The sequence below is a fragment of the Rhinolophus ferrumequinum genome, chromosome 8, assembly GCF_004115265.2.
Source record: "Rhinolophus ferrumequinum isolate MPI-CBG mRhiFer1 chromosome 8, mRhiFer1_v1.p, whole genome shotgun sequence".
NCBI lineage: Eukaryota > Metazoa > Chordata > Mammalia > Chiroptera > Rhinolophidae > Rhinolophus > Rhinolophus ferrumequinum.
In genome coordinates this window covers 43105072-43249250 of record NC_046291.1, presented here as the reverse complement: position 1 = coordinate 43249250, position 144179 = coordinate 43105072, and positions in this window count along the sequence as shown.

Here is a 144179-nt window from a genome sequence, read left to right as displayed (position 1 = left end):
TATGCCACTTCTCTGATAAACATAGTAGTTTACTCCACACTTTAGATTTAGTCAATGCCATGTCTGGTCTCCAGGCCAAATCAGGCCGAATTGTGGGCTGGGGCCTATTAAAGATGTTTAGCAAATAGTAACTTATTTATCCAGCATACATAATTTGACAGGATTATTGATTATAATCAATAATCAAATAGATTATTTGAACCTGTTAGTTACTACTTACATAAAATGGATTTCAAATAGTTATTATGGTAAACTTGAATTTATTAGTAACTGTGATTGAAGCTGTATATAATTAATATATACCAAGCTTTAAGAATCATTGAAACTTGTATCTTGAAATTTGGTATTATGAATTATTAACTAAAAATAAAACTAGATAAGAATATAATATTTTTATATATTTGGAGAGTCTCTGATTTAGTGTTTCTTACCAAAAATGGATTATCTTGTCACACTATTACTGGGAAGTATGGCAGTCATACTTAGATATTTCTATCATATGAATCAGTGCTAGAAAATAACAACAAAGTTGGATGCTTCTTTTTTTTTCTTTTTAAATTTTTTAACTATGTTTTTCCAGGACCCATCAGCTCCAAGTCAAATAGTTGTTTCAATCTAGTTGTGGAGGGCGCAACTCACAGTGGCCCATGTGGGGATCGAACTGGCAACCTTGTTAAGAGCACCGCGCTCTAACCAACTGAGCTAACCGGCTGCCCCTGGATATTTCTTTCTTAAATTATTTTCTGTTGTCCAAAGGAAACAGTGACATTATAGCATGATATTTGAAGTCCTTCATATTCTAATCCTTACTGACATTTTTATGCTGACTTTCTCTCACTTCTGCCATAAACTTCATGCCTCCATATACTCCATCTGTGGCCAAGCTACAGCCACCATAGCACAATTATTTAGCAGTTTAAGTCCAATCTCCTTCAGAAGCCACTTCAATTTTCTCCACAGTGTCTCTGGCAATCATTCACCACTTTCTGTGGTGGCCCTTGAAAGTGAGTGATACTTCTTTGAGAGCACTCATACTTCTTTCATAGCACTCATCACATTTAGTTGAGGGAACACCTCCACAGTGATACTCTGTGCTACCTCAGAGTAAGGATAATGCTGTATTCTGTGTATCCCAAGGCCTTCAAGAAGAGCATTGGGCCCATAGGAAGCATTGAACACATGTGTAAATAATTAAAATAGGAGGCACATATATGTGAGATACTTTTGCTCCTGTCTGTGTATCAAAACCATCAGCAGAATTTTGTGAACATACAGGTACCTGGCTTCCATATGAGACCTACTAAATCAGTATCTCACAGGAGTGCGTCTAGATTTTTGCACTTAGCTCCATAGATGATTCTAATGTGGGAACAATTGAGTTTGTAAAAGAATGGGTCAGTATAGACTAGAACTAGAAAGTTTATAGAGAAGAGGCTGTACATCAAACTTTGAAGTGTTGGGGTGGAAAATTTTTCCTCTACCCTTCTAGGTTCTTTTGGTTGGTCTAATAATTTAATTGACATAAGGCAGATTAATAGAAAAAAACTCAAATTTATTTTCATATGTATGGGAACCCCACATGCATGAGAGAGTCAGAGAACCCACACACATCAGAAGTTCAGAGATAGAAAGGGAAATGAGGTATACATGACGTACTGAGCTAAAGAATGAGGTAAGAGGCCTGAGGCTTCAGAGAGGAGGAGGGTAATTCACAGGATGATAGGAAGAGAAGATGTTCAATAATTAGATATTTTCCCTGACATATTGATAGGTCATAAAAAGTTATTTCTGATATTAACTCTTATTATGGGTAAGACCCCAATTTAGATTTTTTTCTAGGTAATTAAGGGAGGGGCAGAAGTTTATCCTGGACCCAAAGGGTATTGATTATCTTCAGCTCAAAATAACCCATATGCCAAAGTGTCGTATTGGGGGGGGGGGCTGTTTTGAATCCCTTTAGAAGACTTTTTGGTGAAAGATATATCAGGTCAAGTAAAAAAAATAAAATAAAATAAAAAAGGCAAAAGTATGGATAAGAATGTCAGGAGACCGTAGGAGACATAATAGAAGGTTTATGTGAGAGTAATGCTTGCTAACTGTGGATAAGCATGGTAGGCCCAGATTATGGAAGACTGAAAATTTATGTACAGTTGCGCAGAAACGGACAATCTTAGATATGGGCACATCACTGAATCTTGTTATGGCAGTGTATGCTCAGGAAGAGGGCAGCTCGATTATGAAAAACAAAGACCTTATTCATAAGAAACATTTCTTTGAAGTCTTTCTTCAGAAATCTACCAATTAAAGAATCAGAATTTTAGAGCTAAAAATACATATTTAGCCTTTGCCTTTAAGTAGAATTCCACAGGAAACTAGCTCTTCTTTGAAAAATGAAATGGTTCCGTGGTTAAGTAAGTTTGAGATACTAGATCTAATGGTATATTTCCTTTCTAAAATATGTTGAGTGAACAGGTTTTCTTTTAACTATAAGACTCCTTAAAGCCTGAAATATGGTGATTTATATCATAAACCTCTAAGAGGGAAATATAGTCAGCAAGACTTCCCAAACTCTTCGTTGGGAACAGCTTGTCAATATGTCAATGGGCACTGAATGCTTTTTCAGAGAAGTTCAGGAGGCACATTACTGTATACAAGCTTAAAGAAATGACCTTTGGAATTAAGCACTTGGGTTCAAAACCTGACTTTAAGCTGTGAACTGATTTAAGTCAACTTCATTATTCCCAATTATTTTCTTTTTTGGTGAGGGTAGATCTTGTCCCACCCTCATGTCCTTCTCCCACATACAAGAGATGACAAGTTACAATGAGACCAAGATTCAGACTGGATCCTTCCATAGATACAAATATTTCTTAGCACACAATCAAACATGAGACATCAAATCTGTGTTACATGTGAATTTGAGGTAAACATCTCTGTCCTTTTAGACTCCTCAACTAGACTTTTCATGAGAGGGTTAATTCAAAACAGATGTGACAGTCTTCTATGCAGGAAAGATTCTGCTCAACTCCTAGTCAGAATCATGTGGCAGAATCCTGTTTTAATGAATGAACATAAGATCCAATTTTATCCTAAGCCCAGAGCGCCCACATGGGAAGCAGGCTCTGGGATAGGGTTAGGAGTGCAAAAGGAGTCCATACATGAAGGAAAAGAGAGTAGTGTGGGCAGACCTGACACAGCTCAGTGTGGTCAGCCCACACACTCCTCGAGGCTGTTTAGGGAGTCCTCTACTCTGTGTCAGCTGCAGCACTGCTCCAAAGTGTATAGTTTGCTGACATCAGAGATTCATAAATCCTCCTTTATCACCACTTATGCTAATTAGCAAAGTGTCCAGTGCTGGTCAGAGATGAAAATATTCTGAGCTGTAGATGTTGGCTCTGAGTGTGGAATTCTGATCAGAGTTCTTCAAATGCCAAGTAACCACCTGTAAGTATGTATTCTTAATGAAAACACTTCAAATATTAAAAAACTACTTCAAAGGTGTAGATTAAAAGCTAACATACACAATGCTGTCTATGCCAAAATGTTATTAAAGTAAATCAGATATAATGTAAGATTTCCCCACTTACTATCTGTGTGTACTTCAGCAATATACTTAATCCCTTAAAGCTTCAACTTCTTCCTTTGAAAAATAAAGATAATGATAGTTTTTACCCCGTTAGATTGTGGGGTGAGTGCTTAACAAAGGGCATGATGAATAATGACACTTGATAAAAGTCACCTGTTACTTTATGTTTGCAGGGGAGGAACATGTAATTGGGGGTAAAATAAATGATCAAAGTTATCTTGGCTTGTTGATGATAGAGCAAGAGAGACTCCGAGTTACGGATATTGATGGTCTGAACAATATTTATTTGAAATGCATGTATTACTAGAAAGATTAGAGTTCTTAATCATGCTTACTGTAATGGCAATCAATCAGTTGATTTCCATCTGGATAAGATCTGTATGATTATGAGATTGGAAATTTTGATTTGGGAATAGAAAGGAGACATATATTTTTGGACTATTAGATTCTAAGTCCAAGATTGTGAATGTCCAGGTGGCACATGCATTTCATGGAGGATAAGAGAGATATACTATGTGGAGGTGGAAAGGAGTTAGAAAAGGACATAGAAAGATGTCAAAGAAAATGTGATTTAGAAGTTTACTTCAGAACTTGCATGCTGTGCTATGTGCTGATCATCATCCTTCAATTAACATTTGCAATATTACACGTTTTATAATTCCTGTGCAATATGTATCATTACAAGACAGTCCATTTAGCCTGGTCCTTTGAGAATGAATTAGTCTTTTGAATCTAGATTGAAATATTTTTCAAACTTCTAAATTCAGTGACTCATTTATTAATAAAAGATTGCATTGAATTAATGTAGTGTTTTAAGATGACAATGGATTATTGATTTTTGCCTATACAACTCAGATTTTCTATCAATATATTTCATTACAATACTGGTGAATGTTGTGTCTGGAATTGTACTTTGAAAATTAGCTTATTCTAGAACTGACAGTCTATCAATGGCTATCTAATTACAGGAATTTTACCTGAATTTATACAGTATTTTCATGCTTAAAACTATGCTGATGATGTGATTTATTTGTCTTTATGGGTTTACTTGTTTCTTATTCTCTCAACCCACTTTCTGTATATAGTATTATTTGGGGATGATATCTCAACTGTAGTTACCTCAATATTCCCTAATGTAGCTCTACAAAGAGTATTAACACCATTATTATTTGATTACTTGTTCCACACCTCCTTTAAATAGTTTGACTGTGTTATCATATCTCTTTGATATTAGCTTCCCATTATTATAATTATATTTTGACAGCCTGTATTATATATCCCATCTAAAATATTTCATTTGTCTGATTGTATAAGTTGTGTTTTGATTATGCTTGATTCATTTTTAATCATAAGAATAATCGTTGATGTCAGTAATACTTTTTTTATCAAGTAGAGAATTATTATTTTTTGATATTTGATAGTCTGAGGGAAAACTTTTCTATGGGCAAACATTGCCACCTTGCTTAGATATGAGAAAAATAAGATGATAAAGGGTGGGTGATACTGTTAAGTATTTGCCTATTTTACTGTGTAGCATGTGTACCTACAGATAATACGCATGCAGTACATACACATGACACATATATTTATATTTATATTTATATTCGCCTATCTCTCTCTTAAAAACTTTTAATTTAGTCTTGAATTATCCTGCCAATAAAGTGAAAAGTCATTAAGTGAACAAAAATATTTCCATTAATTTTAAGGGAAAAAAATTATGCATTCTATGCCAACCCAAGACATCAGTAAAATGTTCACAAACAGAAAAATCTATCAACTGAAAAATAGCAAGTTATATAAGAAAAAGAAAAATCCATTTGGAAGTAAATCATTCACAAGGAAAATTTAAAGTAATGAAAGTTTTTCTTATTTTTGCAATAGTTTCTTTAACAAATGTTCAACCATTTTGTGGCCGTGGTCATTTTGCACATAAGTGTTTACTTCTAAAGATAGAACATAGGAAAACACGTTCCAGAACAAGATAGGTACAAAACAGGAGACTCTGAGCCTGTTGAAATACATGGAAATAATGCCTGACACATGCGCAGTACTGACGGGCAAGTCATAGACGATGACTTGGAAGGGAACGATGCAAAAATGTTCCATATGACTGTCTCCAACCAAACACTGTGGTAGTTAAATCAGTATTTGTCATTGCCCACAACTATAATTTAGAATATTACATTTTAGAGTATATTTATTTAATTGTGTGTGTGTGTGTGTGTGTGTAAAAATATACCCCCAAAGTCAGAGAAATTATTGTCAGAAAAGTCTTTAAACCTGTGATATAATTCTGTTACTTACTTTTAAATGCTAACACAAACCGCTATTATCTATTTAAAACACCTTGTATTTATTTGAAACAAATGCCATTCATGGGCTTAGAAGAACATCAGACTGTGAGGTAAGGTGTGCCCTAGCTCACAGTAAGCCTGGAGGAGGAGGGATGAGTTAGCAGGGCAGTCAATATTCAAAACAAGCAATCCAAAATTAAACATTACAGTTCTTTCTATACATTGATATCTGTCAAATACACGGACTTCATTTTTACTTTTAGAAGTTTCAGCTATTGATGTAGCTATAATTTGTATGTAGTCTGATTTCCCACTTATTTATAATTGCATAATGATGCTATGTATATAAACCTTTACTGTAATAGTTATTTTACATTCAATTACAATTACAAAATATTTGATATATCTTAGTGATATTCAATTTCACAATTAAATGAGTTGCAATTGATTTTGCTTACATCTCGGATCAATTTTAATGGCCAGAATTTCTAGTTTTGGCAATATTTTTAAAAGTCATATTTCACCTTTTCATATATTTGCTTTGAAAGATTTATTGTGATTTTTTCTCCTTTATTTTAGCAATAATTCTTGAATTTTATTATTGTTTGACTCCTTTTAAATCCGTGAATCTATATTAAAGTCTGCATGTTTATATTATTAAGGAGAAAGAAGTTTTATATTGATTATTGATTTACTACTATATCTTTTAACTGTTCAAATCAGTACAGTGAACACTGAAGCAAAGACATATTAAAAGTGCTTTTGATATTTATTTGCAAAACTAGAGACAAGGTGTAACATGTATAGTCTATGACTCTTGACCTTGTATTTTATGATGGTTATTTGATCTGAATTTTGATCAACTATCCACATACCTATGTGCACCACTAGTTAATTAAATACAAGTTTTATAGTCACCTTTTTACAACATGGGGTAGGGGAACAAAGAAGAAATGTGAGAGTGAGCGATGTTAGCCTATTGTGGTAAGATGTACTAGTTAAACCCCAAGTCTTTTATCCTTTCCTGCCAGTGTGGTCCTACATATGACTAAATTCTCACATATGACATGTGAGTGAACTGATGGGTTCAACTTCTGGTTCAACTAATTAAGATGCTTACCCTGGACTTGCTCTTCCTCTCTCATTCTGATGATTGAAAATGGCAACAACTGAAAAAATCTTGGAAGTGGCACATTAAGAATGGAAGAATTGTCTTGCTAGCCTGGGTCCAGGGGTCACTTTGCCGATATGGAATCATCTCTCTCTACTGTGGACTATTATGTGAGGAAGGAAAGTACAGTTCTTTGTTCTTTGACCAGTGTATTTTTCAGTCACTTGATTACAGTAGCTTAGCCTTCAGTCTAACTAAAGCAACTATGCAGTTTTTCTGGTGGTGAATGTTGGATGGCCATATACTTGTCCAAACTGTCAACTTCTGAGGATAACATGGGGTTCAATTAATAATGAATATAGGAAAACAGGTGTGAATTGGTAGTATTAGGACGAAGGGGGAAGAGACAATGATTCAAAGCTGCACTCTTGGAAAGCCACTTTTCTTTCCCTACAGTGGCAGTCTTATTGTGTCACTTATCTAACCATGTTATAAGGCTCCCTCACAGATTAAGACCTTTCTCCATTTAGTTTATAATAGGTGCTATTATTTTATGACTCAACATTTCACATAATGGAGACATTTTTCCTCACTGAAATATTTAAAGAGTAAAATAAAAGATTGAGAAAAATTGTCACCCCAAGGTCCTTCCTTCATAGAAGACCCACATTATACTGACCCTGCTGTCAGTTGCCATGGGGTTTCCATATGGTCTTAGCACAGAGTTTTTCTAGGTCTCTGCTCCCAAGAATCTTGTATTCTCTAATTAGCCTCTCTGAGTTTGGAATTCTCATTCAACAATGAGACTAAGACTGTTTAATTCACATTGTGATTGTGAAGATTAAAAGAAAGCACATAAGGCGTTTATCATAGTGTCTGGCCAATGAAACCCAGTCTCAATAGGCAGTGGGGATAAACAAAAGTTAGTCCTAAAATTCCTGAAACTAGACACATCTAAAGCAGAATTCTTCATCACTTTAAAACTTGTACATCTTTCTATGGTATTTGTTTCTTTGTGGGGGAGTGTGGGTGGTTAATATCAAGAGACATTCTGATACTCCCACTTGAGAATCTCCAGCTTCTCTTTTATCCCCATCCCTCACTTCCATTAGGTCACTACAGCCTGTGATTTCTATCTCTTGGACCCTGTCCTTTTCTCCCTTTACACTGCTGCTATAGCAGTTCCAGCTTTTCTTGGGATTGAATAATTGCACAGTATTTTAACCATTTCTTTACCTCCAATATCATATTTTTTCCTGCAGTCAATCCTCCATATTGCTATACAAATATTTTTTCAAAGAAGGTAACACTGTTTATTTTTAATTAAAAAAAAATCTAAGCTTAATGTAAAAATGTTGTGAAAAAATTAGAATGCAAAGAGTAAATTAAAATATGTCTTATTGTTTTGTTATCTAGAGATGCTATTTTCTTCTATGCAGGTATGTAGTAATATGGGAACATTTGTATTTGTAAATGGCATCACATTATACATACAGTCAAACTTGGATTCAAGTCCTGGATAAAAAGAATTACGGATTTTATTTACTCCTCAAATAGCTAATTTCATTTCTACTATGTTTGGTAAAGTAAAGAACTCTTGAATTCACATCTCTTAAAACAGAGCCATATTAATTGACGAGGGAACATTTCTTTTGATAATATCATCACATGATGGAATGGGTTGCATGGTTATCTCCTAAAAAGATACGTGCATGTCCTAATTCCTGGAGCCTGTAAATGTTAACTTATTTGGTAAAAGAGTCTTTAGGGATGTAATTAAGTAAAGGATTTTTGAGATGATGAGATAATCTTGGATTATCGGGGGGCGGGAAGAGGGGGTCCTAAATTCAATGACAAGTACCCTTATGAGAAAAGAAGACACAGACACACAGGGGAAAAGGTGAGGTGAAAATGGAGGCAGAAATTAGGATTCTGTGGCCATAAGCCAAAGAAGCCAAAGAATGCTGACACCTGCCAGAAATTGGAAGAGGCAAGGAAGAATTCTCCCCTAGCACTAGACTGTAACCCTGCTGACACTTTGATTTCAGAAGTCTACTATCGAGAATTGCAATAAAATAAATTTCTGTTGTTTTAAGCCACCCAGTGTGACAATTTATACAGCAGTTCACAAAGAAAATACACATGGCACATTAATAGGTGTTTTCCCAACTAACATTATGCAAGGAGCCTATACTTATGTCAAAAATTTTCTTATAGCAAAAAGATATGCACAATGAGATATTTTAATGAATGAAATTTACTTTTGATAAAGAGAATAACAGGGATAGGACTTACTATTGTTTTAGTTTTCTACAGCTGCATAAAAGTTGCCATAAACTTAGTTGCTTAGAGCAGCGCAAATTTAATATCTCACAGTTATGTAAGTCAGAAGTGTAGGCATAGCATGACTCAATTCTCTACTTAGTGGTCTCACTAGGCTGAAATGAAAGTGTTGTCTGCAGAATTCTCACCGGGGTGGTCAGGCCCCTCTAAGAAGCTCACTTGTAGGCAGAATTAATCCGCTTGCCACTGTATCACTGATGTACCTGTTTTCTTGCTACCTGTGGGTTGGGAACAGCTGTCTTCTCCTAAAAGCCCCCTGCATCTGTAAAGTCAGCAATGATATGAATCCTTCTCATTCTTTGAATGTCTCTGAATTCATCTTTTGCAAATAGCTGGAGAAAAAGCTTTTATTTTAAAAGATTTATGTGATCACCACCCAGACAATCTCTCTGTCTTAACCTCAACTGATTTGGGATTTTAATTACATCTGCACAATCCTTTCACAGCAAGTACTTAGCTTAGTGTTTGATTGCCACTTGGAAAAGGCATGTGTACTCCAGGACATGGGAATGTTATGGGAGATATCATAGACTTCTGCCTACAGTAATACTGCTGCTTGAAACAACTGAAAAAATAGGTAAAATGTATGACACAATAGTTTTCATGTCATTAAACATCAGGCAATGATAGATGGTGGTTCCTAAGAGATGTGGGGAAATGGGGTGAATCCTATGATTTCTTACTACCTGGAGAGGGTTTCCAGGCTATCACACAAGGAGAAGAAGTCCAGTAAAAGCCCAACTGTTTCTCTAAGCTGAGGAGATGGAGCTGAGAGGCAAAGGGAAGAGTTCTGGAGAAGAAAGAGGGATACAGATATAGAACTCTTGAAATTGCAATGGATTCCCTTCATGTATTCAACTGAGCACTGATCAGCATATGCACAGGTGAAATTAGCCATGTTTTGAGAGAAAACCACTCAAAAGGATTAATGGATTGAAGAAATAATCTCAAGGATTTACACAAGGCTGGAAATAGTTCCTACCAGACACAGTGAGAAATGTCATAGTTTGTGGCCTACTGGGTAGAGTACTCTGAAGTGTGTTACTTAATAGTGGGCTAACATAAGCCCAATACTAAATTCTGTTCACTCCCTATGTGATAAAGCTTAAAAGCATTAAAGGATGAAACTGTTCCAAGCAAATTAACTGCAGTCCAGAAAAAAACAAAAAACAAAAAAAAAAATCAAGACTATTTGAGTATAAAAATAGCACTCAACAAGGTCAAATTTTATAATGTCTGGTAGCCAATTAAAAACAAAGTTGTAGGCATGGAAGAAAATCAGGAAAATATGACCCATAATGAAGACAAAATCAATCAAGAGAAACACAACATAGAAATGGCATAGATTATAGATTTAATAGATGAGGACAAGAAAACAGTCATTGTAGCTGTGTTATATATGTTCAAGAATGAAGGGAAAAAAAGGTTATGGAGAAATGTGGAAGATCTAAAAAAAAGAAGCCTAAAATTAAATTTCCAGACACAAGAATTACAATGTCTAAAATGAAAAATATACTGAATGGGATTAATAAAATCCTGCAGAAGAAAAAAATAACAGAGACACCCAATATTGGGTGTTGAATTTAAACACCCGATATTGTTAAGATGTGAAATTTCTTCATATTCTCCCCATAAATTGGTATATATATATTCAATGTAATCTCAATTAAAATCCCATCAAAGCTTTTCTATAGAAGTTGACAAGCTGCTTCTAAAAGTCATATGGAAATTCAAAGTCTAGAGTAACCAAACTTTGACAAAGAAATAGAAATTTTAAGGGTTTACACTATCTAATACCCATTCTTATTTAAAGCTACAGTAATCAAGACCAGTGGTATTTGCCTAAGGATAGACAAATAGACGAGTCAAACAGAGTAGAGACTACAGAATTAGAACCATATATTGAATTCGGACAGAGAAGCAAAGGCAATTTAGTGGATAAAGGATAGTCCTTTTAGTAACTTGTATCAAAACAACTGGATATTTATATGCAAAAACATGAATTTCAATCCATATCTCTCACTATATACAAAATTAGCTTAAATGATTTATAGAATTAAAATAAATCATACAACTATAGGTCTTTTAGAAGAAAACTTAAGAGAAAATACAGTCTTGAGTTAGGCAAATATTTCTTTGATATAACACAAAAATCATTATCTATTAAAGAGTAAATGGATAAATTAAGCCCATCAAAAATAAAAACTTCTGCTCTTTAAAACACATTTATAAGAAAACGAAAAGAGAGGGACTAGACCATCTATACTGAATTACTTTAGCAGTGACCCAAACCTGACTGGCCACTTCCAGTTAGCTACCTTGAGAGGATATGAGGGGAAGCTTGAAGGTTGATCTGGAGAGGTTGATGAGTGAGGGATTTCTTTACAGAGAGAAAGAGGCCTGTTAGAGGACTCTATTTAATTATTTTTTCTCCATCCCATATAGTATGGGACTACTTCAAGGTCACCTTAAGCCAGTGAGCAAGTAAGGGACCTTTAGGAGAAAGCTCCTTGGAGACCTTGCCTATGAGCTCTGGGAGCAGGGGCAGGCAGAGACTAGGACCTGATTCATGTATTAAAAAAGGCTGAAGCTAAGAGACTAGCCAGTTGCCTAACAGCAGAGCAGGGGGAAAAGGCCATACTGCTTGTATGCTGCATACAAGAAATGCCCAGAAGTGTGCCTGCCTTTGTTCCCCAGGCATGGAACACACAGAAAGGAGTTAGCTAGCTGTGAGTTGTGCTGAAAGGAATTCACTGATTACCTGCAGGATATTATCCCAACAGATAGAGTCTGCTGTAGGGTGGATTGCCACAAGTTCAGAAATGACGATTTTCACAGCCAGCTGGAGGAGGCAACTCTCATTCTAGCAAACTGAAATCAGATAATCTTCCTGTGGGGATCACTGTGGAACCCACAAAAGGAACCTGAAGAGGACAAGTCAATAGTAGGCATTCGCTTCATCAGGGCAAGTTACATTTACTTGCTCCCTAATGACTAGAGCTGACTTATTCAATGAATTGGTTACACATTTATTCTAATTGAGTATTCAATGAATTGGTTACACATTTATTACATGGATGAACTCTCTATATTAATGAGATCTATTGCCTTGAATTGCTCAGAGGAATCTTTAACAATTGTTAAATGTTATTTGAGATAATGACATTAATATTGGAGTTTAGTAATTCAAGATAATTCTGATAACTAACACAAAGCTGTAATGATTTTCAATTGTGTCGCAGTTTTTATACCATATTTGTTCTTCCACTATTTAGGGTGTTATATAGTAATTGATTCTAATATGATCTTGATTGTACTGGATATACTTCTGATTCCCTTTTCCTTTGAAACTATATTCAATTTTTTAGCATAACCTTACTTGAACACATATTGGAAGTCACTGTCCTCTCCCCTGTGTTGGGCATCTTGCACAATTATAGGACAGATATCCCTTGAGAAACGTTACGGTTTTCAGTTGCCTTTGAAAGGGCACACTCTTCACATAAGCAGTTGTAAGGGTCTCTAATTACACCTCAGTTTCAGTCATTGTGGAGGTTGAATGCCTCTCTCCTCTGGTGCTCAGATGTTCACCTTGGTTGCCCTTGAGAGAGCATCCTCCTTTCTGTCAGCAGTTATACCATCCTGTCTCTCCTTGTAAAGGGAAATCTTTGTACCCTATATAGACTGTGTATTGACAGACTATTCTAGATATACATTCCAAATTTGATAGTTATTTTTGTTTGGATAAAATGAACTAACACATAAATTAAAATATATAATTTCTTTATTGTTTTCCTCTCATCTTAATATCAAAAGTGGTGCTGTCATAAGCTTTCTCCACACACAAAAGAATTATACATAATTCTCTTTCCATATATTTATTTGGAATGAATATTGAGAGAGAACAACAGCTTACAGCATATAACACTTATTGATTCTTACTATTATAAAACTGTATGGTAAGGGCTTGAAACACATTATTAGTTTTAATCTTAATAATTGATGTAAGTGCTATTAATGTTTCTACTAAACATAAAAGAACTGAGACACAAGATATTAAATAAATTACCGATGGTCATGCAGAGAGTGGCATAGCCAGAATTTGTACCTAGATTGTTTTATTTTAGTGCCTTTGAGATAATCCACTGTGAGCAGTTATTCTAAAATGCAAATCTGACCATGTTATTCACCACTGATGTTTTATAGGTCAGTGATGCCAATCTAAATTGGATTTAAAAAGCTGTTCACAACTTGGCCTTAATCTTCATTTCCAGCCACCACTCAACCTGCTTCTGATACAAACACACACAATTTCATCCTACACCAGAAAGGTTGGAACCACTTTCTTGGACAGGCTATGTTCTGTTATGCCTCTATACTTTGGAATGCAGGATTCCATCCATATTTAATCCTCTTCCCACCTTGACCACCTGGAACCTTTTTGCTCATTCTCTAAGACCTCATGCATGAAGACTTTTCTAATATTCACCCCCAGTCAGAATTAATTATATCTCTGGAGTGGGCTGACTGCTACTATAGAATAACATTTTGAAAAATAAATGTCACAAAGAGAAAGAAAGAAGTGTTAGGGTGGTATCTGTAGTAAAAAATGTGGCTAAGGAAAATAATTTTAGGACAGGAGATATTTTAGCATATTTAAATGTTTATGGGAAGGTTCTAGTAAACGAAAGGCTGAAATATTAATAATCCTTAGTGAGTGGCACCGAAGGTGATGTGAAGAGGTGGGATCCAGAGTAGTTAGCAGTATTTGCCATAAAGAGGGAATGCTGGGAAGAAAGATTATTTTAACATCCAGAAAGAACAGCCCAAGTGAACATGCAGGTAGGTGTGTACTGGGGAGCTGAGAAATTGAAAGAGTTCCTAATTTTCTGTGAATGAGTATAGGTCACTCTGAGTCAGGGAGGTCTTGTGGAGTCTGAGCGAAAGGGACAGAGAATAAGAAGTCCAAATCTCAATTCAGATTTTACATTTTTTAAAATGTCTTTTACTTTGTGAAGTAGTATATAAAATATAGAGAAATGGAAAAAAAAGGTAAACATTTTAAGGTGCTGCAGAGATGATATTTCTTAGTCACTTAGTGACATCTCCAAAACAGAATCTAATGAAATGTGTGGAGCAAAGAGGGGTAAGGATTCAGGTTCTCTATGGAGATATTTCTAGATGTTCTTTGCTTTGGAGAATCTACTTTTTGTTCCCTTAAAGATGCAGATCTTAATCAGATCAGTCATATTTCCCCCCACATCTGTAAGTTCTGCACAGTTAAGTCCAAAATGTTTATACTTTTACCATTATCAAATGTGTGATCAGATTTCCTCTGAAAAGAAAGTCAAACAAGAGACCATAAAAGGGCAGGGACTGTTTCTTCTTTCTCTTTATTTCTTATAACTCCCAGTTTAGTTTTCTGTGTATGATCAATAAATTCTGGTTGAAATGCTTTTCATGAAAACAGCTGTTCTTACTATTTTTTAACTACAGCATTCCTTTCTATAGTAGATTGATTAACACTGAAATTTCAGTGACTCTAATGAGCAGTTCTTTGATTTTCATTTTGTTGTGTCAGGGCCACTAGGATGCCACTTCAGAGCATTGTTTTCCCAGCTAGGGGTCTGGTTTCTCTTACTTGGGTAATTTAGAGAATTGCTTAGTTGTTCAAATTCATTCAAACAATAGCCACTTCTGATATCAAAGCATTTCTTTTTGTTACTTTTTGCTTGAAATAAGAAATTCAAAGCTCTGAAAATGTTACCCGCACAGTGACACTTTCCCAGAGAGAGATTAACATAGCAATAGGTGTCTTAGAACTGCAATCTCCTGCCATTCAAATGAATGTCAGGTTATGCTGGCCAGTGCATTCAAATATCCTAATAACCTCATCTATGTCATTTCCTGCTTTCAGAAACTGAAATACAATTCTTAATGTTTGTTTCATTGTCACACTGTCAACAGGGATACCTGATGCAAAGACTCTCAACCCTGTGGGACTACAGCAAAAGGTTATAGATCTTCATTACTGACTGCAGTACAGACAACCATTACAGAACTCTACAGCACTGAATGTTTTGGTGCATAAGGTTTTTTAAGTTGATTATCTTAGACGATGTTTACCGTATGCAAATAGTATACATAATAAACTCTGAAGACTTCCACAAATCACTATAGATCAATTCTTAAATTGTCAGGTTCTACGCTGTTTCTAGCAAGTGGTTTTAATTGTTTCATACTCAATATTTGGAACCTACAGGTATTTTATTTTTGAAATAGTTATTCGATTTATATTTAAACTCAATTTTTTCTGTACTTCAACTTTCTAGCTATAGTTGGATTTACAGAATTCAAATTATTTCATTTATTCACATACTGTATGTTAGTTGGATTGATACAAGGCCAAATAATTGTCCTGATTTAAGAATTGAGTGGATTTTTCACTAACCTGACCAACTGATTGATAACGTTTATTCTTTGGCATGTGACAGATTATGGCATGGAGAGGTGGTAGGTAATGAGAATCAGCAGTTACAAAGCTCATTGAAACCAGGTAGCAGAAGTTTGGAAACGCTATATAATGAAAATGTCGATTTAAATTAAAGCCAGAAAATTTGATATTGCTTACTATTCTTTTTTACATCTTACTGGTTTCTCCATTGCCTGTTATAATTGTTACAGTCTTCTGTTATTTTTAATTGCTGTTTGTGATGTTTCTATTATTCATGCCTAATAATTAGCATTGTAATATTTAGTAATTATCATTTATAGAGTTCTTTCCAGGGCATCTTAAATGTCTTGAAGAGAAAAAGCTCTACTTAAATGCTCTGAGACTAAAAACTTCATGAAATCCAATTGTATAATTAATAGATGTAAGAAATTTTTCAGATTAATTCTCTATGGCATAATGAGTATATACATTTCTTTGTTCTTTATATGGCCTGCTGATTTTCATATTCTATTTAATACTTCACATTCATATCCTTTGTACATACTTGCAAAGGATAACTCATTTGTTTATTCACTCAACTAATATAAATTGAGTACATATACAATAATACTGTGCAAGAATCTAGGAAAACACAAATGAAAAAGGCCCAATAATTTCAAGAAGCTCACAGTCCAGCAGGGGAGAGATAAATAATAATACAATGCATAAAGTTAACTAATAGGTGAAAAATATGATGAAAATTCTGCTGGAACACAGAATAAAGCAATAAGTACCTTGGAAGACTGGGAAGATGTAATAAGTGATTGTTGAAATAAAAAGCTTCCAAGGGGGGAAAAAGGCATCATAAAAATTAAGATAATTCTAGAACGAGAATAGCATGTATAAAAATAAAGATGGATGAAAATCACTGACTTGTCAGGAGAGAGTAATTTACTCTGATGCCAGGAGATAGCACAGCTGTCTTGTCAATGGCAGAGACAGAGCTGATTCCAATTCCAGAGGCTACAAAATCACCTACAAAAACTACTACCACTAGTCTTACTACCAGTTGTCTCTTGAAATGCAATTCCTTTCCCCTAGAAACAAATTTTCCTTTATTTGTCTACAAAGGGTTGTGTTTGAGGCTTGACAAAGGTAAGCATTCTAATACATATATTTTAGATAAATTACATATTGTGATAAGCTCAAGGGATACTTTTATAAAAAATGCTCTCAGGACACATCTGGTTGGGTATGGTAAGTGAGAAGTAGCTTCTCAAGACTCCGTTTTTTTCACAGGAGATATACTCAGGATGATTGGTGGTATTCTGCCTGGGCAGGCTGAGGTCTTTCCAAGTTGTGAGAAACCCCAAGTGGTAGCTTAGCAAACCCCTTATCCCTTTCAAACAACATCCTAAAATTTCAGGATACGTATCCTGTATAATGGTGAAACTGACTTTCAAAAGCCATAATAACTAACTCTAAGAAATGTGCTTTTAGTATAATTTCTTCCTCTGTCACCAATAAATCAAACATGTTCTTTTTACTTGGTGATCAGCTGACAATCAACAGTCCATATACACAATCTGCCACCTAGAAATACCTATAGAAGGAAAATACCTTTCCATACAGATGTGGCAGAAAGGTCCTGGGAGGTCTTGGACTGGGTTGACTAAAGTCAATGTGATCTGCAGGCCTTGGTCCTTCTCATACCTGTAGTGTGGGTGAGAAGAGCAAGCTCAGCCCATGTAAATCTCACCCCAAGGCTTGGTTTCCATAGAGCAAGAGGAATTTGAATAATGAGTGTGTGTGTGTGTGTGTGTGTGTGAGAGAGAGAGAGAGAGAGAAAGAGAGAGAGAGAGAGAGAGAGAGAGAGAGAGAGAGAGAGAGAGAGAGAAAGATGGTGAACTGAAGGGGTACAGGTTGTGACTATAAAAGACAAATGCCCATAATATTTGTAAATGTTTGCTTTTGTTAACGCTATTTTATTGCTTCATTGTTGATAGATTTTATTTTTAACTATCCTAAATGAATTTAAGATGGTTCTAAGAGCAAAACCAATGTAAGGTAACATAAAGATATCTCTGTCTTTTCATTATATATTTTTCCCATTAGAAAAATGGGATAATGCCTGCTTAGTTCTACTAAGAAAAGTGTTTGTTTGAAAATTTTTTAATTGTTTTAATACAGCACTAATTGAACCAAATAAATCGGTCCCTTAATCTGACAGGCATTACGCTGCTCTTCACTATTATGTAAATAAATTTGACAAATTACTTAATGCTTTTAAAATTGTGTCTGAATTATAGAAACCTTTCCTTCAGATTTTTCTTTAGCTGTCCACTACTGTCTCCCATGTTAATTAGATTGTAAGCACTAAATTAATATACAGTGAAGGGAAATAAATTAAACCAACTGAATAAGAGGTAGAAATGACATTGCCTTCCTACATATTTTATGTTTTTTTTTTTCTTTTTAATTTCAGGCAATGCCCTAAAATATTATTCTGAGGAATGTGACTATACACTGGGGGAGGCTTCTATTCAAAAATTCTAAAGGTATAATGATTTCGGTAAATCATCATTAATCTTACTAATCAAATTAAAAATGGTAATGGACAACTTTTTAACTCTATAGTGTTTTCATAATTTACCTGTTTTAACTTTCCCTTTATTTTTTATGCTACAAACTAGAATGTACTATTTGTACAAATTACTTTCTCACTTTAAGTAGAATATTCTGGTCACCTATACTTTGAATGGAATACATAAACTGTGTGTAGCTTATTTGTGTTTCAGTATTTTACATTTTAATAATGCTAGTTTTTACATCTTTTTCGTAACTCAGTAATCCTAATCAGGAAACATTTATCAAGGGGAAATTAAAATCTGATTTCTACATGTGAATTCATAGGCAATGAATAATTAATTACATTGTTATTTTTGTTTACATACTTAGTAAATTTTTCTATTTTAGTCTATAATATTTCTTGTTAGAATTGTACGTTAATGTGGGAGCAATTATGTTGATGAATTTAGTAAACATTTAATAGAAATATAAGCAATAAACTAATCTTCTTCCTTCCGATATATGTAGGAGATTCTTTAAGGAATGGTTGTCTATTTTCTTCCTTTTCATTAATGCAGTTAGCACATACAATCAATGTTGGACCTTCTGTGAAATCATAATCAAATTTTGTCTTTGTTTTTGTTGTTGTTAAACATTATAGGTGTTGCCTATAAATAATGCGTTGAGTAGCTAGAGATTCCTTTTTTTTCCCCCACCAACTCAGTCCCTAAAGAAGAATCAAATATTTTTAGCAAGTGTTTTAAAAATAGAATTCAATGGCAATTAACTACTCTTGTTTTAAAAATAATTGGATACTAAAGGTTGAACAGCGTAGATTTTCATAGCTTCACTTAGAGCTACTTGTTATTAAGTTTCCTCTCCTTCATTAGAACATAATCGTTCTGCAAGTTTAGCAAAGTTTGGCCGACTTTAATCTGAAATAGGAAAGTGAAATAGATAAAAGAAAAATAAAAGGTGTCTTGTCTTAAAAATCAATTCACAGTGAGAAAGTTATTTTTCAGGCCTCAGTTACAACATGATACAAAGGAATCTCAAGTGCCTTTTACTTGGTTGGAACTTAAAAGTAAGATGTTACTACTAGTATTTAGACTAGAATAAAATAGATTTAGGATTTTCCCTGGTGAGGATCTAACAGAAAGAACACTGTGAGCACTGACTTTGGGTCACATTGCTGTGACCCAGGAAAACTTGATATCCCCTCTGAGCTGGCCTGGTTATATCTTGTCAGTCAAGACATGTACTATATGACTGTTTGGTAGGAGAGAATCGATCACTACTTATACTTTCATTAAAACAGATAGAGAACTGAAGGATTCTTGGTGTTGCTACATAAGCAAAGGGGTTGTTTGGAAAAGAATTTATTGGACTCCTTTGTGCATCCAGAAGCAGGATGAATTGTTTCTCCGAATTCCGATGTTTTAGCTAATTAGAGTTGGTAAATTAACCTTAGTCCATCACTTTTGAACAGTTTCAAAGTTACTATCTTTGATACTCAGCCAGTTGGCCAGTCAGCTTTTCACTTCAAGTTCACCTATCCTTTAGTTGGGTGGTCTAATGGAAGGGACTTGCTTTACAAGGCATTAGTTTTAATAGAGGTCATTAACTTGAATGCTTTGGTACACTTTAAAGCTTGAAAAGTGCCGATGCAGCTATCTCAGATGTCTGTTTCACAAATAGTAGTTAAAGCCATTATGAAACCTTGCGCTGTCTATTCTATTGCTATTGTCTTTCACCTGGCCTCCCATCTCCTACATTTGTTCCCGTTTAATCCATTCACAAAGGAAATGATAGTGCTTTTTCAGAAAACATAAAACTTAGCATGGTATGTCATGACACAACTTCAAAGTCCTTCAGGCGCTTCCCATTATATTTAGAATAAAATTCAGCACCCTTACCTTGGTTCTGCGTGGTGTGGTCGACAACAGACTAACTCCTGAGTGTTACCTGATGGCATTCACTCACTCATTCATGAGGTTCCAGCCACAGAAGCCTTCTTTCAGTTCCTCTAAACTGTTGGCTCTCTCCTATCCTGGGATCTGTACACACAGCATTCTCTGTCAATGTGATTTTCCATAGTGTTCACATGACTGGGTTTTTCTCATCTTTAATTCTCAGTTTGTCACCTCAAAGGTGCCTGACCACCCAATCAATAAGAGGTTGCTTTCTCCTTCGAATTAGCTTCCATCGTGGTACTCTGGGATTTTCCTTCATAGCATCTGTCACAAGTTATAATTAGTTTATATGTTTCGTGACTGTTTCCCTCACTTTTAATGTCTTAAGGGCAGGGACCATGTACATGTGTTTTGTTCACTGCTGTGTAACTGGAGCATGGATCCAAAATGTGTTTTGGATATATATTCTGTTACGTAATAATAAGTTTTATAAACAGGCTTCTTCACACAGCCCCTCTTAGAGCCTTCAAAATTTTACATGTAGGATTCCTATACTTATCTGATGTGGGAATCCCCTTTTGATGGTGCATCTCAGGGAATTAGTGTTTCTTAGTTTATACACACTTTTTTTTCTGAATAGAGATGATTCCCAAGTGATCATTTGGGTATGTCACAAACACATTGTGATTTCTAAGGCCTTTTTTTTTTTTTTTTTTCATCAGAGGTGCTCTGTGAACAATATAGTTGCTAGGTAACATAAAGAATATACTAGCATGATATTTGCCCTTTACAGATTTGTTATCTACTAGCAATAAGAAATACTCTTATAAAATAACTGAAAAAACAGACACTGTTAACTAGACATGTATTACTTTACTAGGGCAAATTAATAAGTAAACTAAATTTATTATCTTGTATAGGATGTGGAGTCATAAAACAGGAAAAATAGAATGTGTCATGATCAACAAAAAAATACTTGTTTATTCTGTATTAATATTACTTATAGGCTTTTTATTTTTAGCATTGAGTTACATATGTGTATGTGTATGTGTCTGTCTATCTATGTATGTGTATGTTTTCTTCTTAGGCTAGCCATCTTAAGCTTACGACTTTCAAAGTTCTACTTGTGAAAAGTAGTAGATGGTTTCAAAAAACTTTTATGATGTTGTTTACCTCATACATATAGGAAAGTGTATATATAATTGTACATATAAATAGGTATTTTAAAAATAAAAATAATAACATGAAAAAGTATGTACTCATTACTCAGTTTAAGAAATAGAACATTGCAGTATTACACACCAGTGATTCTCCAATAATTTAGTATTTAGTATCCTTACACTCTTAAAAATTACTGAAGAGCACCAAAATTTCTGTTTAGGTAGGTTACATTTATTTATGTTTACCATGTGAGAAATTAAAATTGAAAAATTAAAAAAATATATATTCATTTCAACATAATAATAAAGCCTATGCATGTTAGTATAAAGTAACACATTTTATGAAAACACCTATCTTTTCCAAAAACAACAAAAAAGAGAAGAGTGACATTGTTTTTATATTTTTGCATGCGTTTTTTAGTGTCTAGTTTAAAAGAAATAGGCAGATTATTATATTTGCCTCTGTTACAATACGTTGCTTTGGTTGAACTATATTAAGAATGAGGCTGGAACAAATGCAAATAACATCTTGTTATGAATATAGTATGACCTCACAGACTGCCTGAAAGTGTCTCTAAGGAATCCCCAGACCATACTTTGAGAACTGTTGTTTTTGGTGCCTTTTCTGTGCCTTATCTCAATCACTCGTTGCTTCCTCTTGCCCAGGAGTGATAAATGTTGCAAATTTACTATTAATAATTTCTTAATTTTCTTTGTGATGTTGTCACCGATGTATCTATTATCACTATAAAACTCTATATTGGTAAGTTTTCCTATTTCCTATACAAACACACACACACAATTCTGTTAATTTCTTCTTTCATATAATATTAAATTGAGATGCATCCATGATGGAGCATATACCTATGGTTTATTTATTTTACTAATGAATGGTTTTCTGATATATAAATATATAACAATTTGTATAACCATTCTTCTAATAGATATCATGTGGGGTAGTTGCAGCTTATATAATAATAAAATGTTTCTACTACAAACATGTATGTTCATGCTTACTAGTACATATTAGCAAGATTTCTTTGGAGTATATGCCTAGGTGTAAAATTACTGGATTGTAGAATATGTACAGTTTTCCAATAAAATGTTAAACTGTTTTCTAAATTGGTTGTACACTCATAGGCTATGAATATTCCCATGACTCTATATTCTCCTCAATCAATAACTTGTATTGATTTAATCAACAAAAATCTAATTAATCAGATGTTTACTCTTGTGGTAGACATAAAATATTATTTCATTGTAATAATAATTTGTAGTCCTCTGATTATTACCAGAGGACTTTTGGTGAATTTTTAAAAAATGTGTCGATATGGGCTGTTTGTGCTTCCTATTTGTGCTATTATTTTAGATGCTTGTAAAATCCAGTAAAGTGTTCTTTTATATTCTGGATACTATAGTTTTATAGGTACATGTCTTGCAAATATGTTCCTCAAGTTTACGACTTCTCTTTAGGCTATCTGCGGATGAACAGATGTCTCTAATTTTATTGTAGTCAATTATGACATGTATTAATAATTTCTTGTATGGTTTGTAACTTTGCTTGTTTAAGAATGCCTTTTCTATCCCAAAGTCTCAAAGATATTCTCCAAATAGTTTTCCTAAAAATATTTGCTTTAATCTTTCATATTTAAGATTTGGGTACCCATATCTGAAATTGATTTTCATGTATGATAGGAAGGTATATGTAATTTTCGTAGTCCATCTCTTCCCATCATATGTCAAGTTTGCATGTACACATGTCTGAGTTTGTTCCTGAACAAACTCAATTCAATTCTGCAGTAGAGCCAATATTATACTACTTTAAATTACTTTTGGTTTATAACAAATCTTTATATCTGGTTTTAATTAGATTTTTTTATCAGGGAAGGTGATCTTATATCAATTTTTCAAATTGTTAAGGGCTTCCTTTATGGTCTAGCCTACATGGTTTTTGTTTTTTTTTAAGTGTTTGGTGATTTAAAATAATATAGTCTCAAATTTTGAGTATAATAATCTTTATTGGATTAATCTTTGTATTCTATTCAAATTTCCTCTATTTTTCAGATTTATGTCAATTTGGTCTATTAATTATTGAGAGATTTGCTACTCGTCTGATGGTAGATTGTCACTTTTTTTGTGTCATTTTTTGCTTTATATACTTTGTGTGCTTATATTAGTAAGAGTATACAGATTTTGAATTATAACAATTATAACAACTTACTGGTGTCTGTGGGTCTTAAGTCTATTTTGTCAAAAATTAACATGGCTGCTCTAGTTCATTTTGATTAGAATTTTTCTTGTATATATATATTTTTTCCCTCTAGTGACTTCAATCCTCTCAATATTCTTCTGTTTTAGGTGTTTCCCTTATACTTAGCATATTCCTGCTAAGATTTCTCTGTCTTGGAAAAAAAACAAAAGAAACAGTCTAACAGTCTATTTTTTTTTTTATGAGAGTCTTTTAGTCATTTGAATTAATTTGGATTTTAGATGTATTTGAATTTATATCCAATACTTGATTATGGGCTTCCTATTTGTCCTTTTTTAAATTTTCTTTCAGTTTTAACAACATGACTGTCACTAACAGATTTACTAAAAACCTATGTGGAGTGATAAGTGCAGAAGTCAACCAGAAATGAGTCGGGCAGTAAGTGATAGGTGATAAAATGAACAACGAGTACAGAAAGTGTTTCATGAGTTAATTATATAATGTGGAGAAGTTAAAAATAATTGGAGGAAACTGTGGGATTAAAGGGAATGCTTTTAAATTTTAAGATATGAGAAACTTAAGCCTGTATAAATATCCTTAGGAGTAATACAACGACAGACAAGGGTTTAATATACATAAGGAAGAAAGGTTATTTGATAGGATAAAGCTCCTGATTTGGCAGGATGGTGTAGAATAGTGAGCAGGAGTGGAGTCATTGCCCTTACTAGTGCTCTTTACAGGATTCTCCACAAAGAGTGGAGAGAAGCTATAGACGATGCGCACAGATGTAATAAGGGCTGTAGATTTGTAGCAGGCTGAGTGTAAAGGGAGATCTCACCTCATGGCTTCTACTTCCTTCTGTAAGAGACCAGTTCATCTGCCAAGAATGACAGTGTTGCTGAATGGTAGGCCGGAGGTTAGAGGACATTTGGAAGTTAATATCACAATGGCATTGGCAACGTCCACTTTGACAAGCATGGATTTCCAATTTAATATTCTAAATTTGTATGTGTTTAAACAATGTTTCCCTATCTGACCTTATCTATTTGAAGTATTTCAAATATTCTAATATTTTGGTCTTTTTCTACGTACTGGTTACATAACTTTGATCTTATTTTCTAAGGGACTAAGTGGTTCAAGGTTACAAAACTACCACTGAGAAAGGGATTGTACCTTCTTTTTCTCTGGCTTCTCCTCTTGGAGCTTATTGTCATGTTCAACATGAGATAGAAACTATAAGTATTGAGTAATTTGGTCATGATAGTGTAGTATACACTCATTTTCTTTACACTCTCCTTTTTATTTTCTAACTTTTGTAATAAAAATGTGTGCATTTCAAATGCACTTACTTAGTTCCAAGGATTGTGAACATGAGAATGATATTGATATATTATTGATTGCTCTTGCATGAGGTAGTTACTGGAAGAGGGAGAGGCGATTGGGGATTACATGTGATTAGTAATGTTCCTTTTCTTGACCTGACTACTAGTTACACAGTGTGTTCACTTTGTGAAAACTCACTGAGTGGAAAGCACATGTTTTGTGCACTTTTTGTATTATATACAAACAGAAATACAAATATATGGGAGTTACAGTACATAGTATTTCCTCTATTTGTGTGTATAAAGGGGATATGTTAATATTTATATAAATATATTCAGTATTATATTAGAGAGATGTATAGGATGCCATTAGATTACTCTATTGAAACTGAAACTGCTATCTTTAATGTTTCCAGTAATGTCTCCATCTAATGCAATAGTTTATTTTGAGGAAGTATTGTCCATAAGCTTTCTGACTGCCACCATCATCAAATGCTATGTTTCTTTGGATCCTGGAGTCTACTCTTCTGGGTCTATATGTAGCCCAGTATATCTTCTCTTTACAATTGCTAAAAAACTCATGAAGAACCCATACTTTCCTGAATCTTCAGCTGTCATTGCTACATGGATGACTCTTAGTATTGTTTTTCTAATTTTGTTCTCCACACCATAGCTCAGATCAAAATTTGAAGGTGCCAGCTAACCATATCTATCCATAATGAAGATACATCTCAATTTCTTGTATTTCTTTCTCTTTGTACTTTTGTGTAAATACCCTATCAATCTATTAGTTGTTGGTATTATGTGAGGTATTCTTTGAGGCTTGTGCCTTTCTTTTGCAAAGGGTGGTATTTTTTTAGTGAGTACTTAGAAAATGTTAGTATTTCATGGAACTATTGCCATATGCAAACTCATTGCACTGTTTAATAACCAGTTTCAGGGAAACAAATGTTCCTGATGGCAAGTGAAAATGACTATATATCATTATCAAACTGTTATACTTGAAGACAGTAAGAATGTTGGAAGCTTTGCATTTCTTTTTGATGATGACACAGCATATTTATTTCACATTTTGAAGTCTATAGGTATTTGAGTATAGTTTTCCTTTTACTCTTTATACTTTTTAATATTGTTCACAGGTTTTCTATTTTTCACTCTCTGAGTACTGCCTTAACTTTTCAGAAAACCATAAGCTGACATATGGATGTTAAAATTGTTCCTCATATTCACCTTAGCTTTCAAGGTGAGAAGTCAGCATTTGTTGAAAATCTTATGGATGTGTGACGATTTCATGAAACATATGAATCGATAGCATTACCTGAACCTTGCTTATTACAGTTCCATATGCATTTGGAACAAAATGAGATGTTTCATGAAGGGAACGCAAAGACAATTCTTGCTTTAGAGGACAAAACAGGGAACAATATTCTTGGTCTCTAGCATTGCTTTTCATGATAATATAAATCTTAAATACAGAAAAAATCTTGTTAAGATCAAAGGAAGAAAAATCATATTAAAGTTTATTTTGCATTTGATCATTACAATATGGTTATCATTATTAAGGCTTTTGTACAAAATACTACACAATTGTGATAAAAGCTTAAATATTTTGAGGCCAGAAATACAAATTAAGCAGTTTGCTTCTGGAAATATATTTTGACAAAATGACAATAAAATCTAGATCAAGGTTATAAAATATTGTTAATACTCAAATAATATTTGAATAGGAGGTCTCACATTTCACTTAAATTACCATATTCTTAAATGCCATACATACGTAGATCAAATAATACCTCTGATCTTTGGAGAAGAAATAAAGCCTTAAGAAAAAAGAAGAAAACAATATCAGTGATGATAGCTGGTAGGACAGATGCATAAATAGCATTTTACAGATAGTAGTTGAGTTTAAATACGAAAGTAGAGAAATATTACCCTAATTACTGTGGGGCCAGTACCTGAGAGTAGGAAGAGGTGGGTAATGTCAGACATAGGCGCAGGGAAAGAATCTAACATTCTGGCTGAAGAATAACTCCTGGAGAGTGTGGTCCCAGTTCAGGTATTCAGTGTCTGGGATGATACAGAAAAGCTACGAAATAGATGGGCAGGTAGTGAGGAAAACACATTCCAAGAGTATTCATTATTATTTTTTATTAGTTTCATGTGTACAAAACAATGTAATAGTTAGACATTGACACCCCTCACCAAGTGATAACAGCCCCTCCAATCAACTACTCCACTGGCATCATGTATCGCTATTACAATACCATTGACTATTCAGTTTTAAGTGACATAAACAGATGGGTTTTTGCTTGTATGAGGTCTGACAATTAAGTTTGAGAACTTGCTACTGTGTGCTTATATTGGCAGCACTGTAAAAACAGCTCGGTAAGGTTTCAGAACCTTGATATATCAGTATCTCACAGCTGTATTTGTGTTGACATGTGGCGGTGTCTTGCTGAATGGTGTTTATTATTGTTGTTGTGTGTTTTTGTATGCCATTGTTAGTATGTCTGAGCTTGAATTAGAGCAGCAAACAAACGTTAAATTTCTTGTTAAACTTAGCAAGAGTGGAAGTGAAATCAGGAACATGTTAGTCCAAGTTTATGGGGATAATGCCATGAAGAAAATGGCAGTGTACAAATGGATTAAACATTTTTCTGAGGAGAGAGGATGCATCACTGAAGAGAGGTCAGGGCGGCCAGTAATGAGCAGAACTGATGAAAACATTGCAAAAATTCTTCAAGTTGTGCGTGAAAATCATTGGCTGACTGTGAGAAGAATAGCAGACCAAGTAAACATTGATAGAGAAACAGGAAAATCTTAACTGAAAAGGTGTGTGCAGGAGCTCACCGATGAACAAAAGTAAAGGGAGTTAGCCAGTAAACAAATAACTGTATTGGAACACCCTCCCTACTCACGTGATCTGGCCCCCAATGACTTCTTTCTTTACCTGTAGATAAAGGAAATATTGAAAGGAAGACATTATGATGACATTCGGGACATCAAAGGTAATACGACGACAGCTGTGATGGCCATTCCACAAAAAGTTTCAAAATTGCTTTGAAGGGTGGACTAGGCGCTGGCATCTGTGCATAGCTTCCCAAAGGGAGTAATTCAAAGGTGATGACTAGTGATATTCAGCAATGAGGTATACAGCACTTTTTCTAGGATGAGTTCGTGAACTTAATTGCAGACTCATATGCAGTCTGTTTTGCAAAGCTTGAACTCAGGAGTTGTACTTAGTTTTTAAAGTTTTTGCAATAGCAAGATAGACTCCTGGCATGGGAAGAAGTAGAATACTGGACAGGTATTTATGATAGAGCCTCCTGGGCAATAAAATGGGAACTGCATTATTGGAGCTCAGTTATATTCCTATAATGTGATGTCAGAATAGAACTGGAAGTGTCAGTTGATTTAATGATGAATCATCTACTGAACTAAATTTTATCTTTTAAAGACATTCTAAATCTAAAGCCTGGGACATGGCTGAGTGGGAATCAAGTATCTCCAGCTGTGGATAGAAGAAAATATAGGGTTAGAACCCGTGAAAGTGTTTTCCTACATCTTTTATATACCCCTTCTATGTTTAAATCTTACATGAAAACACTGAAAGAGAAAACCAAGCCAAACCAATGTAACAAAATAAACCTGACCTCACTGCCTGCATACTTGGAAAGAGATCTGTGAGCATTACAAGTTTCCTCTTACCCATGATTAAGTTACACAACTTGATTAATAGAAAAAAATTCATTTCCTCTAAAAATGATCAGCTCTCTGGAGGTAATTTTTGGTATATTAGACAAAATTTATGTTTGCATTGTAGCTTTGGAGACTGAAATGATGCAGGGAACAATAATAGAATAAGATAACATGATATAGTAATTTTTATGTCATTTACCTGTGTACTAATGGGGCATTAGTTTGTGAATTGGTTTTAGTATTTAAATAATTGTCTTTATAAGGTAGCAAGTATACACAAACATGTACACACACGTGTGGGGGCAATAGCTGCTTGTGAAATTAAACAATAGATTTTTTCCTTAGTAGTTGCAGCTTAATTTATTCTGCTTGAGGGAGGACATTAAGTGTTTTGAGAAATGAGTTCATTAATTTGATGCTATTTAATTCATTTTTTAAAATGAGAAATAAATTCTGTAAAATTAGTTCAGGAAACAAGTATAGAAAATTATATCAAATGTGAAAAAAATAACAAGAGTTTCAAAGGTCAAAAGGCTTGAAGAGTGCAACTTTCAAGACAAAGTAATAGGTACAAGTGGACAGTAAAGATCATAAGCCCCCCACCCCTTTTCACATTCAGCACCCTAAAATTACTTAAGAAGCCTCATCCTAAGGAGACAAAAGACATACAGTGTTTGGCAAGGAGAGAAAAGGCATTGTACTCGGACACTTTCCTTACACTGTGAAAAACTCCTTTTTGAAGATTTTCCATTATACTATCGCCTGAGTCAGCCTCTGGAGCACAAATGAAGAGAAGCAGCTATATTAGTACTGTCACCCTGAAAGGTAAATGGGCTGCCATTCCTAATATTGTTGCCACTAACTTAGGTAGCTGAGTGCCAAGATCCATGGGCATTGTCATTCAATGATAGGATTACATACTGCCATAGAGAGACTGCTAATATGGTGAAGGGTAATCTTTTCAAGATTACGTTTCTGTCAAGACCGTAACTCTTATAAAATTGGCCTGACGAATTATAGTCCACTAAGTTCTAGATAAGGGAATAATTATTTATAGTCAGATATATAGAAAAGTGACAGTGTTATTGCTGAATACACACAAAAAAGAACTTGTTTATGTGATAGTAGAAGAAATTATGTTTGGAATTTTAATGAGAACCATGCTGAAAACTTTTGGCCTTTGGCCAAAGACAAGACTTGAAGAGTGTTTTTGGGTAAAGACAAAATTTTAAGAGTGTTTTTTAGAGATGAATGCAGAGGAATTTAATAATGAGGTGGAAGAAATTGAAAGTGGAAAAAAATAACTTTTGTATTTCTAAATAAGGTAGGCTGTCATCTTCCTTTTTCCTTCTTTTATTTTGGGTCAGTAATATCAAAGACACCTTCATGATTGTATTGACTTGGTAAGTGTAAAACAAGCTAATGTCTGAAGCTAGATTTTTTTATTGTTTCAGTAGGCAGTATAAATGTATAAATACCTTAGGTTATGCAGAAGTAATGAGCAATTATTCCCATCCCCCACATCAATAGCTTAATATAACATTTTTTCCATTATTAGTGCAAGTACACTGTGAGTTTGGTGACCTGCAAGCAGGCTTTTCTCCATACTCAGTGATCCAAGCTATTTCACTTTTTTGGCTTGTCAAATGAAGTCAAAAAGAGTCTGGAGACTTTTGGCTAGAAGTAAAGGATAAAGATTTATTCAAGGTTCTTAGAGCTTGTAAATAAGAAACACATAGTGTTCCAAAGAAGAAAAAAGCTAACAGTTCTTACAGAAAAAGTACACTCTTGATAAGAATCAGTCCTGGCTTCTTAGCATCTGGATTGGTCTGAGACATTTATCAGTCAGATATCAGGTGATCTGGATGAGAGATGCCAGGGGTTGTGGTCACATCTGGTGGTCTGGGTAATAGATGTCAGGTAGTCTGGATATGTGAGTTCTTCAGGGGGTAACCAGAGTGCTATCTGGGGGTCTGATGTATGTCCATGCATTGATGCAGGAGTGGAAAATTCCAAAGTTTAAGTTGTCAGTCTAGTTAAAACAGAATAGAATTGTTTCCTTATGCCTCAATCTATTTGATTTTGGTAATTTAGCAGCTTGACTATAGTGACTCCATTCTGTTTTTTTCACTCTATTCCTTAGAAATACCTGTGTAACATATATCTCCTGATGTGTCACATATTCTCACCTCATATCTTGGAGGAGGGGAAGAACAACCTTTCTGTTACCTGGAGGTAGAGATAAGAACTGGGTATTAGAGAGTAGTTTTTGCGCTCAAAGTAGGCATTTATTGGATAGTGTTAGTGATCACCTTATAAAAGAGACGGCTGTTTCCCACACTGGGCATTTAAATCATCTTGTTTGAAAAAGAACCCAACCGCAAGATTCTCCATTAATTCTGTAAAAAATAGTAAAAGTGGAGCCACTTCAAAATGAAGTCAGAGCTGCCAATCCAGAGGAACTACCTTGCGTGTCTTACTCCTCAAACATTTGGAATGTTAAAACTGGGCAAAATAACATTTGGACTGGGCCTAAAGCAGCATTCTATTCCAAACAACTGCAACATTAACAGGAAAGCAGTCATGACAATCACAGGATTGCAAATCAAAGACATTCTTTAGAATTAGCAGCACCATATTAGCTTATCTGCACATATAGAATTTTTTTCCTTAGCTTATCTGTACCCACAAAAATTCCTTTTAATCATGTAATTATTCCCCTTCCATTTCTCATAAATACCTCTTGCTTTCACCTACTAATTGGAACAGCATTTGGGTTTCTACCTGAATCAGTATTTCCCAAATAGCTATTTTTTTGGACCTTAAATCGTTGCCCTTTTATTTTTAGGTTAATAATTTCCTCAGATATCTATGTAGGATACTTAGGAAGTCTGGCTCCCCTGACTTCTCATGGGATATAATCTAATATAATCTTATTTTAAAAAGTCTGGAATCAGAAAAAGTTGAAAGCAAAATTGCAGAAAGTCAACACAAACATTCACTACCTTGGATCTGGAAAAGTAAATAGAAGATTATTATAATTTAAAGAACTATTTAAAATGAATAAATCTACCATTATTCTTTTAGATACTATATCAAATATTATAGGTAAGGTTGTGCTAAAGTAACAACCCCCAAATTCTCAATGTGTTAAGACGACAAAAGTTTATCTTGAAGATGTGTTACTAGAAAGAAAACCTAAAGATGGGTAGTTGGAGAGATAGAAATAAAAAACTAATAAAAGAAATCTATAAAACATAAGCTTACATAGTGTTGTGACTTTATTAAATTAAAATTTGTTAAGTAGCACTCTAGGGTGTTAGATGGTTCAACAAAAGTCTACAAGGGAATTGAAATAGAGAAGTTTATTACTCCCAGGTCCTGGAGGGAGTACACTGCAAGCCTTAGGGAGCTCGTGAGGAGGTGTAGGAAGGGCACATGCAGAGAGAGAGAGAGGCAGGACCTGGGGCACATGCCTTTATTAGGGTCTGTAGGTGGAGAGTTTTGGGGTTCCTGGGCGAAGGCTAGATTCAAACCTAAAAGAGCAGGATTTTGGTAAGCTCTGTGGGGGTCTTATCTAAGAGGAGAACAGAGAAAGAACCTGGAAGGCAGGGAGGCTGTTTATTACAAGGGCTGTTGGAGAAATTGTATCAGGGATGTGCATTTACTTGTGATTCTGCAGGCTGTGGTCTAGGGCAGGCTCTTGTATGAGAAGCTAATGATAGTGTAAGGCCCCCATAGGCCTCTTGGCCAAAATGGATGCAGAGGCAGCAATGCCATAGAATAGCTTAGCTAAATTCTGGACACATACTTGACTCTTCCCTTTCCCATTCTATTTACTGATCTTATCAGTTCATGTTTTCCTTGGTAAAAATAATTTATAAATCCAAATTCTTGATATAAAAGCTTAGGCATCCTAGATTCATTTATGATTACTTATTTGTTTAGTCAACAAATTTTAAGCCTTTATTTGCCCATTAACTTTTTTTTTATTCATGTGTTGTTTCCTTTTAATAAGTATTAGTTTTTAAATGCTGATCATTGAAACATGAATTAGTTGCTTTCTGAAAATATGGATATGATGCAGATATTGACTTCTGTTGCAGTGAGCATAGAGATTTATTGACCTGGAAGATAAGGTCAATATTTGCCTTCAGGGGCAATAAATCTAGATGTTCAACAAAATGCAAAGTCAATATTTGTGTTAATACCTGTGTTTTGAATACCTGTCCATAATCTCTGGAAATTTCTTTATAGGTGAATTTCTCAATGCTTGAAAAGTGTGTGATTCTAAATAGAGCTTGAAAAGCTCTCAAAAGTTTGAAAGTAAGACCAAAATAAGTCAGTGAAGACTTCAAAAGTAGAGTGTATGAATTTTATAGCAGTCTATTTTGTGAAAGAGTAGCATTTGCTTTTAAGTGTGTAAACTTTAAAATATATGTGATTCATTAAAGTGTAATTTGCTTATTAACACTATTGCACTGAAGTATATTTTAATAGCTAAAAACATACATAACTGACCTAGAATTCTGAAGCACATAAATAAAATGTTGCTTCTCCTTGATTCAGATTGCCACCTTCTTTTGTCTCTTTAGACTTCTAGGATATTTTTTGCAAATATATCACTGGCTTTTTTAGTATGGTGATCATAATGTCATTACATTGTTTGTTCCCTTATGCACAGCCATTGTAGTAGTAAAGCCACATGATTGATTAGAGTGTTCTCTCTATTAAGAGATACCCAGTTATATATATAGATAGCATGGAAGTGATTTCAGAGGCAAACTCTTCAGAAAGAATTTGAATCATGAAAACAAAACTAAGAATCTTCCATCAAATATCCCTCCTTTTTAACATACTGACAGTGATGTGTCTACCTTCCAAATCACCTGAGCCAGTCATTGCAGAGTTCATTGACTTTTTCTGACTTTAATCTTCTGTGTTTAATTCACAATGAATGTCTGAGCCCATGCACTGAACTGTTTTCTCCCTCTGTCAATGAAATAGCGAACACTTATTTTAATAGAAAAACAAAACAACAGTGCCAGAACTGGAACGTAGCATTAAAAACAAGGCATTGAAGCTGAAAATAACAGGGACTGAAGACAAAGATAAGCCGTGAACAATTAATATGAGCAAGTGTTGATCTTGCAAATACTTTTGAAAAGTACACTGCTGCATAGCCCATAAGTAGTGAGATTTCTGTGAGTACAGCATTCCTAGTTTACATTTGTCATGGAGGTTGTGCTGAGTGAAGGAAAGATACTCCTCAGCAAGGATTCCGAGGTAGGGGACATGCTGGTTCAGAACAGCCTATCTGCGCCAGCTTTCAGAAATATTATTTAGCATAGCAGCTAGGCTCTCATTCTTACTATTTGCCATGGCAACTGGACCTGTTATCTTTCAGATTAAGGTTCTAAAAAACAAAAACAAAAAACCCTTTTCTTCTGAAATCTGAGTCTGGTTGGTCATGAACATTATGTGAAAGAACAATCTTGACTTCCCAAACTGGACGTGCATTGATCACCCTCTACTTGTAGCAAACAGAAAAATTTCCATACAAAAACGATTGAAAAGATGAAACCAAAGTTTAGGTTGTAAGCTGTCACAACACAACACAACACAACTGTTATATAAGTAATAAAGAGAACGTAAATCATCTCTAATTTGTATTATCAGTGCAATTTGAGAGGATATTCAATCTATGAAAAGGAAAACAGTCTGATATCAGAAAATATTGCTTTTAGAAGGAGTAATGGATTTTTGGATTTAAAACTACACAACTAACACCTCTGCTTTGAATTCTGTGATTTGTATGTGAGAGACTCAATAAAAACAAGTAACTGAGAAATGCTAAAGGAAAAGTGATGAGCAAAAATGCCAGGAGAGTGGATTGAATGGGAAATGCCAGTAGCAGTATGACTTTCAGATAAAGTTGCATTCGAGGGCAAAAGCATTAAATGAGGCAAAGATTACAATGATGATCCAGCCTAGATTCCATTATCCCATTATTATAACCAGTCAATTGCTCAAGTTCTCAATTCTTTTGTTCATTTTTCCTTCTATGTTACTTGATAACTTTACCCCTGGTTAAATCCAATTATCTGTCTGTACCAGACCTAAAAACTTGTTGCTGAATATGGCTAGAAAACCGACATAATAATACTGTCTAATCTCAATCTCACATTAAATTAATGACCACACACTTCAAAGGAGCCTTTAATGTTGCCAGGGAATAGAACCTAATTTGTTCTCATCTGCTCCCTGTCCCATTCTCTTATTCTCATAACTCCATCACTTCTTCCTTGTTCCTCACCGTTTGAGGATGACTTTGCTTCTTATGTTTGCTGTGAACACAGAAAAAATAAAAGAGAACTTCTACTTCAACAAATGTAGTGACTATTTTATCTAATCCCATGTCCATATACTCTGCCGGTCCTCCTGCTTTGGTGGATATACCATCTATGATCCTGTCTCACATAATCTCTCCAATTAAGCTTCTCTGTAAATCTGGAGCTTAAATGAGAGGACCAGTGGAGCAATGACCTTTGAGAAGTGTCAGCATATAGATGGTATTTAAAATTAAAAAAATAATACTGATATGGTGGTAGTTAACACTTATGTAGAGGTTTTAATGGCCCAGATACTTTCCTGAGTACTTTACGTATGTCAACTCATTTAATGTTGACAACAGCCTTACAAGATAGGTATTATTATTCTCATTTTACAATGATGAGCCTAGACATAAGCATCAAAGTTGGTAATATAAAGAAAAGGTATCCAAGGATTGAGATCTGCTACATTCCACCCTACACATCAGGGAGATAAGAAAGAACAAGCAAAGGAGACTGAGGATGGTAAGCCAATGAAGTAGAAAAAAGCTACAGAGAGTGAGTTATCTGGAAGCCAACAGAAAAAGCATTTCAGTGATGAATATTCTGTCAAATACTGAGGACTGAATATAGACTTTTGTAAATTGATGATAATTGGTGACGTTGAAGAAAGCCATTTGGGTGGAGTGATAAAGTTGAAACACAAATAGAACTAGGTTCAAAAGAGAATGGAAAGTGAGAAACTGGAGACAATAAATGATTTAGTCTCATCAGGCTGCTAGTAAAATACCATTGATCAGATAGATGGCTTCATCAGTAGAAGTTAACTTTCTCCCAGTTTTGGAGGCTAGAAGTTCAAAATCAAAATTGCAACAATTTCAGCTTCTGGTGAGGACTCTCTTCTTGGCTTGCACATGGTCACTTTCTTGCTTTGTCTTCACAGGGCCTTTCCTTGGTGTGTTTGCGTGGGATGGGGGTAGAGGAGAGGGAAAGAACGAGCTCTCTGCTGTCTCTTGTAAGAACACCAGTTGTGTTGGATCAGGACCCCATGCTTATAAACTCACTTAACTTTAATTGCCTCTTAAAGGCCCTACTTCCAAATATGGTCACATTGGGGTGTAGGGCTTCAGTATACAAACGACTTTGTGGGGGACACAGTAGAGTTGATAGCAAGGAGTATGGACAACTTCGTAGCATGTTGACAACTCTGTTATGTAGAGAATAAATTACAGAGGACAAAAGTTAACGCAAGGGTAATGTTATTAACATTACATCGAGTCTAATTGTGGTATAGTGGTATGAGTTTGTGTATTAGTACTGGAAATGGACTTTGGATTGATTAAAGATATGTTTTTAAAAATGAGAAAAACACTTTTCTTAAGGACTGAGTGCAGTGTAGGGAATTGCATCTTATGCTTTCCAAAGATGGCCACATCATGTCTCATTGCACATGCTCTTTTGCAACATGTCACGTTGCCATTCTTCCATCAAGAACTAGAATCTGTTCTCTCCTGCTTTATGTTTGTGTTGCTCTGTGACTGCTCCTATTTAGAGAACAGGGCAGCCCTGATACTGTGACACTTCTAGGAATAACCTTTTGCTGACCTGGCAACTTTGGCTTCCTGCTTCTTGGAAGCCAGCTATCATATAAGACCACAGTTCTGTGAGAAGACCATGCTGATGCGTGAAGTAGCCCTGGAGAATGAAAAATCATAGGATGAGGTGTGTGGGGCATGATGGGGAGGGAGGGAGAGACCACACAGCAGACATGTATGTAAAAGCATCAGACACGTATGTAAAGAAACCATGTTGGATATTCAGTGCTGTCAAGTCTGCTGGCTCCAGTCCTAGCTGCTATCTGGCTATAATCACATAAAAGACCCCACGTATATTTATCCAGCTCAGCCTAGTCAACCTACAGAACACTGAGAAATAATAAATTATTTTGAAGTGATTTACCAATATTAATAGATAACCGAAATGAGGATGGGTGGTGGTAGAGGAAAGTAAATTCCAAGAAAGTATCTATGTTTGGGCTTATTGGGCGAATAGTGCTACTGGCAACTGAGAGGGGAAAATTGTGAGAATAGGTTTGAGCGTCAGAACCAAGAGTTATATTTTGACCACATTAAGGCTGAATCACTTTTACATATCTCTGTAGAGATGTCAAGTATGTGGATGAATATACAGTGAGTAGTTAGAGCTGAAGATATAACTTTGGGAGTTATTGGCATATAGGTGATATTTAAAGCCATGTGGGTGTATGACATCCTCAAGGGATAGTGTGCAGAGAGAATATGAAGTGGCTCAGGAAAGAGAACTACATTAGCATTAAGAGGCAGGGGAGCAGTAACATTATGAAAATTAGGAAGGTCCATCTAATCAGATAGGAAGGCAACCAGGAGAATGCACCATTCAAAAACACAACAACAACAAAAAACCAACAATAAAACAATAGAAGAATGTGGAAGGAGTGGTGATAAACTATGCCAAATTTTCTGAAAAGTTAAATGAGAAAATAACACTGCTCACTGGATTGATCAACATGGACATTAATGATAAGTTTGTGTAGGTGTTTTTTCTTCCCTTCCTGCAATCTCTACACCAATCAAGAGAATCTCAGTATCTCATATCAAGAGCAGCTTTAACTATTTTCCCATTTTCTGCTCTCACTCCTTCCAGGCATTTTTTTTTTTTTTCCCTCCAAAAGTGGTATTGGAACTGACATCTGAAAAATAATTACAGCATAAGTAGGGAAAAGAAGTGAGCTGGGAGACTATTCCAAGAAGAAGAAATCTATTATTTAAGACCCTGAGGTAGAGAGGAACATAACTAATTAGAGGAAGTGAAAGAAGGGCCCTGTGGCTGGAGTAAAGTGAATGAGGAAAGAGACTGAAGGTGAGGCTAAAAAGCAGATAGGGAAAAAAAATCATTCGTCCATGATGTCCTTATAGTGTGTGTAGTTTTTCTCTTTTTTCCCAAAGCAATGTGAAACCTCTAAAGCATTTTAATCTGGGGTGCAGCAAGATTAATTTTGCAATCTTGAATAAACTTACTCTGTGGAGAATAGATTAGAGGAGCACATGGGTGATTGTGGAGACCTAAGGTAGGAGGTCGATGCCCTAGTCCATGCTACAGATAATGAATTGGACTAGGATGGAGATGGAGAAAAGTGGATGGTTTGGAGGATTTTTAGGAAATAAAATTGGTATTATTTAGTGGTTTATTGGACTGGAAGGTGAATGAGAGGGACGTGTCAATGGGTGACTTCCTAGTTTTGGGCCTGAAGAAATGGTGGACTAGTTTAGAAGAAATGAGCATGAGTACTATTTGGGACATGTGGAGTATGAGATTGATTTGAGACAGTCAAGTGCTGGTGGAAGTTTGATAGATGGGTTGGTACTTATGGAACAATTCCAGGTTGGGGATAGATACAGAGAAAAAACTGATGGTTACTAGATGGGAGGGGTTCGGGTATAGGTGAGAAAGGAGAAGGGATTAGGAAGCACAAGTTGGTAGTCACAAAATAGTCACTAGGATGTGAAATACAGTATGGGGAATATAATCAATAATGTCGTAAAGACTGGCCTTATCAGGGGGATCACTTCATAGATTGTGTAGGTGTCTGACCACTGTGCTGTACACATGAAACTAATATAAAATAATATTGAATGTCAACTAATTAAATACGATATATATAGTCACGGATGTAAAGTATAGCATAGGGAATAGAGTCAGTTGTATTGTAATAGCTATGTATGAGGTCCGATGTGTAGTAGACTTGGTGGGATTATCACTTTGTGAATGGTGTAAATGTCTAATCATTATGTGGTTTTGTACACCTGAAACTAATAACAAAATAATTTTTAAAAATGTGTGGATTAAAACAACTGGAAACAAACAAACAAACACATACACAAACAAAACAAAACAAAACAAAACAGTAGGAAGAGGAGACTAAGATCAAGCTTTGGAAATTTTAAACTTTTAAAGGATGAGTTTAAGAAGATGAATTGAGAAAATAAATTTAAAAAGTGGAGAAAAATGTTCCATAGGATTTAGTAATAGGAGGCCATCGGTTGTCTTAGAGTGATTTATTTTGATAACATAGTGGAAGGGAAGGCATTGATATGTTGGAAGAGTAAATGGACTGTGAGGAAGTAGAAACAGTAAATATTAATAACTACGTGAGAAAGTCAGGGATGTTCCTAGTGGGGAGCCTGTGCATATTGTAGATGCTCCATAAAACATTTGTTGAATGAACAAATGAACAATTATGGCTTTTTTACACAATTTTATCCAAATGATTAATATAACGTAAGAAGGAATCGACATTGAATTTTTGCAACTATTAGGAATTTCATGAAACTCTTCCTAATCAATCCTGTCAGGTAGATGATACTATTCCAATTTTTTATATCAGAAATCTGAAATTCATAGAAGTTATGCAGTTGCCTAAGTTCATACAACTAAGGATGGGCAGAGCAGGAATATGAACCAACTCTGTCTCAGAGTCCATTCTCTCCTAGAAAATGACAACTTATTTGACCACAGAAGTCTATTTTCTCATAGCTAGAGGTAGTCCTAGGAATATACTCCTTGGACTTAGTTTTGTCTGGCCCAATAATGTATGTGTGGAGGTTCACTTTAAATCAGAGTTTCTCAAAGATGGCTGAGCATTTATTCACCAGGAATGCTTTTCAAAAAGATGAATGACTATACCCTACTTTAGCAATGTCTGAGAGTACCAGGCAATCAATATTTTTTAAAAGCGTCTGAGGTTATTCTAATGTACCATCAGAATTAAGAAAAATTGTTTTGGATTGACATCAAATGACTAATTAATAAAAGCCTGTGGGCCTAAAGTATAAACAAGTTTATTCTGATGATATCTTCCTAGTTTTGATTTTGAGCACACACCAGGTGGACAAGAACAGCTGAGTACAGCTGGCAGTAACTGCTAAGAATCAGGACGACACTGAAGGCCTCATAAATCTTGGTGCCTCCTTTATGGATCATCTTGATGCATTGGGAGCATGATCTGGACTTATTGGTATGGTACATATTTGAGACATGCTGATAGAGATACTTTTCACCAGAAGTAAAGAAAAAAGACCTAGTCCTAACAGAATTATACTATGCTGAGTTGAGCACCAATTGCCACTCCCTCGCCTTTATTTTCAATTAGTGTGTGTGAACTCTTGGAGGGGCAATATTGTGAGCATCCCTTCTGGGCAGAGATGTTCCTTTATTTTCTTTGATTGCCCAAAGGATGATAGAAGTTGGCAGTAATAAACTCTTTAAACTGCACATTTATTTATTTGTATTTTCCTAATTGTTAGACAAAAGTAAAACTAACCTCAAATAAACTGCAATACCAAAACAAAACATATTTTCAATCTTCATTCAGAATTCACTAGCCACAAAGGGATAATTTTCATAGGGTTATGTAGGTGAGATTAAAGATTTCCCATTTTCAGGGGCCATTCTCTTTTACACTGCTGTGCACTGCAGAAGCTGCTTTTGGGACTAGAAGCTACAAAGTTTTTTACTTTTCAAAAGATGGAATATATCTGACATCACAACACAGCAATCATTGTTAAAATGGGAACTTAAAAAAATTGTCGTCATTCTTCCTTACAATTTCAGTAGATTTGGGTTGTAACCCACCGTGAGCTTGGTAAAAAGATAGCCCATACATAATTCACTTTTCATAGCAAAAATATCTTTGATTTCCTTCTTCCATACCACTAGGCTTTTAATACACTGTGCATGTACCTTTTGAAGTAGCTGCTACTCTATTGTCAAGAGAATTCTTTCTGTTCTCTGGGACCAACCAAAAATAGTGCTCAGTTCTTTCTTACTTTTTTTTTCTCGTTATATATTGGCTTCCATTTATTGTAAATAATGGACAAGTGAATCCTGTACTTTGGGGGGGAGGCAGTTTAGAAAAGATCCATTTTATATGTTTCTATTCAGTTCTTCTCAATTCAAACTTAAAATTTTTAACCCTACCACTAAACTTTATCAGGATTTAATGAATATGAACATAAAACAGTAGCATTGTACCTTAAAATTATTTACCTTAGATTGGTAAAACCACATAAAGACAGTGGAACAGTATTCACTTATAATTATAGCTTAAAAAGTGAAATCAAGTTAAGGATTTTTTTTTCAGGGTGAGAATTGTCAATGCTAAAATAAGCAAAGATAAGACTTAAAATTTTTTTTGGTCTTTATGAGTAGAAATATTTGGAACTAAAATAGAATATTTGAAAATCATATCATTTCTTCCCTCTCCCTTCACGTTTCTCAAGATAATAAAGAATGCTTAAGAGAGAGTTTCCTTTTATATGTCAGTAAAGATTATTATGTGCCAGATACTCTGTATTATTTTTAAATGATTAGATAATATTTATTTTGTCAAAATATTTTTTCCACTACTTTTTTATCTAGTATATAAATTCGTATATTGGTATTATAAAAATAACATGCCAAATATTTCTATTTAAAGTCACATTGTTTAAAGCCTCAGAAATTTGGCAAGGCAGGGAAATTTCAGTCTCACTTTTAGTAGTTGTGGTTCTTGGAATCACTACTATAGCAAAATACTTGATGAGAAAGGAAGGAATTTCACCGGGTTGTCTGATTAGTGCTTTGGTTTCCCTCATGCTGCATCAGTAGTTACATTACTCCCGGATTTTCAAGGTTGCCTTCCCTGCTGGCATTGACTTCCTCGGCAACCAGCCAGTCCTCTGCTGTTACTGCTGTTCTCTTGACCAGAGCTGCTGGTGTCACTACGTCTGCTACACAATCTTTCCTCTTGTGTGGTAAATGGGTGGATTTTTTTTTCCTGCTCAGTCAACTTCAGAATCCTGACATCTTGAGTCCCAACTAGTAGACAGATTCTTTAATTCGAATCATTCATCAAAAGTTTTTCATATGATTGCTTTGAAAAGTTTTATACTTTACACTTATATCTTAGATAATTTAGATAATTTTTAGATAATTTTTATATAAAATGGCAGTTTTAGTTAAGAGTCATTTCATTTCCATTTGCATATTTTATAGTTCCCACATTATTAGTTGAAAAGCCTATACAATTGAATGCGTTTGTAGCTTTGTAAAAAAGTAATTCGCTATATTAATATGAATCTATTTCTGAACTCTTCCATGGATCTAAGTGTCTATCCCTTTTTCAACAGCATGCTGTCTTAATTACTGCACTTGATTCTTCTGACTTTATTTTCTTTTTAAAATTGTTCTAGCTAGACTACGTCCTTTAACTTTTTACATAAATTTTAGAATCATTTTGTCTGTATTTATAAAAGAAAATTTTTGGTTGTATTTGAATTCAACCTATCACTCAATTTGGAGAGAATTGACGTTTTTACTATGTTGAGTCATCCAATCCATAATCCATTTAAGTTTTCTTTGATTTCTTTCATTAGCATTTTTAGATCCTACACATCTTTGTTTTGCTAGATTTAGACTTAAGCAATTCATTCTTTGGAATTGTCATATAATATATATGTAATATATATATTATATATATGTATATATACATATATATACACATATACATTTTATATATACATACACACATATACACACATACACACATATAAACTTGTTTTTTGTTGATCTTATATCCTGTAGCCCTGTCATTTTGCTAAAACTCATTTATTAATTCTATGAACATTTTTGTAAATTACTTGGGATTTCCCATGTGGACATTCTTTTTTCTATGAAAAGGGAGAGTTTTTATTTATTTATTTCCAATCTATATGTCTTTAAATTCTTTTTCTTCTCTTATTGCACCAACTTAGATTTCTGTATCATGTTAAATTAGCTAATATTTTGCTGAAGATTTTTATGTCTATGTTTATGCAGCAAATTGGTCTATAGTTTGCCATTCTTGTATTATCTTTATCTTTGTTTGGTATGAGAGTAATGCTAGTCTCATAAAATAGGAACAGTTGTCTTGTATTTTTTGGAAAAGCTTATTTAGAATTGGTATTGTTTCTTCTTTCAATATCTAGTAGAACTTATCAGTAAAGCAATTTAGGCCTGGAGATTTTATTTATGGAAGGTTACCTTTTTTTACTACAAATTTAATTACCTTAATAATTGTGTGACTATTCAGATTATCTCCTTCATTGCTGTGTTTTGGTTTTTAAGTAATTTGTCCATTTCATCTAAGATGTTGAATTTATGTTTATAGAGTTATTTATATGATTGACTTAACTATTCCCTTATTATATGCAGAGTTTGTAGTGATATCTCTGCTTTTATTTTGGGTATTGGTAATTTGTATTATCTTTCTGTTTTTCTTTGTCAATCTTGTCAGAAGTAAGAAGAGATATAAAAAAATATTTTAATAATCGAAAAGACTGTAAGAGATAAAACCCCATAAAAGTAGGGTCAGTAAACTTAGGAGACAATAGAACACATATAGAAAAAAGATAGATTTAGACACAACCGTAGTTTATTACATTAATATAAATGATCTCAACACAAAAAATTCAGATGGCCACTATACGAAAAAGCAAGTTCCAACTATAAACTTATTAAAAATAAAATTTTAAAGACACATATAAGTCAAAAGTAAAAGAGTTAAAGATTATATTCTATGCAAACACTAAGTGTAAAAACACTTGAGTGGTTATATCAATATCAGATTAAGTAGACTTCAGAATAAGAAATAAAGAGACTTTTAATAATGATAATAGGACTACTCCAATAGAAGATATAGCAATCATTCATATTTATGCACCAAATAAGAGAAGCAAAACCTGGCAGAAGTGAAAGGAGAAATAAATACATCCATGACTATTCCTATTTCAGTAATCGGTACATTAATAGACAGAAAATCAGGAAATATATAGAAGACTTGAATAACACTATCAACCCACAGTTGTAAAATGTTATAGAACATTTTACCCAGCCACTGCAGGATTCACATTCTTACCTATGTATATAAAATATTCAGTAAGATTGTTTATAAACTGATGAGTAAAACAACTCAACAAATTTCAAAATGAACAGAATCATATAGAGTACATTCTTCGACTACAATGCATTGAAATTAGAAATAAAATACCAGAACTATTTCTAAAAACTCACCACTATTTGAAAATTAAATAAAACACTAATAAATAACCCATGGTCAAAAAGGTGCATAAACAGAAATAGAAAATATTTTGAACTGAATGATTATGTAACTCCACACATAAAAATTTGTGGGATTCAGCTATAAAAGATCTTATAAAATAATTTATAATTTAAGATATTTATAGTAGTAAAAAAGAAACATCTAAAAGTCAATAAATAAACAGCTACTTTGTGAAGTAAAGAGTATATTAAATCATAAATGAATACAAATATAAGAGCAGAAATTAATAATATAAGAAACAATAAAAAAATAGAGACTCATTAAAATTAAATGCTGATTCTTTGATAATAATCAATAAAATTGATAAACCACTAGCTATAATGTTCATTATAAAAAGAAAAAGACACACAATTACCACTGATAGAACATGACATTAAAGTGATAATAAGAGACAGTTACCAACATTATACCAATACATTTGGAAACTTTTATAAATTAAAAAAAAATCCAACAAAAGAGTAACATTATAACAAAATTCACTTAAGAAGAAATAGAAAATCTGAGCAGCCATATATATATATTAAATTAAATTTGAAATTATATACATTCCCACAAAGAAAACACCACACAAAAAAAATGGCTTCCCTGGAGAATTCTAGAAAACAATTAAGAAAGAAATAATATCCATCTTATAGAAATCTTTCCAAGTATAGATCAGGAGGAAACACATCTTACCTTGTGAGGTTAATATACCTTCTAGTCTGATAACAAAACCAGATAAAAGCACTAAAACATAAAAAGAAAAAAAAAATATGAAGCAGTATAGTTCAGGAACGGGTACAATAATTCTTATAAAATATTAACAAATCAAATTCAGCAATATGTAATAAACATAAGTACTCCATAGTCTGGGGTTTGCATGAGGAATGCAAGGTTGTTTTACTGTTAAAAAATAATGTTTTATTGATCACAACAGAATAAGAAGAAATTTTAATAATCTTAAATGCTGAAAATGTATTTCACAATTAAACGTTCATATTAAAAACACTCACCAAATCAGCAATAGAAGGAAATTTCCTTAACATGAGAAAAAGTTTCCATGTAAAACCTACAGCAAATATTACATTTTACAGTAAGTCTCAATGTTCTCTAAGATTGGAAACAATCCGTTGTTTTCTATCATCACTTTTCTGCATTGAATTGGACGTTCTGGTCAGTGCAGTAATATCAGTAATGAAATTACTGAGTAACTAAATAAAGTGCAAGACTGTGTAAATAGAGTGTTTAAAGAATCTACAAAAAATAAATAAATGAGATAGGAAGATTACAGGATACAAGGTCAGTGTACGCAATCAATGTATACTAGCAATGAAAACTGGACATTGAAATGAAAAACAATACTTTTAAAACAGCATTCATATTCATAATTAGGAATAAATGTAATAAAATATGTCAGATCTGTATACTAAAAACTGCTAATGTGGAAAGTGAACCTAAGTACATGGAGCTTTAAATCATGTTCATTGACCAGAAGGCTCAGTATTGCTAAATGACAACTCTTCACAGATTAGTCAACTTATTTACTGTAATAACAATCAAAATCTCATCAACGTTTCCTGCATAAATTGACAAGCTTATTCTAAAATTTGTATGGAAATGCAAAGCACATAGAATAGCCAAAACAGTTTTGGAAGGGAAGAATAAATTTAGAGGATCTACTACCAAAGTGAAATCTGAAAGGTGGTAGGAAGGAGATAAACTCGTTTGGGAGGCTGATGACTAGAAAAACAATACAGTAGTAGCAGGCTGTCTAACATTCTTATCCCACCCAACAGATAGCTATCCAGACCTACATTTCTTGAGCCCCAAACTTGTAACAGAAGGTAGCTCAGAAAAGTTAAAAAAAAAAAAGAAAAGAAAATATGCTCAATAAAAAAAGAAAATTACAGGTAAACTGAAAGCTGTATTGGCAGCTCATTTATTTTACAAAATATTTTAGGACATGCACATTGTATATTTTATAGCACAAAATGTATTTGTATACTTTGTTGAACAACTCTATATTCTCACTGACTATTAAGGAGTAAACTGATGATACAGAACTTTACCAGTGACTGGTTTGTGTGAGAATCTATGGAACAAAAAGAAAACCTACTAGGAATATCATCTTCAGTTTGAGTGTAGGCTTTAGGAAAGCTACAATTTGTCTCATATACAAATTTTTCAGACAGATCAGTTTTGATTGAATAAGCTTCTATTATATTTATTTTCAATAATACTCTACTCTTTTACTGGAAAACAAAACTTCTAACCTTAAATTTCATTGCCCTTGAGTTTAAGTTGGTCTTAAATTTTTTTTATTTATTTTATACTGTGCTCATCACACATATACATAATTTATAATTTGTTGTATGTTTCTAATCTTACTTGAATTCTAATGAGACTTTTGACATTTATTATTTCAGATTTGTCTAATGTTTAGTTTTTATAAGCGATACAGTGATGCTTTAAAGATTTTGAAAGTATATTTTTGCGTTTTTTACGAACATTTTTGACATTTCTTATCTTTTCTAATGTTTTACTATATTTTTTCCACAAATAAATTTGCTATTGAAATTTATTAATTCCATTTGTTTAAAAAACTAGAAACATGAATTCAAAGTTTAGTTAAAATTCTTAAAGATAACAGAGAGGTGATTCTCAAAAGAAACCTAATGAGCGTGGGTTTTTCCACAATTTTTGGTTATTTGTCTCAGTGTTTGAATGCCTTTATTTGAAATTTGTTTTAAAAGGAATCAAATTACTAAGGAAAAGATGGAATGCCAAGAAGATTTCATTGTGCATCTGTATTATTAAACTACAAGTATAAGGTGGGCACGTACATAGTGAGTTTAAGGTATGTTGTTTTTTAGTTTAGTACCTGGTCCATGCACAGTTACTGAAGTCCATGAGAGGCAGAAGGAAGAGAATATGGACTTCCACATCATTTCTCTTGGCACCCTTGTTCCCTGCATTCCCTCCTTTAATTGGGTTAATGATAGGTTAAAAGGAAAATTGTTCCCTGAGAAAATGTAACATGTAAAAAGTGATTCGGGGGCTTTTTGTAGTCCTTAAAAGATGAAAAAGTTGTTGGCTGTATCCTGTCTTAGGAAATGTTAACTCGTGTATGTGGAAGAATCCCATGCTAACCTGAGATTTGTCCCTAAATCAAATTCTACCCAGAAAGAACTGGAAAGGATTGCTGAGAGGAATGAAACAAGCAAGTGACTTGCTGCCTTATTAGTTCCATGGCCTGATTCTCTCTGGTTTAAGCAGGATTTTTCTATCTTCTTTTAAGAAGAGCATTCTTCAATAAACAGAGCACGCTGAGCATAATTTACCCTTTTCTTGATGACTCAGACTCATAATAATGAACACTGGTTCGTATACTCAACTGTATTGAAAGATGCCCCTAAGAGCTATTAAAATATGCAGTAATGTTTGTCCTGACTAACTAACTGCTCCCAGATGACCTAAATGTTTCAGACTGTAGTTGCTTCTCAGTGGAATGTACACCAAATAAAAAATATGTTTTCGTGGACTGCAGGGAGATATCTGTGTTGTGGGGATAGATCTGAACATGATGTTGGTATACCTGCCTTTGTTCTTTGAAGTAAAATCCAGATTTTACCTGTGTGTGAAGCTCTGCCCTTACCATTCCAAATTTATTGGGGGAGCCATAAATGACCCTTGCCATGGGCAATAAGAAAATTGGGTTTGAATGCCAAACTTAACCTTGGTGTAGGGGGCAGACTAAAGACAGTGCTCACAGCTTAGGGAGCACTCCAAATTGTGGATCTCTGTCCCTCAAATCATAAATCTCAGTTGGAAATTTAGTTCTCCAATGTGACATATTCTCTGAGAAAATCTTTGCCAAAAAATTCATCAGGATGTTTTTGATTCCTCTTTAAATATGAAAATATTATAGGGAGGGTTAAAAGTCTCATTTATTATTATGAAGCAGATTAATATTCATCCTGATGCCTTTTTAAAAACAAATGTACAAAGCTACTAGAATTTTTGATGAATGGCAAGGGTAGAGGAAGAAAGGTTATTCTGAAGATTCAAATATTTTGAGAAGGTGAGTAGTGTCAGTAGAGGTGTCTTAGTGGGAAACTCTGCGCTTTCATAAGAAGGTGCCATGAAGACACTGGGCACTTGAGAAGAAAAAGGAGTAGAAACATAGGATGGAGAAAGCAAGAAAAAATAAGCAAAATCTCAGTGTACTTTTTCTTTTGCTTTCAACTTACTTTTGGAAATAAAGACTTATTTTAGTGTATACATTTTTTATATGCATATTTGCAATTGAAAAAATAGATCATATTAATTGCATTAAAATGTTTGTTCTTTAAAGGAACTCCACAATTTATTTTTATAAATCAATAATTTAATTTTCTAGTTAAATAAGTTTTCTTTGGAATGTCAATATAAGATTTTTATGTATGGTACTTTACATAGTTCCTATTTCACAAACATTACATACACGTATGTATATCTTATTAAATTACTCAAGGTGGTCTATATTTCAAATTGACTTTTGTCATAAGCTTTTCTGATTATTCTTTAATTTTTCAAATGCATCTCTGCCGTTAGTTAGAAAAGGATGGGTAAGGGTGGCCGGTTAGCTCAGTTGATTAGAGCATGGTGCTGATAACACCAAGGTTGCTTGTTCGATCCCCATATGGGCCAGTGTGAGCTGCAGCCTCCTTAACAATAAATGAATGAATAAATAAATAAATAAATAAATAAATAAATAAATAATCCAAGTTATTCAAAAATATAATAAATGAGTATTTTGGTATGTTGAACATCAAAGCTTTAAGGAGAAAAACATAATTAAAACAGTGGTTAGTATACTAATGCATGGTAATAAAAACAGTAGATTATTGAAAACACAGTTTAACAAAATCTTACGTTTGTATAACAGTTGTTTTTAAAGTAATTTACAAATATGTTTTTATTTTCATAAAACCCTGTGTTGTGGGAAAGGAAAACTTTTTCTCCCATTTTGTAGGTAAAAGTAATTGAGGCCCCCAAAATGAAGTTTTGTTAAAGGTCACACAGCTAGTACATTGTAAATTTAGAACTGTAATTCTTAGTTTTAGAAAACTGATTTTTTTTTTTTACTGAAAATGAATCAAAAGACTTGACATCCAGATAGAGCATGTCATAGAGCATGCTACTACCTGTAAAGCCAGTAACACTGGTACATTATTTGTAAGGCTTTGAATGTGAAGAAAGCAATTTAAATACAAAATAAGAAATGTAAAAAAAAAAAAAAAGTCAGAGGATTATTTTCCATCTCTTGTTAAAAATACAAATTGATTGTTACTATTATAAGTTTGCTAATTACTCTAAATATTTTAGGTAGCTTTACGTTTGACATATCTACTAACAGAAATAAAATAATTGTTTTCATTTTTCATGGAAAAAAGTAATTAGTCTGTGTTTACATGCTGTTCATGTTACTTTTTAAAAATCTATTTGTAGCTCAATTCTTAGAAACAATGGTGATAACTGTCATTATAATACTAGTAAATATAGTGGTCTATTTGTTATTCATTCCAGATGTTTACCCATCGCTCTTTCATAGTCCACATTTATAATATATATTTTTCAAAGAATTATACCATTAAACTTCTAGTGCTTTTGGCATAACTAAAAAAAACATGTAAAATTTGAAAATTGATTAAAACCCAGATCCAAATATATGCTTTTTATAAGCGACTACAACAACAAAAAGGAACTTTATAAAGCTAAAAGTAATAGGATGAGTAATGACCTGGCAAACAGACATAATAGAAACCAATGAATATAGACAGAAAATTGAAGCAAAAGAAGGTAACAGGGCGAAGTTTTTCCTTTTTGTATCAAGTGTTAATTAGGTTCGTCCTTTTATATTTTTGAAGAACAGGTATTTGCATGTAGTATATAATGGTTCTAGAACAGGAATTGGCAAATTATGGCTTGTGGGCTGGCTACGTATATTTGTAAATAAAATTTGTTGGATCACAGTCACATCTACTCATCTATGTGCTGTCTGTGGCAGCTTAGCTCTCCAGTGAAACAGTTGAGTAATAGTGTGACAGAAAACATATAACCAACCTGTAGTCCTACAATATTTACTCTCCGCCTTTTAACGTAAAGAGAATAGAGGACTAAGCGAATTTTTGTATTAAGAAGTTGTATCTCTGATAAGAAAATCTAGTTAAATAAACATTAAAAAGATTTGACCATAGTGGACATTTATCATTTATGGCTGGCCAACACCTTTGCATGTCCTGTTATTTTTCTGGCTGTTTCTCATAAGGATAGAGTCTAGGGTCTTATTTTCAGCTATTGAGTCAGTTCTATCAATCTATTTAGATCAATGTGAGACCTGATTGTGAAAGGACTTTGTCATTTACAACTAAGGGCACTATTTGATAAATAAAGTGATTCTGCTTATGAATGTAAAGGAAAAATCCTAAAGCAAATATGATTCAACATATTATTAATGCATAATTACAACTTTATCAAGTGTTGCAGGAATCAAGTGTGGTAAGATTAAATGTTTCCAAAAATCCAAAGATATTTTAATATCAATACAAACTAGAGAGGGAAAGATAATGACTTTAATATGATAAAAAATATACTTCGGGCCAACCCAGTGGCTCAGGAGGTTGGAGCTCTGTGTTCCTAACTCCGAAGGCTGCCAGTTCGATTCCCACATGGGCCAGTGGGCTCTCAACCACAAGGTTGCCAGTTCAACCCCTCGAGTCCCACAAGGGATGGTGGGCTGTGCCCCTTGCAACTAAGATTGAACACAGCACCTTGAGCTGAGCTGCCGCTGAGCTCCCGGATGGCTTAGTTGGTGTGAGCGCATCCTCTCAACCACAAGGTTGCTGGTTCGACTCCCACAAGGGATGGGGGGCTGCACCCCCTGTAACTAGCAACGACAACTGGACCAGGAGCTGAGCTGCGCCCTCCACAACTAAGACTGAAAGGACAACTTGAAGCTGAACGACACCCTCCACAACTAAGATAGAAAGGACGACAACTTGACTTGCAAAAAAAAGGCCTGGAAGTGCACACTGTTCCCCAATAAAGTCCTGTTCCCCTTCCCCAATAAAAATCTTTAAAAAAAAAATATAGCTCAAGGCAGGGAAAAGCTGCTTTGTAGTGAACACTCAAGGCATCTCTACTGTAATCATTAAAGACATAAGAATTTACATTATTCTTGTACTTTCATTAAACTAATATGAGGATAAAATAACAGGTACATATATAAGAAAGTAGGTACTGAAGCATCAAGCTGGTAATGATGTTTCCATTGGATATCAACAGAATTAGTACAATAGTAAAAGTGTTTAATGAAGTAGGAAGTCGAAAGGTGAATTTAAAAACATGTATATTTTCCATGTATTGGAAAAAGCAAAAAAAGGTAACAGAGCAAAGTTTGTCCTTTTTGTATCACTGAGAATTGTGTCATGGAAATAGAACCACTACAGTTATGGAAATACAATATTTAATTTAGGAATGAGAGTTTACATAGTGAAGAAGTTGAAGTTGTAGAGGAGGGTGCCGGTTAGAGAAGCAACAAATAACCACAATCCCTTTAGCACTAGCTTTACAAGGATGAATGGGAGCTTGGGGGAAGTCTGAAAAGTTGTATGTGACTGGCTACCAAAGTGGGTGGGCTAAGGGGGAGCTGTTGGAGTTCTGAAAACTGCTGCTTGCATAGATGTCATTGCCCCTTTAAAAACATCTGTCTTTGGATGAAATGCTGCTTCTCCGTGGCATCTGCCTTCTTTGTGGGCTTGTGTCTGATGGTAAACACGAGGCAGTGGGTGGTTGGCTAGGTAAGAAGTCAAAAGATGAGTAGGGACAGAACAAAGCAAAGCTACTTCTCTCAGGGAGCAGTCATTACTGGATCTGTCAACCATGATACATTTGTGAATAATGGCGAATGCCTCATTTCTGCTTCCAAATTCAACTTATGGACCTTATCTTTGGAAAATTTTAGTTAGAATAGTATAAGAAAGTGGTATGGGAAAAGTATTTCCCAGCCTTATTTCAAGGCAGTAGTACCAGGTTGACAAGAGACAATCCAGCACAATCAGCAATTACAAATGGAAAATACAATGAAACTAATTTTTCTTCCTATAAGGAAAACTGCTGGTCCAGAAGGATTTACTGGTGATGGGTATCAGATATTTTAAAATGATATGAGAGTAATCATAAATATTCTTTCAGAAAATAGAGATAGAATCAATATTTCCAATTAATTTTTTGAGTCATTATTTTGACAACAAAACCAGACAGAGATATTATAAGGGAAAAAGGAAAAGAAAAAAAAAACTACAAATTAATATCTATCATGAACACAGGAACAAACATTCTTAACATATTAGCGAATTCAACCCAGCATTATAAAAAAGGATAATACATCATGCCCAAGTAAGGTTTTTTTCCAGATGAGCAAAACTGGTTTAACATTCACAAATCAAGTAATACAATTCATCTTATTAACAAAGAAAAAGAGAATCTTTTATTTTCTTTTGGATTATATCCTGGATTTTTTTAAATTAAAGTTTATTGGGGTGACAATTTTAATAAAGTTACATAGATTTCAGGTGTACAATTCTGTAATACATCATCTATGTCTCACATTATGTGTTCACCACCCAGAGTCAGTTCTCCTTCCATCACCATATATTTAACCTCGTTTACCCTCTTCTAGGGAAAAAAAAAGAGAATCTTTATATGATCATCTCACTAAAGTAAAAAAACATTTGTCAAAATTCAACATCCATTCAGGAGTTTTTCTAAAAAAAACTCAGCAAAACAGAAAGAATAGAGAACTTTCTCAATCTGATTAAGAAAATTTACAGAACATGATTTACTTTATCTTACATGATGATGAAAACCAATGATTCACTACTTTTATTTGACATTGTATTAAAGTCCTATTAGTGAAAAAATGGCAAGAAGAAATATGAGGCATATTAATTAGAAAGGAAAAAGAATTGTCTTTATTCACAGATGGCATAATTATATATATAAAACAATTCTAAAGAACCTGTAAAAATTATTAGAACTAATTAATTTAGGAATGTTTCAGGCTATGAGATAACTATAAAAAAAACAAGCCAATTTCTCCATACTTAGCAATAACAATTGAAAATAAGAAGAAAATACTATTTACAGGAGCATCAAAAATACTTAGAATTAAACTTCATATAATAATGTATGACCTGTACACTAAACATTAAAAAGTATTAATGAACAAAATTTACAAAGACTTAGGTAAATTGAGAGACACTACTTTCATAGATTAGAAGACACAATATCGTTCAGATATCACTGTCTCCAAATTAATGTATAGACTTAAATCAATCCCATTCAAGATCCTGGCAGGCTTTTTGCAGAAATTGCCAACCTGGTAATAAAATATGTGGTAATGTAAAAAGAGCCCTAAATAGCCAAATAATTTTGGAGAAAATCAAGTCAGAGGACTTACACTACCCGGTGGCAAATTTGCTATAAAGCAACAATGATAATATTGCTTTTTTATAAGGATAAATTGACGAATAGTTCAGGGAAACAGAATAGAGAGTAAAAAATAATATACATGAAGTCAATTGATTTTTGATGAAGGCACTGATTTAGTGGGGGAAGGGGAAGTCTTTTCAAAAACCCATTCAGGAGAAACTATTCACATAGGAGGGAAAAAGAGAAATAACTTGATGTCTGTCTCAAGCCATAAACAATATTTATTAAAGATGGGTCATAGATTTACATATAAAAGCCAGAACTATAAACTTGGTAGGATGATACATTCAGGACCTTGGGTTGGTCAAAGTTTTCTTGGGATACACACACATACAGAAAATATTAGAAACAGAAGAAAATTGATAAATTAGATTTTATGATAATTAAAATCTTCTCATCACTTTAGAAAATAAGCCCACCACAAATTGGAAGAATTGAATAGGGAAACCATAAATTTGTATCCAGAGTATTTAAAGAGATCTTATAATTCAGTGATCAAAAGACAACCCAAGTTCCTAACTACGTATGGTACCAGGTGGATACTAGATTTATCAGGGGCATCGCTTCATAAATTATATAAATATCTAACCACCTGCTGTACATCTGAAGCTAATATAATATTAAATGTCAACTGTAACTGAAAAAAAATTAATAAGCAGACAATAAAATACAACCCAAGTAAAAATGGATAAAAGCTTTGATATATTTCACAAATAAAGATAGTTGCCAAGCATATAAGTCATCAGGAAATGAAAATTAAAACCAAAATGAGATTCTAATACACAGCTAGTGTTATTTAAATTAAAAACACAATTCCAATTATTGGTGTGAAGGTGGAGAAACCAGAACTCTTGTACATTGCTAATGGGGGTATATAACTGTACAATTTTTTACTTAAAAATTCTTTATTTTTTGGAGCAGTTTTAGGTTTACAATGAAATTGAAAGGGAGATACAGAGGTCTCTCATATATCCCCTGTCTTGCACATGTGTAGGCTTCCCTCTAACCAACATCCCACCACCTCACCAGAACAGACTTATTTTTTTAACCAAAGGTGAACCTACCTTGACACAATATAATCATCCAAAGCCCATAGTTTACCTTAGGGTTCATTCCTGGTGTTGTAAAACGTATAATGATGTACATCCATCATTATATTAGAAAGTAGTTTCACTGCCCTAAAAATATTCTGTGCTCTATTTATTTCTCCCCTCCCCTCCCCACCCCAGGTAACCACTGATCTTTTAATTGTCTCCATACTTTTGCGCTTTTTGATTGACATGTAGTTGGAATCATATAGTCTGTAGCCTTTCAGATTGGCTTCTTTCAATTAGTAATATACACTTAAAGTTCCTCCATGTCTTTTCATGGCTTGATAGCTCATGTCTTTTTAACATTGAATAATATCCCATTGTCTGGATGTATCACAATTTATTTATCTGTTTACTTACTAAAGGACATTTTGGTTGTTTCCAATTTTAGGCAACTATGAATAAAGCTCCTGTAAACTTCCATGTATATCTTTTTATGTAGACATATTTTTCAACTCCTTTGGGTAAATACCAAGGTACTTGATTGCTGGATCACACGGCAAGAGTATGTTTAGTTTTGTAGAAAACTGTCAAACTTTCCTCCAAAGTGGCTGTACCATTTTGCATTCCCACCAGAAAAATGTGAGAACATATTGCTCCACATCTTCATCAGCATTTGGAATTGTCAGTGTTTTGGATTTAGGCCATTCTAATAGGTATGTAGTAGTATCTCGTTGTTTTAATTTACATTTCCCTGGAGACATATGATGCGGATCATCTTTTCATATGTTTTCTTGCCATCTTTATACCTTCTTTGGTGAGGTTCCTGTTAAGGTCATTAGCCTGTTTTTCAGTTGGACTTTTTGTTTTGTTATTGTTGAATTTTAAGTGTTGTTTGTACATTTTGGACAACAGTTCTTTACCTGGTGCGTCTTTTGCAAATATTTTCTCCTAGTCTATTAATTCTTTTTATACTTCTCTGACTGCTACTCTTTTTTCCCCCATAAGCTTCTCTTCCTCTTCTAATGCTTAAAAGTTCTTTCAGAGATAGATATATGCACATATTCTGTCACTGTAAAGGATGGGTATCTGTATCAAGGGACTTCATATGGTTTCATTATTCTCTATTTAGCAGAATGTCTTCCTTCCAAAGTCTGTGAACTCATTTAGAGAAGGTCTGTGTCTGACTCCTGCACAGTGTAAATGAAATAAAATCAGGGCATATAGACTTCTCTCTCATCTGCAAGCTGAGAGGCTGGAAGCCAGAGGACAGAGGAATGATCCACAAACCACTAAGAGAAAAGATTTATAATCAAAGACTACTAAACACAGCCAAATTCTGCATACACACACACACACACACACACACACACACACTCACACACTCACACACACACACTCTCACACACACATTACATAACTAGACTACTGTTTTATTGTAAAAGGATATAAGTCAGAAACAGCCAGATGGAAGAGATGCACAGGGCAAGGCATGGGGAAAGGTGTAGAATATCCACGCCCTTTTCAGGCTCCCCATTTTCCCAGCACCTCTACTTGTTCACCAATCTGGAAGCTCTGTACAACTTTTTGGAATGCTATTTTGTCCGCTGCTTTTAAAGTTAAATATACCTTTTCTCTGTAACCCAGCTGTATCAGTCAGAGTCCAATCAGAAGACAGAAACTGCACGGGAATTTGAAGAGGGAAAGCTTACTAGAAAGAATGAATGGGTTTGGAGTAATGGGGTTTGGCTAGTGAAAGGTACAGATAATTTAAAAATATACAGGAATAGTAGATATACGGAACAGCCATTACACATAGGCTGAAATAAAGCACCCACCAAAGAACCCCTGTCCCCTCTCATCTCTGGGCTGAGATCCCAATTTCATTGGTGAACACAGTTGTGGTCAGAGGATGGCAAAGTTTAATGAGATTCTGTGCTAGGGGAACTCAGTGGAAATATGCCCTTTGTAGTGCGGGGGAACCCTGCCCCAGAGAGGTTCTGCATTTTGGAAGTTTGCTGGAAAGCCTCCTAAGGAGTGCTGGAAGGCACCCGGGAATGTGTTCACTGGAACCAGAGAGAGAAACCTTTCCTTTTTCAGTATCTTCTAATGACAAATTTGGTGCCAAATGGTTAAAGTCAAAATATTTGCAGGGTCCTGCTATATTATTGCTGATCTGGAAGTGAAGGACAGATTTGGAGCTGTGTTGATAAATTGATAACTAGGACACCGGCCATTTCGCTTCTAGATATTTATCTAAGAGAAAGAAAAAGATGTCTTTACAAAGATGACTTGTAGAAGAATGTTTCTTTCAACTTTATTTTGAAAGCTCCCAAATTGGAAATGCCACACAGTGGATCACAACTCAGAAATATAAGGAAACAAAATTTTAATGTTCAACACCATGGACAAATCTTAAAAATATTGTGTTAAACAGAAGTGACCAAAAACAAAGTATATAGGCTATCTGACAAACAAAGGATAGAAGAGGCAAAACTTACCTGTGGTGAGCAATTAGTAAAATGGATTTTGCATTTATGGCGATAGGAAAGACTAAAGAACAGGATTTAGGGATAAAATCAAGAAATATAGATAAGATGTGACTTCTGGGTAAGAGTATTTTCTGAGTCCGAAGACAATGGAAGAAATGGAGGAAAATATGGATAGATTTTACTATATTTGAATTATTTGGGGAAAACACATTTCTTTGAATTTTGTGGGATCCAAATTAGCAGGCACGCATTTTGAGAACTCTTACTTTCTCTTGCTATAGTCTTTCTTTAGGAATTGTGCGTGTGTGTGTGTGTGTGTGTGTGTATGCATGTGCACATATGTGCATATTTTTTGTACACATCAAAAAAATTGAGATATTGTAATGAAGGGCACGTTCCACTTATGACATAGTGAATTTAACATATGTCTCATTATTTAAACGAAACATTTAAGTATCTTTCCAAGAACATAATTCTGCTGCGTAGTAACTTGATATTTGGTGCACATTTCAAATCATCATTATTGTAAGGAGAGCTTTTCTTCAGCTCTCCTTGTAAAAGTGGTGAGGTATTCCTATGAATTTACCCATTTGAGATATGCCTGCCCAGTCCAGAGCCTTAACCAGAGATCTTTTCTGTGAGCTGGTTCTTTGTTTAACGATCTGTAAATGAAACTGTTATTGCTTCTTTGCCTGTCATTTATGAGCACCATTATTTCTCAGAGTGGGTTGTCTTTGTCAGACAATAAAGGTAGAAAACGTGTTTAAGCTTGGCAGGGGATTTATTGATATAAATGAGAGAGAAGTTGGGTCAAAAATTAATGACAGTGGTTTTCCATGTAGGATAAGGAGAACAAGTTTTAAAATGCGGACTCATTTTAAGATATATGACTCTGCCTTGGAACAATATCTTCTGTCTACTACTGTACTCTAGATTTCAAGTTTTTATACTCATTTACTGCAGTTTTATGCTATGTGTAAGACAAGTAATAAAGTTCAGCTATATAAACAAGCAAGGGCCATCAATCTTGAAATTCAGCATTTAAAGAGTTTTGCAGGTATATTCTATGATCATCAACACATTACTTAGATTTAAAAGTCATTCTGTTCATTATCAAAATGAACAATGGTGGAAGGCATGGACATGATAACATGAGTGATTATCAGAAAATAATGAGATTTGTATTGTTCATAGTAAATTTAGCAATTACACAACTTGAAGGCTTATTGCTCCCTTGTCTCCCATCAGCAGAGAAGAAGGAAATTGAATCTGTAGAAAACAAACGTTTATTTGATACCTTAAATTTTAAAAAGTCCCTCTGGAGTAATTTGGGTGATAATAACCAAGTTTCTCTAATTGGAGAAAAATCATCACTTATATAGCTAATTAGTCTGAGAAATATTGTTGATGTTTGAGTTGAAGCAGCAAATATTGACTGGAAGAATCATGCATCTGCTAACACAGAAATACTATAATCCCTAGAATTTTAAATGAGTTTGCGACCTACATTTCACATTTATTTTCAGTGTTACTCATGTGATCCAATTCTAAGTTATTTATTTTATCTATGTCTCTTATTTCCCTGGTTTATAGAAAAACTTTTTGATCCAGACTTTAGAATTGACAGAATTATAGCTTTTAATGCTTTAATACCTTTCAAAATAAGAGAGGAATAAAAGTAGAGCCAAATGCATTGTTGGCTGAAAATGCCACTTTAGAAAATAGAGTTTGATTTATTTCAAGGATAGATTTAGTGAGAATAAGGGAAAATAGTTTAAGAGCTGAAACTATTTTAATGACTCTTTAGCAACTCTTATTTCTTAGGAAATGATTGCATGATGAGGATTTTTATAACTGATCCTGCCATAAAGAACTTTTGCAAATTTGGGTGCCTAGAATTCTTTTCCTAGCTGCTAAGGTTGCTGTCCCTTACTTTGCATCCACTCTGATGTTTCTTATCAGTCTTGACAAACATGCTTCTGAGGCAAACTGAGTGTTAAGAGTACAGCTTAGATGACTCACACATAAAAAACTTGGAAGCTATAAAATACCTTTACTTGCGTGTTGTGTGCTTAGGGACTTAAATTTCCAAGATAATTAACTTCAGGTAACAGTAAATACCAACGCACATTTTGTGTTAAATTTTGTTCACCCAGTATGATTAACCAGTGAAGTATTGAAAGTGTTGGAAGATAGATTTTTAAAACAAATTAAACTATTTGATTAGCCAATTGACACTTTATAAAAATGTTAATATCCAAGTTTGCGGTAGAGATAGAATGAGATTCTTTATTATGGGAAGCACAGAAACAAGGAGCCGATTTCCTAAGTTTTAGCCAGTGACATGTGTTCATGTAGTAACCCTAAGCAATTGATCTTATGTGGTTTGTCTCACCCGTAATGTTGGCAAATTTATTTTTATTAGCTGATCCCTAGACCTCTAACATAAATTTGATAACTTCATTCTACTTTTGGGAAAAGACTGATGACATTACTTATAACTGAAAGAATTATCACATATTTGTTATCGTTAGCATAGAACAATGAAGATGTCAGTAGCAGTTTCTGAATCTGTCCTTTGTTAGAAACATAGGTTCTAAGTTCTGACCTTGGGTAGTTTTCACAAAGTGAAATTATATAATGGATGTTTTGGTTTTTAGACTGAAAAGCTGTACTGATTGATTAGATGTTCCAAGTACTGAGCATTGACCGTCCTAAGGGTTTTAATCTAAATTGTCAGTTCAGAGTCTCTACCTCAGACTCCAAATCCCTAAATATATTCCCCCAGTGTCTACTGCTTTACAGAAATAGAGGTCTCTGCTTGGAATTACTAGATTGTCCTTGGGCAGTGAAGACTATGCAGATGAGAATAAATGAGGTTATCCTATTATGCTTGGCAATTCAGCTGTTGAATTTACCATGAAGTTCTGTTCTAGGTGTTTTTGGTGCCCTTCTTTGAGTTTTGATACTTGAATATAGTTTTATTAATCCACTACAATGGAATATTGTTTTAAAAGGTATGTTAATGTGTATAAATTTGCTTTGTTATCCAATTGCTGTATGTTTCTATTCATCCCTTTTCTCTTCCTGGTTTTAAATTTCTTATGTGACAGGGATGTCCTACTTAACTATAAAATTCTGTTTAATCAGAGAATATCATCATTAATTTTGAAAAACATTACTTTATAAGAATTTGAACATTTTAAATTTTAGTGGCAGCTATGAAAGTGTAGAAGTTACATTTTGAAACTATAGATTCTTTAAAAGATCCCCATGAAAACAATAACATATGTGCATGATTTTTTACTTTTTGCTATATGTCATATCCTAAACAAAAAAGTCACTCCTCTTTTACTTAAATATATATATATATATATATATTTTATTTCTAAAAGTTAACATGTGCATTATAGAAAAATTGAGAAGTTATAAGAAGCAAAGAACACAAAATCACAATTGTAATTTACAATTGAGGTTTTCTTGTGAGTCCTTGTATGTGTATGTGTGTGTGTGCGTGTGTATGTACACACAACTGAGTATATATCTTTATGTGGTTGAGATTGTACAGTATGTGTCATGCTTTTTCACATCATGAATATTTAGTAATTCAAAGTCCAAAATCCACTAGTACTTTGATAGCCAAGAAACACTTCACCAAATCAAAAAAGAAAAAATAAAGTAATCTTGCCTTTTGTGGGGACAAAAGTTTCTTAAAAGACAAAAATGATAACAGGACTCTGGATAAAAATGTTGATAGAGTTACATTAAAATACTGCAATCTCTTACTGCTCAATTTAAAATAATACATAAAACAATAGAATACAATAAGTGTAATCCTGAATTCATGATCATATCTAGATTATTAAAATATTAGCAAGAAAATATTTCCATCAAATTATTTAAAAGTGTATTCATCTATTACAATCCATAGAGATACACTCATACATCAGTGGACATAATCAAACTCTAAATATGAAAAGTACTGAATAATCCCTTTCCTTGCACTTCCTTCTAGCCATCTGCTACCGACCCAATGAAAAAGCCTTGAAATACGTTTAGAGCTGGCTTAACAGTTCCATGTCCAAAGTGCTTCTTTTTGATTATAACAAAAAGATAGCTATACATTTGTTAATTCACTAACTCTATTTTGTCTCATACATTGTTACCTTAAGATATCCAAAATCTTAGATGTTAGAAATAAAGAATGGACGTTGTCCATAATAAACATAGGTACTTTTAAGATACCCTTATAGAACTGTGGACTGTGCTCTCTTGTATATATAGACAGAACCTTTGTTCTTCTTCCTCTTCCATTATCTGAGTGATGAAACAGAGAAATATGTCTAGCTCCCAAAAGATAGTCCTTCCCATCAGTAAACAGAAGTATATTTATAGAGGAGTTATTTTACTACCTCCTCTTTTAGGCACTTGGGACTTATTTGTCCTGTAAATACACACAATATTAACTAAAGTGAATATAAAGAACAATGGTTAAACCATCTGATCTTCAGCTCTGGGCATAGAACACTTCCCTTTGTGCTTCCTTCCCTTCCTTCACTCCCGACACCGGGTGAACAGTCAGTATTCTGCTCCAAAAGATCAAATTTAACAGTCTCATGCTGAAAAGACAGTAATTTCGTATGAATCTGTAAAGAAAAAAAAAAAAACAGTTATTGTACATCCTCTACTTCTAACATATGTTGTGCACTTCTACATGTCTAAAAATATTAATTTAAATAGGACTTAAGTTTGCCAACTACACATACCATAGCAATAAACTTCACACTTGAAATAAAGATTGTAATATAAAAACGTCTTGTAAGTTGAGCTATTATGGCCTAGATCCCCTTTTTTTTCCTTACCTCTATCAACCCACTGCATAAGTATAAGCATCTGTAATGCTTAGAGGCAATTTTAATAATTTCACTTCCACAAGTTATTTTCAGAAGATGAATTTTAACACAGAATATATTAGTTTACTAACTTTTGTCAGAATGGCAAACTCTTTAATATCTAAAAAGATGAGATGTTGTAAAATTACGTCTAATTTTCCCATTATATTCGCTATATATACAGCCAACAACATAGGCTTATGGGGCAATGGTTAATCTTGCCTCACTGTAAACTACTGGCATAGAGCCTTTCGCACTTCCTTTTCCTTCCCCCTCCCTGGAAACCAGTACACAATCACAATGGACTGCTCACAGAGATCGTTTGACTGTTCCATTTCCAAAAAATAGTATTTCACATTACAAAATGTGTTATATTACTACTGGTATCTCTATTTTTAATACAATCTGTGCACTTTTAGCCATCCAGAAAGGTTATGTTTCAAATAATTACTTACCTTTGTCTATTATTTGCCCAGTTGTGTTAACTAAACTATACATGTGATAATGGTCATATCTGAAAGTGTCTTCTAAATAGGAACAGTGTAGTCTAGAAACATTTACTTCTCCAATTTCTTCATGTCACTACCAACCCAGTGTTTGAGTATAGGCACATGTATCACTTAGATGTAGTTTTATCATTTTATTTATGAAAGTCATTTTTAAAAGATGACCTGTCTGTGAATTTGAACATAAATTGTACAAAATGTGTTAGTTTACTAACTTTACTTTGGTCATACACTGGCCATCGTTTTAATACCAAAGACTATATACTATAAATTTAAGACTCATTTGTCCAGTGCATACACAGTATATACAGTATAGCAAACTTATAAAAAAATCACATAATATATAGGGCACTGGATAATCAGAAATTTTCTAGTATACAATAGGAAAAGAACTTTTGTAATTTCTTCCCTCACATTTCCTTCAACCCACTGAACAATGTCCTGCTCAAAGAGGCTGTCAATTCCATTTCAAAGACATTATTACTCTTCAATTAAAAAAAAAAATCGATAAAGTATTATTTTACTACCTTTATTTTCAAATACATCTTGCACTTCTAAACATCTGGAAAGATTAGATATTTCAAATAAGAACTTGTCTACTCTATAAAAAGTACTGCTAAATAAAACTACATAACAATGGTTCTAATTGGCAGTATAGTCTAAATATTCCCTCACTTCCTTCTCTCCACCACCAACACAGTGGACAAGTACAGACATCTGTAATGCTTAGAGGTAATTGAGCAAATTCATTACTTAAAGTCATTTATAGGAGACAAGCTTTCCTATGATTTCAAAACAAAGTGTACAAAATATGTTCATTTTATTTTTTCTAAATCTACTTTGTCATACCCTCGCAAGTTTTAGACCATCTAGAGATTAGATGTTGCAAAGTCAGTACTCATTTGTCCATTATATACACTACATACATAGTAAAGCAAAATTCAAGTAACATACAGGAAAAATGGTTTACCGAAACTGTCTGCCTGTGAACATACGAGCAAATTATCTTTTGTAATTCTTTACTTCCCACTTCCTCCAGACCATTGAACAATATCAATAGTAGTATTATTGCTCACATAAGTGGTTTAGTAACTGTATTTCCAAAAGACAGTATTTCCTATAATTTTGGGCTATATATTTAGTGAGGTTTTTTTTTTTACTTCATCTGCTTTTAACATAGACTAGTTATTTTACATAAGAAGTTAGTTTGTTCACTGTATGTAAAATAGCTTTGAATAAACTGCACACATGTAACAATAGTTATTATATGAAAGAGTTCAATATGAACATTCTGACTGAAAACACTTCACTTCTCTCACTCCTTTACCAATCCAATAGACTGTGGGGCTCACATTTTCAGAAAACAGGCTTTCTATGAATTTTAACACGAAAATGTACTAATTTTATCATTTTCCTTTTGTTGAATCATCTAGAAACACTAGATGTTGTAAAATTAGGACTCATCTGTCTATTACATGGACTATATATACAGCAAAGCAGAACAAAATGCACAGCCATATGGGACACCAGTCTTACTTCACTCTAAACACACTGGTATAGACTTCATTTTCCTGCCTCCTCTCCTGAAATCTGTGCACAATGTATACTGCTCAAAGAAGTGGTCTGACCATTCAACTTAACAACAATAGGATTTCAGATAAATTTAATAAAATATTTACATGCTGTTTGTTGTTTTACTACATACTTTTTTTTAATTTATTGGGGTGACAATTGTTAGTAAAATTACATAGATTTCAGGTGTACAATTCTGTATCACATCATCTATATATCACATTGCGTGTTCACCACCCAGAGTCAGTTCTCCTTCCATCACCATATATTTGATCCCCCTTACCCTCATTTCCCACCCCCCATCCCCCCTTACCCTCGGTAACCACTAAACTATTGTCTGTCTTGTCTATGAGGTTTTTTTTGTTTGTTTGTTTGTTTTTCTTAGATGTTTATAATTTATATCCCTCACACTGTGGACCCCCCACCCCCCATACACTTTCTCTCTGACATCTCACCGAGCCATCCCATTTCCACTATCTCCACTCCCAATGCTGTACTCTGACTCTTGTAAATGTATACATACCTATATATACATATATATATATATAATATTATAGTTGGCATTCATTATTGTTCAGCTTCAGGTGTACAGTGCAGTGATCAGGCATCTACATCTTCCCTGAGATGGTCTCCGAAATGGGACACATGTCTATCGGATACCCTACAAAATCTTTACAAAATTATTGATTACGTTCCCCAGATTAATTTTCAAAACCCTGTGGCCATCTTGTTACGTACTTTTAATATAAAGCACTTCAGAACATCTAGAAAAACTGACTATTTCAAAAAAGTATTTAGCACTGTCAACTACATAAACAGTAGTATGGAATAAAATGCACCACAGAAGAAAAGTTATCATATAAATATGACTTATACATATGTGCAGTCTGGCATAGTACCATTTTCCCTCTTTTCGTGGCAGAATCATCTTTAAGGATTCTTTTTTCTTTTTTTTTGTCATTTATGGTTCTGTGTGACACTGGGATATATATTTTTCTTCTCTGGTGTTTATACTTACATACATTTTTATGAACCCAGGTATTACCATTAGCTTTTAGCTCTTTCACATATAAATTGAGTATATTAGGGATTCTTCTCAGGTAACATACACCAATTATAGATGAAAAATTCCTTCAATTTTTTAATCAGCTTCTTCACGGCCTTCGGTTCCATTTCTTCTCATCCAAACCTTTGATCAAATGTGAAAGTGTCACTTCTAGACACTTGGTCTAACAATTGCATTTCCAGAAGTCATTCTTACAAGGAACTTATTTTCTATGATTAACCTTTTTCCTTACTTCCTTCCCTCTTTCCTTCCTTCCTTCTTTCCTTCTTTCCTTCCTTCGTTTCCTTCCTTCTTTTGTAAAAGGATATTTACAATCCAGGTGATTTTTTACTCAGCTTTATTATACATATGTGACTTCTTTACATTTCTGAGGACTAGATATACAAAAATCAGTTGAATTTTAAAAGGTTGGCAGGTCAAGTTTACAACAACTTTGTTTGTATTACATACACAGGCTTTCTACAAAGAGTAGTGAATCCTCCCAAGTGGGGGTGCACACTTCCTGTTGGCCAAACATGGTGCATTATCCTACCTTCTCTTTCGTTCGTTTTTTTTTTTTTTTTAATTTATTGGGGTGACAATTGTTAGTAAAATTACATAGATTTCAGGTGTACAATTCTGTTTCACATCATCTATAAATCCCATTGTGTGTTCACCACCCAGAGTCAGTTCTCCTTCCATCACCATATATTTGATCCCCTTTACTTTCATCTACCACTCCCCTCCCGACTTACCCTCTGGTAACCACTAAACTATTGTCTGTAAGGTTTTGTTTCTCATTTGTTTGTCTCGTTCTTTTGTTGTTTTTGGTTTATATACCACATATCAGTGAAATCATATGGTTCTCTGCGTTTTCTGTCTTATTTCGCTTAGCATCATACTCTCAAGATCCATCCATGTTGTCACACATGTTCCTATATCATCTTTTCTTACCGCCGAATAATATTCCATTGTGTATATATACCACAACTTCTTTATCCATTCATCTATCGAAGGACATTTTAGTTGTTTCCAGGTCTTGGCCACCATAAACAAAGCTGCAATGAACATTGGAGTACACGTGTCTTTATGTATAAATGTTTTCAGATTTTTTGCCTAGATACCCAGGAGAGGGATTGCTGGGTCATATGATAATTCTATTCATAATTTTTTGAGGAACCTCCACACTGCCTTCCATAACGGCTGCACCAGTCTGCATTCCCACCAACAGTGTATGAGGGTTTTTTTTCTCCACAGCCTCTCCAACACTTGTTACTATTTGTCTTGTTGATGATAGCCATTCTGACTGGGGTGAGGTGATATCTCATTGTGGTTTTTATTTGCATTTCTCTGATGATTAGTGATGTTGAGCATTTTTTCAATGTCTATTTGCCATTTGTATGTCCTCTTTGGAGAAATGTCTCTTTAGGTCCTCTGCCCATTTTTCAATTGGGTTGTTTGTTTTTTTGTTGTTGAGTTGCATGAGTTCCTTGTATATTTCAGATATTAGCCCCTTATTGGAGGCACTGTTTGCAAAAATCTTCTCCCATTCAGTTGGTTGACTCTATTTTGTCAATGGTTTCTTTTGCTGTGCAGAAGCTTTTAAGTTTCATATTGTCCCATTCGTTTATTTTAGCTTTTACTTCCATTGCCTTTGGGGTCAAATTCATAAACTGCTCTTTGAACCCAAGGTCCATAAGTTTAGTACCCATGTTTTCTTCTATGCAGTTTATTTTGTCAGGTCTTATGCTTAAGTCTTTGATCCATTTTGAATTAATTTTGGTACATGGAGAGAGATAGCAGTCCAATTTCATTCTTTTGCATGTGGCTATCCAATTCTCCCAGCACCATTTATTGAAGAGGCTGTCTTTCCTCCATTGTATGTTTTGAGCTTCTTTGTCAAAAATTATCTGTCCATATTTATGTGGTTTTATTTCTGGGTTCTCAATTCCATTCCATTAGTCTATGTGTCTGTTTTCTGCCAATATAATGCTGTTTTGATTATTGTAGCCCTGTAGTACAAGCTAAAATCAGGGAGTGTGATACCTCCAGTATTGTTCTGTTTTCTTAAGATTGCTTTGGTTATTCAGGGTCTTTTGTGGTTCCAAACAAATCTGATGATTTTTTGTTCTATTTCTTTAAAAAATGCCATTGGGATTTTGATGGGGATTGCATTAAATCTGTATATTGCTTTGGGTAATATGGCCATTTTAACTATGTTGATTCTTCTAATCCATGAGCATGGAATATCTTTCCATTTCCTTCTGTCTTCTTCATTTTCTTTCAAAAATGTCTTATAGTTTTCAGCATACAGGTCCTTCACATCCTTGGTTAAGTTTATTCCTAGGTATTTTATTCTTTTTGCTGCAATTGCAAAAGGAATTTTTTTTTATTTCTATTTTTTGAGATTTCATTGTTAGTATGTAGGAATGCAATGGACTTTTGTACGTTGATGTTGTAGCCGGCAACTTCATTTGTTGGTTGTTTGTAATAGCTTTTTGGTGGAGTCTTTAGGGTTTTCTATATATAGCATCATGTCATCTGCAAAGAGTGATAATTTAACTTCTTCATTCCCAATTTGGATGCCTTTTGTTTCTTTCTCTTGCCTGATTGCTCTGGCAAGGACTTCCAACACTATGTTGAAAAGCACAGGTGATAGGGGACAGCCCTGTTGTGTTCCTGAACATAGAGCAAAGGGCTTCAGTTTTTCACCATTAATTATGAGATTAGCTGAGGGCTTGTCATATATGGCCTTTATTATGTTAAGGTATTTTCCTTCTGTACCTATTTTATTAAGTGTTTTAATCATAAATGGATGTCGTATCTTGTCAAATGCTTTTTCTGCATCAATTGATATAATCATATGATTTTGGTCCTTTATTTTGTTTATGTGATGTATCACGTCGATGGATTTGTGGATGTTGATCCATCCTTGTGCCTCAGGGATGAACCCCACTTGGTCGTGATGAATAATCTTTTCAATGCATTGTTGCATTCGATTTGCTAGAATTTTGTTTAGGATCTTTGCATCTGTATTCATCAGAGATATTGGTGTGTAGTTTTCTTATTTTGTGTTGTCCTTACCAGGTTTTGGTATCAGGGTAATGTTGGCCTCATAAAATGAGTTAGGGAGTATTGTCTCTTCTTCAGTTTTTTGGAAGAGTTTGAGCAGGATTGGTATTAGATCCTCTTTGAAGGTTTGGTAGAATTCACTAGTGAAGCCATCTGGTCCCGGACTTTTGCTTTAGGGAAGGTTTTGGATGACTGATTCAATTTGTTACTGGTGATCGGTCTGTTTAGATTTTCCAGTTCTTCATGGTTCAGCCTTGGAAGGCTATATGTTTCTAGAACTTGTCCATTTCTTCTAGGTTATTGAATTTGGTGGTATATCATCCTTCATAGTATTCTTGGATGATCCTTTGTATTTCTGTGGTGTCCATGATAACTTCCCCTTTTTCATTTCTGATTTTGTTAATTAGTGTCTTCTCTCTTTTTATCTTAGTGAGTCTAGCCAAGGGTTTGGCAATTTTGTTAATCTTTCCAAAGAACCAGCTCTTTGTCACATTAATTTTTTCTATTGTCTTTTTGTTCTCTATTTCATTTAGTTTTGCTCTGATTTTTGTTATATCCTTTCTTCTGCTGACCTTCTGCTTTCACTTGTTCTTCTTCTAGTTCTTTAAGTTGTAACATGAGGTTATTTATGTGTGATTTTTCTTGTTTCTTGAGATAAGCCTGTAATGATAAAAATTTCCCTCTTAAAACTGCTTTCCCACGCAGCCATCCCAAAACTTTTGGTAGGATGTATTTTCATTGTCATTTGTTTCTATGTATCTTTTGATCTCTTCTCTAATTTCTTCTTTGACCCAGTCGTTCTTTAAAAGTATGTTGTTTGATCTCCATGTATTTGTGTTTTTTTCCTGCTTTCTTTTTGCAGTTGATATCCAATTTCAAAGCCTTGTGATCAGAGAATATCCTTGGTATGATTTCAATCCTCTTAAATTTGTTGAGGCTGATTTTATGTCCCAGTATATGGTCTATCCTTGAGAATGTTCCATGTACACTATAAAAGAATGTATAGTCTGATGTTTTAGGGTGAAGTGCTCTATATATGTCAATTATGTCCATTTCATCTAATGTGTCATTTAGGGCTGCTATTTCATTATTTATTTTCTGTTTGGATGATCTATCCATAGCTGTCAATGATGTATTTAGGTCCCCTAGTGTAATTGTGTTTTGGTCAATTTCTCCCTTTAGTTGCTTGGTATATTTCGGTGCTCCCTGATTGGGGGCATAACTATTGATGACTGTTATGTCTTCTTGTTGTATAGTCCCCTTTACCATTAAGAAATGTCCATCTTTGTCTCTTGTTATCTTTTTCACCCTGAAGTCTGTTTCATCTGATATCATTCTGGCTACACCTGATTTTCTCTGGGTACCATTTGCTTGGAGTGTCAATTTCCACCCTTTCATTTTGAGTCTATGCTTGTCCTTGTAGCTGAGATATGTCTCTTGGAGACATATGGTTGAGTTTAGTTTTTTGATCCAATCAGCTACTCTGTGACTTTTTATTGGTGAGTTCAGTCCATTTACATTTAGGGTGATTATTGATATGGGAGGATTTCCTGTCATTCTATCTTTAGTTTTCTGGTAAGTCTGTGTCGCCATTGTTTCTTTGCCTTTTAGTTTTTGTCTATTATTTCTGTGCAGTGGTATTCTATGATGTTTCCCTCTGTTTCTTCTTTTATTGCAGTATATATTTCAGTTCTAGATTTTTTTTGAGTGGTTACCCTTAAGTTTATGTAAAAGAAAGTTTGATATTTAGAATATTCCATTTTCTTCAGCACGCTTACTTTCTCCATTCCCATATTCCGGTTCAGGCCTTTACTCTCACTCTTTTTATGTTTCGGTTGCCACAAATTGTCCCTGTTGATGGTGGTCGAATCCTCCTTTGGTATTTCTTGTAGTGCAGATCATGTATTAGAAAATTCTCTCACCTTCTGTATGTCTGGAAAGGTCTTCATTCCTCCTTCATATGTAAAGGATATCTTTGCTGGATATATTATTCTTGGCTCATAATTTCTTTCTTTTAATAGTTTGAATATTTGGTTCCACTCCCTCCTGGCTTGTAGAGTTTCTGCTGAAAAATATGATGATAATCTAATGGGCTTTCCTTTGTAGGTTACCGTCTTTTTTACCCTGGCTGCCTTGAGAATTCTTTCTTTGTCGTTGATTTTAGACAGCTTCAATACAATGTGCCTTGGAAAAGGCCTGTTGGGATTGAGGTAATTAGGTGTTCTATTTGCTTCTTGGATTCGAGGATCCAGTTCTTTCCAAAAGTTTGGGAAGTTCTCATCAACAATTTGTTTGAATATATTCTCTGTTCTCTTCTCTCTTTCTTCTCCTTCTTGTATGCCCATATTCTTATATTGCTCTTTCTGATGGAGTCAGAAAGTTCTTGTAGAGTTCTTTCATTTCTTTTAAGTCTCAAGTCTCTTTCTTCTTCCATCTGGGTAATTTCCAGGTGTCTATATTCGATGTCACTGATTCTTTCATCCTTCTGGTCAATTCTTCTACCTAAGCTGGTTATTTCATTCTTAATTTCTTCTATTGAGTTCTTAATCTCCAGAAATTCTATTTGGTTCTTTTTAAAAATTTCAATCTCTTTCGTAAAATGCTCATGTTGTTCTTTGATTGTGTTTCTGAGTTCATTAAACTGCCTTTCTATGTTTTCTTGCATCTCATTGAGTTTTTTCAGAACTGCAATCTTGAATTGTCTGTCATTTAAGTCACATATTTCCATATCTTTAAGTTCCTTTTCTGGAGACTTTTCACTTTCTTTCTGAGCTGTCTTGTTGCCTTGGTTATTCATGGCAATTACTGATTTAATATTTCTCTTTGTAGACATCTACAGGAGTGGCTTCTGCAACAGATTGATAAGAAGAGGTCTTTCTTTTGTTTTCCAGTACTTGTTGGTAGAATGTTTTATTTTTTCTCCGACTGTAGCCTTTTTTTTTGTCTCTCACACGGTAGTGCTATGTTTTCTATGCACTATTCCAGGTTCTCACACAATGGGGTGATTCCCTGGGAGATGGGCTTCTCCTCTGTTAATAGTTCACCTGGGTCACAGGGCGCAGTGTCCTAGTGGATATGCTAAGAGCTTTTGAAGTTCCAAAGCTCTTCCTGCACCAGATTCAGAGCCTGTATGTTTCAGCAGTTCTGTTTAGTCCTGCAGGGATCCGCCCAGATAGGTGAGGGTCAGGGGCGGGGTGAGTTGTGAGAGGTGGCCCACAGCAATGGCGGTGGCCACCACCTCAGCCGGTCCTGCTTCCACAGCTCCCTCCCCTTTGTTGGAACTAATTGGGCTGCGAATTTGTGTCTGCGGTCCTCAGTTCTCAGAACAGCAAATATTCTGTTCTTTTGATCTGACACTGCTACTGTTCCACTTCTAGCACCAGGCAGGTGGGGGCGGGGTGAGCTCTGGGAGGGTAGGGAGGCGGCAGCGTCTCAGTACCTGAGGCTTCCGTTCTCTGCTTGGCAGTGAGGGCTTAAACCACCGTTTTCAGCCTTCTTCCCTCAGTCTTTTCTCCGAGGTCTCTGCCGTGAGCGTTGGGTTCAGCCGTGTTACATGCTGCCCCCTCAGCCCTGTGGGCCATAAGCAGAGCCCTAGCAGTCCGAGTCCTTCCCTCTCCTGCAGCTGCGGTAGTTCCGGGATGCAGCGAGCTCGGAGCACTGAGCCAGGTCTGCGTCCTGCACCCGCACGCGCGGCTCCGTCTCTGTACTTCTCCCTTCCCTCCTTCCCCGTTCCGCGATTGGCCCATTTTTAGGTGAATTCAGTAGTGGGCCTCTTAGTCTTGCCTGTCTGCTGTGCAGGGAGTCCTTTGTGAAGTTATTGTTGTTCGATTGGTTGTAAATTCCAGGGATGCTTTACAGAGGCTCACCTCACGCCGCCATTTTGATGACGTCCCTGAACCTTCTCTTTCAATACCAAGGTTTATCTGGTCGCTTTCCTACTTCCCATTGTCTTCCAAGCTCCCCTGCTGGGCCATAATGCCTTTGCCCATCATTTTCAGGATGGGTGGCATCTGATCCAGGTGGGACACCTCCATCACCCAGATCCCCAGATCTGGGCAACTCCTGCCTGAGGTAGCGGAGCGCTCCTCCGTACCACCACATCTTCCTGGCTTTCAGGGGCTGCTAGTCCTCTTGCCCTGTGCCCAGAGCCAGAGCCAGGAGTGTAGTTTCCAGGCTCTTGGCCTCACGTGGAAAAGTGCTGGCTCAGGTAGTAAATGGCCATCAACTGTGACTGGATGGCCGTCAGCTGTAACCAGTGAGCCATTGGCCACTAATATAACTGCCGTGGCTGTGCTAGCAGAGAATGGGGGCTAGCAAGAAGATGGTGGCTGAGTCAGCAAGAGCGAAATGTAGTTAGGACGGCAGGTTGCGGATAGTGTGGCTCCTGCTTCCTGTGTCTCCAGCCCAGCTGCCAGCAAGACTATAGTGGTATGACGCCCCTACCTATGGCTCCCTGGATGTTCCTTTTTGGCGTCACCATATCCTGCGTTCTTTTGCGGGGAGCGGGAGCAGAGACCCCTCAGGCCGCCCCACGTGACAAATGGCGCAGCGAGCAGGGTCTCTCGCACGACACCCTGCCACACTGCTGGCATCCTGTCCCAAAAAGGGTCATTATGGCCTCTTGGGCAGGGCGGGTGGTGGCTGTGGAGGGCTTGCTCCTACTCCAGGTCACCCACTTGCCTGGCTGAAGGTGGGAGTCATTGGGATGGTGGGGTAGTCTGCTTCTTATCTCGCCTTATCTCGCTCTCTCACTAAACTGGCCTTCCCTCCCTTTTTTATTGAGGTCCCCCAAACACCACTTCATTGAGGTATAATTATAACTAATTAACACTATATATATAGTGTGTGTATATATATATATATATATATATTATGTACAATGTGATATTTTGATATATGTATGCATGGTGAAATGATTATCACAATCAAATGAACCTACATATCCATAACCTTACATAGGGGGATGTGTGCTGAGAATTCTTAAAATCTATTTTCTTAGCAAATTTCAAGTATACAATACAGTATTATTTTTATAGTTTCTGCTTTGTTGAGTTATAATTGACAAAGTTGTAAGGTATATAAAGTGTACATGGTGATGATTTGATAAAAGTATACAGTTTGAAAGGATTCCCCCCATTGTGTTAATTCATCAGCTCACATATTTACTTTTTTGTGGGGGCGCTTTGTTTTGGTGGGAACATGTAAGTACTATTATCTTAGCAAATTTTAATTACTATACAATACAGTGTTATCAACTATAGTCACCATGTTATGCATGAGATCCTCAGGCCTCATTCATCTTATAACTGAAAGTTTGTACCCTTTTACCAAGTTGTCCCCATTTTGCATCAGGCTCTGGCAACTACTTTATCATAACGCAGTATATGTCTTTGTCTTGGGTTATTTTCACTTACGTCTTCCAAATTCATCTATCTTGTCACAAATGGCAGGGTTTCCATTTTTATGGCTGAATAGTATTCTATTGTGTATATATATCACATTTTGTTTATCCTTTCATTTATTGACTGCTACTTAGATACTTTCCATATCTTAGCTGTTGTGAATAATGTTGCAACTAACATTGGAGTGCAGATGTTTCTTCAAGATACTGCTTTCATTTCCTTTGGATATATACTCAGAAGTTGGATTGCTGGATCTTTCAGATTGATTGTAGTTCTGTTTTTAATTTTTTGAAGACTCTCCATACTGTTTTTCATAGTAACTGTACCAATTTACAGTCCCATAAACAATTATAAGAGTTCCCATTCCTCCATATCCTTGCCAACATTTGTTATCTCTTTTTGATAACGGCCATCCTAACAGATGTGAAGTGATATCTTATTGTGGTTTTGATTTGCATTTCCTTCATAACTAGTGATGTTGAACACCTTTTTTGTGTAGGTGTTGGCCATTTGTATGTCTTATTTGGACAAATGTGTTTTCAGGTCCTTTGTCTATTTTCTAAATCAGGTTATTTATATGTTTGCTATTGAGTTGGAAAGGTTCCTTATGTTTTTCAATATTAACTCTTTATAGGATATGTTTTACAAATATATATATATTTTATTTCATAGGTTGCCTTTCAATTTGGTTGATTGTTTGTCGTGCTATCTTCCTTTTTACATAAACATCTTAGGCATGCAGACATCCATTTGGTAGAGTTCTTCAAATAATAAACACATTAAAAGCGATTGATTTAAAAAGACTAAACTTTTTTATTTTTCTACTTATTCACAGTTTTATTTTAATATTATATGGCTGAAAAAAGTACTTAAAACTTTGGAAAATTTCATGACAACTAATCGTTTAAGAAAATGTATTAAGAAAATACCCATCAGAAAAATATAATGAAATATTTTCAAACCTGAACATAACATTTTGATATTTTGTGAAGTAAAACTTAGTGTCCCTAAAAATGTGTGATCCAATATTGTATGCAGATGGCTTACGTTCTTGGTAGTTCCAGATTAAGTAAACCAAGTTTAAATGACACATCATTTAAGCTGTATGATAAATGTACCTGGGAGGGTAGACATTGGATAGTCTACAGTATAGTGTTTAAAGTCTTATTACGACTTTTGAAGATATTCAGTATATTAGTGACATTTGAAGAATCTATATATTTGTTTTCAACAGTCTTGCAGTATCAGTGGTCCTGTAAGCCAGGCTTTTCAATTATACCAAAGATGTAACCAACAGAAAATGCAAACATTCATTAGTCCTTGAATAATATCTAAGCTACCACCTTAATAGCAGACTCGTATTTAATAACAGCTTAGAATATTTATTTCATTAATTGTGGAATGCAATGAAGACAGTATTTGGGGTGGGAATAGAGAAAATTAGCAGTTCATTTTGTCCTAAGGCCAGTTTAGAGAGTGCTAAGACAGAATATGAATTGGATATACGGGGGAGCAGCAGCTAAATCTCATAGGAAATACAAGGCCTGCTCTCCAGACTGGGTGACTTCTATCTCAGCAAGTTTATAGGAAGGGTAAGACATGGTTAGATGAAGGAGGTTGTAAATTCTGGCTCAGTAGGCAGTTTGGAGTATGGGAAACAATTCCATGAAGGGTAATATATCTTGAGAGGTTAGAAAGGATACATATTGGGAATTGGCTAAAAAAATAAAAAAAATAAAACTATGATTTTCGCGTTAAAAAAATAAAATAAATTCAGTTTTGAATGACAGAGAAGCATTCATTAAATCAGAAAGAAAAAGCTGCATTTTTAGTTGTAATCAGAGCTATAAAGGAAGCATCTCCATTTTGAGGTGCTACAAAGTATAAAGCAAATTCAATCACAAGCTTTGGATGTCGAAACGTTAGCACAGGAGATGGACATTAGGACCCTTCTGGAAGCTCTGCATTTCATGATTAAGCTTCCACTTAGATTGGGGCTCCTAGTGCTACTCTGGAAATCTTGAGGCAACACTTTTTATGCCATGAAAATCTCATGGCCATCTTTGCCCTTTATTGATTCTCTATACACTTGGAGAAAACACTCAGAAAAATCACTGAGGTCATTCATTTTCTGCACTTTACAAAGTAGTACTTTGAGACTGTAGTTTGCTTTTATTTTTTTTTTAAACATAAGGGGAAATTGGCTGGAAGGAATATTTTTGCTCACATGGTCTTAGAAAACAGAGACAGCTAATGTATTGTTTATGGTTCATGGCTTTTATATTATAAATTAAAAGGTAATTCCACATAAATATTGTCATTTCTGCATGAGTATGTATGTAAGGTGGAGGTGGCGACTTAGCATTTGCAGTATTATAATGAGGAATTCACATTGTAGAAGTAATATAATTACATAAACACTTCAAATATATAACCAGAATCTATGAAAAGAAAAAATTAACAATTTTTCATTGGTGAAATAAGCAGTGCTTAGAGTACATGGGTGGTCACATACTTGTCTGGGACAATTCTGGCTTATATTTTTGTTTCAGCACAATTATTAATAGTCTCCCATTTCACCCTCAGAAATCTCTTTCTCTCTGGATGATAAACTACATGGTGCATGTAGTTTCTACCACGTCCCTCCTCCCCCACACACTCTAATGATATCCTGAGACTTCTCAATGTTTAACAAGGGAACTTGATAAGAGTTGAATAGCCACATTGGTTTCAGTCTATGGACAACCCTGAAAGTCCAGATCTTTGATGGATACAAGAACTAGCGGAGAAGAGATTCCTTACTTTATAATATAGGTTCCAGTTTATCTTGGCCATCCATTGGTCAGGATGTTACCTCAGGTTGGAAACAGTTTTGTCTTTGCTTCCAGCTGGAAATAGTATATTATCCTGTGAAGATAAATTCCTTAAGCATGACCCAGTTTCAGGGTCTAGTCTTATCTTCCACACTATATATAAGAATGACTTTTCTAAATGGGACATGCAACTATGTCACTGTCTTGTTTAATGATTTTTAAATGTCTCACCGTCTCTAGGGGGGATACCCCCTTCCTTCAAATGTTCAAGTGTCTCTTTAACATTCCATTATACAGAAAATGACAAACTGATCTGTCATCATTTCTCATAAACCTGTTCTTCCATCTGTGCTATTTTAGATGTGGGCAACACCATTAGTCCATATTCAAATATCTGGTTGTTCTCCTTTAATGTTGTTTCCTAAAGATATCTTACTATAACAACAAACTCCAATGTGCATAATTACTCAAACATGATAGAAGTTGGTTTCCCATTCGATAGTGTTATGGATGGGCAGGACCATCTCTCCCAAGAGGTGATTTAGAAACTAGTCAGGGTTTCATTATCTTCTATTATCAATGGAAAGAAAAGAGCATGGAGGAGCAGGTATGATAGGAGTGGCATGGAATAGGGCATGTCACCTTTGCTCATATTCCATTGACTAGAGTTTAGTAATATGGTTACACTACAAGCATGTAGTCCAGCTGAGTGCCCAGGAAGAAGAGAAAATAGGTTTGGTGAAGAGCTGGCTAATAGTCTTTTCCATATTTCTCTATAATGATTACCATGCCCATTACAACTTTTTAGTCATATCAATTTTATTTCTTAAGTATTTGTTAATTCTGTGTGTCTCTAGTCTTAACCACTACTGTCCATCCTCATCTCTCCTCAGTACTGGAACAATAGTCTCCTAAATCAAACACTCCAAAGTTAATATTCTGTTCAGCATGGCCTTCTCCAGAAAGCTTTCCCTCAGAAAGCTGATCCCTCTGACTCAGCTAAATGTACCTCTTTCTGCCTCCAAAGCACCGTATGCATGCTTTTATGATGTACTATACGGTATTATAATATATATGTATATGTATATATGTATATGTATATATGTATATGTGTGTGTGTGTGTGTATATATATATTGCAATGAAGACACTGAAATTAAAAAAAAAAATAATCAATCCACTCTCTTTGCTCAAGTCACTCCCAGGCCCTTAATACTGAGTGATATGATGTCTACAATTTTTATTAAAACATTTCAAAATGGATGTTCTGAGGTATGTTTTAGGTGTTTTAAATTTGTTTCTAAAGACATGCAGTTGGGCTCATCATTTTATGCACTCTAGCTGTAATCAACTTGTTTTTAATCAGACCTAGAAGCCATCCTACAAGGGCTTCAACTATCTTTAGCCCCCATCACCATCAGAGATGTGTTCATGTTCATGATGAATGTTAGAAATAGGTTTTCATTGGTGAAAGAAATGACTTGGATTAATTAGCAGAATAGATATCAGAAATGAGATTTTATTGATGAGGTTAATAGGTCGGCTACAGTATTGTGTGTGTATGTGGGGGGGCTTGGGGTGGGGGTTACTCTTCCTGCACAGAAGAGTATAAAAACTGTCATATGTCCTACGCTGTATTTTTTAGGATGGATCTCTAGGGTTAATCCATAAATGGTCCTATAATCCTGCTCCTACTAAGAAGGTTTCTTGATCCCCTACACACAGTTGACTGCATCCGATACTGGAATATTTCACATTTTCCTCAGGGAAAACTTCTATTTTTACAGCCACAAAGGGACAGGAAGCTGAGATATTCAAGATTTCAGTGTACAGCTTTTTTTGTGTGTATCCTAGTTGCCAGTAAGTTGTGGCATATGTGGCAAAATTTGGGCTGAGATTTGCTTCCATTATCGGGGAGCAGCCAATTCTCAGTTATTTCTATTGGAAGCCATCCAAATTTAAACATGGGTATATACAGATTAAAGTGGACAAGTTCTCTACATTAGGCATTGAAAATTCTAAACCCAAGAATTGACTCTTTCTTTTGTTTGTTTCTTCTTTGTCAATCTTTACTTAAGGCAATTAATGAATTTTCTGGCACCTTGAATGGAAAAGAACCAGATAATAGAAGGAAATACCAAGACCACAAGTTATTGCTTAATAATTTCAAAATATAACCCCAATATAAATGTTTGTAGACTTAAATCTTATGAAGACAACCCACTATATTATTTATCTTCCAAGTAAAAACATTTTCAATCTTTTTTTATAAAAATAAATTAAAAGGTGTAATAACTTCTTATGCCAATTCTCAACCTCTCCCAATTCTTATTCTTAATGTTTGGATGCCTAAATCTTTATAATAGGTAACTTTAAATGAGGAAATATATTTCTGACGGACTCTCTAATTTATTTCTTTAGCATTCTGAGAGACATATAATATGTGAGTACTCTCACTCTCCGACCTATGGTTTGGGTTTATGCCCTGCAAGCATTATGGGAACTTTTGTTTTATACTTGGCCTCCTTTACACATTCACATTGCTTGCTTGGTCCTGGTAGATATTTGAATTAGCATATTTGCTCTGGAAAGTTACCAGGCATTTCAAATATATGACAGTAATTTTTAACTGTGAGCTATTATTCATTTTTAATTTGAAATAAATGTGCACTAAACAACATAGGGCAAGAGTTGAGAATGGGAAGTCACTTCCTTTAGCTACATATATATCTATTTCAGGCAATTCTTTTAAATACTATTCCCAGAAGTAAGGAAATTCTTCCCACACATTGAACTTCCCAGCTGGGAATCCCAAACACCCTGCCAGGCAACACGATATTTTTTTTGTTGTTGTTGTTATCATAGTTTTAATCCTGTATGCAATATTCTGTTATTCAGTATTAGCCCTTCTTTCCTAATTTAGCAGAAGGTCATGGTTTGTGTTATTCCTTTTAAAATTTAATATATAAACCAAGCAACCTCCTGCTGCTGTTGGCATAAATTTAGATTTTTCATGCTTATTTCTGATACATGTGCTGTTAAAGCACAAAGGGTGAGAAAAGATTCAATTTCCTCATCTGCAAAATGAGGGTGATGGTATTAGGTGATCTCTAATGTCCCTTCAAACTAAAATTTAATGATTCTAATAATGTAAGTTCAAACCACATTAGTAAGAGTAATAGTTTTTTTTTCTTTTTTTTTCTTAGCCTAGTCTGTGGCATAGTTTTTGTAAATGGCCTACCTTACTTAGAAAAAATCCACAAAGTTCTTTTCTTACCCACATTTACTTATAGTGTGTTATTCTAACTCTCCAACCCTGAAATTCCATTGCTATATAGGATATTGAAAATATTATTTATATGTATAGCTGCCCTTCCCTCCTAGTAAGTAAGCACCTTGAAATATAACTTCTGTGTAATTCACCTTCAGCTCTTGTAGTATATTGTGTTGTCACTAGTAGATGTCTGATAAAGCCTTTTAAGTGAATGAATGAAGATAACTTCTGCATCTCACTTTACAATTTACAAAGTGCTTTCATTGCTCATCCTGTAATATAGAAGTATGAATTGTTAAAGTTAAAGGGACATTAGAGTTAGTTCTAATCCATTGGTTCCCAACTGGGCTGATTTTGACCCCAACTAGATTTTTGGCAAAATCTGGAAACATTTTTTGTTGCCCTGAGGGATGGGTGTTTTTGGTATCTAGTGGGTAGAGACTAAACATCTATGTGTTTCACTGCACAGTCCCCGTAAGAAGAAATTATCTATCTGATATGTCAATAATACTGAGATTGAGAAACTCTGTCTCATTTTATAAGTGAGATAACTAAAATACTGAGAAGTTAAGCACATTTTTCAAGGTAATCTTCAACGCCTTGCTTTTGCCTAATAAGTTGATTCTCATTAAATCATTCAAAGGAGATGGAGATATTTTTCGCATTTTATAAGTGAGAAAACTGGAGAGTCAGAAAAGTAATAGTCAATAATGTCATACAAATAGCAGAACTGAGACTTGGCACTACAGTATGTCTGCTATGCATTTAGGAATATAGTGGGACCAAAGTGACTCGTGCTATGCAAAGGAAGAAACTTTACAGTATTTTACTTTTTCTAAAGTCAATACTTACAAAGCCCAGCGAAAGTTCAGTATCGCTCATTGTTGGTGATTTGAATCAGTAAAATATAGAATAACTTCAGGGCCAGTGGAATCCGGGGAAACAAGGTAGGTAGAGTTGCATTAGTACCAAAGTACCTGGCATGTAGAAAACACTCACTAAATAATTTAGTGAATGATGGTCAGTTTCCATTGTTCTTCAGCTATCAGTTACTGCTATTAAATTACAGTGCCTTGCCACCTGTGAGGCATCGGTTCTCTGGAATGACTGCGCTGTGGCTTCATCCCAGAGCTTCGCAGCCCAAGAAAGCACAAGATTGGTCACAGAATTCTTTATTAAATGACTGTGCACAACATGTTATTGACCAGTTCTCTTGTCTACCCATGTAGGTTTTCCATTGTAGGTCTTAGCTTTTGAACAAGAATGTGTCTCAGCAGGGACCTAGTGGGCCCTTTCCATTCCCAGCTTCAGGGAAACATTGTATGGGGACATACTCCCTTAGTAATACATTTCATTCTCTCTTCATTTTCTCTATTCCTGCTTTAAACCTCTTGCATAAATGCTTTTGAAAACATAAGATCAAGGGAAACCCAGATCTCAAAGACATAGCCCTCCTGGGATAGGCACTAAGGGAAGGGAATATTTGTTATCTTGCAGTGAGTACCCCCCACCAAAAATAGATTTGGACCTATTTTTAGCAGATTATTTTGTCACATTCATCTTTTTAATAAATCACGGTAGAAATGAATTTAAAGGGAAAAAAATCTTGTCAATTCAAGGTTGTTTTTTTTGTTTGTTTATTTTGTTTTTGGTTATTTAACATGGCTGACAAGCTTAAAATTGTACACTTCTAAATGTATAAACCTGACTACATTATACTTAGTGTAAAAACATGTGTTATCTACATGGGTAGATATGTATTCTCAGACTGCAAAATAAAGTTATACTGGTTTTCAAACTAGCGAAATGACATGAAAGAAAATAGTACATGAAGAATGATAAAGTAATTGAACAAAAATTAAAATAAACTTTTGAAGGAGATAGTAAAGAGGAATATTTCACAAATATTTAACTTTTCTATACACACTGATTTATTAAGAAACTCATTTTTATTAGATCTAAGGAAAACACCACTGCAAACAACCTTCCTGAAAGTACGTTAATGCCATTCTTGAGCTATAAAGAAATTTGGTCCCCTGGAACAAATATATTATCTGTCCGCTTGTTTGAGGATAACCATACTTATCCTCAAATATTGAGTAAATGGGTTTCTTTGTAGCCAGATGGCTTCATGATACTAGTTTCAATATATAATTTTTACACAAGAAACTATGTTAAGTATCCAATAGTTTAGATTTTATAATCAGTTTATAACCAGAAATTATTTATTATCCATCTTTTCCTCATAAATTCATTTAAAAAGGAATAAATATACCATTTCCCTAATTTTTAAAATTTTTTAAAAAACATTTCCTCCATCCTCTTTTTCCTGTCTCTGTAACTCGTGCTTATTTTTTTCTTCATGCATTTTATACAGAAAATCTTTTTAAAGTTGGCAATAAAAGAAAACGGAAATACAAAAACATAGGAAGCACATTAGAAGTGAATAATGTTCCACTCTGTCAGCAATTTGATTCTTCTAACACTTTTCTAGGGCAAAATTGAAGTATTTAATGGAGACATAATTATATATTATTGCCACTAGGGACAAGTTGACATCCGTCTCTTAAATTTTCATGATGGTTACAAGTGGAGAGATAGTCAACACTAAAATAATACATTTTATTTGTTCCCATGTTTCAAAACTCCTTTACTATGCTTTGGTTAATAAATACTTAGCATCAAATAAGCTGGGCTTCAACTAACTATCGATTAAATGACAAACAAGTGAATTTTTTCCTTCTCTATTTCTCCCAGGACATATCATTAAAGTATTGCTTAGTATTTACCAAAATATCAGACATGTTATATCACAGGGAATATGTTAGAAAATTTTTTATCAAAGGCAATAAAAAAACTTTCATCCATAATATTAATTTTAATATTTTCTCCTTATATTCATATCATTTAAAAATTCAGTCTTTCACATAAGAATGAAGATTGTTTAAACATTATTTTTACATGCATGATCTTTGAAAAAAAGCAAGGACAGCTGAGCTGTATTTCCACAATTTTCCTGGGTCCTGCCTGATTCCACAAGTTGTATAGGTATGTATATATATATATATATATATATATATATATATATATATATATATATATATATATATCTTTCAGCATAATTATTTACAATCTATGTTTTGAACTACCTTTCCCAACTGAAAATTTCAATTTAACAGGACTTAAAGAATCACTTAGAATTTGAATTTCAAAACAGTGCAATAAAGCTAAGATTTCTCTGTTAGCTATCAAAATGTTAACTAGCAGTTATGGCAACATCAATGATAAACAAAAGCTCAGACATGCATATATTAGTCAGTAAAGCTTTTTATTAAAAATTGTTGGTGTATTGTCCAGCTTCTATTATCTCCCTACTCACCCTCACTTTCCTACCTGTATGTAAAAGATTTTTTCACACAATCTCCCCTTATCCACTCAGGCCAAGTCTCCGTTACCTGGGGAACCCCATTTTCCTTTCCACCTAGGCCCACACCTATCTGAGCGAGGAATTTTCCTGACCTCAAGATGTTAGTTCAGGAATGGGCACATACTTTTTTACATGAGTTCATGAATTTCAAGGGAACATATATTGGAGGCTGCTGTCAACAGTCCTTCACTCTTAGGAAGAGAATTATTGGAAAAGATGGTTTCTGTTTATTGCTGGACATTAATGCCTCCAGATATGAATCCTAGATCTGCAAAGGCCATCTTGCTACTGGTTGGAGAACAGGGGAAGGCTAAGAGGCTTCAGAGAAGTAAAATCAGTACACTTATTAAATCATGTCTGATTCCAACCCTACCCCTGGATTTTTTTTTTTTTTCAATCTCCACGAGACAATAGTTTTCTTTTATGGTTTAAGTTAGTTTGAGTTGGGTTTCCCATTATTTAAAAACTGATATCCAAAGTGAAACATGTGGGAACATTTAACTTTTCTAGACATTTCCCAACACTTGGCTGAATTAATTTCCTCATTGGTTTGTAAGTGGATTTTCTGAGGACATGAGACAGTGCTAACACCTGAGGGTAGCACTGCTGCATATCAAACCATGGAAGCTGGACTTGAAGCCCGTGGGGGCAGAGCAGGCTTTGTGCACATGTAGCCTGGGAAGTCTCCCAGGGACCAAAACTTAGAAGAACCCCATGCTTGCTTTAATGCTTTGCTGTCATCTTCTTGAAATTACCTTTTGAATGAAAGGTCCCACATTTTCCTGTTGCGCTGAGCTCTGCAAATTATGTATATGACCATGCAGGAGGGGATACCTAATGAGAGATTCTAGGGGGAACACAGATAATACGTCTTGAAAATACATTAAAACAGAAAGATCTGAAAGATGTGGTCGATTGGGAAGTGGCAGGAAGTGCCTCTTGAGGTGACTGCTTGAGGAGGAGTGAAGTTTGGCTGATTTCGCTGCTGATCTCAGGCATAGGGTTCTTCATGTTACCATTCAGAGCCCAGATTGGTCTCAGAGACTGAGATTGTAGGAGATTAAGATTTTTCTCTGAAAACTAGAGAAACCTGAGAAGAAAAAAATCAGGTAGCTCATTAAAGAATCATTTAGAATGTATATTTTGCAGTTCAGAACAATCTACACTGAAGCATGGGAGAAGAACGTAAAAATTATCTGTTTCTTAACTAAATTTTACCTTGACAAAAACTATTTTTGTAGACTTAAATGCCTATATACCTTTCTTCTTAAAAAATTATATACTTACAGTATTAAATGGACATTATTTTAAAAGTATGTGGCAGTAAGCTTCCACAAGAGCACACTATGAAGTTTTTCCCATTAAAAAAGGGTTTTTGATGGGTATGTGTAGTGGGCCAAATGGTAGCCTCAAAGATACGCTAATAGCCTAATCCTCAGCACCTGTGAATATTATCTTACATGGCAAAAGGTGTGATTAAATTAAGGATCTTCAGAGGAGGTGCTTATTCTGGATTATCCAGCTGGGCCCTAAATGCAGTCATATGTATCCTTAAAAGAGAGAGAGAGAGGGAGTTTTGACAAAAACACTCAGAGGAGAAAGCTATATGAAGACAGAGATGTAGCCACAAGCCAAGGAATGACCTCAGCCATTGGAAACAAAAGAGGTAAAGAACAGATTCTCTCCTGAAGTCTCCAGGACACAGTCCTGCTGACACCTTGATTTTGACGCAGTGAAACTGATTTCAAACATCCGGCCACCAGAACTGTGAGGATAAATTTCTGTTGTTTTAAGCCACCAAGTTTGTGGTAATGATTTTATGGCAGCCACAGGGAACTAATCTAGTAGGCTATTACTAATGATGCACAGTCATGAAATTTAATATTTTATTAAGAAGAAGATAAATGTGTGCGGTGTAGGTAAGGGATAGGTGTGGCAGATGAATGAAAGGTATCATTAATAGGTCAATACCTCACAGGAAGCCTGGACTATATTAAAAGCATTCAATTTAAAGTCTGGGAGAAGGTTTTACTAAAGGTAAAAAACTACCACGTGCTCAGCTGAGGGATCCAGTCCAACAACAGAAGCTAAGCCTGACTCATTGTCCATGGCAGTGAGCTTATCAGATGTGGTAAATGTTTTCAGGACAACTAAACAGGAAATTGATAGTTATTAATATTTAATGATTCATTTTATGCTTGGCGAGCTACCTACCCAGGTACAGACAAGTTCACCCACAGAATACTTTCTTGTGCTCCTGGAAATATTTTGATTGTTCAGTATATGGGTAATAGAATTATTTTCAACCTGCGCATTTGCAACTGTGACTTTGTATAGACATAGCTCATCTGAAATATTTATATCAGGATCCATTCTTATAACCTCAAAATAGACAAACATAATTAAATATTTATATTTCACTTTATTACATCATGAATTTGAAATGAGAGATACAATAAAATCCAATAGTTTTTTTTTTTTAAACTGGCATAAAAAGAATGAACTTATAATTGGGAAAGCGGGATTTATTTTCAACACTATGACAGTTTATGTGACATGAATGCCACAGCCATATAGCTGATTTTTCACACTTTCTTTTACACCTTATCCAATTGTTCAATTAGTTAGTATGTTATGAAACTAAACTTATTTCTGTGTATATTGCTGCAGTTCTATCAGACTTTCATTTTTTTTAAATTTTAAAGATGGGAACTGAAGATATTCCTAAAATATCAAGGGAAATAATATTCAGGTAGCTGGATGGGAAATAAGAGAATAGATTCCAATAAAATATCCACTTGGTTGTCTCCTAAAAGCAAAACAAAACAAAACAAAAACACAAAAACAAACAACAAACAAAAAATCCGTAAATATTTGTTGAACACCAAAAAAATGTAGACCCAGGAGATAGAGGAATGAACAAGATGCAGCTACTGCCCAAAGTTCATAGAGACCCAGCGGACCTGGGAGAGGTGCAGAAAATCAAACATCCTGGTGTAGATGCTTGGGTTACCTCCGTGATGTTGTTTCTTGCCTCACTCTTCTCTCTTCAGTCACACTAGCTTCCCTGTTTTTCCTCAAGCAGCTCAACTATATTTCTTTATTGCTTTTGTACTTGCCCTTTCCTGTGCCTAGAATGCTCTTTTCCCACATTGCTGGTCAGGTTCTCCCAGGAGTAAACCCAGAGCAAAGGAACCAAGTGCAAGTAATGCCTTAGAGGGAAGGAAGACACCCACTGGAGCACGAATTACATCTGAGGAAGGGAACTGGACTTTTGCATCTTTACTTTTGCACTCAGACACTGGCTTTGGATGGCTGAGGAAAGGGAAAGACCATTAAATAGAATCTCCTAGGCACTTGGCTCTCTACACCTGAGAGAAATCCCCTAAGGAAGACATAATACAGTGATTTATAATAAAAAAATGTGTATTTGGTCTTTCTACCATTCCTGGCACAGAGCTCCTAAACTGGTGAAATTTCTAAGTTGTAAGAGTGATAAAGGTGTCTTGATATTCATAACAAACCTCTTAGCACACCTACAGTTTTGTTAGTGAGGCGACTTTTGGAAACTAAGGATGGGGGCTGGTCAGCAGAAGACTCAACCATGTGATTAGAGAGCTGGAATTTTTAGTCCCCCCTCCAGACCTCCAGAAAGGAGAGGGATTGGAGATTGAATTCCATCACCAATGGCCAGTGATTTAATCAGTCTTGCCTGTGTAATAAAGCCTCCATAAAAATACAAAAGGAAAGGGCTCAAAGAGCTTCTGGGTTGTTGAACACGTGGATATTCAGGAGCGTGGCATGCTCTGAGAGCTCTGAAGCTCTATGCCACTTCCCACATGTCTAGTCCTGTGCATCTCTTCCATCTGACTGTTCCTGGATTATATTCTTTTATAATAAACTGGTGATCTAGTAAGTAACATGTTTCTCTGAGTTCAGTGAGCAGGGAGTCATTAGAACCTGCGATTAATAGCTAGTCAGAAGTACAGGTAAGAAGCTGGACTTGTGATTGGCTTCTGAAGTGGGGCAGGGGGAGCCAGTCTGGTAAGACTGAACCCTTAACCTCTGGGATCTGAGGCTATCTCCAGGTAGACAGTGTCACAACTGTGTCAATTGTGTGGTGGTGTGGGGAAAAAACCAAAAACAAATGAACAACAAAAAATTCATATCAGAAATGCTATCAGAATTGAAGTTCTCTGCTGTGAGTCATTTGTGGGAAAGTACTAAGAAGCCGGATCTGGGCCCTGATCCAAGGACACCACACATGTCTGTGGGCACACATTCTCACTGTCTCTGGTTTCTGCTCCATGCTGCACATCATAGAAGACTTCTTTTACTCTCCTGCTGAAGGGACCCACTCATACTTTCCACCCATTTACCTTGATTTACCTTTTCATCATAGCACTCATTAATCTACAGCATTATGTATTTCTTATTTTATATTCTGTGTTTCTTCCAGCCCCTACTGCCCCCACTGTAATATAAGCTCCGTGAGGGTAAGGATGTGTTTTTTTGTTTGTTTGTTTTGTTTTTAACTGTTGTATATACAGCTCCAGGGTAGGTCTGCTTAAAAATTGTTCAAGAATTATTGTTGGACGTATCAACTTAAATAAAAAAAGGTAAACTGAGGCAAGTTCAAATAACCATAAATGGGTAATTTGGGAATAGCAGACATTGCAAAATTTGAACCATATCCTATAGCAAGCTACAGGCGAGTCATTGAGGGTTTCAGGTGGGATATATTTATGTAGAAACAGTGCAAAGAGGGGGAGGTCCAGCCTGAGTCCTAGCAGGAATTTCATTGGCTTTAGGATGAGGAGAAATTACTTAGTGGATGTTAACTTGTCAGGAGATAAATCATGGTCTTCTGTAATTCAGGCATTTATGGGATATCAGTCTCTCAGTTCTTAAGTTCCATTTTTCTGAGGGTGCATGCACGAGAGTCTTCATTTCATATCCCCTGGTTCCATTTGAGATCGAAATCCTCTCACAGATGAATAAATAAAGGGACGATAGAATCACAGAAAGTGGCATGAACAATTTTGGGGGTAGATTCAATGTTGTTAGCGAATACTTCCAAGCTTATTCTGAGTTTAAGGTATCAGATATAAATAGTGAATTGTACATTTAACTTTAGAGAGAAATAAGAGCCCCATAGAGTTATAAATAGTTTGGCATGAGTAGAGTTTAGCATTATTTAAGTTATTTTTCCATCTAATCCACCATCAACATGTATGTATTGAGTATTTATTATGTGCCAGACTCAGTATTTTCCTGTACTCAAAGCCAGACATGGTCGGTCCCTGTCCTCTTGGAGCGTAACCTTTAGTGGCACAGGTGTTACCACTGATCATTATGTTAATACAATTTGCAAGGCAGTGAGCACTATGAAGTGTAGGCTTTTGATGAGAATGTGTAACAGAGAAAACTAACCTAAGGCTGGGTACTGAGGTGTCCAAGAAAGGCTTTCATGAAGAAGTGTCATTTATAAGGAGGTATTTTCACAAGTCTTGGGAATAAAGTAGTAAATAAAAACTACAAAGTTTCTCCTGTTTTAGAGCTTGCATTCTAGAGGGATGAAGGGCTCAAAGCATATATACGTAGGCAAGCGTAATACTGTGGCATGTCAGTTGGGAATAATTACCATGGAGGTACACCTAGCCGACGGAGTGAGAGAGGGAATCCCCGAGGGTAGGGCCTTAGCTGGCTTTATCATTTAGTCTGGTGACAGAAGACATTTGAAGAGAAAACAGAAAGGAAATAAAGAATGATTCCACAGTTGAGGGAAAACGTAGTAAAAGATCCAGAGGTGAGAATTTGCTTAATGTTTTTGAGGAAAAAGCAAGAAGGCCAGTGTGGTTGAACTGAGAGAGAGAAAGAGAATGACAAGGGATTGTGTCCATGAAAGTAGAGGTTTATAAGCATTTATGTAGTTTGAATAAAATGGAGCATTTTGAGTGGCGGAAAGACATGGTTTGACTTATTTAAAAATATTCGGCAGCTGTTGTGTTGAAAATATTGGGGGAAAGGGTGAGTGCAGGGGACTTCTTAGAAGGATATTGCAAAAATCCAAGAAAGATTTGAGGCCTGGGTAGTGGCAGAGTGAGTGGTGAGTAGATAAGAAATTCTAGTTGTTTGTTCATAGATAGTTGCAGAATATGAGAAAAAAAGAGAATTCAAGGTTATCTGCCAGTTTTGGCCTGAGCAACTGGAAGGAAGAAGTGGCCATTAACTGCGATGAAGAAGGTAAAGGTTTCTGGGAGGACATCAGGAGTCTAGAAGTAAGTCCCCAAATTAAAAGACTAAAAGAATCAAGCCTGTTCCATAAACCATAGGTCAGGACTAGTAATACTGAAGCTTTGGGAAGAAATTCCAGCTGGCTGTACAGTGTTCCTCAAGGATCAATGGGAGAAGGTAATGTAAGTCCATAATGTACTTACTGCTTGTCCCTTATGATTCCAAAATTAAATGAACAACAAACTAGAAACAGCATTCAGGGGATGAGTCATCTTCTGGGTTTGATTTCAAATTACACAACCCACCCACCCATGGGGGATAGACAATATGAGGCTATAATTTACCACTGGATTATTGGAATAACTGGCCTCACTTTCTGATTTGATGATTGGCAGCATTTTGACAATAAGCTGTAGATAAATGTCTGGTTAAATGTGGTCAAGCTGACATGTTTTCAGATTAGAACAAAATGCTCCTTCTCTGTGTGAATATTTGGCATTATAGAAACACACCATAAAAGTCAGCACCACCCAAGGTTGTGTTGTTCACGTCTGCATCTGCAACCAGAGAACACTCTATTTGTTTGATTTGCAGTGAGTAATTACCCCGCCTCCCCTTTTTTGGCAATTGCAAATGGAAATAAAACAAACGATTTTTATCATTTTTAAATTTTAATTATTGCTCTGACTCTTTTCTGTTTGCTAAAGGGAAACCTTGAAGTGTCTGAATTTTTGCTTGACAAACAATAAAAATTTCTGTTTAAATGGAGTCATATACCTCTATTTTTAGTGGAACTTGTATTTGTACTACTGTAAATGTACAAATCCACTTATTAATGGCGATGAAATAACTTAGTGACAACTGAATGGTAACTTGACAGAGAACTCTTTATCTTACTAAAGCAGAGTACATCATGGGCAGTCATCTTCCTGCCACTCCAGCTGAAGGCTTAACTGTCTCAGAAGCCAGGCTATGCACTGGATTTTATTGACTCTCTCAGTTCTTTCCATAACCACACTTCCCTTTGCTCAGTTCACCACTGTTTGGTCTTGTCCTTTTTTCATCCTATTAACAAGAATTGTTCAAAAGCATGTCAATAGACAATAAGTTTATCCTTAACATTCATAACTCTGTTCTTTAAATTCTTTCTGGTGGATCCATAATTTGCATTGCCTTTAATCTATCTCTTTGTTCTTATCTCTGGTCTATTCTATTTGATTTTTAGTCATTAAGATGTTATTTATATTCAAGAATAATGGTCCTAAGAAATTAGAGCCAAAACCTTTCTAGTAGTCAAGTATGGCTAGATAGATTAATACAGTCATATCTTTAAAAAATATTAAAATCAGACTTATTCTTTTTTATCATTTACTTTGAAGTAGTTCAAAAATCAAATCTTAGAGTCAGAATTCAGAGCTTCTAGGAAGGATGGTGTGGAATACATGCACTGTACTTAATGCCACTTCCCCGTATCATCTGAAATAGAAAAGAAAAAAAAAAACCACAAATGACTAGAAAATAAGAAACAGTAGCCTCACTATTCCATAGACTACAAGTATCTATTAGACATACTCTTAAAAAAAAGAAAGAAAGAAAGAAAGCGAAAAGAAAGAAAGAAAGAGGAAAGAAAGAATGTAAGACTCTGGTGGCATGCCACCAGAAAAAAAGGCACATATCTTGGAGTTGATGTAGTGTGGCAGTGGAAGAGACATAGGAGTGTGAACCCTAGCCATGCAGCTGCTGACCATCATTACCTAAGCAGAAAACTCTTGAAAATTATTAAAAACAAACAATCAAACAAAACCAAAACACGTATGTCCTCTGAGATTCACACTAATCTAAACCAGTGTAAGAGTTAAATTCTGAGGTAAGAAACCCTTGGGACGACATTCTTCTGAAGACCAAGGTACAAATAAAATTTAGTGACAAAAGATAGGAAAATAATAAATCAGAATTGGAGCTGCTCAGTTTACTTAGCACACTAACCATTATTTCCTCCCTGAGCAACTGGAAGATTCAAAAGTGATCAAAAACCAATAATCTCCTGTTCCACAACTTAAATTTCAGAGATAAAGTTAAAACAGTGCCCAGTCTAAAGTGAAGGATACTCCAGACTCCCTTCATGGGACATATAGCCAGACAAGTATAAGTAATAGAAAGTATCAAGATGAAATATATTTGTAAATAATTTTAAGAAAGTAAAAGACATAAATATAATAAGTGAAAGTTAGATCTTAGAAACAGACAATGGGACACATAGTGCTCCAGAAAAATCAAAGAATATTTTAAACGAAATATGAAGAACAATCTTTGGGAAGTGAAAGGAAATATGAACTTTTAGAAATAGAAGATCAATTAAGGGGTAAATAAAGAGATAACGTACAGGGGATAAATAGAAGTTAAAAGTGGAGAAACAGAGTAATTTGATGACAGAATATTTAAAAATGCTTTAAACGATCAAAAGTTCTGTAAACAAAGTCCAGTAGGCTCACAGAAATTCTCTTTGCCTCACATACGGCACAACATTAATTTCACCAGTAGATATAGAAATCTTACAAATAAAAGTGAAAGAGATGAAAAAACAAATGAAAAGCAATGAATAACGCATGGAAGAAGAACTATAGATGACTGGGCAACATAAAATTATTTAGCATCCTGCATCTGCCAGGATCTCATGGAGATTTAGGGGTCAGATATAGGTGGGACATACTATCTCTGCCAATGTTTCCTTTCTCAGAATTGGTCACTCAACCCCACCCCAGATGCATTGGAGCTATAAAATTTCATATTTTTGTATGCCTAGTATGAAAATACATGTTTTGATGGTTATATAACTTTTCATATGCCTTTTCATTGTTGGGAAATTTTCCACATGTGAATAAGGATTTATATAAACAATGGTAGATACAGAATTTTTAACTTGATCAATTGAAATAGTTTTTATTAATGATTAAGTACTAAACCTGAGTATTAATATATCCTGGTACACTATTTAGCAATTTCAAAGACTGCAATAGATCTGACATAGAATATAGCCAAGATAATACTGAGAAAAAAAATAACTTCAAAACAATGTCTACTACATGATCTCATTAAATTAGGACTCTGGTAAGCTAGAGAGACACTTTTGCAAATTAAGAACTTTGTCTTTTGTGTCTTTGATAACATCTTTTCAGTGAAAGCCCTAGTGATTATTTTGTATAAAATACATATAAAAATTAGTCTAATTCATTCTCCTCTTTGCTGTCATCAACATCATCATGATAATGACAATCTTAACATTTATAGAGTTAAGTTTTTCATTGATGTAAAACACTTTTTTTTTTTAGTTTATTTGAAATTTGTTGGAGGAAACAAGAGAAAATATTTTTATAATACATGAGAACGATACTTTTACATTTGAGAGAAACAAAGTGACCTTCTCAAAGTCACATGGTTACAATTGGTGATAATTACCCAGCTTTCAGAGTTTCTAATTTAGGTAATTTTTTGAACAAAGAATAATGATCAGTCATCTAAGAAGCACCTACAAATACCGATTGATTAACATCTTCAAGTTTTTAGATATTATCACAATCAGAAAGTGTATTTCTGAAAAAATAAACTCATTAAAACAACATGAATGGCAAACGTATATTGTGATAGTTGCATTAATTGTATCCCTAACCCAACCCAACCACTGTGAATAGATATAGAACCTTTCAACTTTTCTAAGGATTGAGTCCTGCTGGCTTTATCTTTTTATTTAAAATTGTTAGTGTTAGGAACTACCATGCTGATTATTTTGATGTATTTTCAACTCTACTAATTACATATCTTTTAGGCAAATCAATTACAGTTTAGAGATAAAAACCCTGTTTGTACCAAGCACTTACTCTGCCACTTTTGAACAATTTCAGTTATTTGCTAGGACCATATGTCAACATTATCATTCTATCATTCAGAGCCTTTTAAGCACCTACTTGCAAATGATTATATTTGGTGCTATTCAAAGCAAGTTAAAACTTAATGGATCTTGCATTTGGGGAGTTTAAAAACAGAAGATCAAACAATAACATAGACAGAAAGTAAGAGTTAGAAATTTAAGAGGGTGACAACTGTTCAAATACAAAACAAAAACAAAAACAACACCCCTCCCCTTCCCACTTTTAACAAAATATAGGTTTTCAGAACATTAGGGGCAGGTCTAATGCTTCAAAATTGGGGGGAAAATTATTTTGAAAGCTTGTATTCCTGAGTGTAAGCCAAACTAAACTTGCGTGGGATACTTTTCCTTATGTAACTGTGTCCTAAACTATTTCAAACAGTGGCATATCTATACAACTATTCATTAGCTATTCTAAAGACTAGAAAGATTTCTAGATATATGATTAGTAGGTGGAATATGTTTATTACAGTTGCTGAGAGTTTAGATGGAACTCTGGGGAGCTTTACAGCTCCAGAGCTGTGTTTACTTCTTTTCAGCTCTGCCAAATTCATCTCTCTCCATGTCATCAGCAAATTGCCTCTTATGCCTTGCTCTGTACTTTACTAATTTTGATAATAAGATGATTTCACTTCTAGCTGGGATTTTTGCCGATTACATAAAAATATTGTTTCCTGAAAAAAATCTTGCTGTTTTTAACTATACGACGTTTCATACTTGCAAAATTAAGAGAACTTATTCAGAGACAATTCTCTTGTAATTTTGCAGCATTTAATAATGCGTTCTGGGCAATTGAATTCCCAAGATTGAGTAGAAAAAGCAGAGGTAGTGATTATTAACTATTTGTTTTTTTGTTGTTGTTTTGTACATGGGAGATCTTTCCCTAAACAATCATTTTATTTAGATGTTCACTCCCCAGCAAGATATTAGGATTATCTTGAATTTAGCCTAGTTTTGTGAAATGATTCACAGGCTTTCTGGCAACTCTGGATCAGTTTATCCAGATATCAGCACTTGCTGTAAAGAAAATACTGATACATTGAAGAACGAGGTCAAGTCGTCTCAAAATAGAAATGAATCCAAGCATACATTTTAAAACCTTGCCAGTCATTAAATATTTTTTCCAAACACCCATTTATATTTTTAGGACCATTTTCTATTGACACCTTTGTTTATGTGAAAGTCAATGTAGAATTAAAACAAACTGGTTTAGTGATTTATTATATTATTTTTTCTAATTATATACTAGAGTTTCTGGAGTTTATTTTACGTAACATTTAAATTTATGACTCAGTAATTAATTTTCACATTTATTATGAATGTTACTTAATAATAAAGGGGTGATAAAGTCCTTAGAAGCCAGATGTGGGATGTCATGTCTCAGAACTCTATCTATATGGGGTTCAGCCTACAGCAATAGAACTGGTAGTGGGGCAGTGTTATGGTCTATTGGATCTGGGATGATGTAAGACATAGATTCCCATTGCGAACAATGTCACTCCCAAGAGAATAACAATTGGTTCTTTGTGGGAGAGAAAGGTTAAAAAATATTTTTATTACGATAGTCTATGACCCTCCAAAGCTCAATTATACCCTACAAAGTTTTATTTCTTAGTATAGGCCTACCTCAGAAATATTGCAGTTTAGGTTCTAGACCATCGTAATAAAGAAGCAAGTCATAATTTTTTTTACTGGTGAAGGGTCTTGCCATCCATTTGTAAAACAACAGAAAAACATTTGTGGAGTGCAATAACACGAAGCACAATAAAACAAGGTATACCTGTATTTAATTTCTCTCATGAGATTTTCTTTGTCTCACCAGCAGCATTGACACTGAGTTCTTGGAAGATACACATATGTTCGCAAAATTATAATGAATAGATAGCTGCAATTGGAGGACTTTCTTTCAATCGTTTGCTCAGTCTAGAAGTCCTATCAGAATAAGTAGCTTACAGGTGAATATTGGCTGCCATTGTCTGCCTGTTGGATCTGTTGGTTTATGTTTGATTGTCAGTGTTTTTGTGTGTGATTGGCTTTGAGAGTTAAATAAAAAACAATATATATTTTGTTATTCTATAACATTAGTCAACCCAGAATAATGTCAACTACTAAAAAGAAAATAACAAACTATGTAATACCTGAATGATTACCTATCTAGCAGTTAACTGTTCTTTTCTCATATAAAGCAAAAGTTAAACGTTAAGTTCACTAAAAGTATTTTTAAACAATTAATTTAGCTTTTCTATTGTTGAATTATTTGTAAGTTTTGAATTATTAATTTAAAATTTTTGATTATTTGCTATTACTATTATATGTTTATATACATTCCATGATTTGCATATATAATTTGATACAATTTCTTTAAGTTAATGAATTACATTAAAAGTTACTCATCAAAAACAATATTAAGTTATTAGCCTTTACATTTTAAACACTTTTACTTGAAAATTTAGTCACCCTCGACACTGCATTGAATAAAAAGAGTAAGCTTTTTATCTATTCTTTTGAATGTATAAAATCTCCAGAAAGTCTCTAAATAAGGTGATAATGACAAATATGTTGGGAAACATAGATGTGGAAACACAGCCACTAGGTGTTAATTTTAGTCATAGAGAAGATCTTAGGTAACAAGGAGTATATTAGGTCAAAATAAACACTGTACCTATGGAGAGACAAGGCAGGAATTAGGAGTAAAAAACACAACTGAATTCCAAGTAAAATAGAAAACATCAACAACAACCTGAAGATAAACCCAGTAATGGTGAGTAAAACCATTTAAAAGCCGACAGAGATTTCTCTGTCTGACTTTAATTACTCTGTGTTGACGACTCCTAAATATATAGATCCTAAATCTCTTTTCCAAGCTCCAGACTAATCTCAGAGACTTTAATGCCTTAGAAACATTTCAAACTTTCAGACTGAACTCTTATCCTGTTCGTTAACCCCTTCACTTGTTCTTCCCCTGACTTTCTCTTCTTAGCATTTTGTAAAAATAGTCACCCAATTGCTCGTGCTGGGTTATTGAGTCATCTTTGATTCTTTCTATTATTTCATCCCCATTTCAAATTCAGCAGCAAGTATTTTTGTTGTCCAAATACTTTTCTCAAACATCACTACATCTTTCCTGGTTCACTAAAAAAAAGAAAAATCAGACTAGTTTCCCTCCTTTCATTTGCATCCACTTGCCATCATTTCTCCATGAGAGTTACCTGAGTACAATTTAATAAAGATTTATTGTTCAAAATGCTTCAATGGTTTCCCATTGCAATTAAAACATATTCTAGTTCCTTACCATGTGCTGTGACTTCCTTCATTACTTACTTGGTCCTTGATAATGTCTCCAAGTTATTACCTTCTCACCCCCAAGTTGCAGTCAAATGTCATTCTTTCTGCTCCCTGCATAATCCCAGTTCTTTGTTGGTTTAGGGTTTTGATCAGGTTATTTCCACTGCCTGGAATGTTTTTTTCTGCCACCTTTTTTTTTTGTGTGTGGAAATATCCATTTTTGTCCTTGAAGTCTCAGTCAGAAAGTCACCTCTTGAGAGATCTACCCTTCCAAATTATTATTGACAGCAATTCCCACCTGTACTTTATAACCTTCTTATTTTCTTTAGATTGCCATCCAGTTTGTTCTTTATATCACTTATCACAATTTGTCATTTTTAAATTTATTTGTTTACTTGTTTTTTAATATATGCTCAACTAAACTGTGAGCTTCATGAGAGCGGGATTCTTTTCTGTGGTTCACTTTTTATTACCAGAGCTTAGTTCCAATTGTGCTCCGTAGTAGGAAGCCATTGAATATTTATCAAGAAATGTCATCTCCAGACAAGAACCATAGGGTTCATATAATTCTATCTCATAAAATCTTATAGAAAAGAGTTTGGAATTATGAGGCCTCTTGAATTATCTGAATTGTTAGAAATTGATGTATTTAAATCAAGCAGTCCTTGAAACTCTCCTTAAAATTTATGAAGGTATCATGCATGATTGAGATCAAAAAGAGTTATGAGCTCTCTAGTTTTCTTTTCTCCGAGGTGCAACCATGTAACAAAAAATTCATTATACAAAATTTTATACAATGAATTGGCTTCGTTATAAAATTTTAAAAATCATCTAATTTGCCTGGTTTCAAATTATGTCAGTTAATGGCTAAATGGATTTTTATAAAATTTCAGATATCAACTTTCAGTAGTCTGAATTAAAATATAGGATGCATATCATATGTGATTAATATGGTGCCTTGGGGCACCTTAATTATAAGAACTGTTGTCCTTAGAACCGCTGAAACCAAGGTATCAAGATAGGCACACACAGCAGCGAGTAAGAGATATAGGCCTGACCAACAAACACAGAGTGGACAGAGGGGAAAGTTGGCTTCAATATAAATGCTACATCAAGAATAACAAGAACAAGTGCTCCAAACAGCAAGTTTTGATTTGAAATCAAGCTGTTCCTAACATGGACCTGGGTAGCACCAATAGGGTTATCAATTTAATCATGATTCTGTAGAATGAGGCCAGGAAGCCTATTCATTTATAATACTGGAAAAATGTCTAAGTTGATTTCGTATCTGTGCTGTTATTGTTTTTGTTATTTTGCTTTTATGATGGCTATCATTAAATAGGAACTTTGATGTATTTATTCCAAAGAAACATGTTTTATGTAAACTATTGAGAGAATGTTTAACCATATTCAAAGAAAATAATGTACCCATTTTTAAAATTACCAAATGAAAAAAACAGTACTAGAAATTTTCTTTAAGCTTGAACATTTGTGTACTAGTTGTTAAATACAGGTATGTTAAAGTCAAATCTAAATAGGTAACAATCTTTTCTCATAAGTATTTGTAACAGCCTCTATTACCTATATTTCACAATATCTCCAACAGTTTCTATGGTTTAAGCCATATAAACTTGAGCTTTATTTTTTTAAATAAGTATGAAATTATCCATGACAGATAAAAGTCTAAGGAGAAAATAACAGTATTTAGTTGGACTACTGCTACTTAAAGAAAAAAAAGGAAGCAAAATTTTCTTGTAGGCTTTCCAATAAAATTATTTTTATTTTATTTTTTAAAGGTTAGAATTCAAACATGAATTGCATTTGAATATCCTTTTCCATAATATAAAATTATCAGTGCTTTAAATCTCTAAGAAGGAAGCAGTTTAATTGTATGATGAATTATTTTATATGTGATCACTATTTTAAAAAGCAGTTGTATTCACCATTTATAATATAGATAATCATATGTATAAATACAAGAATATAAATTTCTCCCAGGATATATTATACATTCCTGAACATTTCTTAAATCTCTTGAACTAAGGAGTCTGTCAGTGAAACGGAGAAATTCTCTGACATTAAGAAAATCAAGAGGATATCTGCTAGTAAAATAAATTCACTTGTAGACAGAGGTATAATGTAGCCACTATTTTGGCTATTAATCTATTTTATTTTCATTAATGACCTTCTCGTTTTTATTTGGCTGCAAGTTCATGCCCTTCAACTCATCTTTTCTAATTACTTTCTGTACCACGCTCCATTCTTAGCTTCCCTATGTTATATTTTAATCTCTTAAAAATCATGTTTGGATTGTTTTGCTTCCTATCTATTTTTTTGAATAACTTCTCTCTAATATTTTCATAACTGTGTTATATCATATCTAAATCTTCTAAAAGACTAGAGTTATTTTTGGATTTTTGATCCAATAATTCTTTAAAATCTAGTACAATGTTTTGTGCAAACTTAAGATGCCATCAGGGCTGTAAGTGACTACAACCTTGTGATTATAGATAGTCCCGCATTTAGCAATGCATTCATTTGTTCATTTTTAACTACTTTGAATATTTTTGTTTTACAAAGGACCAAACATGACAACCTTTTCCATAAAACTAGTTGTTGTATGCATCAAATACAGACTGACCTTTTTGCTCTTAAGAGTAATTTTTGTTCCTTTGGCAAGGTAAACAAGATATTACTCCTCTATTTTCTTTCATCATTAGCAAAAATGTCCTCTAGAAAAGCATCTGGGGTAGAAGAAGATAAAGCAGTTTCGCTGGGATCCATTCCTGTTCCCCCAAATAAGGACCCAGTTCTGCAGAAAGAAAGAAGGAAGATGACATGGTCTATGATAAAGGAACGTTAGGGCAAATTTTACACAGACAAATTTGCCTAGATTTTTGCAAAAAGGAGAGCCTTTATCAAAGAATAATCTTAGCACTGATGTCCCTGATTTAGGGTTGTTTATGCTAAATAACCTTACATTTTATGGCTATACAAATAAATACTCCAAGAAGTATACCGTGCAACTCTGTAGGGAATACAATGGAGATGCTTCATAATCTGAACACTTACAACTCTGTGTGTTAACATTCCAATCTCATCAAAGATATACTCTGTAATGCTGGGACAGAGACAGAGGGACTGTTGCCGGAATGAAGGACTTGGAGATGCATATGAGATATTAAAGACTGTTTTCTGCTTTGCCTGAAGTTCTTAGTTGCTTATATGCTTAAAATCAGTAGCAAAGGTTGATATAAGATCTCTGATTTGTATGAGTCTGATTAACAACTAAATCATTTGTGTTAGCTCTGTTGTGTGATGAGTCAGGTTGTCTTTTAGACTCATAAAGAATGGCTAAGGCAGTTATTGGGGGGAAAAAAGGGGGACATGAGAAAATCTGATGAAAATCTGGTGCTTGAATAACTGCTCCTCATTTTTACTATTAAATGGGAAAACATATTAAGGCAAATTACAAGGAAATGTCTCATCAATGAAGTTAGGAGAAAACATTTAGAGTGGAGGGATTGGCCAGGTGGATTGACAGGGAGTGACATACAGTGGAAAAGATAGAAAAGAAAAAAAAAATTTTTGATTCGTGTTGATAGCAGTGTTGAAAACAAGATACTTCGATGAACAGGAAATGATAAAAATAGGAAAAGCTTTAAGACTGAATGTTTCTGATAGTGGAAGGTTGCTTAATGCATATGTGGCTATGTGGTGAGATGCCCTATTCATATACATAATAGCACCAGTACACCATTGTTTAAGTGTAAAACCATACAGACAGTTGCAGGCTACAGCCATGTAACTAAAAATACCAGAAGTAATCTATTGAAGAACTCGGGCATTTTGCAGAGAAATTCTAGACAAAGGCTGGTAAATTATTATTGGTACGATTAATAACAAAACAAGGAATGTTTTGTTCAATACTGTCCCTCCAAAATTCATGTCTATTCAGAACCTATGAATGTGATCTTATTTGGAAATAGACTATTTGCAGATGTAATCACATTGAAATGAGGCCAAAATGGATCAGGGTGGGCGCTAATCCATTGACTACTATCCTTGTAAGGAGAGAGAAACTTAGACACAGGTACCCAGGAGGGTAGGCCCTGTGATGATGGAGACACAGGTTGGAATGATTCATTAATAAGCCAAGGAACGCCGAGGGCTGCTGACAAACACCAGAAACTAGGAAGAGGCAAGGGAGGATTCTCCTTCTAGAGTCTTCAGAGAGAACCCAACTTTATCAACACCTTAATTTCAGACTTCTAGCCTCCAGAACTGTGAGAGAATACATTTTAATTGTTTTGAGCCACATTGTTTGGGAAAACTAAGCCTGAGGAAACTAATATTGGGCGTATATTGCTAGTTTTAGATTCTACTAAAGTGAAGGGATTTTTTTTTCTTCTTTTTTTTTTTTTGTCTTGACCAGTGATTCCCAAGTGGTTGTAAACTTTTATAAACAGATGCTCCTGGATGTTGTTATAGTTAATTTGCTGCAGTGGTTTATGGCTTTAGGGTGTGTGTATGACAGAACTACCCTTAGAAGAATATCTGACCTACTTACTCCCCAACTCATAAATGGAATAATCCTTCTGTAGTGATTGGACTTCTACAGGTACACATGACTTTAACTGGTTTTATCATGACCAGAAACACACAGCTAATTAAATGCCACTGATATAGATGATGTTAGATGCACGATCTGGAGTGCTTCCTAATCTTGGGTGCTTCATGTAATCTAGTTCTAAGGAAGTCAAGAGAATATTCAGGAGGAAGCATATGACTACCAGGCTCAGTTGTTGTACATGGGATGCAAGATGGATAAGAGATCTGGGCCATATAAGGAAAAGGGCACAAGAGGAGAAATGAAAATATGGAGAAGGAATTAACTGGAGGAATCTGTTCAGATGACTTCTGCAAAACAGTGTACCCGTCATGGCAATTTCACTCTGTCCTACTCTAGAGAAATTAAAATCCCCTTATGAAAATTGCTATTTAGAATAAAAAAAAAACTGGAATAGGAGGCTTAATTTAAACTCAGAAAAGACTAAAAACTCTGAAAAGGTTGTCTAAAAGGCCGAGATTGACTTGTAAAACCTTCAGTGAGAGATCTTGGACTTTTGAGATGGTCGGTTATAGTTGTCCGAGGTCTGGTATACAAAATTTCTTAGGATTGCCAGATAAGGGTGCCCAATAAATAGCAGTAGTTCTCAACTGGGAGTGATTTGGCAGTTCAGAATCATTCATTCTGCACTGTCTGGGGACATACTTGGTTTGTCATAACAGAGTGGTTGCTATGGCAACTATTGGCTAGAGGCCAGGGATACTGCTCAACATCCTACAATACACAGGACAGCCCTTCACAGAAAAGAATTATAAAGCCCCAAATGTTAATAGTGATGGGATTGGGAAACCTTGATATTTAGTGCCGTGTTTCCCTGAAAATAAGACCTAGCTGGACCATCATCTCTAATGCGTCTTTTGGAGCAAAAATTAATATAAGACCCTATATTATATTGTTATATTATATTATATTATATTATATTATATTATATTTATTATAGACCTGGTCGTATATTATATTAAAATAAGACTGGGTCTTATATTAATTTTTACTCCAAAAGACTCATTAGAGATGATGGTCCGGCTAGGTCTTATTTTCAGGAAAACACAGTAATCCCTATGGGAGAGATGGATGGTGCTATAAAAGACCTGAAAGTGAAACTGAGAGAGTAGGCAACACTATCGGGAGGCATTCAAAATAAAGGTGATGTTATGAATGGGAAAGTTTGACCAGATAGGTCACCCTGTTATGTAACTGTTTTCCAAGTGAATAATTTGGATGATTATTGTATATGAAAAAGGTATGTTGCCTTTTCCTTTTTTATGAGAGTTATCAATTAAATTCCCCTATCATCCAATTTTACTTCAGCTTCACCTATTAATCTAGACTAAAGAGCTCATACCTCATGGAGGAAGGAAAGACCTGGGGGAACCAGGTGGGATGCCCCACTTTCTCCATGATTCGCTTGTCTTTTCCTTGCTTGTATCTTTGAAAGTACTAGTAAAGCTCTAGTATTTTAAAGGGTAAGGGTTCTGATTTGTGAGTCTGATTTGATGATATGACCCTTTATATTAGCTCAGCAATCATGATAGTTTGTTCCATTGTGGTACCAACCATTTCAATATGAGGTTTGTTCTGTATCACTGACATACTGAAATCAAAATAAATTACTATTAGAGATGGGGATGGGAATACATGCTTCTGAGAGAGATTGTGAACTTTTAAAAGCAAAGAGTGGCTAATTTTATGTTAATATACAGAAAGTTTGGTGAAAAATGAATGGTTTTTAATAGAAAATAAATTGCATCTAATACTTATACAATGCTTTTATTATTTTAGATTTATGAATTTTTTTAACAAGTAGAGATAGATGCAAAACTATCATTTTAAGAATTGTCCTGTAGTTTGTAGAAGTTATTTTATGCATGTATGTGTATTTGTAGCTCTCTATATATTTTATAACTCTTGTCTTTACTGTGAGACTTTGTGTTTCCATTCTTATTCCTAGATATGGTTTGGAATAATGGGGTGGAGACAACATTATAAATGTCTTACTCACCACACTTTTCTATCTTTAAGTCTTTGCCTTCAACCTACCTTATAGGTGAATTGGATAGAGGGTATTTACAATTTTTTTTGTTTGTTTTTTGTTTTAAGAGAGAAGGAAATTTATCTTGTAAGATGGTAAATAATTTCCAAATTTACCCATTTCAAAAACACTTTGTAATGTAAAATTATGTAGTATGAAATAAAAGTTATGTTTGTGTGGGATTTTTGCAAGATTGTCAAAACTAGATTTTTTTTTTCAGTAATTACTTCTGGCATATCATTTTAATGATATTTAAAATTTCTATTATGAATAACTGAGATTTAATTAAAGTCCTAATCTAATTAGTACTAATGAGCATAACTTTGATTTACACATTCAGAAGATAGTTTTATTTTAAAGTATTGAATTCCCTATGCAGACATATGATTAGAATTTAGATTAGGGTGATCACATTTTTAATCTGTTCTTATTTTGCAGTTTTTAAAAGCCCTATTGAACTAATGATAATTATTTAGATTTACTAAGACTCTATTAGATGCTTAGGCCAATAATTAAGAGATTTTAAAGAAATCAAAATGGTGACTTAAACATTTTTAAAGACTCCCATGCAGGTGATGTTTATGTTTCTAGTCATGTATACATATAAATTATTTTTCATATCAATGTCTAAAATAAATTTCAGGATTTTTTTACTCTTGCTAACTCCAAGGTTCATCACCATCATAAATTGGTTCCCTTAACTCTGCTTCCAGTTCTATAAATTGTTTCTTCCTTAAACTTTTTTCAGGTAACATTTTTAGTGTGCCATCTCTTTCATTGTAGGACTCTGAATGATACAGTAATTATACTTAATGTACTTTTAAAAAATAGAATCTTTACTATACAGCAGTGAGCTCAATTTTGCCACGCTGTCTACATTTTTATAAAAATATGTACATTCAAAATTTTTAACAAACAGAAAAGTGCTCATATCATATATGTACAATGTTATAAATTTTCGCAAATATTATATACTCATGTAACCAGCACTCAGATCAGGAAGCAGAGGATTACCAGACCTCCCAAAACCCCTTTGTGACCCTTGTAGTTACTACTCTCTCAAGCATAACAAATATTCTAACTTTGAACTGTGTGAATTGGTCTCACATCTTTTTGAACTTTATATAAAGGGATTCACTGAGCATGTACATGTTACTATCTGGTTGCTTTGCTCAACATTATGTTTCTGAGTTTAGCTTATATTGTTAATTATAGTGTATTCATTCTCATCCTTGGGCAATATTTTATATAAATGCTTTATCCTTTTATTTTGGGGTTGGGGATGGACTTTTTGCTTGCTTCCAATTTGGTGCTATCGTGAATAAAACAGTGATGAATATTCCATGCTTATCCTTTTGTAGACATGTATTCTCTTATCTCTTGGATATAAACCTAGGATGGAACTGTTGGGACATGGAACAGGTATATATTTAAGTTAAGTAGATATAATTGAAGACTTTTCCAAAGTGTTGTACCAAGTTACACTCACATCAACAAGCTACGAAAATGCCATTTATTTCATAGGCTAACCAATATTTGGAATAGTCAGTCTTTCTAATTAAGACCTCTCATGTGTAAGCTCGATAAACCCTATTATCTAAAGATGACCAGTAACACACCTAAAGTCAAAGTAGATTTACTAACTTGCTGTAACATGGGTGACTACACAAATGGGTAATTGTGGGTTGTCTCAGTAAAGGATAGCATGGGCTTGTTACAATGTTTTGGTTCATTATCGGTGATTTTTGAGAAGGATTAAGGAAAGAGGGATCAGTTCTGGATACGTATTTGTCATGAAAAGATGGAAAATTAGTAATTGCATATTTTAATAATTTTTAATTTAAGAGGTAAAATGGAAAACTAGAGTTAGAATTGCCTTAGTTAAAGAAGAAGTTGGTCTGTTAATTGGCCTGAAGAGAGGGATATTTGGTAATTTTTGTGATTGCATTATGTCCTTGTGTTCTGTGTTATTCTATTATGGTCATGGAGTAATGCCATCAATTGTTGATATTCTGTTAAATCGTTTAAATTAAGCAAGGAACACCATGGACTACTGTTACTTGCTAGTTGTTAGTTATCAGGGCTGTTTTTTATTTCTCAGTTCACAGTTATAATGGAATTTAAATCTACTGTCTTGCTCTTTTTTATTCCTTTTGTTTCATCTATTTCTTTGTTCTTTTTTCTATTTTTTTGGTAAATTTTACAGACTTGATTTGTGTGAATATATTTTTATGATTCCATATCATCTCCACTATTGAATTATTCAGTAAACTATTTTGGTTTTAGTCAATATTTTTAAATGGCTTTTAAAATGAAAAAAAAATGTATTTTATATTTATTGTGAAATTATGACTTTTTACTTATCTTTATTCATTTGTATGGATCCCAACTATATATAGTGTATTTTTTTCTTCCATCGGGAGAAATTCCTTTAAGATGCTCTTAGGATAAGTATATTATAAATTATTTATCTCAGACTTTGTTTTTTTAAAAATGTCTTCTATTTTTAAAATGGTCTGTTGAATTCTGAGTTGCTAGTTAACTTTGGTTTGTCAGGATTTTAATGATGTCATTCTATTGTTTTCTAGCTTGCATAATGTCTGATGAGAACTCTGCTATCTTCTTAATCTTTCTCTTCTGTACATAACATGTTCACCCTTCTTTATTTAATGCTTTTAAGATTTTCCTTGATTAGTTTTTCATCAATTTGATTATTACATGGCTTATTATGGTTTCCTTTATATTTTTTAGCTCAGAACTTGTTGATAATTTTGATTTGTGGCTTTTTACTTGCATCAAATACAAAAAAAATTTGGCCATGCTTCTTCAAATATTTTTTTTCTGTCCCCTACTCTCTTTCTTCTCCATGTACACTAGTGACACAGGTTTAGACTGCTTAATAGCATCCTGTAGGTCACTGATGCTTGCTTGCTTTATTTATTTATTTACTTATTTATTTATTTGGACTTTTTATCTCCACATTTCATTTGTATAGTGTTCCCATTAGTCCCATTTTGTTTTGAATCATTTCTCTGCATTTCACTTTAGTTGTCTTCAAGTTTGCTAACCATTAGTTTCTTCTGCAGTGCCTAATATGTTATTAATCCCATACAGTGTATTTTTCTTCTCCCACATTGTATGTTTTGTCTGTAGAAGTTTCATTTTAGTTGATATTTTGCTGTCCTCTATTTCTTTCCTCATCATATTAATGTGTTCTTCTATCTTCTTGACATATAGTTTGTATTTGTAACAGCTAATTTTCCTTACTTGCCTGCTAATTATTTTATGATCTATGTCATTTCTTAGAATATAATGACTCATTTTCCCCCCTGGTTTTAAGCTATAGTTCTTGTTTCTGTGAATGCTCATCAGATTGTTCTTTGATTTCAGAATCATTAATTTTACATTGTTGTATTTTAGCTTTCATTTTATTCCTATAAATATTGCTGGGCTTCATTCTGTGTTACAGTGAAGTTGCTTGTAATCAGTGTGATCTTTTCATGATTTGTTTTAAATCTTTGTGAGAATGAATCCATGTTAGTCTTCAGTTTAATGCTATTTTGGTCTCACTCTTAAGGAAAATGTGTTCTGAGGACTTACCCAATGATGCTTCCTCTATTAGGTGGGTTCTTTGCTCTAGCCAGGGAGTCATGAACTCTTCTCAGGCTTGTGTGGTTCCATTATTTACACTGCTGTTTTTATGGTTGCTATTTGTCTGATTTTGCATCATTTTTTGTATATGTATGCACCAAATAGTATTCAGACAAAGGCGTAAGGTGATCTTTCTGCAGATCCTGAAGTTTTTGTTTGTTTGTTTGTTTTGTTTTCTTCTCTCTTTCTTTAGCACCTTCCTACTGGGTATTTTGTCTCTCAGATTCTAGTCAATTTGTCCACTCAGAACTCCAAATTGTGCTTTCATAATTTATGAAGTCGTACTTCTACTGTGTGCTGTGCCTGAAAATTCTGTGCAGGCAGTAAGTTGAGTTAATTGTAGCTCTCACCTCATTTGTTTCTCTTCTCTCAGGAAACACTTTGCTGCCGGTTATTCAATGTCTTACGACCATTGTTTTGTATGTTTTGTCTGATTTTCTAGTTGTTTAGAATGAGTGTTGCTTATTTCATCATGACCCAGAATGGAATTTTCTAATGCTATAGGTGGATGGATATCAATTTCTAACTAAGGTCCAGTGTATTCATTTGTTTCTTTTACATTAATGTTTTAGTGTCCTGTTTTTTTAAAACTTTGTCTAATCCAAGATGATAGAGATATACACATATGTTTATTTCTATAAACTATATTTTTCATATTTAGACTTATGATTTATTTCCGATTAATTTTTTTTCTTTTATGTTAGGTTATATAGTGATTCCATATTGGATTATTTTCTTTCAGCCTGAAAAGTATCCTTAAATTTATACTTTTTACCACCTTATGAAAAATGAAAGAATTTATAACAGTTTATCTTCATTTATTCTTCTGTTCTGTACATGAATAGGTACTATTAGAAACTTCTACTCTTGGCGATATTGGGTAACTAAAACTGGATTTACCCTCCCACTTTACACATCTAGGAAATCAGAGAAAACATAAGTTAATTAACTTAAAATAATAAAAGGATTGTGCTTATTGTCTTGATTACATTTCTGTCATATTCTGTGTGGGATTAACAGTTACCTAGATCTAAATAGCATCTTCTTTTACTTTAAGACTTTTTTTTTCCTTAAGATATTTAACCAGAATTTCATTTGGCAGTGTATTTCAGTGGACCACATGGATCTTCCTAATGCATTAATTGTTCAAATAAATCCTATTTATTCTCCTATTTCTATTAATTTTTGGTATTTTACTTATTGATATGTAGTAACTATCTATCAAAGACAGTAGCTCCTTGAATATGTTAGTTGTTAACATTATTAACTTTATTATTTATATTTTGACTTTAAGTATGTCTAAAATTATTGTAGGATAAAATGAAAGTAAATAAAAAGAATTGAAGACAAATATTAAAGGTCCCAAAAAGTGAGCACTAACATCATAAAATGTTTTTTAAGATAGGTTCAAGGGCTTTAGAGTCAGACTTTTCAGTCTGGACTCTACTTTCATTACCTTCGTGGTTTTAGGTAAGTTGCTGAAGTTTTCTGTTTCAATTTCATTGTCTATAAAATGGGAAAATAATTGCACAACTCTTTTCAGACAATTTGTCTTAGACAAATCTCAAGATACTACTTAGAACTGTATGGGGCTCACGGTGAGTGTTGTCTTAGCTATTTATAAATCTGAGGGCAAAAGCCATATTGTATACAAAAGCTTCACACAGGGGATAATGTCAGAGACATAAAACCTTAGATTTTAAAATTCTGAAAACCTCTTTCAGGAGATATTTTTGAGAGCCGATTATTAAACTTAAATTGAGTTGAGGCTACAAAAATGCTTATTGCAAAAGGTAATTTAAATTTTTTCTCAACTAGATCATTGTATGATCTAATTTAAATGTCTGACTCTTTTACCTCAGGGTTTTATTAGCATAAAAAAGATCCTGATTATCATCACTCTCATTATTATTGGCATTGACCTTCTCTGAATAGTCATATTAGATAAGTAGAGAAATAAAGAAATATCACTGAGGACTTCAATTTAATTGTGGGTTATTCATAACTTATTAAAAAATATTTTTCTTTGTCTTCATAATACTCTTTCATAATCAAAAATTGAAAATTAATTTTTAACAATAATATATAAAAATTATGTAGCATATAATACCTTTTACTTTGGAAATTTTTTTTCCACAATTGTGGTTTGTAAAATATGTTATTTATCAAGCTAAATGTCAGATGAATCACAAAGACTGGCCTTAGACACAGGTATTATTAATTCAGGAAACATTCAACTCCTTTTGTAGTAAATTCCTTTATTTTTTACATTCAGCATTAAAGCAAGAATAACTAAAGAATTGTTTTCAGTAACTTTTTCACTGTTAACTTAAAAAAATGTTATTAAAATATAGCTGCTGTGTTTCCCCGAAAATAAGAAAGACCTAGCCAGACCATCAGCTCTAATGTGTCTTTTGGAGCAAACATTAATATAAGACCCAGTTTTATTTTAACATAAGACTGGGTCTTATATGATATGATATGATAATATAATATAATACTGGGTCTTATATTAATTTTTGCTCCAAACGTTGCATTAGAGCTGATGGTCTGCTAGGTCTTATTTTCGGGGAAACCCAGTAGCATACAATGTTATATTAGCTTCGGATACACACTGTAGTTATTCAACATTTATGTACCTAAAGAAATGACACCATGATAAACCTAGTAACCATCTGACACTGCAACGCATATCACAATATTATTGGCTATATTCCCTATGTTGTACATTACATCCCTGTGAATTGTTTGTTTTATACTTGGAAATTTGAACCACTTATTCTCCTTCAGCTCCCCCATCCTTATTTAACTTTCAATTGCAATTGACATTCAATATTACTTTATATTAATTTCAGGTGTACACATAGTGGTTAGACATTTATATAATTTAAGAAGTGATCCCCCTGACTAGTCTAGTACCCACCTGGCACTTTACATAGTTATTACTGTATTATTGATTATATTCCCTATGCTTTATTTTACATCTTCGTGACTATTTTGTAACTACCAATTTATACTTCTTAATCTCTTTATCTTTTCCACCCTGCCCCCTAATTCCCTTTCATCTATCAACCTGATAGATCTAGTACCCATTAGATCCCATACATAGTTATTTGCCATATTATTGACTATATTCCCCATGCTTTACTCTACATTCCATGATTACTTTGTAATAACCAATTTGTACTTCTTAATCTTTGCCCCTTTTTCACCTCCTCTCCCAAAACCCCTCTCATCTGGCAACCATCAAAATGTTCTCTGTCCGTCTGAGTTTGTCTCTGTTTTGTTCTTTAGATTCCTCATATACAAGTGAAATCACATTGCGTCTGTCTTTCTCTGTCTGACATACTACACTCAGCACAATACCCTCCAGGTCCATCCGTACCACCTCAGATGGCAAGGATCTATTCCCTTCCATGGCTAAACAATATTCCATTGTATATATGTACTACCTGCTCTTTATCTATTCATCCATTGATGGACACACAGGCTTCCTGTATATATTGGCCACTGTAAACAATGCTGCAATGAATATATGGGTACACATGTCCACTCAATGTAGCATTTTGGGTTTCTTTGGATAAATACCCAGAAATGGGATTACTGGGTCCCTCTTTGTCTCTTGTTATAGCCTTTGTTTTAAAGTCTATTTGACTGGCATAAGTATTGCTACCCCGTCTTTTGTTTGTTTTGATTTTTATGAAATATTCTTTTTCATCCTTTACTTTCAGACTATGTGTGTATTTTGGTCTGAAATGAGTCTCTTGTAGGCAGCATATGTAAGGGTTTTGTTTTCTTATTAATGCAGCAATGCTTTTGATTAAAGCATTTAATTCATTTACAATTAACATTTTTGTTGATGTATATATATGTAGTTTTTGCAATTTTTTATTATTTATGTTTTTATCTTTTTGTTGTTGTTGTTGTTCTTAGAGAAGAAGTACCTCTGAGATTCCTTGTAAAAGTGGTCTGATGGTGATGAAGACCATTAGCTTTTCCTTGTCTGAAAATCTCTTTATCTGTCTTTTGATTCTAAATGATAACTTTGCTAGGTAGAGTAATCTTGGTTGTAGGTCCTTGCTTTTCATCACTTTGATATATTTTCTGCCAATCCCTTCTGGCCTGCAAAGTTTTCTTTTCTTTCTTTCTTTTTTTCCTTTGAGAAATTAGCTGACAGTCTTGCGGGAGTTCCTTTATAGGTAACTGCTTTTCTCTTGCTGCTTTTAAGATTTTTTCTCTATCTTTAACGTTTGACGTTTTAATAATAATCTGTCTTAGTGTGGATCTCTATGGATTCTTTTTGTTTGGGATGCTCTGCGCTTTCTGGGCTTGTCTGTCTATTTACTTCATCAGGTTAGGGAAGTTTTCTGTCATTATTTCTTCAAGTAGGTTTTCAATTACTAGTGCTCTCTCTTCTCCTTCTGGTACACCTATGATGTGAATATTGGTACTCTTGATATTGTCCCACAGGCCCCTTAAACTATCCTCATTTTTTTGGATTCTTCATTCTTTTTTTGATATTCTATTTGCGTGTTTTCTGTTACCTTATCTTCCAAGTTAATGATTCAAACCTCTGCTTCATCTACGCTACCGGTGATTCCCTTTTTTATTCTTCATTTTAGTTATTCTTTATTTCTGACTGGTTCTTTTTCATGTTTTCTATCTCCATTTTTAATGTTTCTCTTTGTAAAGTTCTCCCTGAGATCACTGAGCATCCTTATAACTATGTTATAAACTCTGCACCTGGTAGGTTGCTCATCTTCATTTTGTTGTTTTTTTCTGGAGCTTTGTTCTGTTCTTTCATTTGGGACCAGTTTCTTTGTCTCCCATTTTGGTTGCCTCGCTGTGTTTTTTTCTATGTATTATGTAGGGCAATGTTTCCCACTCTTTGTAGAGTGGCCTTATGCAGTAATTGTACTGTAGGGTCCAGTGGCGCAGTCTCCCCGGTCACCAGAGCCGAGTGCTCCACGTATGTCCCTTGTGGGTTGTGTGTTCCCTCCTGTTGTCGTTGATCCTTGATTGCTGTTTTCACATCAATAGGAGGCATTGACCCTCAGTCTGATTGGTTGTGGAGACTGGCCCTGACTACAGTGGAGGAGCTGTTGTGCAGAGGGTGACCCGATAGAACAAGATTTGCTGTAGCAGGGCTCTGGTGCCTCCCTAGTCTGCTCTTTGTGTGTGTCTTCCTTGGAGGCAGTTGAGTGATTCTCCTGTTTGGCTCAGTCTGAAGCTGGCACCAGGTCCTGCTGCAAGCCCCAGGGGTCCTTCCACAAGCCAAGTTCAGCTACAGCCTGTGCCCTGCCCTGGGTCACCTGGCATGAGCCACAAAGCAATCTGCATATGGCTGACACCCATACTCAACTTAGAGGTGCCTTTAGAGGCCAAGCAATGAACTGAAGTCTGCTGCTACTAGCATAGACCTTTAGGCTTCTTGGCAAGTGGTATAGGACATGCTGAAGCCAGATACTGCTTGACTGGATTTTGTGAACGTTTGGGAGATTTTTAAGAAAGTTTATAATATGAGCCAAGACAGGCTGTTTGTATGGAAAAGCTACCGGAAGTGGCTTTGGTGGGCCTGTAAGTTGGGTGGAGTGCTGTCTCAGGGAATCACCATGGCAGAGTGAAAAAACGATGTTAGCCAGGTTGATGGAGACTCAGATATGATGTCCATCTGATTCTACACATTGGGCGGAGGGAGGGCTAAACAAATAAACAATACATTCTGCCATCACTTCTCTCTGGGAGAGAGCTGCCCTTCCATCCCTTGTTCTGAGCCAGACAACTCAGTTCCTTCCCATACATGAGTCCCTGGCAACTATTGAGCTGCTGCCCCAGCACTGGAGTTCAGAGTGAGTGAGTCTGTCAGTGAGTATGTCCATGCATGGTCCCTTTAAAAGCAATGCCTGGGACTACAGCAGCCCTCCATATCACTCATCCACAATCTCCACTGGCTTACACAGCCAGAAGTTATGGGCATTTCTTTCCCTTGCACTGGAAATCTAGGCTGGGGAGTCTGGTGTAGGGCTGGGATCCCTTGGTCCTCTTGGGGGACGTCTGCATCCGAGATATCCCTCCTGATTTTCAACTATCACACGTGAATTTGAGACAAACCCATTCCGCATCTCTGCCCCTCCTACCAATCTTGAGAACACTTCTTCTGTATGTCCTTAGTTGTGGGGCTTTTGTTCAGCAAGACTTCAGGCAATTCTCAATGGTGGTTCTTCTGCAGTTTGGTTGTAATTTTGATGTGGTCATGAGAGGATGCAAGCACAATGCTTACTTGCTCTGACATTTTGACCACAAATGTCTTTCTCTGTTAACTTTCAAAGTCTTGTAAGCTAGTTACTACTACTTCAGCAATACAGTAATTCCTTTCTCTTGTGAGAAATACTTGTAATTATATATCTGACAGCTAATTGTGATCTTGTTGACTGCATATTGTAGTTATTCACTTAAATCACATATACTTGATATATATATATTTATACATACACAGTATATAAACACATATACTATGTACGTATACACATATATATGTATATATACATTTATTTATATATATATATATATCAAGCATATGTGTATAGGAGTACATATGTGTTTACATATGCATTTATAATGCATATATACATACATAAGCTGTGTATTTGTGTATGGATGTATATATTAGATAGGTAGATAGATAGATTAAAAAGGCTATAAAATACAAGTCTGCAAGCAAAATGTAATCCATATCTCCATTTTCTTCTTAAATGTAATTTTCTCAAGGATACCTGACTCTTCATTGCTGTTGCGCCTGCACAACATGGTCTACACTTTCTTCAGTGTGCACCCATAGAGAATGGCTCAAGGGATGTGTGCCAGGTGTGGCTGTGGTTGAAATAACTTTCCTTTTAGTTGCAAGCATCAGTTCATTTCACATAACCTCTATATAGTAAAGTTATTTTCTGTATGTTTGGGAAAAAACTAAATGAGATTGTAATACATACCGTGTTTTCCCGAAAATAAGATGGGGTCTTATATTAATTTTTGCTCCAAAAGACACATTAGAGCTGATTGTCCGGCTAGGTCTTATTTTTGGGGAAACATGGTACATTGACAGATTTATAATAGGGGCTGAACATACTCGAATATGCGGGTACCAGCAGGAAAGAAATGGTACCTGGAATCAAGAGGGTCTTTTACTAGTCATAAAGATGTAAATTAATCAAGAGAACATAACAATTCTAAATGTTTATATGTAACAAAGTTTCAAAATATGTAAAGAAAAAAAATGTTAGAAGTTCAAAGAGAAATAGACAAATCCATTATTAAAGTAAGGCATTTCACTACCACTTGCTCAATAATTTAGATAATATCTGGATATAATATCAAAATGGCCTAAATTCAAAAGGACTGATTAAACCAAGTGTTGGTTAAGGTGAGATGCCACTGAAATTGTCATACACTGGTGGTGGGAATGTAAAATTGTACCATTTCGAAAAAGTTTTTTATTTTCTTAAAATGTTATACACATCCCTACCACATGTCCCAGCACACCTAATCCTAGATATTTACCAAAAGGAGAGAGAAAGCATATGTCCATACAAAGACTTACAACTAAATGTTCGCAGCAGGTTTATTTGTAATACCTGTAACCTGGAAGGAATCAAAACTTTTCAACAATACATGATGGATGAACAATTTAGGATATATCCATACAATGGAATATTACTCAGCAATAAAAAAGAATAATCAATTAATACATGCCAAAACACGGATGAATTTTAAAATAATTATGTGAAAGAACACAGTAAAAACTCATACAGTGTAATTTTAATTGTGTAAAAATCTAAAAAACACACTGATTTATAGTGTCAACATGCAAACCAGTGCTTTGCTTGGGAGGAGAGGGATTCAGAAGGCATGGATTACAATGTATCATGAAGAGGTTTTTGAGTGTGTTGGAAACGTCTGTCATCATGATTGTGGTGATGGTTTCTTTGGTATATATATTTGTTAAGTATCAAATTGGTACTTCAAATGGATGCAGTTTTTGTATGTCAATTATATCTCACTAAAGCTGCTCAATTAATCTGAGCAGTTTGTTTTTTATTTACAATGTACTAATGGATCATTGCGAAGAAAATTGACATCTTTATTATACTAATCTTTCTATCCATAATCATGAGACATCTCTTGATTTATTTACATTTCGTCACTATCTTCCAGTCAACTTTCCATATATTTTTTTCATATGAGACATAATAATCTCATAGATTTACTTTTAGTATTGTGTTATTTAGAATAAAAATTAAGCTGTCACACTCGAGACTAGCACTACAATGACATAAAGTACAATTACATTTATTTTTCCTACACAATCTATGTGTGAGTCATTCATCAAGAAAGGGTGTTGGAAAGTATGCCCTTTACTGGGGCTATTTTAGTGATCAGAAAATTATGTTTTTTTTGCCAAACAAGCCCCTTCCTTCTTCCCTTCCTTCCTTTTTTTTTCTTTTTTAATCAAAGTACAGTAGGTCCTCAAATAACATTATTTTGTTCAAAGTCATTGTGTTATAACACTGAGGGAAAAAAACAACAACATAGATTACAGCCAGGGCCACTGTCTGTGTGGAGTTTGCACATTCTCCCCATGTCTGTGTGGGTTTTCCCAGGTACCCTGGTTTCCTCCCCCATTCCCAAAATTTGCATGTGAGATGAATTGGTGTGCCTTAATGGTCCCAATATGAGTGTGGGTATGACCTTGTGATGGAATGGCATCTTTTCTAGGGTTGATTCCCACCTACCACCCTGAGCTGCTGGGATTGGCTCCAGCCACCCATGACTCTGAAATGGAATAAGTGGGTTAGAAAATAATAATCTTCACTTGCTTTAATTAATCTTCCTTAAATGTATGTATGAGATTTAACAATTAAATTTGAAACTTGTTGCAATGATGTTGCTAACCTTTTTTGATATCAGAGGACTTATTCATTATGAATTTGTACCAACTGGAAAATAAGTTAACCAACTTTACTATTTGGAAGTGCTTGATTGGCTGCGTGAAAAAGTTAAGACGACCTGAAATTTTCACCCGCAATTCGTGGCTCTAGCATCACGACAATGCACCTGCTCACACTGCACTGTCTGTGAGGGAGTTTTTAGCCAGTAAACAAATAACTGTATTGGAACACCCTCCCTCCTCACCTGATCTGGCCCCCAATGACTCTTTACCCAAATATAAAGGAAATATTGAAAGGAAGACATTTTGATGACATTCAGGACATCATGGGTAATAAGAGGACAGTTCTGATGGCCATTCCAGAAAAAGAGTTCCAAAATTGCTTTGAAGGGTGGACTAGGCACTGGTTCATAGCTTCCCAAGGAGAGTACTTCAAAGGTGACCGTAGTGATATTCAGCAATGAGGTATGTAGCACTTTTTCTAGGATGAGTTTGTGAGCTTAATTGTACAACCTTGTATAGCTTTCATTTATTTCAGTGTTTAATATTAGAAGTTTTTTTATTTGGAAGTTTGGTGATGTTTTTGTGACCAGAAATATGCCATAGGAACTTAACTCTTGTTTATGTCAATTTACCTATGCTAAAGTTGGTTTTATTATACATCACTTTGCTTAAAGTTGCAGTTTCCAAGAACTTATCAGTGATGTTGAGGACTTACTCTTAATTCCTTCAAAAATTTAATTTTCTGAGACATTGACTTTTACTTAGTACCAGTTTCTGTACCCCTTGTTCTTATCATGGATCTTTAGCCTTTGTATTTTTGGCTTTTGTGCTTGAACCAGCCGAGTTAGCCTCATTTTATTTTTGACTACTGTACTGACAAGAGTTAACTCACCAGGCCTGGGCTGTTCAAACCCTGTACATTGCCAAGAATAGCTTGTCATCAGGACTGGCCCTTGGTCAGCTCCTGGGAGATGAGCTCGGTGCCCTTAGAATATTTTGCCTGTTAGTGCTTTTGTCTTCCTGAGATTTGAGGCCATGCGGGGCCAGTGCAAGTTTTATCAGACAGTTTATGCTAACAATATTACTCATAGTGTACACCTGTTTTTGTATGCTGAGGCTTTGTGCCATGCAGTGCCAGTTTGATCGGATAGTTTGTACTAACAATGTGATTAATGGCAAACTCCTGTTTTCACTTCTGGGGATTTACATCTGAGTATCTGATGTCACTCACAAAATTGTCACATGCCTACATGATTCATCTCCAAAAGACCCCCCAAAACCGCTAAATATGAAGGCTTGGGTGATCTTCCCTGGCTGAGAGTACTATGCAGATGTTGTCGTTGTCAATATTAGGAAAATAAAGTATGTCCATGGAACTCTACTGGGGAAAGATCTCTTCTGGGGAAAGATCACTTAGAAGATGACACCTGGTTTCTCCTGGAACTTGCCTCATGCACCTTTTTCCTTTGCTGGTTTGTATCCTTTTTGCTCTAATAAGCAATAACAATAAACATAACAGCTTTTCTGAGTTTTATAAGTCCTTCTAGCAAATCATCTAACCTGAGAGTGGCCTTCGGGGTCCCTGCCACAGCTACTTGGAGGGCATTTCAAACCACAAGTACAATAGGAAGACAAGGTCCTTGCTACGGGCCTTTGATTATTGGCTCTGAAGTCTTAATTGGCCTTTGGGAAGGATTTGGGCAACAGTCATACCTGTTGCTCCTTGGTATTTGCAACTCCCAAGGCCCTCTGAAAGGTTGGTTTCATTAATGGTTTCAATCAGTGGCCCCTCTTATCCGTATTTTGCCTTTTTGCTTTTCAGTCTCTTCCCACTTTGACTCTAGACTTGTTCACCTGTGTTGCTTTGGCCAATGAGAGCTTAGCAAACATGATATGAACAGAGACCTGCAAAAGCCCTCCCACTTTTCTGCTTTCTCCTTTGTAACTCTGCTGGCATCATGAGATCCAACCTAGCATAGGTTGTGAGAGAATGAGAGACCAGGTGGATGCTCAGTAGAGACCCTCTTAGCCCAGGAAGCTCTCTGCTGACACACTAGCTGACTATGAATACTTGAAAGAGCCCCCAACTGATCTACAGATATTTGATTAATAAACACTTATTATGTATAATGTAGGATTTCTGAGGATTTGTTAGGCAGCCAATAGCTAACAATTATAGACCCTAAATAAAATACTATTTCTTGCAAATTTGTCAACTCACACTAACAATCTGACCATGTTTTATCTACTTCCCTCAGAATTATGGGCTGTCAGGGCACGTGGTCTCTGCCTTCCAAGTTATCAAAGGCTGCAGCTTTGTCAAATGTTTTTCCGTGATATAGCCTACCCTCAAAACGTACCTTAAAGTTGGTGACCACTTCTCCATAGCTCCGGTCCTTGTATCTTAATCTGCACTACCATCATGTCTCAATAATTCATGATAACTTTTTAACTTGTCCCCTTGCTTATTTATTTTTTTGCCACAATACTCCAGAGTGATTCTTTAAAAAAAAAAGGTAGATTATTTTATTCTTTTGTTTTTACTACATTCAGGAAAAAAACAGCCAAATGCATATGCTATGCTTGCCTTATTGGTTCAATAAGATCTGGCCCTCACTTATCTCTGTGACCTCCCTCCTTTTACATTTCCTTCCGTCACTCAGGTTCTTGCTGGTGCTCACACTTATCAAGCATTCAACAGCCCTAAGGTCTACGTATTTGCTGTTCCCTGTGCCTTTCTGACTCATGCCCTAGATATCTACAGGGATCATTCTCACATCATTTAAGCTTTCCTTATACAGAGATGGAATTCAGTTATTACCAGTGAAGCCTGCTAACTATCACGTAGCAATCTTGTCTTCATGACGCCATAGTAATCTGGCGTCTATGCATATCTATAGAGGAAATTATCCTGTCTTAGAGGTAAATATTTTATTATTGTTAGTGCTTGTTTGTCACCTTATCTGGGAGGTGATGGGGTTCAGCACATGCTACCCCAAAATGTGGCACTTTGGCATTAGTTAGTTTCAGTTGAAGGAGTTAGAGAAAACAGCAGAAGCAGGAAGATCTGACCTTCCCCGTACCTTTCTCCCCTGAAACAGGTCATAAAACTCTCATTTGAGAGGTGCCCTCCCTATACCTGGAGGAGAACAGCATCCTTAGCTCTGAAAACAAAGGGACACTAAGAAGTCAAGTAAAAAGCCTTACTAAGTCTTCTCCAGTTTACTTCACATAACTCATACTTACCACATTTATCTAATTTAGCACATTTCTCCATGACTGTCCACTCGTCATCAAATGTAGCATAAAAAGACTCATATCTAACCATTTCTTCAGGTCTTCATTTCCTTATGAAGGCTCCTGTGGCACATAAAATATATGAAATAAGTTTGTATCCTTTTTTCCTATTAATCTCTCTTTGACAGTTTACTTTCAGACACAGCCAGGGACCCTAAGGAGATCAAGGAAAACTTTTACCTCAGGAGTCCTTCCCTATCCACCCTACATACAATAGCATCTGAAAATGTCCTTCTCTATATCCCTTTTCACTATTTTTAAATTCATGCCGTCATGTTGAATGCATCTCCCAGAGTAGAATATAGTCTTATGAATATAGTAATCTCTATTTTAGTTTTGTTCTGGTCATAACAAGTCCTGAGAAGTCATTTGTTGATCAAATGGATGAACCTCTGTCTACTCCCATCCCAACGCAAATTTTCCTCAAAGCGAATTAGTCACTTCAGAATATTAAACCCAGACAGTAGGTCATTCTGTAGTATTCTTCTACAGTCTAAGTTCAGGGGAACGATCCAGGAGTGGTCATGAGCTCTAGTAGACTCATTGATCATTCAACATTTTCTCAGCTATGTGAGTGACAGATATGACTGTATTTTTTCCAGTATCCAATGCTTGACTGTTATATCAAACATATGTGCACACCACGCACACACACACAAACACACACGAACACATATACCTACACTTACATTCTTACCCTCCAAAGCAATAATTTTCAGCAGTAGCACATTATAAACTGATAAGGAGGAAGAGAAATACAGTAGTAACTTTATCTAATCATGAAACATATTTCTATAATGGAATTATAACTTTACGTATGCAGAGGAGTTTCAGTTCTTTTTTGCATTTCCCTTTTTCCTACTCTCAAATGATAATTGAAGAGACTTTTGTCAGTTCTTATGGTATACCTCTTATAGCCTCTTGTTATTGGGTTCACCTTGACTTCACATGTAGACCCTGTGGGCCGAATCTTTCAAAGATGTTTCAAACTCTGCTACTTTCCTTGGACCACTGTTCTCACAGAACTTGTTTGGCTAAAATTACTGGAGTGAGGGCTGCTCCCAAAGTAGGCATCCAGTAAGGTTTGTACCTTTATATATTTTGGGGGACATTAGATCCTACTTCCTTCAAATCCAGGTGATACAGATCAAGTGCTGCTTGATCTGCTCTCCTTGCTTCCCTTCTCTGGGGTTGACAAATCTGGGGCCACTCACTCAGCAAGGTCCGCATAGACTATCTAGTGACTGATGTGGGGAAGTAAGTTAACCATTGTTCTAAGTTCACTGCTTGAAAGGACAGGAAACTTATAATTTGACATCTCATTAAGATGACAATTAAGAGCATTTTTAATTTGTAAACCCCTGAGTAATGATTTAGAAACAAGTTGTCAAGTCATTATAGCATAAACTGTTCGAATTGATTACAACAAGCTAGATCACAGTAATTGAGGGAGCATAAGTTTGTAAAAGATTCATCTCTTTACATTACTTTTTTACTCATTGTCAATGTTATTCGTTTTTTCCCTTTAATTTCACCTATTTTTTCCTTGTGTTTCACTAAAACTATTGTACCATGTTGATTAATATGATTACATTATTTTGAAAAGATGGGAATTTCTGTTTTCTGAGATGCTATGATTTACATGAATATCCCTTTGAGATGTAGATTCTGTCTGGCAATTTACTACATATATTAATACAAAATTCATCTTCCATCAGTCTTATTATTTATTATTCACACTGTTGATGAAAAATATATTATGAATGATTGTTTCATGAAAGACACTGTATTAGGTCCTCAAAAGTAGGTAATAGAAAATCAAAGGTATTGTTCCAGATAAACCACATATGAAAGCATCTTGTACAGTAATATACAAACACAAGTGTAAGAGCAAAATAAAAACAAAGTATTTTAGTTTTGACGAGAGAGTTGCAAGCAGTTAGTTTTACTAAAGAAAATATTCATACTATCAATGAGAACTGCTGAATGAGTCATATATAAGGAAAAGGGAAGAAGAAAAGTCAGAAAAGTTCTTTACAGTTTACAAAAATAGAAGACAATTTTGATTCTTTAATGTTGGAGAATGATAACTGCTGTCGATTTCTGAGTTGGCTCGTAAATGTCTGATATTACAAAAATTGTTCTGAATCAAATTTAAATTTCAATTTTCTCTCCTCCAATTAGGAATTTGATGATTAAATTTGTGGCAAAAACACACAAAGCATATATCGGTCTGGTTTTCTCAGTTGTAAAAATAAAAGTAATACCACCAACATTAACATTGTACATTATAATATATTTTCTACTGCTTAATTTATGATATGGACATTTAAGGATAGTGTTAAAGAGTAAGGTATTATGTTACTGTTTATGTTCTTTCTCAAATATTGAGAAAATTTACCAATAATTTTGCACCTTATTTCCATTAAAATTCAAATTGAAATCCCATTACTTCTACTTAACTTGGAATGTACTCAACATACCATTGGGGAGGATTCTCAAACTCTAAAATTTTAAATACTTATTACATTTAGAGCTCAGAAATTTTAGTATTTTCCTTGCTTTCATTTTTGTTCTAATAAGTTCAATTGCATATCAAATTTGAAGTATTTAATGTTTTTCCGATGCTTTTCTGTAGTTGGGATATTAACCTCTGAGACCTGATAAAATGTTACTATTCACTAATTATTCTTCACTACAGTTTAAAAGGAAATATTCCACCTAAGTATTCTAAAATACATTTAAAGATGAGTTTATATTTTTAATTATATTAGAGGCTATCTCTCCTTTAATTTTAGGACATGTATTTATAGTTATGATACACAGTAGAACTTTGTATTTGAAATAGTCAGATTTTAAATGTAATCTTCATTTCATTGATTTAAAAAGTACGGCTATTTAACACCAGCATAATTTTATAAAAATTGATGGATTTCTTTGAAATATTGATTGGTATTTAAGCTATATTCCTATTAAACTCCAACCAGATAAGCACTTTAGTAGAAATGTATGACTAATTCTGTCATCAAACCAAATTTTTTCAAAATTGAAAATAGAGAACCAAATAACAAACTCTTGTATTTTAGAGATTCATATTATTACAGATAATAATTTTAATTTTAATTTAATAACATCTATAAAAATCATAAACTGTATTGTCTAAATGCCATCACTGTTATCATTGTCATGTTTGTTAGTCTGGATCCTCTGAGCAGCACATACCAAGACAGTGTAGGAGAGGAAATACTTTCTATCTTCCTGAGTTCTATAGCTGGGTCTTTGAAGTGAACTGACAATAGGCAGATTAACAAGAAAAAATGTATATAAATTTATTAATTTTTAATCTTACATCATGGGAATAAAATGGTGAGATTTGAGAGCTTATATACTGTCTTAATAGGGGAAGAGGACTTAAAGGAAAATAAGCAAGTTTTAGGAAAGATAATGGGCCCTTAGAAGAATAGGTGGGAGATGTGATAGTTTGTAACAGTGTTTGTCTGGGGGTGGCGTTGATTTCTAGTCTCTTCGCCCAGGGGTGAGAGTCAATCTTTCCCAGTTGATGAAACTTCCAGGGAGGGGATTAATGACAAGTGAGTTCCCCTTGAAGGATCTGTCTTTAGGCAGGTGAGTGGAGTTCAAAGAAAGCTTCTCCCTGCATTTGCTGTTTTTCAAGTGCCCTCAGCTCAAAATAATCCTTAAGCCACAGAGGCATATTTTAAGGTGGCATATTCTACCACCCTTCAACAGGATTCAGTGGGCAAGAGAATTATTGGGAAAAAATTCTGGGAGGAAAAATGAAAGGAGTTAGAAAGGAACACATCAGAAGGCAAAGCAGGAATGACACCTGGGAAGGAGAAAGGGTAGGGAGAATAGTGGGAAGAAGACTCTTTATTTGGTGTGCAATTCTAAAACAGTTTTTGCCAGCCAGTGGAGAATCCTTGAAGCCAAAGTTGCTCACAGGCATGGGTTTGCCTTAGTACCCCTGCTGCCCTCAGTCACTTGTTGGGAGGATCCCATGGGAAGCATGGCTTCAACACTGGGGTGGGATACATTCAGCGGTTAGTAGGCAATCATTCTCCCTAAAATCAGAGAACTCTGAGGCAAATTTTCATGGCCAGCTTATGCCATTTTCAGTTTATTAGCAAGAATCTTCTTAATTTGTTAGGACATCTCTAGAATTTTTCAAACATCTATTTTTCCTTCTTATGGAATAGAATTCAAACTATAGCAAGGCTTCTTGGATAGGTGGGCATAACTTGTAGGAGATAGCATGAAAACCTGTCATCAAAGTTATATATTTACTAGAAAAAAAAAATCAACTTCATAGGAGATAATGTAGTTTGGTGTGATATCAAAGGCCAGAAAAATACCGTCAGGGGTGGTAATCTTCACAAAGAGACCATGCCAGCAATTCCTAGTGTCAGATAAACCACAGAAATGGGGCACTCAGGAATAAGAAGTATGTAAGGCTTAAGGGAAGCATCAGGTAGCTGACCCTCTTCCACTGGTCTAGGATTCAAGGATAAGATCCAGTCCTTAGGAAGTTAATAGGTTGAGTAAAGGTAGGACAGGATACCACTACTACAAGGAAATAAGCAGTTTTCAATACAGAGATTCAGAGTTCCAGGCACAGGGAACAAAGTTAGAATTCAATAATAACATTTGGGGTACAGGATAAACAAAATCTATAACAAATCAGAAGCCCAGTTATACAAACAGATAATTTAATAAGAATAGTCGCAAGAGTAAGTGATCATTTTTCCCATCGTGTTGGGCTAGAATTTCTTAGAGCCTTCCTGCTTTGAGTTAGTAGTCTAAGAGACTGGGCCAGAGATGAATTATATTGGATTTAGAATTTTCCGGTTACTACAGGGGCTGAAGCTTAGGAATGAAGTAAAACCAGATGCCTCCTTCCTCTAGTTCAGGCTATTGCAACCTTATTATTGTTCTCCATGCTTCCATCTTGGAGTCTATCATATTGTTGCTAAAAATCTTGGATTTAAGGTCAAGATACACACGCAATGGTATTCAGTGCTTTTGCAATGATAGTTGATCGGTTCTGCTTAGTGCTACAGAAGGCTCTTTAGGTTTTATATTTCAGCAGTATTTCATAGAACTCTTTTCTGGGCTAATCTTGGAAATTTTCAATCAAGAAGTTCTTAGTTTTTCTCCATTAGTTATTTAATATCTAGAACTATGAAGTTCTGTGGCTGTACTATCTACTCACAGAGCTTTCTAGAAATATTCAGTTTGTGGAGCATGGTTGGAAAACATTATTTTATTAATTATTTATATTTGTGGGATCTTGAACAAAGAAATTCAGCAGTAATAACATTAAAAAAGTTATTAGTATACGAACTTCTGGTTAACATACAATTTCTTATATAGTCTCATCATATCCAGTCTTCAAAAATGCTAATATGTTATTATAATGGGAAATACATTTTAGAAATCATAAACCATTTTACTAGTTATAAATATAATTTAAAATTTTTCAGATAATGTCTGTATCACGCTAATTATTCCTGTATCATTGATTAAATTATCCTCAAAGAACTAGATTAATCCTGAAAGTCTCCTCTCATATATTTAGTAATCTGTTGATATAAACACAGTGAAAAATGTTAACATCAAACCCTTGTTTATTACGAGCTATAATAAACATATTTTTAAATTTTATACTTAAAAAGTGATTATTATAATTTCTGAATCAGATAATAACTACCTTCAGACTTTAAAAGTGGTGTCTGCTCAAGTAAAAACTGTTTGTTTTATTTTTCAGAATTCTCATTCTGTAGATAGCATAACGCATTTTCACCTCTAGAGTAACTTTCTAAGTTTAATATAACCTCCATTCTTACAAGTAAGTAGAAAATGATTTATGTTCTTTCATTTCTAGCTTTACGTAAAGCACAGAATTACTCACAATAAAAATGCATTATTCAGGAAATCTTTACTGGAAAATTTCCAGGCGAATATCTCTACCAAACAGGAAAGGTTGTTTAATAATGGATCCCAGTGCATTATCATACAATCTGTGTAAGTATTTGCTATCTGAAGATCAGCCCATTGGGTGCAATTGATTTAGAAGAATGTACTTGGATTGATTTCTGAGCTCTCAATATGGAAGCCTCTCTTTAATGAATATGGTGGATGGACTAAGAAGGAGCTGAAACACAATTTATTAAAGATGATTACTACAGCTTGAAACTTTTGGAAAGTACATTTATTATCTTTTGCTAAATCCTCAGGAAATAAGAAGTTCTGACAAGATCTTTTATTATAATGTGTAAAACCTACTTAAGAGTTGCAAGCAGAAAATGAGAAATTAAACAGCTTAGCTGTGAATTATTTTCTTTCATAGAGCATTAAACATTAATAGGATAATATTTCTATTTAGAACCAAGAAACAGTATCTAATTAATATAGTAACATATTTATTCATGTGCTTCATCTAAATGTATTAATAACATTTTTCTTGATCTCAAAAGAAAATGCGCTATTAGCCAGTATTTTCTACAAAAAAAGAAATGAAGCATTTTGATTTGTGTAAGCTTGTGGTATTTTCTTAGGAAATGTTTTATAAAACATTTAAGTATTGCCACTTTAAGGTCAAGATGTATATTCTGTTGAGTCCCCATTCCATTACCCACTCAGGGTGATGAAAAGGGCAGGAAGAATCACTTGTATGCATTGAGTGCTAGAGATTAGATTGCTGAGAACCAGAACCAGCCAGTCCTCGGGCTACAATGGGAACTTCTGTCTCATTCTGGTCTTGCTTGACTCACAGGCATCAATGCCAAGGTGTAGAACAGATGAGACAATAGAGATAAGTAACTACAAGTTTTGTTGCTCATGCTGAAGTGACCAGAGTCAGTAGCAATTAATCAGTAATTCAGAGATCCTCTGTGCAGCATTGTTTCTCAGACTTTAATGTGCATACAAATCCCCTTGAAATCTTGTTAAATTGTAGATTCTGATTTGGTAGTTCTGGGGTGGGAGGTGGGGCTGAAACTCTGCAGTTTTAGCCATCTTCTGAGAGTGCCCATCGTGTTGATGCACAGTCCACACTTGGTGACTGGTCTGGAGCACTGCACACTCATGATTACCCTTACCTGAGGCACCATTATATCCATTAACACCCCCCTAAACTTTTCCACGTGATGGAGCTAGCCTGACCATTTGAAGTTTGTTGTCATTATAACTTTAATACTGTAGGTGGAGGTCTTTTGCAAGGGCAAAACAGATATTTAACTTTATTTGCTCAGAGAACTATTTTTTGGTCAACCCCTACTATTTACAGTGCTATCTATACATTTGTTCTTTTTTCCTGCCCAAAGTTTGGCCAAACTGTAAAAACTTCAATGCTTTTTATTTCTACCTAGCTAATTCTAATGACCTTCCCTTAAGCTATCCAATAGATTCTCCTGCTGATCAATACTTCAAACTCAACTTAATCCATTAAGGATTTGGGAAATATTATGTTCATTTTTAATATAAATTCTATGCATTTACCTTGATGGAATAATAATAATAAAAAAAAATCATGATAGAAGGGAATAAAACTCCCTCAAACATTTCTAAGATAATATAGAGACACAAAATAAGCTTAGGTGAAATATAAAAAAACAAGTCACTTTCTAACCCTCTGTAAACTTGCAAAGGGACTTCCAGTTTGTTTTGCTATGTATACCTTTCTAGATGCAGAGATAACTTAAATTTTCATCACAAAGAAACTTTATATAGATTATCTTTTTGGTTTGAAGCAATTGATGAGGAAAGTGAGAGCTATCATTGCTCTCAGATGATATACTTTGAATGATACCGAAAGTTAATTCTGCTTCCATATATTTGTCTTTTCTAAAGATTTCCAATAGGACCTAAAATGCCACTATTAGATAATTTCTTTGAATAAGCCATGTAAGTCTTGGTAGTTATTATTTAAACATAATTGCAAACTAAAAAGCACCTTGAGAATTTATAAAATTCATTCTAGTTATGACCTCCAGCCAGTTTTCTGTATTCTTTCCTTCCTGTTTATTATTCTTTCTCATATATCTTCTAAATGTGACAAGTCTCCAGGACTCTCTTCTTGATTTTCTCTTTTTCTTTTATTATTTTAGCTGTTATTAACACAGGTTCATTTTCTTCAGCTGGAAATTGTTTAAGTTCTAAAGAGTACACATTACACTCTGAATGCTTACTTAGGCTTAGTTTTCTTTAGCTCCAGAAGTATATTTCTACTTACTTGCATATATCTACAAAATACGTAAAAAGCTAAATGGGAATTGGGTACGAGAGAAACTACATTAAAGATTCTAATAACATGTAGATATAACATGTTTAGGTTAATATGCTTCTTATTTTATAATCTATTTGTTATGTTAGTTTTATATATCATTTTATATTTTACTGTGTTTCCCCAAAAATAAGACCTAACAGGAAAATAAGTGATATGACATATAAACTCTGACCCTGGATATGGCACATGACTATATAATTTGGCTGGCATTGTATTCTAAATTTATATTTGATTTGATCAAACATATACAAGTATGCCTTCACTCACTATTCCGTTGAGAAGAGTTTAAAGGAAAAATAGGACACTAAGTAATTCTAAAGTAGTTATAAGGGTGTACCAAAACTGTAAAGGGTCTGAGATTTTACCAAATTTGTAAGCTGACATGTTAGACTGCCACAGTAATCATGGATGCTGGCAGAAAGCATGTGACTCCTGGGTCAGAGATGAAAGATTTTATTAATCACAATCTAGCAAGGAGTATAAGCATCAGTATACTGTTTCCATTCCCCTTGTCTCCATTTCCATAGAGGTTATGTGAATGGACCCAAATGGATATCTGCACAAACAATGGATTATGTTATAGGGAAACCAGCTTAGGAGCCCAAATATTTTATAATAGGCAGTGAGCACTCCTGCACTTACTCTGGAGGGAGTCACTATTTATATCTTTCAGTGCAGAAACTGCACACACACACACACACACACACACACACACACACAATGGCAATAAGTGCCTCACTTACAAGACATGTAGAAATTCAAGAGACTCATGGAAAGTTGTCTCCCAACAGGAGACATAACATATTGTTATTTTAAAGCAATTGAATCCTTGCCCCCCATCTCATTTACATCAACTTCTCCACCTTTGACTCTTCCATAAACCTCAATTATAGATCAAGGGAAAATGCATTTTGCAGTACAGATATAAAAAGATATGTCTAAGATTTTGTAGAAATTTGGAAAGTAATATAGCATATTTTATAAAGTGATGCAAGGAAAATATGGCTATTAGATGTAAGGAAACCCAAATATTTTACCTGCTTTCATGATTAAAAACTGCTGGCCAGGGATTCTAGAAAGTAAACAATTTAAAAGACTTGAACACTTAAAATTTACTAGTAGTCAATTGCCAAAATTTATTTTTCAAATTATACTTAAGATCATATCAATAGAACTAAATTTATATTATTACTATATATTTGAACAAATATTTTGTAGTCTTTCATAATTTGTTCTTACATGTTTGATGCCATACAACTTTAAGTAGTTATATCAAAATTAAAAATAATATGCTTGGTTTCAAGAATTTTTATTATGAAAATTAGAGAAAGCCACTGGATGAATTGTCTACATAATATAAATAAATGAAAAGGCCACTAACAAAAAGTTAAAAAGTTGGATATTTTGAAACTTAACCTAATAATTATAACAAAATTCTAATTCTTAATTTTTAAAAGAAAACAGACTTTTGAATGTTACATAATTCTTAGTAATTTTATCACTTTACTGTCACTTTTCTTACTAATGTTTTTGATTCAAAAGCAGTTAATGTTAAAATTAAGCAATCATGGATAATCCTGATGAAAATCACAGAAAAATGTTATCGTACATAATACATATTTTGGGTTTTATGCCCCTTCTGAACCAATACCAATGAAAGCAAGTAGAATTTAAAGGTGTTAATGACATTGTTAAAAATGTTAGTGTGAAAATACAAGCTGTTAGAAACTCTAAAGCTTGACAGAATATTTTTATACCTTTGAAAGAAAGGAATTAATGCAAAGCAAGGGACAAAATGGAATTAAGCATAATATTGGTATTATTAGGTTGTCTCTAAAATATTCTTCATCAACATAGAAATTACACATTTTAATTTACTTTTTTCAGTAAGTTCTGCCATGAAATAAAGATTTTCATTGTTTCAATGTCGTTTTTCTTCTATCAGTTTGGATTGTTGTATGAGAAGTTTCTATTACTGAGAAAGAATTGAAGAGTAGTTGTTGAAAGATTCTCAAGATTCTTAACTCCCTTTTACTATGGGTACTTTATAACTGCTTGACAAGTTAGCTCCAGCTACACTATTTTTCCTTGCGTTTTCAATTCATAACATTCACAATGTATTAAATGCACCCAAGGTTACTTTTTCATTACTTCCTTGATCCACTTAAATCTGTTTTCTACTGTTTTCCCTATTCCAAACCCCATCCCAAACACTTCATAGAAACTCCTCCTTAAAAATATTCAAGGAAATCTACTTACTAAATTAATTAAAATTTCTCCGTCTTTGTTTTATTCTCATTGAAACTTTACACTCTGCCCCAACTCCTCCATCTTGAACTTCCTCTATCCCTTAATGTTTTTGAATACACTTTTATTCTCCCTTCCTTCTCTTCCATAACTTTAAAGAAACTATCCATTCTCCTTTCAGTCAAATCACCTGTCTTTAGGCTGCTATCCATTCTTTTCATTTCTGAAGCCATGAATAATCTTTTATCCTTTATACCTAGCCACTCTATATAAAATGGGTAACTCCCAACAATATTTATGTTGTGTTAAGCAGAGGGCCTTCCAAGATGTCCACACCCTAATCACTAGTGTTTGTGAATGGTGCATGGCACGACAGAATAGATTTTCAGATGCAAGTAAAGTTATGTACCTTAAAATAGGGAGAGTGTAATGCTATCTACTAGGTTCAGTGTAATTGGAAGGAATCTTTTGAGGGAGAATTACTGAGATCTGGGAGGAATGCCATGACCCTTAGTGAGAGTGTTGAAATGCCAAGACAGAACTAAAAGAGCAAGCTGGATTTTCAGAGTGGGGCCTGGGGGCGTAAGGGAAAGGAAGCAGCTTGGGTCTTCTGTATATAGAAACTGGGAAAGAATGGAAAGACCCATAAGGGGAAAGATTTACTGCATGGGCCTCAAGCAGAGGCTAACACTTTCCTCACAGTATTGCTAACCCCTTTGTGATTTACACCTTAATGGTATCTCACAGTGAGCCCCAAATAAAGCCAAAAAAATAAATGCATAAGTGAATAACTGCTCTTCTGATAGTCTCTATACACACACACACACACACACACACACACACACACACACACAAAAGGATCAGATGGAATAATCAAAACATATACAAAGTAATGCAGAATTACTAGGAAAAACTACGAAATCTTGAATTACAAAAAGAAAAAAAACAACACAAAACTTCATAATACTTATAAATTCTAATGGCAACATTATCAAGTGCTCCTGGAGCATATACACCAGTCAAATTTAGAAAATTCAGATTATAAATTACACGAGTGCATGATCAGGATTGAAAGCTGAATTAATATCCTAGAAGATGAGATGCAAGAAATATTTCAAAGCACAGAGACAGGTAAAATAAATAAAAACGGAAAGACTTATAGAATAGATCTGAGAGACTAAATGTGAATAATAGGTTTTCTTAAAGGAGGAAAAAGAACAGGAGAGAGAGAGGAAGCAAACAATACCAGAAAATTTCCTTAAGCTGGGGAAAGGTTTGAATTTTCAGATGTAAGATTCACTAACTTATAGGCTGCATTGAAGAAAAAACAAAAACAAATAACTAATACTCCCAGGCATATTCTGATAAAAATTATAAGCTCTAATGCACAAGAAAATAAATTATACAAACTTCCCGAAAACTGAAAAAAGGAAAAGCCTATCTATATCTGGGGGGTAGGGGTGTGAAATTAGACTGTTACTGAACGTTGCACCAACAACAGTAGAAAGCAGTTAGTGTTGATAAACTAGTGAAAAAAAATGACTGCAACTTGACAATTATTTAACCAGGAAAGAATTCATTTGCCAGTTAAAGGAAAATAGAGTACAAGAATTCAAAGAAGATACCATCCAATTGCCTCTTGGAAGTTAAGGGAAAAAATTACTTTACGATAATCTACATAGCAAAAAGGAAAACGTGAAGAGAGAGTACAAATTCTTTAGAAAATACTGGGATGATATTAGTTCCTATGAAAACATATGGGACACAGCAAAAAATATTCTTAGAGGAACTATTATAACTTTGGATTAATTAGGTACAAAATTACCCCAAAACTTTCCTTCTTAAAAAAGTATCTCTCGTAGTTTCTGTGGTTAAGAAATTTAGGAGTGTGCTGGGTGCATGGTTTGAGATTGCTGTTAGATGTCAGCCAGGATGAAGTCATCCGAAGGCGTGGTTGGAGTTGGAGAATCCATTTCCAAGGTGGCTCTCTCACAGGGCTAGCAAGGTGTTTCTGACTTTTGTCATGAAGCCTCAGTTTCTCTCCATTTGCACCTTTACACTGGACTGCTTGAAGCCTTGTGTAAAAAAGACATGAAGGGAACTTAAATGCATATTACTAAGTGAAAAAAGCCCATCTTAAAAGGCTGCATATGTCCTTCTGGAAAAAGCAAAACTGTGGAACAGTAAAAAGATCAGTGATTACCAGGGGTTAGGGTGGGTTGAGGGAAGGCAGCATAAATATGTGGAGCACAGAGGTTTTTGGGACAGTGAAACTACTCTATATCCTAATGTAATCGTGAATGCATGTTGTTATACATTTGTCAACACACATAGACTGTACACCACAAAGAGTTAACTCTAATGTAAGCTATGAATTTTAGTTAATAATATTCAATATTGGCTCATTAATTGTAACAAATGTGCTACACTAAAGTAAGATGTTAATGATGAGGGAAACTCTGGAAGAGAGGGAGTAATGGGAAAGGGAAAGAAGATGTACGGAACGCTACATTTTGCTCAAGTTTTCTGCAAACTTAAAACTGTTCTAAAAATGTCTATTAAGTGAAAAAAAAAAAAAGCAAACGTAGAGAGAATGGGCAAATGTTATGGCCAAAACCCCTGAGTTGACAAAATGGTCAATATGAATGTTCAAAATCGACAGTAGCATAAGTGGAACATTCATACACACCAATTACCATAGATAGCTTCATATGTGGATGTCATCTAATCTTTTGAATTGGTAATGTAAATGCTCTTTAAAATATATGAAGGTATAGAAAATAGGGAAATCCCTATGTTTAATAAAGAATTTATTATTCCATCAAAACTTAATATTGCAAAAAAGGAAACTATAAATTAATCTCACTTGTGAATATAGATCAAGGTGATCACATTAATCATTAGCAAATAAAATAGAGAAAATTATTCAAGGAATGATATACTATGACCAAGAAAGATTTATATCACAAATAAAATAATGGTTTAATATGAGAAATTCTGTGAACACGTAATAAAGTTGTTTTTATTCCACAAGAGACAACACAAAAATTCCCAAGGAGTATTAGGCAAACGTTTTTGCAGAAAGATGTAACTTTATGGTCCATCATTTTATTCTGTGGAAATTCTTGAGTATATTCATCAAAGAGAAATAAACCTGTCATAATTAAGCATTTATGTCTTATCCAGTTAACGTCCTAATTCTGCCTCTCTTTTTCCCGCTTCAGTTTCTATCTTCATTCTTTTCTTCCCCATTTCACTCCAACGTCCTCACATGAAGGACTTTAGGCAGTTGCAAAGACTTCTTGTTACAGTTAGGATTACATTTGGCCATAAATAATAGAAACCTAACCATATTGGATTAGACAAGTACAGTATTTATTTTTCTCACTCTAGAGGAAGTCTGGAGGTTTGTAATCCAGGTCTGGAATGGTCCAACAGTGCTATGGGGTATCCAGATTGCTTCTATTTTTTTGTTCTACCCTTAATGTGTTGATTTGGTTTTCATGATCCCAAGATACACTGCTAGACTTTAGAATTACTTATCAATGGTGAATAGTGAATGCAAAAAGTTTTCTTCACTTGAAGATTTGTCTTTATAATGGAAAGCAGAATATTCTAATAAGGCCACATTTGTTTCATAACTGTTGGAATGGTAATAAATATTCTGTTCATCAATATTCATGGTACTTGTACTCATCAGCCATTTGTAATAACATATAACCCCAAATCTCAGAGGTTTACATCAACAAACATTTATTTCTCATTGATATTATGTGCTGGTGGTTGTTTATCTGCAGCACATGTCTTTTCACTCTGCGAGTCAGATAAGAGAAGCAAACCGTATTTGCCACCTGCTATTCTCAAGGCAGAGGGAAAAGAGCAAGTGGTAGAAACGTTCAATATCTCTTAAAGCTTTTGCTCAGAAATAACATATATCACAGATGTTCACAGTCCATGGATCAAGGTGAGTCACATGGACAGCCTGACACTTAGGAGGGCAGTGCATTTTGTCTGTAAGGGAGCTGCCGTAAGTCACATAGCAATGGATATTGTTACTTAACCCTCTCAGAGGGAATGAAAAGAATAGTTGGGAAAAATAATTTTCCTCATTAGCATAAGCCTATAATTAGGAGACAATTTACTATAGTAAATAAAAGAATTGGCTTTGTCCCTGAGCCAGAGCCAATTGTGGCTCTGTTGATTGCAGGTTGACTCTAAGCCTTAGATTTCTTATTGATGAAATATGTTAATTTCTATGGTTAAATGTTTTATTATAAAACATTTGTATTTTAGGTTGTCTTAAATATGACTGCCACATAGTGACTGCCCAACAACTTGTTATTATTTCTTAGTCCATATGAAAATAATCTATTTTATTTTCCAATGGGAATCTCAACCAACTTGATGTGAATGATAGATGTATCTATAGACACCCTAAAAATTATCTGAATTTTTGTACACTTTGTTTAGACAGGAAAGAGTGAAGCTGTGACGTTTCTATGTGAGATTGGAAGCTAAATGAGCTAAATAGCAGTATAAACAAGTCGTGTTACATTCAGAAAGCTGAATATTTTGTGCACTCATATTTGGCCTTACAAAAGTACATATAGTTTATGAATTTTCATGAAATGACTTTATCTCAAGAATTTGAAGATTTATTACTTTGTTTCAGATTGTTAATAATCAGTTAAATATATGTTATCATATCCAGTCATTCTCTGGTCTTGGAGAGGATATCCAAAACCTATTAATAAATCTAAGAAAAAAGATGCTATTGATTATGCAGGGTTTTAGCCATTTATTCACCATAATGATAACAGCCCTCTATAGCTTTTCAAAGTACTCTTAAACAACTATTGACAAAAATTAGATGAGATTCAGTTCTGTGGCTTTGCTTTTGGAAAAGAACTAGACTATTGATTTGTGTTCTTTTAGTTTTTTTTATTGATTAGTCCATTTTGCCTTAGCCCATATTTTTTTAGAGAAAGATCAATCAAGAGCCACCTATATTTCCAGACATAGTCAATTATGATTGTTAACTTAAGAAAATATATTTTCAGTTACAGTTGACATTCAACATTATTTTATATTAGTTTCAGGTGTACAGCATAGTGGTTAGACATTTATGTAATTTATGCAGTGACACTCTGATTAGTCTAGTACCCACCTGCTGATATACATAATTGTTGCAACATTACTGATTATATTCTCTATGCTATACTTTACATACCCTGACTATTTTGTACCTACCAATTTGTGTTCTTAATCCGTATACCTTTTAACCCAGCTCTCCAACCCTCCTCCCCTCTGGCAACCATGAGTTTGTCCTCTGTATCAATGAGGCTGTTTCTGTTTTGTTTGTTAGTTTATTCTGTTCTTTAGATTCCACATACAAGTTAAATCGTATGGTATTTGTCTTTCTCATATGATATATTTCACTTTGCACAATATCCTCCAGGTCCATCCATGTTGTCACAAATGGTAAGATTTCATTATTTTTAAAGGCTAAATAATATTCTATTGCATATATTTCGTATATATGTACCACATCTTCTTTATCCAGTCATTTATGGATTGGCACTTGGTTTGGCTATTGAAAAAAAAGCTGCAGTGAACATATGGGTGCATATATCTTTTCAAATTAGTGTTTTGGATTTCTACAGATAAACACCCGTAAGTGGAATTACTGGGTCATGAGGTAGTTCTGTTTTTAATTTTTTGACAAACCTCCATACTGTTTTTCATAGTGGCTGCACCAATTTGCAATTCCACCAACAGAGCAAGATGGTTCCTTTTTTTCACATCTTCACCAACACGTGTTGTTTGTTGATTGATGCTAGCCATTCTGACAGGTGTGAGGTGATATCTCATTGAATTTTTAATTTACATTTCTTTGACATTAATGATGTTGAACATCTTTTCATATGTCTATTAGCCGCCTGTATGTCCTCTTTAGAGAAATGTCTATTCAGGTCCTCTGCCCATTTTTCAATTGGATTGTTTTTTTTGTTTTGTTTTTGATGCTGAGTTGTATGAGTTCTTCATAAACTTTGTATATTAATGATTTATTGGATGTATCATTGGTGAATATCTTCTCCCATTCAGGAGGTTGTCTTTTAATTTTGTTGGTGGTTTCATTAGCTGTGCAAAAACTTTTTAGTTTGATGTAGTGCCATGTATTTATTTTTTCTTTTGTTCCCCTTGCCTGAGGAGATAGATCAGAAAAATATTACTAAGAGCACTGTCAGAGAGTTTACTGCCTATGTTTTCTTCTAGGAATTTTATGGTTTCAGGTCTTACATTTAAGTCTTTAATCCACTTTGAGTTTATTCTTGTAAATGGTGTAAGAAGGTGGTCCCATTTCAGTTTTTGCATGTATCTGTCGAGTTTTCTCAATACCATTTATTGAATAGACTAACTTTACCTCATTGTATAGTCTTGCCTCCTTTGTCATAGATTAAATGACCATATAGGTGTGGGTTTATTTCTGGACTCTCTATTCTGTTCCATTGATCTATGTGTCTGTTTTGATGCCAGTACCATGCTGTTTTGATTACTGTATCCTTGTAGTATAGTTTGATATCAGGTAGGATGGTACCTCCAACTTTGCTCTTCTTTCTCAAAATTGTTGTGGCTATTCTGGGTCTTTTGTGGTTTTATTAAATTTTAAGGTTACTTGTTCTAGTTCTGTTAAAAATGCCATTGGTATTTTGATAGGGATAGCATTGAATCTATAGATTACTTTGAGTAGTATGGATATTTTAATGATTTAATTATTCCTATCAATGAGCATGGTATATGCTTCCATTTATTTGCAACTTCAGTTTCTTTCTTCAGTGTTTCATAGGTCTTTACCTACTTGGTTAAATTTCTTCCTATGTATTATTTTTTTCTTCGATGTAATTGTAAATAGGATTATTTTCTTAATTTCCCTTTCTGATAGTTCATTATTGGTGTATAAAAATGCAACCAATTTCTGAATATTAATGTTGTATCCTGCTACTTTACTAAATTGATTTATCAGTTCTAGTAATATTTTGGTGGAACCTTTAGGGTTTTCTCTATATAGTATCATGTCATCTGCTAATAATGAGAATTTTACTTCTTCCTTTCCAACTGGATGCCATTTATTTATTATTTATTTATTTATTTATTTATTTATTTATTTATCTGATTGTTGTGGTTAGGATGTCCAATTCTATATTGAGTATATGTGGGCTTTATTGTCTTGTTCCTATCTTAAGGAGAACATTTTTATCTTTTCCCCTTTGAGTATAGCTGTAGGTTTGTTGTATATGGCCTTTATTATGTTGACGTATGTTCCCTCTGTTACGTCTTTGCTGAGAGTTATATCATAAATGGATGCTAGATTTTGTCAAACACTTTTTCTGCATCTATTGATATGATCATAGGATTTTTAGTTTTCATTTTGTTTTTGTGATGTGTCATTTAGTTGATTTGTGGATATTGAAACAAACTTGCACGCCAGGAATAAATCCCACTTGATAATTGTTTATTATTTTTAAAAATATTTTGCTGAATTTGGTTTGCTAATATTTTGTTGAGGATTTTTGTATCTATGTGCATCAGGGATAATTGGCCTATAATTTTCTTTTTTTGTAACGTCTTTTTCTGGTTTTGACGTCAGGGTAATGGTGTCCTTGTAAAATAAGCATGGGAGCATTCCCTCCTCTTGAATTTTTTTGGAATAGTTTGAGAAGGATAGGAGTTAATTCTTCTTTGAATGTTTGGTAAAATTAACATGTGAGGCCATCTGGTCAAGGACTTTTGTTTGTTGGCAATTACTTGACTACTGATTCGATTTCATTAATAATATTTGATCAGTTCAGATTTTCTGTTTCTTCTTGACTCAGTCTTGGAAGATTGCATGCTTCTAGGAATCTATCCTTTTTTTCCCAATTGTCCAGTTTGTTGGCATAATTGTTATAATATTTTCTTATAATCCTTTACATTTCTTTGATGACAGTTTTCACTTCTCTTTCATTTCTGATTTTATTCATTTGGATCCTCTCTTTTTTTTTTTTTTTTGATAAGTCTGGTTAAAGGTTTGTCAATTTTATGTATCTTTTCAATGAACCAGCTCTTGGTTTCGTAGATCTTTTGTGTTCTTTTTTTTTTTTTTTTTTTAATCTTTAGACTTTACTTTGTTTATTTCCACTGTAATCTTTATTCCTTCCTTCTTCTCACTTTGGTCTTTCTGTGCTATTCATTTTCTAGTTTCTTTAAGTATAAGTTTAGATTGTTTATTGGAAGTTTTTGTTTCTTGAGGTAGGCCTGTATTGCTGTGAATTTTCCTTTTAGAACTCCTTTTGCTGTGTCTCATAGATTTTCAGTTATTGGGTTTCATTTTAATTTGTCTCAAGTTATATTTTATTTCTTTCTTGATATTGTTGAGACCCATTCATTATTTAATAGCATGTTGTTTAGCCTCCATGCATTTGTGTGTTTTTCAGGTTTTACTTGTGATTGATTTCTAGTTTCATATCATTGTGGTCAAAGAAGATGCTTGATATGATTTCAATCTTCTTAAATTTATTGTGGCCTAACATGTGGCCTATCTTGGAAATTGTTCCATGTACACTTGAAAAGAATGTATATTCTGCTTTGGAGGGTGGAATAAGCTAAAAAATCAATTAAATCCATATGGTTTAGTGTGTCATTTAAGGTCCCTATTTCCTTGTTGTGTTTCTGTCTGGTAGGTCTGTCCATTAGTGTCAATGGGGTGTTAAAGTCCCCTACTATGATGGTATTACTGCCAATCTCTCCGTTGTTGATCAATATTTGCTTTATATGTTTAGGTGCTCCTATGTTGGGGACATAAATGTTTTCAAGGGCTATATCCTCTTGTTGGATTGATTCCTTTACCATTATGTCCCTCTTTGTTTCTTATTATAACCTTTGTTTTAAAGTCTATTTTGTGTACTATAAGTGTTGCTACCCCAGCTTTTTATTTTTCATTTCTGTTCACATGAAATATATTTTTCCTTCCCTTTACTTTTAGTCTCTCTTTCAATCTGAAGTGGGTCTTTTGTAGAGAGCATATGTGTGTGTCTTGTTTTTTTATTCATTCAGCTACCATATGTCTTTTGATCAAAGCATTTAATCCATTTACATTTAAAATGATTATTTATAAGTACATAGTCTGCCATTTTATTATTCATATTTTTGTTCCTTTTTTCCCCCATTCTTCTTCTTTAAAAAGTCCATTTAACATTTCTTATAATACTGATTTGTTGGTGATAAACTTTGTAGCTTTTTTCTGTCTGGGAAGCTCTTTATCTGTCCTTTAATTCTTAATGAGAGTCTTGCTAGGTAGAGTAGTTTTTGTTGATTGTCCTTGCTTTTCATCAGCTTAAGTATTTTGTGCCAAGCCTTAGCCCATATTTTTTGACATTGTTTCCTTAATTGAAAAAGACTTTGTAAGGAAACATAATAAAATTTAATTAAATTTTTAATCAGAATTATTTTTATCATCTTTATTTTTCCACTCTGGTCCAGAATTATTTTATTCTATTTTTGCAATTCATTAGACACTTAAAAGTTTGTTCTTTGCTTTATCAGTACAATAGTTTAAAATTCCAGATGTATGCAGCCCCAGTTATCTATCTCAACATATCTAGCTCATCATATTAGCATGAAAGTGAAATGTAGAATTTTTAATGAATGTGATTTTTTTGGTAAGAATGTAAACCTCTAGACTATTTAGAGACTGACTTGTGGACGTGTTTATCATACACATTATAGAGAATTATTTTTAAAAAAAGCATTTGGTATGAACAAGCTGATTTCATATTTTAATGAATATCTCAAGGGCCACAATGTAGATATTATATTTGACTGTCAAGTATATTTGTTCTCTCATTTTCTTTCTTTTGAGATGTGGATTCTAGGTTTGGCCAATTGTAGTAACTCATCTTCTAGGGAATAATAAGTATTCTAGAGTTTTAACCTCAGACCCAAGCTTCTGTGATTGCTATGCCAACATTAGAAGAGGAAACTCTATTTCTCCTAGGATTGCCATGCTGAGAGATGTGTGTTTGAAATTTTTGGCCCCTGGCAAGATCCTTGTTCAAGACTTTAAGGCCCTGGAACTTGTACCACTTCTTTAGTTTTTGTGCGTCACCATCAGATCTTTCGCAAGGAAGAGAACTAATATATTTGTCTTTATTGCTTAAGCTAATTAAGTGTCTGTCATTTGTAAACAACATATTTATTTCTTTAGTAAATAATAAGAGTGTTTACTTTGATAAAATTAAAAGAAAATTCCATAACATTAAGAGTCTTTCCTGCCCTTGTAATTTGAGAATGATTGTCTCATAGACCTGGTCAGGGCAAGCACCGCTGTGTTGATGGTAGGTGACCCTGATGTGTTTTGCATTGTAAGTAGAGAGGAAAGGATTCACATGCATAGTCTTTGAACATCTTAAAAAAGATTTTATTGTTCAACTAGAAAGAATAAATATAATATAATATAGTAAAACTGTGTTGTACATTAACTTACGCTGATTCAAATATACCTGTCTCTCCACTCTTTCCTTCCTTCTTCACGCATACCAATACCAATAACTAAGGCAGGAAGGAGGGAGAGAGAGATGAGCTTTGTTATGTGTTTGTCTTCAAAAATTTTAAACCCAGAGAGAAACAAAGGTATCATTAATTCAGGCAGTTATACAGATCCTGAACTTTTTATCATACCATTCTTCTGTCTTTTCTCCTCCCTCTCTTTTTCTTTAATGTGATACAATATACTTTAATGTTTATTTTGTATTTTTGAAGACTTTACTAAGTAGGGTTGCAGTCTCAGTTATTGAAGATGAATGTTAAAAAATTACCAAGGAGAATTTTAACTCTGTCTTATGAATGAATTATAGAACCTAAGTGGTATATTAAAAGTGACTCCATTATGTTTTAAAGTTCTTGAATTTTTCCAGCTACATGTTGAAATAAAGCATGGGAAAAGAAAGGAGTGAAAGTAAATGTATGGGAAAGAAACATTAAGTTTTTCTTTACAGAAGTTCGGCACATTTTTATAAAGCATTGCCAACTCACTGCAGAGACGCTTGGTGTGAACTCTTTTATCTTGATCCAGAGTGGTAGAAAGACATTTAACAAGGAATTCATTGAGGAATACTTAAGGTATCACAGTTTGATTTAAAAGTCCACTATTACCTAATGAGAATTCACATTGTAGAAGAAATTAGGGGTTTTTTTGCCTTATGATCTTTCCAATCATATGTTTGTTTACCAGCCAGGAGAAAAGAAGAGGGTGAATAAATAGGTTAGTTATATGTTGTATTGTTTACAATTTTACTAGATTGATAAATTGTCTGAAAAACCTTTAAAAGTTTTCAGCAGAAAGAGGTTTGGATATAGCTTCTGGTAAAATAGAAAGAGGAGTAATAATCTCTTTAGTATTATGGAAAAATTTAAACATTCACTTGAGAAGTAGTAAAATGAAACCTCATGAAGACATGACCCAGATTCAATAACTATAAGCATTATGCCAGGAGGAGGAGAGAACTAGAGAAGTGGGACACTTAGCAGCTAGCTGTTTTGAGCAGAGAAAGTAGCGTCAAGCTTTTACCTCATGATCCCTTCTAATAGGCCTAATGCAAGTCAGAATCACTAGAGACAATTTGGTCCATATTCAGGCCTGTTCATGAATGTAGGTAGAGAGTTAAGATCAAGATAAAACTGGAGACTGACTAGGTCTTCAAGTGCTGTCCTTTATATTGTGGAAAAAAGTCATTCATTTAGGATTAGGTGACCTAATTCAGAGTATTTTTTTGTCTCTGACTATAGATGCAAATCATTGTGAAAGTTATTAGCAGGGAAGAGAGTAAAGCAGAAATTTCAATGGAAACTCAGAGAACAGTACTTAATTACAGAATGTCATATAAAAGAAGAACTGCAGAAGTTAGAGTGTCATTTTCATACATTTTTTTTCTTCTCTTGCTTACTCCAGAGGGTTTGTTTTTTTCTTTTTCCAAGCTTGAATTGCAATTTTGAATTGTATTAGAGAATCTGGGTTATAAAAAAGATTTTGCTTAAACTCATTAAACTATGAAACTACTTCTATGCTGGTATCTTCTTCAGTTTTCAATCTAAAGATCTAAAAAGCAGATCTTGCACTAAGAAAAATGAGTAAGATTACTGATTAAAATTTGGGCATTTTGTTCCTAGACCTCGAAAGAATCTGCACGCGACAGCAAAATGAATATTAAATGCCTACACTTAGGTTCTTTTATCATCTATACTTCTTGATACTTCAGTTCACTCTGTTCAGTGTTCTTGCACATGACAGTTCTGTTCAAGGTGTAGCATAATAACCTTATTATGAGAATATTTTCCTGTGAGAATATGATGATTCCATAAACAGCTTTAGTTATGTCACCATAAAGACACAACAAGGAATTATAATTTATTTAGGACTATTATTAGTGCTTTGACAAATTTGGGTCTTTATGTCATCTGTACATTTCATATTATGATTTTTAAAATAATAATGTCTTACTATTTATTAAGATCCTGCATATATACTAAGTGCCATTCCAAGTGCTTTATATCTAATCATTTATTTAATAGTCACATCAATCCTATAAGTATAATACTGCAATTTTCCTTCTTTGTACCAGTAATGAAATACTGCTAAAGCACAGAATTTTTCACTTCCCAAGAGCATAGAATTAGTAAGTGGCTGAGCGGAAGGTCAAAATCAGGAAGTCTTGTTCCAGGCCCTGTGCCTGTAACCACTCACCTAAACAAACAACACAAAGAAGCAACCGAAGAAGGGAGAGAAAATCAAATTTTAAAATATTTTCAATTGATAGTTTTTTTAATAAATATGACCATTGGCTTTTAATTGTTCCCAAATTCAAGGTAGTGAGATGGGGAATTCAAATTTGCGGATGCAAACATGTATAGTTTTTTACTCTTTTGTTGCAGATAGTAGTACTTTGCTTTAGGATTTATAAAAGCTGATTTAAAAAAATTATAAGAACAATACTAGAAAGACAAAAAAGGAAGAACACATTTAAATAAATATAAATTCAGAAAGTTCTTTTGAGTTCTTCAAAAATATAAAAAGTGAATACTGGGGATGATTTCATGAAAACAACAACAACAACAACAACACTGGAATCAGGATAAGCAAACTGCAATTTTGTTATCAGAAAGAAGGCAAAGGGAGACCTGCTAAAGCACTTTACATTTATGCAGGACGGTGGCAGATGCTATCACCTGTGTCTGTAGCTCTTGGGATTTACCACGTCAGGGTGACTACTGCAGGGTATACTGGCAATCAGAGAATTAATATTCGACCAATAGTGGATGTATAATTACCATAGCTCTCTCCTCCTTCAGGTGGGATAACTCTGTGGTGTGTTTGACACTGTTTTCTAGAATGCTCCCATGGGATTAAGCTTCATTCACTCACAGTGATAGCAGGCTTCATGACATGATGCATTTGGCTATTGTTTGGAGTATTTACTGCTGTCTAACAAACTGCTCCAAATGTTAGTGGCTTAAAACAACAGCCATTTTATTATATTTCATAATTTTATGAATCACGAATTTGGGTAGAGCACACAGATATACTCTTCTTGTGATTAAACAGCATCAAGTGGGGATACTCAGGGGTGTTCAGCTAGTGGCTGTGCTAATATGGAGGATCCAAAGTAATTTTGCTCACATGCTTAGTGACTCAATAATGACACCTGCAAGTCTGAGCGTAGCTGTGTCTCTCCCTCCTTTCCATGAATTATCCACCTCTCCACTTGCTCTCTCTGGCAGGTAGTTGAATTTCATACACGGCAGCTTAGCGCCCTAAGACCAAATATTTCAGGAAGTGGAAGCTGCCAGTTTCTTAGGACTTCAGCATGGATAGTGGAACAAGCATCCTTCTGCCATACTCAGTTGGTCAAAGAAGTCATAAATTTCGGCTGTCACCAGATTGAAGGACTAGGGAGATAGACTTCATCTCTCAATAATAGGGTTTTAAAAATGGTGGCCATCTTAAATCTATAACACGCTCTTCTCCCCTTCCCTCTCTCACTTCTTTCCCATTCTCGTATTTGTTTTTGGTTTTAGTTGCCTCACCCAAAATGGCCCTCTCTAGAATATTTATCTCAGCATTTGTTTCAGAGGGAACTCAAACTAAGGGAGAAATTTTATATTTGGCCAAAAGGAGGGTTTTATTGGACGATATGTATTTTTGATAAATACTGTGTTCAGATAGCTCTTATTATTACTTCTTACTCTTAAAAATGTCATGGATGAGAGATGTGAGCTGATTAGCTTAAAACATGGTTTGGACTGGAATGAAGTTTATCAAACTCTAACTCACGTCTTTGCCACTGTACTTAAAAATGAAATAAAGAGAATAAACCTAAAAGGAGTCATTTAGAGAAAAGTAAGATGGACATGT